Source organism: Thunnus maccoyii, chromosome 9, assembly GCF_910596095.1.
Source record: "Thunnus maccoyii chromosome 9, fThuMac1.1, whole genome shotgun sequence".
Lineage (NCBI taxonomy): Eukaryota > Metazoa > Chordata > Actinopteri > Scombriformes > Scombridae > Thunnus > Thunnus maccoyii.
The window spans coordinates 23,726,180-23,868,046 of record NC_056541.1 but is presented as its reverse complement, the minus strand read 5'-3'; the positions used below and the strand labels follow the sequence as shown (position 1 = coordinate 23,868,046).

The following is a 141,867-nucleotide window of genomic DNA, read 5'->3' as shown; positions in this document are numbered from 1 at the left end:
ACACCGTGGCTTTATGAATGAGTTGGACATGTAACGTCAGAGATGTCAGTCAGTGGGAACTCTTTGTTTATTTCTGGCCCACTATTTCACCTGTGAGTCTTGAACTTATCAAAGTTTGTGTCTGTAAGAACTTCACTTGAGAGAAGCATCATGCAGATTTGGTAATTGTAAAACCTTACAACAAGTTTTTCGGAAAGACAGTAAAAATAAATATGTTTCCCAAGATTATGCATCTCTGACAAAGTGCTAGTTGGAATATTTTTCTGAAGATCATATTTTCTTGCCCCGGCAGTGGACCTACTGCTTGCAATGTGACTCCTTTTCAGTGTCACCAGGCCTATTTATTCAGATGGTTTTAGTTGTAGTCTCAGCTCTTAGTTTCTGTTAGCTGGCTGCTGTCTACTCCCTCCCTGTGTTATCACTTTTTAACTTGGCTTCCTTCAGCTGAAACAAACAGTTTTCACAAAGTAAAGACAAAAACAGTCAGTGTAACATACTGGCATTGGTAAACCCCTTAATCACGTCATTTGTGTAGTTGTTTGCTTTAGACATTTGGCCTTAAGGCAAATGTCTGTGATTTGTTCTCAATCACTTGTCAGAGGATTTTCTGAGACATAGCTTTCTTTTTTTACTATCCTCAAGGCGTGTTTTCTTGTTTCTATATAGAGTTACTGCTGGTAACATTATCCCTCCCTGAAGATGTATGTAACATGTTGCATTGTTGCATATTAGACTACGCATGGAGCCCCAGTGAGTCATTCCCTCATTTGTAATCGAAAATCACCCAGTTTTCTCCGCACAAACTCTCTCAAGATAACACTGGATGGTCTGTGTTAATTCGTAGATGAGACTGTGCTGCTAGTGTTTCTTGCTGTCACTGCAGTGTCCTATAACCTTGCAGCAAACATGTTTGTAAACAGCATAGTAGTTGTCAGGACATGTGTAGTATCTTCAAAGCCTAGTAGTCATGTAAGCTCCATCACACTGATGACAAATTGTGGCCAACCTTACCTTTCACTGCGCTTTTCATAGCAGTGCCTAAAGGTGTATTTTCGTGTGCATTTGCTTGAGCGTGTATGCATAAGCTAGTGTGGTATAATCCTGACAGTCAGTTACGTCAAGGGGTAGTGGCTATTTGTGGCTGTGCTTACAGTTATTTGGTCGCACTGTCTACAGAGAGCGTAGACCACTGCTAAATGTTGCTTAAGAAGGCTGCTAATCCTTCTAATTTCTTACAGGCATCTCAGCTTAAACAGCAGGAGTTCAGCGGCCTGAACTCTGAGGGACCACACACACACACACACACACACACACAAGGCTTGTGTTCCGTGCTTATACAGTGTGCGTCCCTTTGCTCTGTATTTTGATTGGTCAGCTTGATATTGTCTTCATTGAACTAGAGCTTCAACAATTAGTTGATTAACACAGAATTAATTGCAACTATTTTGATAATTGAATAATCACTGCAGTCATTTTTTTAAGCAAAAATGCCAAGAATTCGCTGGTTTCAGCTTCTCAAATGTAAAGATTTGGCGCTTTTCGTTGTCATACATTATAGTAAACTGAATATCTATCGGTCCTGGACTGTTTGCCAGACAAAACAAGACATTAAAAGAAGTCATCTTTGACTCTGGGGAATTACAACATGTATTTTTCACAATTTTTGGACATTTTATAGAAAAAACTATTCATTGAGAAAGGCAGATTAATCGATAGTGAAAATAATTATTCGTTGCAGCCCTACATTGAACTACACATCTCAAGCACATTGCTTCTCTGTATCATGATAACACTAATTACTCAGCCAAGTGTCCTGCCAGTACACCTCACTGTGAAATTTCAGGATGTTAAATATATAACTGATGACATCAGTGAAATTAACTGTAATGTGTTATCATCCCTGGTGACCCAGTTCCACCCTGTCAGGTACAGAGCACTGACACACAATTTATTGTATTTATTGGATGTTCAAAGATTATTTTAAAATGTTGCTGACTCCCATCATATTCTCGTACTACATTAATTTCTTCAATATTAGGGCTCACAGTAATGTAGCCGAAGGCAGTCCTGATCAAACGTCAACCAGACTGGTCACGTGGAACTGTCCTTGGCTTAGTGATGCCAGCTGGATGAGTCAGCTCCGTGCATGGCATTAACACAAGCTGTGAGAGAAAAAATAATGAACACAAGAGCTGCAATAACCACAGAATTCAGACCTTTATAGTAAAAGCTACTCCTTACTGTTGACCTAAAATCTAGAGAGAATCAAACAGCTGAGGTCAGTTCATATCTTCAAGGCAGTGAAGACAGTAGGATTGATCCCATTTTAACGAAAAGTGTTCATATTTATCATTAAAAAATTTTTACAGCACAATTTGCACTAAGAGGAAAAGTGTGGGTGTGAGCTTTAGATGTAAATGCTGTCTCACTTGATTCAGGTCTATTTATGCATTTCTGTTGAAAGAGATATGCTTGTTTATCTGTGTGGTTGTTGGGGGTTTTAGTTGCCATGACATGAATCACACAGCCATCTTTTTTAGTTTTTCTTGAGTGTCATCAACATTGTGCCCAAAGGTTGGATGATGACTTCTCTCACTTCCTACATCCTGTGTCAGTTTTGTCCACCTCTCGCATCCTTCCCCTCAGCACAACTGCTGACTCATACAGCGCTGCTTCTAGCTCCTCTTAGCAGGTCACCAGCCACACATATTCCCTTTTAAGCACTGCCTCCCTTACTTTATCATAAAGATAACACCAAATTTAGATATTCAAAATATTTAAGCAGCAAATTCCATCATCATTCCATCAGTCAGCATCAGTTGCCAGACTTAGAGATGTCTGATCTGTTTGGGTCAGAGCACAGCTGAGGGATGTTTGGCTTGGAGACATTTTCAAAAAAGATAATTTATCATACAGAATCTAATGTTATTGGTCACTCTCACATATCAGAACTACATTGATGTTGAGTATGTAGATGTGCTGGAGGCTTTCTTGGTTACACTTGTGGGGAGCCACAAAATGTCAGCAACTCATAGTGACTAAAGTTAAAAGTGACAATATCCTGTTTTCAGTATTACTGCACATATCTAATACATATCCATCACAAAGTAAAGTATAGCACACCAAGTTGCTGCTATTGCTTAAAGTTCAGAAATGCAGTAGAATGGCATGTTTTGAGATGATAATCCTGAATAACAGTTTATTTAGTAGGTGTTTTACTTTTGTTATGAGTATTTGTTCATTCTCTTTTCTTCTTCTTTCTTCATCTTGCAGGAGGTTTTGCCATTGTGTTTTTGGTGCGGACTCATCAAGGGCTACGTTGTGCACTAAAAAGGATGTATGTCAACAATGAACATGATCTACAAGTCTGCAATCTTGAGATACAGATCATGGTGAGTAAGACAGTCCAGTATCTGACTGCTGAGTGCAGCAAACTACATTTTATTTTTGGTTCTTCTAGGAGATGGTCTTGTGAGCACAGAACAGAGAAGTTTACTCACTTGACATTTAGATACTTATAGTTTCCCAATTCTGTGGTCCCACTACAGGCTTAACGTCCTGTGTACTTAAAGTAAGTTAACAGAAACCAAAAAAATAATAGTTTGACCCACGTATAGTAACAGTGGTGATAACAGAAGGAGCTGGATTGTAAGTCATGATTGTAACATAACATGAAGAATTCTCCTGAAAATGTCGAATTGGCACTTTGCCATTTATAGTCCCTTCACCATCCATTTCCTAACCAAAGTCCTCACTGTAAGTGAAACTAACCAGTTCCTGTAGCCACACCCTGGGTGGCATGACTATCGCAGGGTGGTTATTATCATTACTCGTAGACCTTTGGCACAGAAGCAGCGTCTCTTTACAGATAAAAATAGAATGAATAGTTAGTAATTTACTAAGCCAAATGTTTAAGAGCTATAAATTCTATGAAAACTGTATCTTCATTGTATTTTATTGTTGCCTTTTCTGTGTTTGTTTACACAGAGGGACTTAGTGGGCCACAAAAACATAGTTGGTTTCCTGGACTCCAGCATAACTGCAGTTGGAGCTGGCGATGTATGGGAAGTCCTAATCTTAATGGACTTCTGTCGAGGTAAATCCGTCCACCCCCCACCTCTTTCTGTCTCGGCTCCATTACCCTCAACTCGTCACAGCATCCTGTTCTGTTCAAAGTATTCAACTGATGGTTATCAGAACTTCTGTTTCAGTCAATACAAAACTAAGCGGTGTTATTTATAGAAATAGCTTTATGTCAGTCGAAGCTGAAGTTGAAGAATTAACATGATTGTATTGTTATTGGAGTCTTTTTATAATACAGACAGTTTGTTTTGGAGCTTTCCTGAAATAAATTGGCACACTAGTTTCAGAACTGCCATGTGAGTTGTCTCTTTCCAAAATATATAAAAAAGAATATTTATTTATATAATCGATGAAGTTCATTAATCATGTCAGTTCTTTCTATAAACTACACAGAAAGTTATATCTTACAGTTTCAAATTGGCCAAAAATGTGAAAAATAATTCACTTTTAGGTATAATTCCTTTCATAAAAACATGTAGCATTAGCCATCAGGTAGGAACGGCGGTATCTTGGCATCAGCTGATCTTTCATAGTCTTTCATTTGTGTCATGTAGGTGGGCAGGTGGTAAATCTAATGAATCAGCGGCTACAGACAGGCTTCACTGAAGCCGAGGTGTTACAGATCTTTTGTGACACATGCGAGGCTGTTGCTCGTCTCCACCAGTGCAAGACTCCAATCATCCACAGAGATCTCAAGGCAAGTCTTTCTTTTCAAATATGCACATACTACTTACTTGCTGCTACTTGCATAAAGCTGGCTGATTGTTGACAGCGCTGATTATTTGGAAGTAATTTGTTGTGGGATTGTTGTTTAGGTCATGTACAAACAGTTCTGAGTGTTTTAATCTTGTTTTCCTCATGTAGGTAGAAAATATTCTTCTGCATGATCGGGGACACTATGTGCTCTGTGACTTTGGAAGTGCCACAAACCGCTTCCAAAACCCGCAGACAGAGGGGGTGCCAGTCGTTGAGGAGGAAATCAAAAAGTGAGTCTCTCTTAGCCCTTTAATTTACACCTTAAATACTTTCCCTTACAAATATTCAGACACTCATAGCTCTGCTGCTCTTAACATCAGGTACACTACTCTGTCATACCGCGCTCCAGAGATGGTCAACCTCTATGGTGGAAAGGTCATCACAGCGAAGGCAGACATTTGGGTGAGATAGACATTTGTTATGACAATGTCATATTGTGATGACTGCATTGATCACATTGATTAACTATGATAATATGTGCTGGACACTGAGCTCAGTTTACAGAAGGTGTGTTGGTCTTCTTCTCTGTGCAGGCAATGGGTTGTCTACTCTATAAGCTGTGCTACTTCACGCTTCCTTTTGGGGAGAGCCAAGTAGCAATCTGTGATGGCAGCTTCACTATCCCAGACAACTCCCGCTACTCCCAGGACATGCACTGTCTCATCAGTTAGTAACCTTATTCCTCAGAATATACTCACTATCCGTCTTAATCCATGTGCATCCTGTGTATGTGCAGACACTCTAAGTTTGAAGGGGAATTTTTATGCATCTGACTCTAAATCTAAATTTCCCTTGTTTGGTGATTTCTCAGGATACATGCTGGAACCTGACCCAGATAAGAGACCAGACATCTACCAAGTATCCTACTTTGCCTTTAAACTGACTCGACGAGAGTGTCCAGTTCCAAATGTACATGTAAGTTCCCACAGTGAGAGGAATGGCAAAAATATGAGAGGAGAATATGTTGAATATTAACGTTTGGGTCACTTCTTTTTTATCTTAAATTAGCTTTGTTATGTTTCACGTCTCATTGCATTCTTAAGAAATAGTTTAGTATCTAGAATGAAATTATATTGGATGGAAGCTATTTGTCCATTCCTCATGCCCTTTTCTAATGTATTTACATAGTAGCTCTCCTCACATCTCACTGGTGTAAGAAACTCTTTGATTATTCTTGATCAAATAAAAATTGCAAATGTCTTTACTGTTGTAGAATTCGTCCATTCCTACAAAACTTCCTGAGCCCATCAGAGCCAGCGAAGCAGTGGCCAAAAAGAGTCAAACCAAAGCCAGGTGAGTGACAAGCAAAGCATTTGGGTGTTATCATTATAAGAAACTTGAACGTTACCAATCAATTCTCTACTTCTCCTTTCATCAGACTCACAGACCCCATTCCTACCACCGAAACCTCAATAGCGCCTCGACAACGGCCCAAGGCTGGGCAGGCTCAACCCCAACCGATATCAGGCATTCTTCCCATCCAGCCAGCTCTGACCCCACGCAAGAGGCCCAATGTGGCTGCTGGAGCACCGCAGGCCATAGGTACAAGTAGCTCTGTGATAATGTGACAGTTATCCTGCTAATAATGTACTCAAACGGACATCTTGCATTGGATTCAGCACAGTGAACTGCTCAGTAATTTGACTCTAAAGCCTTGTATTCCCAGTGGTTCAATTAGCCCATTCTCGAAAGGCTTTTAATTGTCTTTTTATGAGGCCTCTGACGTTCACGATTTGACAGAGCCATCCATTTGTGGCCCACTTGCAAAGACAGAATAAATGGTGGCATGATGTCACATTAATTACAGCAGCATACTCTCATATTTTTTATGTGCAGTTCTGAGTCACTTATTCGCTGGGTGTTCATCCAAGTAGTTTTTGAGACATGAAATGTAGATTGTATTGAGGAAAAAACAGAATCTGATGAAAGTGAAGATAAAAGTATTAGCTTTCCAAAATATTACCAGTAATTGAAAGACTCTTTCCATCTGTCTAATTTGAGGGTAATATTTTTTTTCAAGGAAACACACAACTGCACAAAAAAACACACTTTTCATTTTTACAGCATGTCAAGAGTTTTTGTACTTGACAGCTTGATGAAAACAAGAACCCATACAATTGTTATTTTATGAGTTTTTCATCAGATCAGCAGAAATGTGGTTGCATTTAAAAATAATACTTTTGATGTGGTAAATGATAGTTCTGTTTTTCTTCTCATTTGTGCTAGCAGTTGACGTCACCTATTCTTTTGATTTTCCTCCCCTCCAGGTTCCAGTGTCCCACCTTCAGCTGCAACTGCTCAGCAAACTGCGCCGCAGTCAGTTCAGACCACCAACATGCAGCCGCAGGCTACACCACAGCATCAGCAGCTCCTCATGAAGCAGCAGCAAGCTTCAGCCTTCTTGAGCCCACAGAGTAACCAGCAGGTAAGCATCCTGGCAGAACAAGAATGGGAATAATATCTATCTCCACATGTTTTTAGTCTACATTATAAAACATTATAAGGCCTTTTGAAACTAACTATGTAAAGTAAATATTTTTTATCCTTGAGGATGTTTTTCACTGAGCATTTCTTATTCCTTTAGCATGCTCATGTTTGATTTTCCACTACATCTCAAGAACCACTAACAATAGGTATATGAGACATTAAAAAGCAAGACATGTTTTCAATATTTGCAGGTAGAGTACATGAGTCCATCATATTCCTGTGTTGGCATTTGAAAAGCCCAGTATCATGATGTGTGTTATTGACCATTCATAAAAAAGAAGATACTTGTGGTGCACGGGGACAACGTGATTGCAGGTGTTGCCAGTGTTTTTATTTTGACTGACCACAATACAGACACAGTGTGGATTATCAGTTTGCTCTACATCACTATCAATGCAATAACATACACAATATGATACCACACAGATTTTTCTGTATTGAGCCTGGTAATGACACATACTCTTATACACAACGGCTAAGATTTCCATGGTTAAGTATCCATGAATGAACAGTCACACCTCAGATTATTCCTTCTCTTACTGTTTTTTGCCTGGGCCTCCCAGTCCCTGGTTTAAAATGTGTTTCTGTTCCTCTAAAAGCTGCTGTGGTTCAGTGTAGTTAAAATTCTACCTGAGATCTCTTCATTGTGGGTCTATTCTACAGACAGAACTTGATCTTTTAGGAACAAAAGATAATTTATTCATAACACTGTAGGTTTGTAAGCAGCTGAAAATACTTGTCAAAGTGCAATATTTCATGAGAAGTTGTGCCTAAGTTTGAAAACCAGGCCTTCCTCATTATTGGCTGTGTGGTGTTCCTATGTAGCATCAACTGACACAGAGCCTTCATCCTCAACAGCAGCAACAGCAAACAGCTTCTCAGGCATCTACCCTGCCGCAGTCCAAAACTAAGCCTGTTCCTCCTGTTGTTACTCTGCAACACCAGCAGCAGCAGCAGCAGCAGCAGCAGCAGCAGCATGAAGTCCATGAAACAGCAGCTCCCCATCTGACCCCCATCCCTGAGTCTGCTGTCATTGGTCCTGCAGCTGACCCAGATGTGGTGGTAACATCCTGCTCATGCTGCCATCTGCTGCTCTTTTAGGCCAGGGAGTTAATTACTAGCTCCTCTCTAACGAATCATATCAATTTTTTTTTTTTTTACCTTTTTCCTCTTCTGGGGCTCTGGGAATGCAGAATAAATTTAATCTGGCAATATGAATGCCATGTAGCTAATGCTTCCTGTCAATCTTTATTAGAAAGACATAATTGCTGCAGTTACATAGATGTGGTATAAATCACCTGACAACCAAATGATTTACTCATTCTGCATCACTTCTTTCAACTGTCAAAATGATTTTTTTCATACTTGGTAGACCCTAGTGTATGTATGCATAAAATGGTTTAATGGTTTGTCAGTTAACTCTAAAATCAACTGGTGCATCTGTTTATGTCCAATCTCTCTACTTGATTGTCTTCCCTTGTGTATAATGTTTTTTGGTTTTGTTTATTTTCTCGTTTTTAGTTTTCATAGGCTTGTGGTTTTGGAGGAATTCATGATTCATCTTCTTCTGATTTTCTTTTTCAGTGGATCTAGCTCGCTTGTTTTTGTATCTTCGGTTGTCCGATTTTCTTGTTTCCTTTCATTCACTAAGCAGATATTCACATTGTCAGCATGGACATTTTCTCTCATTTCCCTCTCTGCGTCTTTTCCTACTCCCTACAGCCGGCCAGCCGAGGGATTCACAAAGTCAGCTCCTTGACACCCCCCTCATCGCCGAAGATGGCCCCCAAGAGTGGCCATAGACGCATCCTGAGCGATGTCACTCACAGTGCCGTGTTTGGAGTCCCGGTCAGCAAGTCCACCCAGCTACTCCAGGCAGCCGCAGCTGAGGCCAGCCTCAACAAGTCCAAGTGAGCAGAATTATCTCCCTTCAGTGATCCATGGATGAAATGTCCTTTCATGGCATCGAGTGAGCTCAGAAGGGCGATAGACAGTCCATTCATGTGACAGAACCCCAAAGGAGAATAAATGACCCTTTTATATCCCAGAGGATCCAGCTTAAGAAGAATCACTCAATTCAATCTGCGAATAACTCCGTTCACTCACTCTTATTAGCATACATCAGTAGGCCAATGTCCTAACATCCTTGATTAAACGTCACTGTGCACTCTTACCTTTGTTTATGTTAACATCTCTGTGTACTGCAGATCAGCCAGCACTACTCCTTCTGGCTCCCCCTGCTCGTCCCAGCAGAGTGTGTATCATCAAGGTGACGGTGAGGCCCCGTCAGCCCTCTCTGCACCCAGCACTCAGCCCAGCTGGAACCCCTTTGGGGATGATAACTTCTCCAAGCTAACAGCAGAGGAGCTGCTCAACAAAGACTTTGCAAAACTAGCTGAGAGTAAGTTCAACATGTCCACTGTATGTTTACACTCAGCACAGCACTGGTAGAGAATCGTGTAACGTAAAACTACTTGCTTTTTGTTTGAGCACAGCTGCTGCTCAAGGAGAGAAGGCCATGGGCTCCAATGAAAATCTCATTCCAGGGCTCGATGCTTTTCCAGGTAAGGCTTTGCTTAATTCTTCTCAGTACTCTCTCTCATATGTTTGCATACTGCCTTTAATAAGAGGCTCATTTTGAGGGAGGTGGATGTCTACCTTGTGTTGCATTTCCATAGTTGTCATAAAAGTAGTTCATTTGTTCTCTTCCATCTTTATTCACGGTGCAATCTTAAGCTGAAAGACCTGCTGACATCCTGGGTGCAGGTTCAGCGTTGTTGAGTGTCCCGGACCCTTTTAATACCCTCTCCCTCTCTGACACCCCAGGTAATTTTCTTGTCTCTACCTGACACAGTATGAGCCATGCCTTTGATTCTGTCAGGCCTCGGGCTCTACAACAAATATATTTTAAGGGCTTATGAGTCACTATTTTATGTTTACCGAGGCTGTTTGCTGGATATCAAGCCTCCCAAAGGCTACTTTGTGACTGCTAGTTTCATGGTTTGGATTTGTACACGGCCCTATCTATGTTGACATAGCAAGCAGCCTCACAGTGGCTCCTTGTCAGTTTCCATGAAAAGAGGCAGTGGCTACAGCTAGATCGCATCTCATTTGCAGATCTGTGCTTTCACCGTTGCCTGGTAACGCGAAGGACAAATTCTTCTTTGTTAATTGGATTGCCTTACTGCTGGAGAAGCCTGCTTACCGGTGCCACTAAGAACTAGGAGAAAGTTAAGCATACTGTCTTGTTAAAATGATGACCCAGCTTTTTATGTTCTCCTGAGTTTTAGCCTTTAGCCGTTTTAGAGGTGCGTGCATCTTAGCTGGGTAACCTCCTTTATGTAGTTGCTGTTTAAGGCATGAACTGAGAGGATAAAAATGTTGAGGCTATTACATAATCAGGGTGTGGTTAATCTTCTCTACCCAACCTAAGCTGTCTCTTTAACTCTCTCTGTATTGCTCACTGAAATAGGATGCACACAAGCAAACATAGTCTGACTTTTGCTGATGGAGCGTAGAAAGCCCCGTCTGAGTTCGTCTGTCGACAGGAGATTGATACACAGCCACATTTAGGATAAGGACGCCTTTGTTGCAATTAAGTGGGAAATATACTGTAGCATACTGTGTGTGTATATATATATATATATATATGGCATTTATAATACCACACATTCTTTATTGACTCTACTGGGAGATTTAGTTTTTTGACATTTAGGATTTGTAAAAAGCTTTTCATCAGCGTTCGCCTCTCTCCTGTAGTGAAGGGGGCAAAAGGTCACATCTGCTGTGCCATTTTCTGAGCCAACACATTCCTTGTCTAAGATCCCCACCCCAATTTTGCCCCATAGCAGTTTCCTGTAAGTATGAGCTGTGGTGAAAAGCATTTAATTTCATGCATGGACTACATTTCAGCTTAATGAAATCAGTAATCTGTATTAATAGTTGATTGCAAGTCTTGATGTTTAAGATTTTAGCGTGCAGGGAAAAGTCGTGTTAACAAGGATGTCCTCTGCTCAGTTGTCTGTACTGGTCCAAAACATGAGTCAAGAGGGTTGGCATCTGGGGCGGTGTATGCTCACTATGTTTGCTGTGGCTTGTATAATTACATGTGTGCTGTTTGTACTTAAAGAGTGTGAAAATTTCTCATTGTTTTCTTCAGTATTTGTTTGGCATGATAATATTGCTGTAAAGTTTAGCAAGTTTTGTCCTCACAGTGCATGGGACTTCACTCCTCTAACTGCTCTTGGAGTGTGTGGCTGTGGTGGGCAGAACTAAATTAACTAACACATCAAACAATATTTTTTTGTGATATATTAAGCCACCTGTAGGCCTGTCGCAATACCGTGCTATAGACAAGCCAACCGTGGTGGATGGCAAGCAACCACCGCAACCTTGCTAGGTTCACGTTATTTCTTTTTTTCATGAGGCTAGGCCCTTCTTGTTTTACACGTCTTGAATGCTCGGCAGCTACCTCAGTCAGGCAGCTCCAGAGAATCCCACCCACCATGCGTTGCCTCTCGCACACTGATTACCAGCTAACCTGACGGCCCTTGTAACAGATCCGGGCTTGGGGTGAGCTGATCGGAGGTTGGTGCTGATGCTCGGTAGTTAAAAACACGTCTGTATGAATATTTTGTCTCAATTATATGTTTAAACTCGCCTGAGTCACTGCATGGCCAAGCGGGTTGCCATTTAACATGCAAGGTAAAGTAGTTTTCCACCAATCATACAATCTAAAGGCGCGTCCAGTTAGCCTCCATTGATAAATCCCAGGTTTAAGGGGACTCGGCTGTAGATCAACGTTGTTTCCTGCCACAACATGATTTAAAGTGTTTTCTGTGTTCATCAGGTATTGCTGCCGACACATAATCAGACATAACATACTTTGATTTTCTCAAAAAAAAAAAAAAACAACTAGCGCTAATACCGCATAGACCACATACCGCGAGCCACCCTGAGTCAACACAGGGGAAATTCCTTCATGCGACAGCCAGAGCCACCTGGTTCTCATATTTTATTCTTAAAAATGCAGGCAGCTCAATGTCTGCTACATTAAATGTTACTAACCTGTAACTAACTTCACAATGTAATCGTTTCTCACATTGCTGAAGTTTCGTATCTCTTTTTTTCTGCTCCTTGTTTATTTGTATGCAAAATCCTCCCTCATTCCCTTTCTCTCTCTCTTGCCATCTGCCATCTTCCGTCTTTTCTCTCTGGCTCGCTCACAGAGAAGCTGATTGAGGGACTGAAGTCCCCTGAAACTTCTCTGCTGCTCCCTGACCTCTTAACCCTGGCTGACCCCTTCAGTAGTTCTGCAGAGAGCACCACCAATGGTACCAGCTCTGTTCTTGTCCCCTGCCTTGCTGTAAAATCACCCCTCTGCTATGCATGCGTCTGTCTTGCCTTCCTTCTCCTCTTTCTCTCACATGGTCATGAACTCAGAAAGACCCGCTGGGGAAAGGAGCGAAGAAGGCCCACGTCAGTTTAATTCCTGTCAAGGGAATTTGTTTTTGTGTACAATATTAATAATTGCTTTATACTGCTATTCTTTCCTGCTGTTGTCTCCATGTAGCAAAAGCAGAGGTGTGTGTGGATTCACTGATTCCTGGTTTGGAAGCCCCCCAAGCCCAGCGACATGCAGGCCAGCCTGAGCTCATCTCTGCCAGCATGCCAGGTTAGCATCCTGGACCACAGTATAAGAAATTCAACAACTTAATTGCTTGCGGCATTTTAACAGTAAACAAGTAGAATTGTTTCCAGTCGTAGCCCTGATTCCTAGTCAATTTTGAGCCAATGTTTTATTGAGGGCGTTTTACAACTGCAATCACTTTATTTTTGTGAAGAAAGCAATTTATGAAGTAATTTATTATTGACCCTCATCACTGCGCCAGATCATGCTGTCCTGGCAAGAAATCTGGAGCACCCAGTAATCTTGGTTTGTCACACTTGCAAAATAGCAGCAAACTTCAGTGACACAGTGTCTGCGGACAACGACCCCTGAGGTTTTATAGGGTATGAAGCAGTCTGCTCAATGAGAACACTGAACAGATTTTTTTATTATGAATACTAATCTTGCTCAGAATTGACCCATAGTCCACATTCTTCTGTAATGATCGATATTAGTTACTAGCATATGTAGGCTAGTGACTCACAATGTAAATGTTGCTCCTGCCTCCTGGCTTTGACCTTGTATTTTGTTATTTATGTCCAGTGCGGCATATTTCTGCTGCAGGACACTGCTCCACCAGCGGAAACTTTCAGATTTTGCGTTTTGTTTTTTTGTTGTTTTGTTTTTTTTTTATGACAAGGGATTTCTTTGAATGTTATAATATAAAACAGTGTCTTACTAACAAAATGCGCTCTGCTTCTTAAAGCTGCAGTGCGGGACTTTTACATATAAATGAACGTTACATTCAAGCCCTTTCCAAACAAGTTCACACAATGCTAATTAAGCTTTTCACCGCCAGATAAAACTCTGTATTTCAAGGAGTTTTTAATCTGGTGTCTGGTATGACATTCCCACACTGGCGCACCTGTAGTGGTGCGTTTTACGTCAACCAGCAACTGTCGACAGGGGCGGACTGTCCTCCGTGCGCTCCAAACATGTTGCGTCACCGGCTCACGCATGTACTCTGGAGTTACATTACATAACTACTATTTACTCTCACGGCCAGAAGGGGGAGACAAAAGTTCCGCACTGCAGGTTTAAGCTAACAATCTTTTTTTTTTTTTTTACTTTGGCCCTTTCTCATTCTGGCTTTGCTTCGTCCTGTCTCAGACTCTCTCACTGGGGAGGACTCTCTGCTGGGCTGCGATCTGTTATCTCATACTTCTCCTCATGCAAACCAGTCTGTTTCTGCTCTCCCTTCCTCCTCCGCCTGCTCTTCTGCTCCTCCTGGCTCCGGCTCTGGATCCTGTCTGGAGGAGCTGCCGCCTGGTCAGACAGCCTCTGGTAAGACCTCCTCTTAGCTAGCCTTATGTCTGTCGGGTGTTTTGGCCAGTGAAACCATCGCAGACCACAGATCCTTCCCAAAACAGGAAGGCCTGTTCAGACAGAGAAAACAAAAACTGAGATACAACAATGGAATTGGACACATTAAATGACAGCTTCACAGACCCTTGACTCATTTGTGGAAGAGCCAAAAGCCACTTAAAATGCATGGCTTTTAAATACTGTTACTGCCCTGGCTCCATCTATTTTTAATCGACTTGCATCCTCCTTTCTTTTTTGCTCTTTTCTTTGGCTGAGTTAACTTCTTTCCCCTTCCATCATTCCTTCACTTCCTCTTCCTTCACCGCAGACTCCGCTTTCCTCATGTCGTGTGGGGAGAAGGGCAATGACGACGAGTTTGACCCTATTCCTGTGCTCATCTCCAAAAACTCAAATCAAGGTAAGATTAACAGAATCCCGAGATGAGCACACACACCTGCTGAAGCCCTCGAGTGTGAGCCGAGTGATGAATGATGTAGCCCCTCATTCAAAGGCCCCGTCACCACAGCTTGTTCTGTCACTGGTGATGTGAGAAGTCTTGTATGGGTGTGCTTGGCACATTAATGCTTTTCATCCCATCAAGCTCTCACATCAGTGAGCTTTTTATCCCTTGTTTTAATGTTATACTGCCAGTGATCCTTCACCCTGCAGGTGTTTGGCTCTTTATCGTTTATCTTGAAAGTCCCCCTCATGTTAGAGTGTCATTCCCTTACTCTCCCCCTGTAATGATGCAGCTGTATAAAGATTATCCCAGCTCACTCTCTGCCTGTTTCTCTTTCTCTTTTTCTGCCCCTGTTCATGCATCTCTCTGCTCTGCCATAATCCCCCACCCACCCACCCCATCCTCATCCTCATCCTCATCCACTCCTTGCTCTTAATTTCTCCATTAAATCTCTGTTAATATTACTTATTCTTTTGCTTGTTTTTCACAATCTCCCTCGGCTCTTCCATGTCCATCTCTGTCTCTGTCTTTCTTTCTCTGGCACGTTTCAGGTGGTCACTCGCGCAGCAACAGTGGCAGTTCAGAGTCCAGCATCCCCAACTTGGCCCGCTCCCTTCTGCTGGTGGATCAGCTCATCGACCTCTAGAGGGGGTGGGAGAGGTCGAAGGGGCAGTGTGCAATCCTAACAAGGGGACAGGGGAGGGGGGGCCGGGGGGTAGAGATGGGGAAGCAGGGGCATTTAATGTAGCACCTTATGAAGTGAAACAGAGCAGCCAGCATAGATCGGTTCAGTGGAACCTTTCTCTTTATGTGCCTCCTTGGCCTCGACTCAGTCTCTAGTTGCCTGATAAGCTGGTTTCATGTATCTCTGCTGGCCGTTGACATTCCCATGCTGGTAATAATCTTTCATTCATGCCTGAGCATATCGTCCGCTTCTGCCCTGGCTACACCATGGTCTTCCTCATGCTTTCCTCATACATGCATTAATCCCTCATCGAGTGTACTGCCACAGTGATCGACTTCCATCATATGCACATGTTAGACTGCCTGATCACAGCCGCATCGTGTTCACTTTGTGTATTTGTTCAGGGTTGAAGCTTTATTTAAACAAGCCACCTGCAGGCATGCTCATCTGTGTCAGGGGTCTGACTTAAGAGTGAGGAGTGAAAATGTTGTAGGCCTCCTGGATAATTTGATGCAATTTCCTATGAAAGCTTCGAACATGTTACGTGTGCTTACAGGTAGCTTAATTACTGACCGAGCAAAGACACACCCTGAGTGACCCACTGAGAGCTGTTCACACTGATTTAACCAGTGATGACAAAACGCCTGTCTGGGCAGTCTTGACAGGTTTTCCGTACTGTTATGTTGTGAAAGGAAAATGTGGCTTCCTTTTTCATACGTTTGGTTCGAACACATACAGGACTGCGCTACTGTAGAAAGTCTTTTCAATTCTATTAACCTACTTCCAGATAGAACAATAACCATTTTAAAACAGGTATCTCGTCAAATGGATGATGTTAACATGTGTATTAAGAGCTGCAGCTTCAGCATGACTCTATCGCCTCACGCTGAATATTAAACAGGGTATTATTTTCTCCATCTGTAAATCAGTGACCACGTCTCGAAATCCTGAAACTGGTGAAATCAGTGTTAACACGGCTGATTCATGTGGCTACATCACCATGGCAGGATGCTTTCACCATCAGCATTATATACAACATATGGTACAGTAAGACCATTCATGGTATATTTGCATTTTATAAATACATCTTTTTATGTGTAGGCCGGGTCACCTTCATATCTTTGACCCATTGTGAATATAAGCACAGCAGAAATAAAAGGGGATGAAATAATATGAGCTGTAGCCATGCCAAAGCTAAAAGAAAGATTTTATTATTATGCTATGTTTCAGATTATGCCATGTGTTGCTCTGCTCTCAGGATCAGTGAAGATGACCACTGTTTAATAGAGTGTGGCACGATATTATAGGTTTCATCCAGTTTTTTTGTTTAATCTTTCTTTTTGGTAGTTACTAACAAATAAGCTTTACATGATAATGTTTTCTCCCTTTCCCATCGACGCCCTCTCTGTCTTATCTAGCCAGTTCATTCCTACCAGATACCTTGACGGCCAATATGACATTTATTTCAATCTGAGGAGATGTTCCAAAAAAAAAAAGCCAACAACTCCTTTGTATGTACATAAAATCATTGTTCAGATTTCCTCATTTTGCTTTTGTCAGCACTGGTGAAAGTCTTTTTTTTTAGTGTGTAATATTTAAAGGCATTTCATCTATCATTGTATGAATAAATGTGACTATTGATAGTGCTTTAGAATGAATGTATGAACTGAGTACCATTATGATATATGTAAAATTTATAAGCATATATAGATACAGAAAAACAACAATAATTGTGTATGAATCTGTATTTAAGATGTTGACCTTTGTCCAAAGTCCTTCTGTCTTATCTCTCCATTCATGTCAAGCATTCAAGCTAGTGCTTTTGTTTTGAGATGTCGTCATCGATAAATGAAACAAAGTGCTTATGATTCACCTGACTGGGATTGTATGTTTTAGCTCTCCATCCCAGTTCTCTCCATAACAGTGGTACTTGTAAGTTATATGACTGGAATGGATTTAATCCTGTTCGGGCAGCAAAACGGAGCTCATGACGGAATTTACTTCCTGATATCTCTGCTGCACCTTTCTCCTCTGATAAGTGTTCTCTCTCTCATTTGGCTGCGGATCATAAGTTAAGGCAGTGTGACTTGGAAAAACAGCTGTACAAGTCACATCAGCTTTACATGTGATGGTTACAGTTGCTACAACTGGCTCTGTGTCAAAAATCCCACCGAGTATTATCTTTTTATTTTGGCTCGTCTGTAGCCAGAAGTCCATCACACAAGTCTCTTTTTTTTTTTTTAGACTCAATTTCACCTCAGATGAATATCAATCACTACCATGACATTAATGTAGGAGCGGAGCTTTCATAATGCACTCAGTCGGTATTAAAAAATGAGTTGCTATTTTTTAATACAGTATAATGCACAAACAAAACATCACATTGATCCTGATAACACTGGTATATGCTGTGTAAGGTTGGGTGTTTGGGACATTCATAATTTCTCTTCCTCCCCACAATTACATATTGTAAAGGTTAGTCATAGACATACATACTGTAAGAATTGGCATGGGCAAATAAAACTATGCTTTCTTCTTTCTCTCCATCTAATATTGTTCAGTTAATTCATTCGCATTCTTGTGGCTAATCTATGCAATCCTACAACAATGCTTCATGTTCCTATCAGACACTCCAGTATAAACTTCTTAACCTTGGCCGTAGAATTTTACTTGTGTTGCTGTGTGAAGCCAATGTACTTATTGTACTGGTTGGGCTGAAATGGTGATAGTTGTACAAATTACTTTCATTATATCAAAATGTTTGACATGAATTGGCAGCAGACGTCCACACTGTATGTCAAAGCAGGGCCGTTATTAAGTGTGTCCTTCTATTTTTATGAATTAAGGTTCAAACAGAGAGACACTGAATAAAACTAATTAATGTGAATGTACATTATGTCTCTTTGGGTCACGTTTTTATTCATTTTTACCTGAAAGAGAAGAAGACACAGCTGCCTTAAATGACAGTGTTTCACTTGGCTGACAGATTAGTTTTCCAAATTAGATTGCAGATACTCTAATCTGACCACAGTAACCGCTACGGCCCTTTCTGCATAGATTTCAGTGCTTCTAAACCTTTATCATTTTGTGTGGAAATACATTTGCAGCTCTTAGTTCAAGTAGCATCAGACGTGTTTGTCTGATAACTTGCTCAGTTGTCCTTTCTTCTGGCAGACTGAGCTTTGCCCTGAGATTTAAAGGAAATTACCAGTGTTTATTCTAAGCTTTCATTCTTAATACTGCTTTCTTGCCACCCTCCTAACTTCTTAGTAGTTTTATGCTTCTTGGAAGTATTTTAAAATTGGATTAGTGTTCACTGCTGGCATTTGGTTCCTGAATTGTGTACAGCTTGTTAGTTTGTACCAAGGACAGACAGACTATAGAGTCTATTAGCTGTACCAATGCAGATTAAGTTAAATTGCTAGTTGTTATTCCACGTGACTACAATTTCACTATTTTTAGTTGTGTTGGAATTCAGCGCTGACCAGTGAAATTATATGTAATGCGTTTTTCACTTAAATTAACTCGTGTAAAAGTTTGATATGTTAAATTGGCTGTGGAAAATTAAAATAGACCAGCGATTAAGCAAATCACCCAAGAAAGTAGTGAAACAAAACAAAAAAACTGGTGTTTTCCTTTAATGGCTGCAACTAACATCTTCCCAAGAGCTGCCAGTTAACAGCCGCTGTCGACACTGCTGAGGTAAGACTGATCTGTCTCTGCTCATCTGTGCAAACCTGTCTGTCCCTAACTGCTCCCTACCTATAGCTGTGAAGGCTCTTTTTCCTTGTTTCCACAGACCTACCACTGACTCCCTCTGATCTCACCTAAGCACAATCGATCCTAACACAATCCCATTGTTGACATTGTTTCTGAAGGTTGAGCGATGTGGATACTGCAGCTGTATGAGACCAATTTGTGGAAACAAGGTTATTTAATGTTGTAATGATAGAGCTGCGTAGTCTTGTCTGTCTTATGTGATGTGTTCAGAGTAGACTGTGTTTGTGTTGTAGTCTTGTGCTGGTTCCTCACGGGTCGCTCTCATAGACTCTTCAGTTGTTAGAGATGATCCATCAGTCATACAGTATGTCGTGTGTGTGACTGAGGTTTGATGCCCTGGTAGAAATATTGGCAGCTGGACCTCAGATGGTAATGATTTAAGAAGGGTTGAGGTTTCTTGTTGATAATATTTGGACTGTTTGTAATATTTTTGTTCACCTCTGATGTTTTTCTCCATCTCTGCTCTCTAATACAGATGCCCAAGGGGAGAGTAATGGCTACTCTGTGCTTGGCGAGGGACAAGAGACTGAAACTCCAGAGGGAGATTCTCAAACAAATGTGGGATGTGTTCACTCCAGCGATGAAGATGAGGAAAAAGAAGCCCACAAAGAAGAGCAGCAGGACCAAGAAGCCATTGAAAGTCACGCAGTGGCCAATGACTGCAGCGGCTCCAGACCTCTGCTGCTCGACTCAGAGGAGGAAGAAGAACAAGGATCTCAGCTGGCCGTCCCCTCATCACCGCACTCCAGCATAGTACCAACACAACCGTCTACTACCTTCCATCAACCTACTCCAAGTACCTTTGCTCAGAATCATTCCCAGCATGCACACGAGCCAGCAAAGGGGGCGGACGTCGCTGCAGATGTCTTTTCAAAAGCCCCCTTTCGTGTGGCGCAAGAAGAATCAGGAGATGTGTTTGCCAACGCTCCGTTTCCTCGCGCCCCCGTTGCAGCTCAGCAGCCATTCGATGTATTCTCACAGGCTCCTTTCGGAAAAAGAAAGGACGCCACGGGAACATACCCTGAGCAAGGTGTGTTGGGACAGGTTACCCCACAACCATTCCGCCCGCAAGCTCTGGCCAAATACTCCCGACACTTTGAGGGACCTGTGCCCCAGCAGCCCATAGCAGCTCACAGAGTAGTGTCTAACGTGAGCAGGCAAACTGCTGTGGGATCAGTCCCTGTTGGACCTCTTCACTCATGGACCTCAGAAGTGAGCGCTGTGGATCCCTTCGTCTCTGCACCTTTTCACCTCAAGGCCCCACAAGAAAAGCCCTAAACCCAAACTCAGGTCAGGGCAATGGGTATCAGCGTCACTGAATTATGCAAGCTATACCAGGCATACTGCATGCTGTCACCAACGCCGCAGCCGGACTGCAGGCCTGCATGGAAATCATTCTTAACTGGCTCGAATTAGTTCTGATAGTGCGAGGTTATCTTTACACTTGAATGCTCTGTTAGAGTAAGAAAACTGACATCAATACCAGACTCCTTGTCACTTTTTAATTGTCACATCCTTTCACCTTCCGAATTGTCATTCATCCTTTCTGGTACGAACATCAACACAAAGGCGACATGGTGGTCAAGCATATGATTGTTTTCTTGCCTACCTCAGTTACTTTTTTTTTTGTCAGCGCTAAAAAAAATATCACTCAGTGAGGGAGTTGAGATTGTCCGCAGCCTTGGCAGTTTGATTTGAGCTTTACTGTGAAACCATGATCTGATAACGCCTCATTTGCTGTCATTCCTCCACTGTATTAGTTCTCAGAAAGGACTGATTCAACTTGAATCACAAGATCATGGCTTCACGGAAGCTGGAAAAAGGAAAAGACACTGTGTATAGCACTAATATGGAGTAAAACCTAGTCACAGATGATCCGGAGTCTCTCAATAGGAGTTTCAGAGAAATTCATCTGTAATTACATAAAACAAAACAAAATTAAACTGCCTTACAATTATGTGCTTAAAGCCAATTGTTTTTGGCCCTTCGGTCTGACAGTTTGCATTTAAGCAGATGCTGGATAATGATGCAAATAATTTTTGATGGTGAAAACCTTTTTGTTTCATTCCAAATGTTTGCATTTTTTTCATGTATATTATGTTCGTGGTCACTGTCCTGTCTCTGATGAGAGTGGAATATCAGTGTTTATTCCATGTGGCGTATGCACCTTTATATAAATGTTAGGCATAGAAAATACATTATAGTTCCTATGTTATAAACACGTAGAAGATTCACCTTTTTTGTTTTTGTCTCTCCCTGTTTTACAGGAAGTTATCTCTTAAGCCTTACACTCTTGCAGTACTTACCTACTCCCACATCAGACAGTGTAAATTGTATCACTTTTTTTTTTTTTTTTTGCCCTCCTAAAAAAAACTGCTGCATTTACAGCACCAGTCAAAGTTTGAACACACCTTCCCATTTATTTGAATGAGAAAGTGTGTCCAAACTTTTAACTGGTACTGTACATCATTTTATTGCACTGGCATCCAGCACCAAATAGAATCTCGTACAACTTCCTTTTTGCTGTGTGCAGTACGCATACGCACCAAGATATCCATTCAACTCTTTAATGCATCTATATTGTAGACATCTCTTTAAACTCCATATGTGTACTAACTGTGATTCCCGCTGATGAACAACTGAAGTAACAACTCCTGCAACTTTAATAATGCTTTTCCTGCAGTCACATAAATATCTACAGCACTTATCCTCAGCAGTTCCAGTCAGGGATTGTAATAATAGCGTCTTGTAAGCAGGATCTGGAATAGTGACTGACGACATTCCTTTACAATTTATTTCCATCACCATTTGGAAATGTTTTATTGTCTGTGTGCTTTGTAAAATCATGAAGCACTTTTTTGGTTCCCGCTATGGCACTGTTAAGAAAGGGGATCCAACCTGTTTCAACCCAAAGTTTAATTCACATTTTCTTCAGTTGCAATGTAAAATCTTCTGTTTTCTGTCTTGAATTGTACAATCTTTTTATAAATGCTCACTTTTCTCACCCAACTTGTATAAATGAAGGTTGCACATAGTCACTGACACAGAGTCAGGGTTCTCTAAGAATGTGTTTTGATTGTAACACAGCTGTAAAATGTTTTTCGACCAGTGTTGTATAGGATGTCCATCGAGCATTCAACAGCTGACATACTGTTGGATTAAAAGGCACTCGAAATACTTGTGATGCTGCACAGCCTTCCTTTCAAAACTGTTGTAAGTCATAAAAAAAATATTAAATGAATGTAAATCAAGTTTTGGACCATTGTTGCAGTTATTTATCATCACTGAAACATTCAGTTGTGGGATGCAGCTAAGTACATTTACATAAGTATTTTATTAATACAGCTCAAAGAATAGGTTCACAATGTTTCATGTCTGTCTTAAAACATAAGTCTGGTGCCCATATGAACACACACATATGAAAGAGGTTTTCCTCACTGTAATCATTCCTCCTGTTCATACTGGCAATTAAAATATCCCATTCAAATGTGTTTTCAATGTAAGTGATGGGGGCCAAAGTCCACAGTATATCCACACAGTCAGTCTGATGCATTTAAGTCTTTTGGCATCAAATTCCCACTTTGTGTTTCCCTGTTGACAGTGTTTCCCTGTTGAGCTGTGGTAACAAAAAGAGGGACTTTGGCACTAAAAAGACTAATGTCGAAAGATATTTACTTGATTTGACTCTTTTAGACGGCTGAAGCTTCATATTAGCTTCAGACAAACTTTAAATGTTTGTGGGTTTGTACACATAAAAGCTGTGAAACTCCAGAAACACAAAGCTAAATCAATTTAACTGATTTCACTAAGGTTAATCTGCTGTTAAATCTAGATTTAAGAAATGAATTTAATGGGTGGATGTGGTCACCGCAGTCCATCCATGCAAGGCTGGTCCATTTGCTGAAGAACAGAAGAGGGCATGTAATCCGACCGCACGGTTTAGAAATTCGTTCGCACCGATTTACAAGTTGTTTTTTTTTACAATGTGATCCCAGGGGGGCTCCGTAACCTTACACCCAAGTAAAGATCCATAAATCTAAAAATACATTTTTATACATGACAGTATAAATTTATGAAAAGGGCTGCGAAGAGTTATTAGAGATCTTTTTTGAAAGGGACGCTGTAATTTCGCAGTGTGGAGTAAGTCATGCGTCGCTAGAGGGCGGTAATACACGGACACACCGGAAGTTACCCGCCATTAAACGCAAAGAAGAAGAAGGGTGAAACTAGTGGCTCTTTATGGTCTTGCACAAAACTGACGTGGTTTGCAAAGTATGCAGTGAAAAGTAAGTCATAATCATTGTATTGTGTGTAAGAAAGTGTATTTATGCAGTAACGTTAGTAGAGTGTAGTATATACGTTAGTAGTATATTTCTCATCCGTTTCTGTTATGAAAGTACGCGCCTTGCTAGCTGGGGTTGCTAACAATAACAGTGCTCGCTGGTGATGGTTGCGTTTTGTCCTCAGTGTTTTTATTGTTTATTTCATCACCTGAATGTGTCTGTGTGTGTGTGTGTGGACAGGTAACGTAGGCTGCGTAGTCTTTTCCTGAGCACAATGGCTACTCAGAGAGTGCTTCCCCAAAGCAAAGAGACTTTACTGCAGAGCTACAACAAGAGATTGAAAGATGACATCAAGTCCATCCTGGATAACTTCACCGAAATTATCAAAACTGCGAAGGTACCTGCTTGTCCCTGATATGAAAGGACGGGTTCACAATTGTACAAGTCTGTCTTAAAAAAAACAGTCAAGTGCCCAAATTAACATTGAAATATGTTTTTCGTGTCATACTGTTCATACTGACCATTAAAAGATCCCCTCATAATGCACTTATAATGTATGTGATGGGTCCATAATCCACAGTCCTCCTTCTGTGCAAAAATGTATTTCTTAATAAAAAGTATTTCTTATTATCTTAAGCTAATTTGAAGCTTCACCTGACTGTTGTTTAAGACAGATTTGAAATATTGTAAACTTATCCTTAACTCCCCGTCTCGTCCTCTTTCTACTCGTTGTTTTCTCGTTGCCCTCCATACATATAAGTTAAGAAATATGGTCCCACTCTTTTCTCCTTCTTCCCTCAGATAGAGGATGAGACACAGGTTTCTCGACCAACCCAAGCAGAGCAAGACCATTATGAGATGCATGTACGAGCAGCCAACATTGTAAGTATCGCAAGAATTGGAAGAGCCATTCACATCTGCTTCCAAAGCAACTTAACTCACCTTTTTCTCCTCATCTGCATTATTGTATCAGGTACGTGCCGGTGAGTCCCTGATGAAGCTGGTTTCAGATCTGAAGCAGTTCCTGATTCTGAATGACTTTCCCTCCGTGAACGACGCCATCAGCCTCCAGAACCAGCAGCTCCGCTCACTGCAGGACGAGTGTGACAAGAAGCTCACCTCGCTCCGCGATGAGATCGCCATCGACCTGTATGAGCTCGAGGAAGAATATTACTCCTCCAGGTACAAGTAGGCTCATACTTGCCCCCATCCCACCGCCCCTCTTTTGTCCCATGCCCAGCACCATGTACTGTCTCACCCTTACCATTCACCACTGAGCCCAGGGAAAGATTTACTTCTGCCAGCATCTAAACCTGACTCCTGACAGGGCTGAATTTATCTCATCTTCATCTGTCAGTCCAAACTGTACATGAGCACAATTCATAAGCCGGGGTTCACTGTAATGTCCAGTAGATTTGCACCATACACGATGGAGCTCACCTCACTAAGTGACGTTACATTGTTTTTGATTCAGTGCCTTGACTGATTTCCTGCTCTATTATTTGTGTCGTAATTGGTCAAAGTAGAGAGAACATAAGCATTAAAGAGGCTGAATATCAGTAGTGTAAATGTTACCAGCTTGAACCACAAGAGGTCAGGATGCATTTTTGGGTGCAGTTTTATTGGCATGGTTGGAAAGCCAGGGCTCTTCTGGAGACAAGGATAAATGTTATAATTCTGAAGAGAAAGCACTGCTGTTGATTTAGGTTTATTTCTAAATGGTGATTCGACTTTTAGCTTCCCACTTTTATCAAGTACTGATGGTACATAGGAGAGATGAATGATTTAATGGAATGAAAGTCATGAGATTACTGCTCGTAGTTTATTTAGTACTGAAATATTTTAAAATTTAAGTGATAACCAGAGAGCATGAAAATGCATAAAATCAATATAATAGCTCAATTTTATTAAATGATGACTTACTAGATAGTTGTTAAAGGCCTAGTTTTAAAACATAGAAAGATAGCACCCTTTAAGTGTAAACTATATCAGAAAATATATTTTATAAATGCATTATTCATTTAAGATTATATGTGTCTATTTAAGTCATAAATATAATGGTGATGCCCTATATGCTAGATTTTGAGGATAGGTAGATGTTGGGGATAGACTAAAGTTAGACACAGCTGTTTGCTGTTATTTATTAAAGGTCAAATCTTAAGTTACTAATAGTTTTTCAAGCAGATGTTTTCTGTAAAAGCAGCTAAATCTTTATTTTTTTTTACTGATTCCGTCCCTAAGACCACAAGTGACTCAAGCTGTAACCATGTAAGCGGTGTCAATCACACATGCTGTGGTTGTACATTTGTACCAGTTGTTCCAATAGACCCAGAATGATTTAAGAAATAAACTAGAGAGAAAACACTGTAGTGGTTTGTCTTGTTTTTCTGTAAGAAAGCTTTGAGAGGTGTCTCTGTCCTGTTTGGAGCATGCTAGGTGTGGGCCTTCTTTCCTCACTGCATTTGCTCTGCTTTCCCCTCCATCAGTGACTAACCCCACCTTTTTCTGAACTTAAAACTCAACAATTGATCTGTCATACCTCTAAACATTACCAAATTAATGAACAGCCGTTTTATGGCTTGATACACGTTCCAGTTTCCAAGTGCTTTTGCATAACCTCCATGCTTGTCCGTTCTATCGTATGTGTGCTTTTATAAGCTCCTGTATGTGTATGAATGTGCTTAATTCTGACCTGCTGCTCTCGTCTGCTCCTCTTTCTGTGCTGCGCTGATTCTTTGCCTCCTACTGGTTTCCGCTCTGCAAAGCTACAGTCAGTGGGACAGCACTGATCTGCCCCTGTGCGAGGCCTACCGGCAGCGAGACAGCTGGGCCTCCCCAGGCAGCAGCTGCAGCTCTACCCAGGGAGAGCGAGAGGACGTGGACGGACCTCCCTCACAGGAGACAAACCCTCAACACCACCTCAATGGACACGGGACCACCTCCATAGAAAAACCATGAGGAGGAAACTGGACACTGATTGGAGCACAGAACACTTGTGCTCAGTTTGGACTTCAGCGGTTTGGCTAATTTAGTTTCCATTACACACTGAAATAGTGTTTGACTAGGTCTGCCGCTATTTTGTGTTATAGACCTTGACTCAAATATAACTGAACTGAAACTTTCAGGCTTTGAGGACTTATTGTATATGAAGATGTATTTCAGAAAAAGAGCAAAATTCAGAAGATTGAATGATACTGTAACACTTGTCAGAAGTAACATTCCCCTCAGTCTAAAATGAATTTTAAAATGTGTATACACTGACGGTATATCCAACACTGAAGTAAAATACAAAACATTTACATTTTCTTTTGTACACATGCTGGACTTTGGTTGAAGTATTGAATAAGAATGTATGATCTTACATTTCATTTGTAAAAGTTTTTGTTTGTAATGTTTTATTTCAGTTTTTTTTTTTTTTTACCCCACCAAGCACTGATCCAGTTAAAGAACAACACAAATGTTTTATGTTTTTAATAAAGACAGAATTCTACAACTAAAAGTCACAACTTAAAAGTGGAATAAAATGCATGTCTCTTTTATTTCAGAGTTCCTCTCCTTAAACAGGACAACCACTCAGTTAAACATCAATATTATTCCTGTGTTCCTAAACAAATTCTCATCTTATTTGTTTTTGCATAACACAAAGCAAATGACTATCAATAATCAATAACCACTTGGAGATATGTACAATATTTACAAAGTACAACGCTGTCATGGGAGTCCTCTCAGTTATTTGGGTCAACCAGTCTGCAAATTATCCTCATAGCTCATCTGGAGGCTTCACTCCCTAAAAAGATGAATATCATTTTGAGTCAAAAAACACCCAGCTCCTCAATATCGTCGATTCATCTTCTTGAACTTCTCGTAATGGTAGTCATCAGTAGCCTTTTCATTGTTGGGACGTTTACGGTAGTTAGGTGGTGAGGATGCTGTGGAGAAACAGGAGAAAGCATAAAGACTGATCAGCAACTGTTATCTTAAACAACAGCAACTGCCAGACAGAATACAAAAAACACAAATGTCATATACTATAAGAAGAGTGTGACTGTATGTACGCTCTGCTTACCCTCTGGACCTGGTTTCTCAGTGTCGCCCACACGCAGCGGCCTTGCTTTGGGCTCTTCTCTGTGTCTGTGGTGCCTCTGTGGTGCGTTAACATCCTCGTGATAGACTGAGAGGAGACATTTGTATAGTTAGCCAACCTTTCACAACTCATCACCTTCTACTGTTTTCTTTATTTAAACCGCCACATTGACAGAACTCACAGCGGTTGTGTTGGACATAGTTGACGGCGATGTTGGTCGGCACAAATGATGTGCCGTTGTCTTTTTTCTTGTTCCTCTGTTCTGCCAACAGCTTGGCTTTTGCCTCCTCTGTATAGATAATGTTCTTTATCTTTGCACTGGGAAAGATACAACAGGCTATTAGTAACTGTTACATCCTGTTGTCAGGTAGTCACTGCCATGTCAAAAGGTCTTGCACATAATAAAAATACATATTTTAGTGATTTTAAAAAACTAAATACAAAGATCCTTTTGAGAGTCTTCTCTACGTACTCAATACCAAGATCAACCTCCGGGATCCCACTCAGCATCTGATTGGATAACATCTCCTCTGTCTTCTTGGCAGAGTTCACTCGGATGCTCTCGGGCAGCTCATACAGGTGGTCCTCTGCATTCTTCACCTTAACTTTTTGTTCCTCAGCTTCCACGAGGCCCTTCTTCTTTTTCAGCTCTGTCTCGATGTATTTCATCCTTTGAGGATAGATTTTTGAAAAAACATACAGCTGTGAATATTTATATGAAGCACTAAGTAAACAGCTGTGTGGGAGTGATCATAACTTGAGTGTATCCTGAATATTAGGGATTAAATGTGTGAAATGAAAAAGTACGCTTACATGTCTGCATCCTCATCTCTTCTGTTAGTTTCAGCTGAAAAGGAGGTTCCCAGGTTGAGGTCTGTCTCATCTTCTGTCCTGCATGTGAAAACAAAGGTCATCTTAAGTCAAATCATGTCTCATGAAAAGACAAATTTTGACATACCAATGCATGCATGATAATTATCCACAAAAAACATAAAAGTGGTTGGTTTTACTTACATGTCTCTATTCCTATCTTTGACTTTCTTCATGTCTACAACCCCTCCAGTTTTCAGCTTAAAAGGGTCATTCTGAAAGAAAAGTTTATTTTTGACAATGAGATAAACATAAAACTAACAAGTTTACCAGACAGACCAGGCTTATTCAAAGAAACTACAACTTGTAAGTTGTCACTTACATCAATTTCAGCCTCTGGTGGCAGTTTCTCTCCTACCAACAAGGCGGTAACACTGAACAAAAGGAAAATATAAACATCAATTTACAACCAGTGGTGGAAAGTACATTTACTCAAGTACTGTACTAAAGTACAATTTTGAGGTACTTGTACTTTACTTGAATATTTCCATTTGATGCTACTTTATACTTCCTCTCCACTACATTTCAGAGGAAAATATTGTACTTTCTACTCCACTGTGTTAATTTGACAGCTTTAGTTACTTTTCAGATGGAGATTTGACACAATGGATAATATAGCAAGCTTTTAAAATACAACACATTGTTAAAGATGAAATCAGCGGTTTCCAACCTTTTGGGCTTCTGATGTTTTACAAAAAGTAGTGTGTAGTCGGGGTCACATTTCATATGTCTATGATTGTTAACAGCTCCACCAAATTTTTCCCTCTAAACTTCTCACATGGTTTCATTTCAATAAATGTTCAAATGATCCAATAATTCACCAAAGATCAAAGATTAGAGAAAAAGTCCAAAAACTGGAAACAGATTTGTGTATCAGAACTTTGTTTTTTTCCTCTTCCCTCTCCCTCCCATCAATCATCTCACGACCCCTCAGATTTATCTGGTGACCCTTTGGAGGGACCTGACCCCTAGGTTGGGAACCACTAGACTAAACAAGGCTACTGTATATAACGTAGTTCAAATTAGCTCCACCTCGAGCAGCTACAACAGTAACATGCTGCTTACACACTGATGTTTCAGTATTAATAATCTAATGATGTCATATATGATAATATATCAGTCACAGGGACCAAACCACTACTTTTACTGCAATACTTTAATTACATTTTACTGCTAATACTTATGTACATTTTCTTAAGTGGGATTTTTCATGCATGGCTTTTTTTACATTGCTATATTGGTACTTTTACTAAAGTAAAGGATCTTAATACTTCTTTCGCTGTAAACTACTGAGGTGTGCTCAAAGTTCCGTTGAATTCACGTTACCTGACTCCGCTCTGTCGTTTCCGCAAACTCTGAAGTTCTTTGGCCTCCTCTACTTTTGATCTAAAGAAACAAGAAATAAATATGATGCCCCTAATTAAAAACTACAACTAAAACCAAATGCACATAGTTAATAAATTAATAAATAGGTAGTTGCCGTTTTAAGCTTAAGCCACATTTACACAAAGCGGTTTGCTAGGTTAGCTACTATAACATGACAAAACAAAGTATTTTACCTGACTTCTTCAGTTGTCTCATCCTCCTCGACATCTGACGAGTCCTTTCTCCTCCTAAAGTTTTTCCCACACGGCATTTTTAATGCAACTTCACCTTACTTCTATGCTTTTGTAAAATAAAACGGCGTTGGTCTACGATGGCAGACGGTTCGTTATCGAGTGGGGAGAACTTTAGCAAACGCACAATAATAGTGCGTCACTTCCGCTAATGGGACCCGAGGACTTCCGTTCTTGTTTAGGTAACCATAACAAACATGGCGACTTACAGACAGGTCGGCAGGTTGTTGGGTATTTCAGCAAGACTTTCGCGACCGTAAGTTTACATGTTTCTAAGTTGTGAGAGTGCCATGTCCTCTCACTTTGCTCGTATTGATGTATTGGCTTCATAAGTACCGGCTGACGTTAACTATTAACGACTAACTGGCTAAGTCACGCAGTGACGCAGCCTGATTAGATGATGCTGCCTTGTCTGATTGTTGTAACTCTTTGGATCACAGTCTGGGTTTTAAGCTTTTTTTACACTGATCAACAAAAATGACCATTGACTGTCATCTTTTGAACAATTTTATACAAATTGCATTAATTAAGTTCAAAATAAATCAGATCTACGGAAGGGGATTAGTGTCACGTGAATTTCTTTTTCTGAAAGCGGTTTAATTATGGCTTTTGCTACGATGTCTAACGTTAACACTCTTTCACAAAAGTAAGTGGTGCAAAAACGGAGAATCAGCCGCCAGTCATCATTGTTTATGTCTCCCTTATCTTTCCCCTTCACTCTAAATCGGAAGCTAACTTCAGTGCTGATCAAATGATTGCATCATATAAACCCCTTGAGGTCCAAATTTTAACTAATTGTGACCTTTAACCAGTGATGGAAGTATTCAGATCCTTTACTTTAGTAAAAGTACCAATACAGCAATGAAAAAATACTCTATTACAAATAAAAGTCCTGCATGAAAAATCCTACTTTAGTAAATATACATAAGTAGTAGAAACGAAATGTAGTTAAAGTATTGTAGTAAAAGTAGTGGTTTGGTCCCAGTGACTGATATATTATTATATATGACATCATTAGATTATTAATACTGAAGCAGCAGTGTGTAAGCAGCATGTTACTGTTGTAGCTGCTACTAATCATCGCTATTTTACGTCATCATCATCAGCATTACATTGTGGCATTTTTAGCTGAAAGTAGTGTACATGCCATAGATTCTATTTTTTTTATTCCATTGTGGAATTTTTGAGGGCACTATATAGTGGATATACCTAATAAAATGGCGGAGGGTAAATGTAGTGCACTATATAGTAAATAGCAAGGGTGTAACGGATCGTAGGTGATCCGTGATCCGTACAGATCGCCCCCCACGGTTCGGCACGCATGTGAACCGCGGATTAATTGCAAAATGTAATGTCTCATTTAAGACAAAGAAAACAAACTGCTGTAAGTACAAGTCATGGACAGACAGCTAACAGGGATTTTGAAAACCAACGACCAAACCAGCATCTAACGGGTCCGAAGTGACATCTGCAGGTATAACGTTATTTACATGCTGTTTAATGTGCTGCAGCAGAGCAGCTAATTAGCCTTTTAGCTGCTAACTGACGTTAGCGGTGAATGTTTGTTTGGTGGCTCGTTCAACAAACAATCATGCTTCATATTGCAATTTAATTTAACAATTGAGCTTTGAATATTTTAAGATTTTATTTAAACATTGGACATCTTGAATGTTGTTTTAATTTAAGACCATGGGCAAAAGTTCCTTGCTTTAAGTATTTTACAGAATATATGGAAAGCAAAGTTGTCTCCCTCTTTTTTTTCTTTTTCTTTTTTTTTGCTGATCCGAAAAATGATCCGATCCGTGACTCAAATCCGTGATACGATCCGAACCGTGAGTTTTGTGATCCGTTGCACTCCTTGTAAATAGGGAGTGATATCAGACACAGCCTCAGCTTTTGACAGGAAATTGACTAACTAGGAACTTCCAAATAAATATATTTAACTCACAATAATTAAACACACCTTGATTACACACAGGTGGCCTCCATTCAATGCATCATGTGACTTCTGATAATAGTTGGCTGCACCAATGATTCAACTTTATCATCGTGAACGACATGACTACTTTCGCAATATTTTGTGTCGAGTCTCTTGCTGTTTACACATGTCAAGGATGTTTAACCAGTCCACTGTTATTCAAAGATGTAAAACAATAAAACAAAGAGGTTTACCATCCCTCATTGTGTACTATGTATATTTATATAAAGTCCTATTGTGTATATCTGACTGTGTTTTAATTCCAGTAGTCACGCCACCCTGCATTATATCTGTAAAAGCTTTATAGAAATAAAGTTAATCAGTATTACAATTAAATGCAGATGTGAATGAGCATCCCCCATGTATCACTCATTGTAATGCTAGGTAACCTGTTGTCCCCTGTATCAATTTATATTACTCCTGTGTATTAACACTGTGTATAAAAGGGTTTTAGAAGATTAGACTTACTAAACAAATTCTTTGAACCAGTTACTGCCACATCCTCAAGTGTGAATGTGGAATATTCAGATTTTTAGCAGCATGAATGCATTAATAAAGTGTGGTTTTAACTGTAATTACCTTATGAATCTCTGTCCGCTATTTGCAGTGTTAGTCTTGCTGGCAGTGGATACCGGAGCGCTGGATTGCACTGGCTTTCAAATAACACTGGAGTCACAAACAGATGGCCACAAAACCCCCATTGGATTGTCCCTGGTGTGTATTCCTGTAGCACCCTTCTGGATCTCTATGTCTCTATGAGAAACACATTATAATGACTAATGTTACCGTTCTCTCTGCAGGGAGGACCATGTTTGTGCAGACACAGGACACACCAAATCCAAACTCCCTAAAGTTTCTGCCCGGTCGTATAGTTCTTGAGGAGGGAACTATGAATTTTGCTGGCCCTCGTGATGCGTACAGCTCACCCTTAGCCAGGTATGTGACTTCTTAAATACAAGCTTACTGAACAAAGAGTAACAGGTTTTTTTCACAGCAGGGAAAACACAAGTATAAATAATAATATTGGCCATGTTCCAATGTTTCACAGCTAAATTGTACACACCCATTATTATCATTTGTTACACTTGTGTTTAGCAAGTCACCTGTGAAGGTTTATTCACCTGTTATACAGCTGTATGACTCGCAAAACAAGTTTTAAGTCTTGTAAGCCAAAGTAAATAGTGGTAAGACTTCAATGTGCTGCTCAGAATATCATTGAGTCCTTAAAACTGAGAACATTTTTTATGATCCAACCCATAATTGTGTGAAACCTTGTGTGTCTTTCAAAGCATAAATTCATTATGTTATTCTCATGCAATTCACATTTTCAGTGAGATACTGAATTTGTGTTTGCTTGTCTTTTACATCAAATTGAGCTTGAAATCATTCAATTTTAACAGTTGTAAACTGAAATACTGCAAGTGCTGTGTCACAATAATATATGATAATATATTAGATCTAGTGTAACTGTTCATCACATGAGCAAAGGACTTGTTGACAATCCTTGGTGACTCAATTTCAATCTCTTGAAGTGTTTTTCTCAACTTTTGTGTATTGAATTTTATTATTTGGAGTATTCATACCTTTAGTATAATTGTTAAGTGGTCTGTGTATGTGTGTTTATGTTTTTTGGATTTTTTCATGAAGTAGTGGATGAGCCAAAGACAATTTCCCACTTTTGTGAATGATACGTTATTCTAATCTAATCTAATCTAATCTAATCTAATCTAATCTAATCCTATACATGTCTGAAGCCAAAAGGGAATTGTTCAGATATAATTTAGTTTTGATGGATTCTGTTGCAATTTGACATTTTAATTCCAAACATTGACATTTTATTTTTACAGTTTTATCTTATATTCATGTTAATAAAGTATATTATATGGTATTACCCATCATTGATAATGTGTACATAGACACTATATATGTTTGTGCACTTTTTTAAACATACTATCCATTCTATATCCATCTATTGATTTTGTCTGTAATATAATTTTAATGTTATTATCATATCATAAATGTACAAAACCCTGAATAATGTTCTGTATTGTCTTCAGACAGCTATTTAGGATTGATGGTGTCAAGAGTGTGTTCTTTGGCCCCGACTTTATCACCATAACAAAGGTAAAACCAGGCCCAGTTGAATGACCAGCACAGTGTGACATACATTAATCTCATTGTTTGTAATTGCTTGTTTCCTTTCTCTCCACATTTAGGCCGATGAAAATATGGAATGGAAAGTAATCAAGCCTGATGTCTTTGCTGCCATTATGGACTTTTTCACCTCTGGACTTCCTGTCGTCAATGAGGACAGCAAACCCAGTGCAGATACAGGTAAGAATTCAACCAACTGTGCGTAACAAAATGTTTAAACAGAGAAAACACTTAGTGCCAGCTGTTGATGAGTGCCTCCTCTTCTCTTTTCAGCACCGTCTGATGATGATGATGAAGTAGTTGCTATGATCAAAGAACTGCTGGATACTCGAATAAGGTAGCTGCTGTTGTTGTGGTTCTCGTGAAGACACATTATAATATCAGGTTTGGTCCCTGTTACCGTGGCATTCTGTCTTTTCTCCACACTTGCTGTTGTTTTCCTCCAGGCCAACAGTGCAGGATGACGGAGGTGATGTTCTGTATCGAGGGTTTGAAGACGGTGTCGTTAAATTGAAGCTGCAGGGCTCCTGCACCAGCTGTCCCAGTTCCATTGTTACTTTGAAGAGTGGGATCCAAAACATGCTGCAGTTTTACGTCCCCGAAGTGGAATCAGTGGAGCAGGTTTGTTCTCCTGCCAGATAATATACTATAAAAATGCTGCTTAATTTAGTCACAGTGGTGCACACCTCTTATAACTGAGCTCCTCATTTATATTTTGTATTCAGCTATTGAAGGGAATCAAAATGGTTATTACAGTGCAATTAGTTTATGTTTTATTGTCAAAAGCATCTGTTGTGATGCAGGGAAGCACCTCTTATTCTCTGCCATCCACTCAGTGAAACAGGAGCAGATTCTACACTAAACTGCTTGATTTATTATAGTGCAAAGCAAATGTTATCAACATCTGATGATATTTTGCCTAAACTTCACATTATATTTTTGAAATAAGTGGTTATTGTGGGGTTTTTTTTATAAAGATCCCAAATGATTAATTGCTGAATAAATTACAAGCCAGTAATTTGCTAAAACGTGATTTTCCAAAGGGGGTTTTAACAGATGTTTTGTGTTGTAAATTTGTTTTTTTTATTAAGTGAAAAACTGCATATTTAAATTCACACAATCAGCACACATATTATAGAGCAACAAAACAAAAATGCATAAAAGATGTAATCTGCAAAAAATGGTGAAATTGTTAATAAATATTGTTATGTTTTTTGTTTTATTTCCACAGGTGAAGGATGAGGAAGAAGAGGAGGCTGCTCAAGTTTAAAATGACACTGAAACCAGAACCACATTTTCACATTCCTCCCCACCCTGGCCGAACTATAGGTGCAATAAAATAAGCATCTTCCTGCCTGGTATTTAGCATAGCTGTGTGGGAGTACTCATCATCACCATCATCATCACTCAGATTTTGGTTATTTGTTTTTTGTATACTGACAGTATTTCAGAAGAGCTCAGTCATAGAAACTGATGTGTGTAGAGCTGAAATAAATTGTATTTATTATTTCACAGTTTTCTGAATCAGTCACTAGTCAAAGCAGCTTTCAGTTTTGAAAAAACATACTGTATGTATATAAATAAAGTTTATTGAAATATTTTATAATTGTGTCTTGATCTGTCTTACCTAATCCAACAGTTTGTTTTGTGTGTGTGTGTGTTGAAAGAATCATGATTTTGTTTTACAAGCTACATCCAGAGCCAACATGAAAGATTTGCATCTAACAAAACAGATGTAAAACAAAGATTTATGTTGCATTAGAGTACCAAACACGTTTTATAGGCTCATTATGATATTTAAATAGAGATTACTATCTTAGTAATATATATAACATAATTTCTTAAAATTTGATCTTAGAAATCTAAACATGTTGAAAATTAAAATGGATTCAGTATTCTTCACCAGTTACATACCTGGCTGGCAGAGATTGCTTTGAAATACCATTTATATGACCAATAGGGAGATACCATTTACCATTTACACAAAATATGATTTAAAGTAATATGAATAAATTAAATGAATAAAAGTGCCTTGATTGTGTGGGTTGTGCTGGAGGACTTTGGAGTAGAGACGTCAGTATTTCGAAGATCCTGGTGACACTGAAGGATTTGGCAACTATTGTATTCTATAGGGTATTTAATAATAATACATATATCAGTACCAGTAACATAGAACACAATATAAAGAAAATAAGAGTTATCTGTATCTCTATGTTTGAGAAACACATCATAATGACTAATGTTCCCTGCAGGAAGGAGGATGTTTGTGCGTACACAGGACACATCAAATCCAAACAGCCTAAAGTTTCTGCCATTTGACAGTATATTAGAATATAATAAATGAACAAATCTGGCCAATAATTAATTGTTTTACCATATTCTGTATTCATCTGCAGTTGGCAGAGAGCACAGGTCTGTCATTGAGCCGTGGTGTTGGTTTTACGTGCGCTGCTGGATGGCAGCAGGATCTGACTGCCCTTTTCGCGGATCTGCATCCTGATGCCACGTCAGGACTCGGTAGATGCAACTTGATTGGCAGGGCGGATCGACCAATCAGAGAGCGCCATGGAAGAAGGCGGTTGGCTCTGATTCAGTGGACTCAGAAGGGGGCGAACCTTAGCTGACAGGCATTAACTGGCAGCCAAACTGCAGACATGTGTGGTAAGTGTTCAATTCATTCTACGTTTATACGATTAAGTGTAAATGGCATATTATTCTTTACCTATCAGAACAGCGAATAAATTAAATATGAACCACTAACATCATCGTTAATGTCAGAGTGAAAGCGCAAGTCAGTTGAAATTAGCTAGGGGTGGCTAACCTGAGTTAGCGAACATGAGCTGGTGCTACTGATGCTGTTAGCTTGCTAAGTAACTTATGAACCAAGCGATGTTTCCCTTTTACTGTATATGCTTGGCTTTGTGTTGAGAGATCAAGAGTGTCAAGCGGCAAGTCGACATCTGAAAGCAAGCTTGAACAAATGAATTGCTGTCTTTCTGCTAACGCCAGACAGCTAACGATATTATAGTTACGCCCATCGCGTAACTTTCCACTGAATCTTTGTCACTGTGGTTTGTTGATCTCAATGTTGAAGTGTTTGTGAGCTCATGTTGCCGTTAACATAGTTTATGTGCTTAAGGTAATGGAAGCGTGAACAGAGGTGATGCATTGGTTGGATACAGTCATACCAGTGCTGTCACGCTGAGATTACTGGGGAGGAGGGGAAAACACGGAAAATGATGACTGATGTATTACCAGAGAAATGTAGTTGAGATGCTTCACTAGGATCTATCACTGTCTCATACTGTGTCTCCTGACTGATAAGTGATGCCTCTCTGTCTCCCATCACTGTCACTACAATCTCTGAGGGCACCAGATAGACTAGTTGGTATTTTTAGGACACCAAAACAGATGCTTTTCTATCTGCTGTCACAGCAATTTTAGGTCAATTTTGACTCTTAAACCTTTCCCTCAAACAAAGGGGGGTGTTGTGATGTTGCCCCCTTGCTGCAGCACTTTCCCTTGGCGATTTGCCCTTCTCTGCCTCCCTCCATCAACTGCTGTGCTGAATGAATGCTCTGTTGAACCGGGCAGCCCTCTGGCTCCACATTTGCATCTATCTGTCAGTGCTTAGCTGTCTAACAGGGCTGCATTTCATGCTTCCCAATTGGCCCTTTAAGGTAATGCTCCTGTCAGTGTGAGTTAGTTGTTGGGACATGCTGTAGATGCCAAATATGTAAGAACTGATGAGTATTGTTGGGATTTGTCAATAAGATGATTACTGTGGGCCTGTGATTGTAGCGTATTAGTTTTTGAGTCGGTTTTGTTATTGTACACGAAGAAATCTCAGTCAGATTTGTACACTGCAAACACCTTAAATGATAAACAGATTATTGGCAGACTATTGATGCCATGTGCAGTCATAGCATCTTGTACCAAAACCAAAAACTCTTAGTTGAGATTTCTTCCTTCCCCTCCCTTTTCCCAAGGCAGGAGATATCAGCTTGCGAAACACAGAGACTATAGATAAAATCCATTGTTTCTAAGCAGGTCTTGCTGTTTTTCCAGTGCAGTAACTTTTCCTGTAAGACTGGTTCTCATGTAATACTCCCATTTGGTTTTTTGACATGACACATATAGTAGAGGCTGACATCACTAAGTAATGCTTGGCATCCACTGTTGTCGTTATTAGGGGCTGGTCAGAAATTCTGTAAACTAACTTTTGGTGAAATCATATCATGACATTATGATTTTATCATATTTGTATAAAATTCTGTAAAAAAAAAAAAAAAAAAAAAATTTAAAAACTGAACAAATAGGGTTTTTGTTTTATGTGTGGAGAGTTGCGCTGGTTTAATGAATAATACTGGAGTACTGATTATGTAATATGCAACTTTGCACACATTTTCCATTTCATGATTGGAAAAATAAATATTGTAATATGGGCTTGGTTTTAGTCATATCACCCAACCCTAGTCATTGTATTTCCTTCCTTACACATACAGGGATCCACATGAGAGTCAACAGCAAAACAGTGTTGAATTATCAGCTAACTAACACAGTCACATGGATGCTCGGCTGAAATTCTTTACAAAAAAAAAAAATACAGCACTGAATCTTGACATTTTCTTCTGCTCCCCAGGAATCTTTGCCTATCTCAACTACCATGTGCCGAGGACTCGCCGTGACATCCTTGAGATCCTCCTCAAAGGCCTGCGACGTCTGGAGTACAGAGGCTACGACTCTGCCGGTTAGAGAGATGGAAAAGGCTAATATCACCAACATGCACTGGCTTGTTTATCAGGCCCCTTTCCTTTACTATCTCCTCACAGGACAGTTAGTCTGATATCGCCACAGAGTAACTGGTAATATTTAGGTCTGGCCAAGATAACGTTAGTGCAGCATAAAAATTGTCTGTTTTTTTTATGTTCTCATGAGCTAAGAATACAAAACAAGACTGATGTTTTCTGTGAATTATTGAACAGCCATTATCATGTCGCTTGGTTACACTCACCACACAACTAATGGAGCTAATTTACTGTAAGTTAAGTCCATTTGCATTTTGCTCAGCTCTGAAGGATTTTTGCATGCATGAAGTGAGTGTAGCAGCTTCTTATGTTGGAGTTCTGCTCCAAAATGAGACTTGTGTGGACAGAGAAACAGGACATGATTTGCAAAATGATGAAACCAGCATAACGGAGGATTTCGGAAAGGGAGCGGCATCAGTGAAGGGAATCTGAAACATGCATTTTATAACCTGTTGGTACTTAATTTTCATGCAGTTTCTGATTTGTTTGCTTTTGTTAGGTGTAGGAATTGATGGCGGTAACGGCAAGGAATGGGAGTCAAACGCCAAGTCTATCCAACTGATCAAGCAACGTGGAAAAGTGAAGGCTCTTGACGAGGAGATCAACAGTGAGCATTAACATATGAATTCTTGATTTCTCATCTGTAATCTGTGATACAGTCAGGATACTGAGTATTCTGTGTGCTGTGCTTGTTTGTAGAACAGGAGAATATGGACCTGGATGTGGAGTTCGATGTTCACCTCGGCATTGCTCACACCCGCTGGGCCACCCATGGTGTGCCAAGCCCAGTTAACAGTCACCCACATAGATCTGACAAGACAAATGGTCAGTCGTGTTGATGACAGAAAGTCTCTTTAAAGCTAACTCGCTACACACAGCTTGAGGTTTTTACTTTTCTCAGTATTTGATGACCTAGATACACCTCTCCGTTGTCACTGTTGTAGTCATTTCCTGTTTGGAGCATTTTTTCTACTCTGTAAGAATCTAATCATTATTGATATTGCTAAAGCATTTCCTTTCAGTGATATCCTGTCACTATACATGAGTTTTATACATGAGTTTTTGTAATATAATAGTTTGCTTATAAAATAATGCCCTTTGGTAACCTTAAAAGCTTTTGATGTCTCAAGCTTCATGATATATTTGTCTGGTTTGCAGAGTTCATTGTTATTCACAATGGAATTATTACCAACTACAAAGACCTGAGGAAATTCCTGGTGAGCAGACGTTTTTTTTTAATCTGTCATTTCATTATCCTCATACATGTCATACTCAAGAATTTACTCTCTCATTCCGTCTCTACAGGAGAGCAAAGGCTACGAGTTTGAGTCAGAGACCGACACAGAGACAATCGCCAAACTTGTGAAGTACATGTACGATAACCGGGAGAGTGACGACATCAGTTTCGCCACACTGGTGGAACGGGTGACCCAGCAGCTTGTAAGGGCTTGCTCACATGCACTACTGCCCCTGAAATGATCGGCAGATAGAAGAGCCTCTCTGATGTGTTTGTTCTTTCATCTGACAGGAAGGAGCTTTTGCCCTGGTCTTCAAGAGTGTCCATTACCCCGGGGAGGCAGTTGGCACAAGGTACACTGCCGCTGATGCTGTCAAACTGTTATTTATTGTAAATCCAGGTATTGTCGACTTGTAAAAAGTCTTAAAATAAATCACTCAAAGTTAATAACATCATTTTAAATACAATTACAACTTATTCTTGGCATTTTTCTTACATACCCATTTTTCATTCATACCCTGCTGCATGTAGAGATTCCTATATTGTTTACGATTTGGTGCAACATAAAATGATATTTCCTTTTGTGTAGGAGGGGAAGTCCTCTGCTGATTGGAGTGCGAAGTGATCACAAGCTATCCACAGATCATATTCCTGTGCTCTACCGCTCCTGTAAGTTTACATTTCTCTTTTTGGTCCAATTTGCCAGCATGTGATTGGATCAGCAGGACTGAGACCCAGTTTCTTTTTTCTTTTTTAAATTTCTCAGCCGGTAAAGAGAAGAAGAGCTGCAGTGCTCTACCCAGGACAGACCAGGATACCTGCCTGTTCCCTGTGGATGAGAAAGCTGTGGAGTACTACTTTGCCTCTGATGCAAGGTAACCACACAGCTGTGTCTTTTGCAGGCACCTTTTCAGCTTCAAGCCACCATGAAACATTCTCCCCCGGTTTCTATATGTCTCAGCTTTAGAGTGTAAATCACAAGACTAATGTAGTTTTTTGGTCTGTCACTTTCGTCACGGCAGCGCAGTGATCGAGCACACAAACCGGGTGATCTTCCTGGAAGACGACGATGTGGCGGCCGTGATGGAAGGCAGGCTGTCCATTCACAGGATAAGACGGAGGGCCGGAGACTACCCAGCCCGCGCCATCCAGACCCTGCAGATGGAGCTGCAGCAGATCATGAAGGGTAAGTAGAGGGTCAGACTTTGTTCTGTTAATTTTCTTTTCCCACCATATATTGCCTCTGGCTGTATTTGCAAATAAATCCCAAGTACCACTGCCCTATAATTTGTCCAGAACCCTGTCATTACTGCACAAGTGGTACTAAAACAGTAGTTATATAGCTGAAGTGGCTTTTAACTTTCAGCCTTGAGGCCTTGCTAGACATCATCCAGGTAGTTACAACGCTGCTTCATCACTCACACCCCCAGGGAAGTCATCAAAGTGACTCCTGAAATCCAGGATGCTTCACTTTACACCCATCCCCCCCCCCAGCCTCCCTCTAGTTAAGATACAGTGCAGTTGAACTGAAACAGTGAATATGAAGTGTATACATTACAGCTTTCATTTGAGGCTGAGGACAAACGGTGTAGGAACTGTTGACATTCTATACATATACCCTCGATTTTAGGGACTAAAATGTATTGGTTAAATTAAAAAAATGTTTGCTTTGGCTATATGTTTAGGATTCTTGTTTCACATTTGTTTATAAAAGGGCTTTGAAATACCCACAAATACCCTTGAAGCACCTGATTTAAAATCGTAGTGTGTTACTGTCCCAATAACTTCAGCATGGCTCTTGTAAGTGTGGATTTTCTATTTCCCTCTCCCTCACTGGCTCTTCCTCAGTTGTCCAGCAGAGAGCAGAGGTAAGCTGATGTTGGCTGGACTCGACATTCCTTTGTGGTCCTGTCATTACTCAGCCTCTCTCCTCTGTCTCAGATTTTGGAGCCATTCTGCTGAATAACCTAATTCGCATGACCCAGATTGCTGTCAGAGGCAGGCCGAAAAGCGCCCGCATATTTCACTGTCACAGTTTGTTATTGATGGAAAAACCCTATCTCCCTGATGTCTCATATGTTTGTTTTCCTTAATTAAAGAGGTGGCTTACTCTGTGTGTCTGACTATGTTAATAAAGCAATAAAAAAAAGATGTAGGAGCAACTCCCTGCATTCCCAGGAAGGCTTGCTTATCAGTAAAACATTGTAAAGATTGCTCTTGGACTGTGTGTCATTAATGTGTGTCAACATGACCCTTTTCAGATTCCCTCATCCGACACTTTGTAAAAAGTCCATCAGTGTTTTTAAGAGGCATTTACCTTTTTTTTTTTCTTTTTTTTTTACTAGTGTTGGAAATGTTCCCCTTATTTCTGATCCTCCCATTGCAGGCAACTACAGCTCCTTCATGCAGAAAGAGATCTTTGAGCAGCCGGAGTCTGTTGTCAACACCATGAGAGGAAGAGTCAACTTTGATGACAACACAGGTGAGAGAAGTGTCCGATCAGTGTCTCAGTGGAGTGTTGATGCATTAACACACATTATAAATGCACTATTTTCCCACTCTGTCACCATTTATTATATTTAGGTTTTACACTATCATACCTCTTGGATTGCCAAGATTTAAATAACCTCTAAAAGTGCAAACAGTTGCTCTTGTCTTGCATTTTACTCAAACACAGGATTTGAAAAGGAGAAGCACATAAGAACATTGACTATTTTTATTGCTTGCATACCACTGCATGTCATAATAATAATCAGTCTTAAAGAGTTTACTTCCTTCCTTTTTTCTCTTGTATGCATTAATATAACAGAGTTGCATACATGTGAAAACACAACACATAAAGAAAAGCCTTGCGAGTGACTGAAATTCTTTCTCAGCATTCTCATGGGCCCTTTGTTGCTGTTTTTTAACGAGGTGGAAAATGATGATGATGGATTGGCTGTTCGGTTTGGTTTTCAGTGACACTCGGTGGACTGAAGGACCACATCAAAGAGATCCAGAGGTGTCGGAGACTTATCCTTATTGCCTGTGGCACCAGCTACCACGCTGGGGTAGCGGTGAGTAGCTACCAACCAAACACAAAAAAAAAAAAAAACCAACATCATGGAAACATGTCTGCTTTGACTTCCACATTGAATCCATCAGAGTAGTTGGAAATGTGATGTCTATATTGTAGACACAGGTGCGAGGTTTGTGTGCTGCATTCACTCAGCTCTCAGTTCATCTAGTTTGTTTTAACAGAATGATGCTGAGCAGTGCTCTGTTACTTTCCCAGACCCGCCAGGTCCTGGAGGAACTAACCGAGTTGCCTGTCATGGTGGAGCTGGCCAGCGACTTCCTGGACAGGAACACACCCGTCTTCCGAGACGACGTCTGCTTCTTTATCAGCCAGTCAGGTGGGGAGACCGGTGCCATCTGGACTTGATCTAGTGCGCATTCCCGATTTGTCCCCACTTTCCATCCCAGGGAGCCACTCTGGTTCTTCCTGATTTATGTTTTCCTTATCCTATGCTTGAGTTTTATCAAACTGTTGAGTAAAACTTCTGCTGTGCTGTTGAGTTTTCTATTCCCAAACTGCTCTGTTGTAGCCTAGCGAATAAGGATTCTTTTTGTGTGTGTTAATGCGTGTAATATCTCTGTGGTCCACCTTGTGGTTTTTCTGTAAAGCTGTTTCAGGGTGTTGTATAGTGCAAAAGCTATTTCATAACAAACTCATAAATCAGCATAATTATATTGTCAGAAGTGTTACATTGCATAAACTGTTATTTTTTCCATTATTGTCAATCTTTCAGGGGAGACTGCTGACAGCCTAATGGCCCTGCGCTACTGCAAGGAGAGAGGGGCTCTGACTGTGGGTGTCACCAACACAGTGGGCAGCTCCATCTCCAGGGAGACTGACTGCGGAGTCCACATCAACGCCGGGCCAGAAATCGGAGTAGCCAGCACCAAGGTGAGCCATGATAGCCGTAGCTTGGGTTTACTCTCTCAGTTTTTTGATGACCTTCAGTATGTATGTTACAACCCTTAATGTTTTTACCTTAAAACACATTTATTACACACTACTGTCCCTCAGAGACCGAAACAATACACTTGCTTTTCATCATCTAACATGGACAGTTTCTGCGGTGGGGGAGAAAAATTTGTCCTCTAGTGGGATTTCTTTAGTCCCACTCTTAAATGCCTTAGCTGGTCTGGTCATATTAGTCATACAGATGAATGGAGTGGTTGCATTTTCAACTTGCGGTTACAGATTTTAGCATCTTGGGGAAATTTTGTTTTGGACTGTGTAGCAGCTTGGTTAAAGATAATAAATTCATACCAATATCAAAAGCTGGAATGGATGTCCAGGTTAAAGCCACTAAAAAATACAATCAAAATATTCAACAACCCTTTTGCCATAAATTATTAGTTTTATTGAAAGCACACCTGCCAATGGTCTAACTCTTCACAAAAAGGACGCGTGCCAGTACTCATGGAAAAGACAGAATATTTGGTGACGACTCAAGTGAAGGAGATTCATATATACAGCACAGGAGCACCATAGAGGTATTTTTTCAGCTGAGAAAAACAATGGGTCAGTCTTTGTTTTGTCACAAGAATTTGTGCAGGAGAACTGCAACATTTTCATCCGCAGCAGTAAACAGTTAGCACTTAAAGAAAGAACTTAAGCTTTTTATATTTTGGGTAAACTGACACTCAGATTCTGAGCGTGAAGCAACTGTACACCAATTTGTTACATCATCTTATAAATGAACCCAACGCCCACTGACACTGAATGAAACCCAGATGAAAACTCCATTGTGTGTCTGGTCCCGCCTCTTGGAAGCTGACTTTTTTTTTTCTCCACTCTGATCCCACGGGGAGGTGAAGAAGCCTGATATTCTCATCTCAACTCATGTAAAGTCAGGATCAGTGGTTTTCTGCCTCTCTTACCTCGACCCCCCTCCAACCTCTCTAAACCAAAAGGATTTGCCAGTTTGGGCCTGAAGTAGTGGAGCCTCAGTTAAGTTAGCGAGCACAGACCAAGAGAGTGGAGCAGGTCTCTCCCTGGCCCAGCCCTTGGGCTTGGCTCTGGGGCTTTTGTGCTGCTCCAAAGCCCCAAAGCACGCCTCGGAGACGCCATCATTTACTGCTTGGCTGGCTGGGCCACACACCCAGCGCAACCAAATGCTGCTCAACCTAGGTCATCAAATCACTGGAGAACATGTATTGCACCCATCTGCTAAATGACTGCTAGACCTCTATTTTCTATGTTTTATGCTAATTTGATATTTTTTCTTAACTGGAACAGAGAAATGAACCTCTTTCCGATTCCTATGATCATATTCAAGATTTATGGAAACAGTTTTTCCAAAGTTTGAGGCAAAATACTTTGATGCTATCTAAAGGCAAATCCTGTTGGCAGGTCAACTGACAGACAGTGGAAGACCGCCTTTGTGATTTACATAAAAGTATCCATTGGGAAGTTTGTTTTCTGGTTTACATCTCTTTCTGTTTGAGAAGAAGCATGTTCATGTTTCAGCTGTATGTAAGGGTGGTCATCTTTCTATGGTAACAGTTATGTGTTCTGCATGAAATGCACTGCATTGCGCACTGAAAAGTTGGTGACATGAACACAGAAAAACACATCAGTTTATTATGTGGAACATGTTGCCACATCTGAGCCGACAGCGCGGACTGTCAAGAGTTCTGAGGGACTGTGGTTAGCGTGCTGTTAAGGGAAAAAAACTGTGTAAAGGTTTTACAGCTATTTTCTTGGCCCTAAACACTGGCATTTCTGAGTCCAGAGGGTCCCGTGAAATGACTTGGCTTCGCTTAAACACTGATTAAATTTCCCAAATAGGCATGGAGGGTCTCCAAACATGCTCAGAGATGAAGGAGCAGAAAGAGGGTGGGCAGCGATGACGGCAGGCATCAAGTCTCAGATGTGCTGAGGTTGTGAGCGGGTGATATTTCCAGAATGATCAGAGAATATGCTCACTGATGTGATGATGTGTGTGTGTTCACCAAGTTTTCCAGGATGAGCACTAGTTTTGTTTGAGCTCTGCTGCATGCATTTTAATGCTGCTTGGCGTGTGTTTAAAAACCCACCTCTCCTTCCTTTTCTCATCATCTGGTGTAGATTATTAGCTGGAGACAAAGTTCGTTATCAAAACAGGCAGACAAGAAGCACACAAACTCTACTGAAAGAAAGGCTTCAGTCAGGAACTGGCTGCTGTAATTTGGTTTCAGTATTAAGTTGCAAGTTGCAGTATTAAGTTGTAGTATCAGGTCACATCAAGAGATGGAGCGATGTTCAGTTGCAGTTAAGTTGCAATTTCTTCATTCATATGTGTGTCATCGGGCTCTAGCAGCTGTTTGCTTTATCATTGGAAGATGAAATATGAGAACTAACTATATATATGTGAGAAAATGTTTAGATGTTTAGATTTGCTTCATTGTTTTGACCTAACAGTGAACCTAACAGCGACTTTAATGAAACATACTCTGCTTCTCTGCTTTGTCGCTCTGCAGGCCTACACCAGCCAGTTTGTAGCCCTGATCATGTTTGCGCTGTTGATGTGTGATGACAGGATTTCCATGCAGCCCAGACGCCGTGAGATAATCCAGGGCCTGAGGGTGCTTCCAGGTAAATCAAGTCCTCTAGTATGTCTGGTTAGGCCAGGCAGACCCCACATGTGAGATTAGAATGTATAGAGATAGAAAGTCAGCTCTCAGAACAAAGATCGAGTACATTCAAAGCCTGTTTCATTATTTTTTTTGAACAATCTTCTTGGAGGAAGAAGTTAAGTGATGAGAAAGAAAAGAGGGAGGGGGGGGGGATAGCTGTTGGCTGTAGGCCTTTGCATGTTTCTCTGGATTTAAAGCATATGATGGCATGTCCCTAATGGTAAACTAATGAGGAATGTCTGTCCACTCTGCTGCTCCTTGTCCAACATTATGAGCCTGTCCAGTCCAGTTTCCAGCATGTGACAGTACACACAGTATTTTATTCAAGACCACGCACATTATTTTTAAAATTCTGTTGCTCCTGAGTATGAAATTCTTCAATCATATCTGTTTTTTTTTTCTCTTATGTCTGTTAGATCTGATTAAGGAGGTCCTCAGTTTGGATGATGAGATCCAGAAGTTGGCAACAGAGCTGTACCAGCAGAAGAGCGTGCTGATCATGGGCAGAGGCTACCATTACGCTACCTGCCTGGAAGGAGCACTGGTGAGCAAGTACAACCTTCCTCTTGAACAGCTTTGTCTGACTTTTTTTTCTGCTTCGAACTGTGCACTATTAAAACTGCTCTAGTTTTGTCCATCAGTAATTAGTAAGTAAGTAATACCAGACTGCAAGAATCATTTCACCTGTTTTACTCTGAGAAACTCCTGCCAGAAATATTTCATTTCTGTAGTGAGTTATATTTTACATTAACGATTCTGACTGTACGTCTGACTCCACCTTTGGATAATAAAGTAAAGTTTGATTTGGAAAGCCACATACTGTATATCAAAAACAGCGAAAAGTAACCTCAGGTATGTTTTATGAGTAGTGTAGTGGTGTCGTCACAGAGTTGGACTAAAAACTTATGTTTTAAAATGTTAACCATAATAACTACAATATGAGCTTAGATCTTTGTAAAGATGTGGATTTTTTTTCTCTTCCGTGTAGAAAATCAAGGAGATCACGTACATGCATTCAGAAGGCATCCTAGCTGGAGAGCTGAAACACGGTCCGCTGGCCCTGGTGGATAAACTCATGCCAGTCATCATGATCATCATGAGAGACCACACCTACGTCAAATGTCAGAACGCCCTGCAGCAAGTCGTCGCCCGACAGGTAAGACCTGTATGCACAGCCCTAAGAATCAAATGCAAACCTTTGTCAGAATATGATGGCCTGTTGCTGTCACAAAACCAAAATGCTAAATGTTCCTGGAGGAGAAATGAATAATTTAAAAATGTCAGTCTATTTTATAACATCCCTTTAGAGTGCTAACATGCAAAGAGGAAAAACAAACTTGTTTTTGAACTAATTTGATACCGATACCGATATATGCACATATTTTTTTCCAGCTGGCTGAGGAGATGCATGCAAGCATAGATTGTACTAAGTATGATCAAGACAGACAATATATGAAGGAAGAACTTAGGAAGACTGGAGTTCAGGAGCTCAGCATTAAAACTTTAATGCACCCGCCAAGTGGGTGGAGTGGCAGTTTTTTGTGGGGTTTTTTTGAGTTTATTAGACAGACAGGATTGATGTGTAGGATTTAATATTTGGTCTACAGTCCGAAGCAGAGGGTGGCGGTGATGTGCCTAATATGCTAGTTGCCAACTGCTGTTATAACCCAAAAAGAGGAGAATAAGAGGTTTTTTCAAACAGAGTGGTACATCCTGTCAGCCGAGGAATTTCCTATCTGTGCAGCTGAACACAGCAAATCCTCCACGGACTGTTTCACCCTGATGGTCCCGGTGTTTTTTCCGCAGGCTTCACTTCACTTAACTGACTGACAGACCGGCTGGTTCTTCCCACTTTAACCTGAATAACAAACCAGGGCTCAGTGGTGCGGTTGGATCAAAACAGAGAGCCGGGGCTAGCTGAGAGCTGAGCGGAGGCTAACTGGTTATGCTTCCTTCCAGTCATGCTGCAGCTAACGCTCCGTTAGCCTTATTAGCGTCGCCACTTTCTGTATCCGTCGTTTCACCTTTAAATCCCTCTAGCATTTCATCTAGTGTTATGGTTGTAATTTGCAGTCGCACAGTGTGCGAGTAAATTATTTCTCCACTTCACACATATCTATTTTTAGGGGCAAATGCGAGTGAAATACTCACACTGTAGAGCCAAGTGACAGTACACATTTCAATCAAACTTTGACCAGATCATGTGGGTTAAAAGTGTTTACTTTTCTAAAAATAGACGATGAAATATAGGAAATTAATTTGTTTTACACACAAACTCATCAAGACTTTTCAATTTACTAATTGAAATTCAAGTGACTGGGCTCAAAACTTGCATAATTTTGATGACACAGGTGTGAGCAACTCAGCCTTATATGACAAACATCATCTGATTCACATGAAATTTTCAAGGTGTGCAATACAGTTGATATACAGTGACATGTTGTTCACTTAATGGGTGTTTTCTAGCACAATATAGTGGACTCAGGACTCCTTCATGCAATGTTAGATAACAGTGAAAAACTGAAGTTACACGTCTTTGTCCAGCAAGTACTCGTAACAATGTACATTTAAACATACGCCACATAGAGGTGCAATCAAACTGGCTGAATAGCGCCCCCCACAAAATCACAGCAAAGCAGCCCCAGCAGCAGGCAAGATAGTGGACAAAGGAAGTGATGTTTATCTCCTTCTTGCACTGTCTGAAAACAGCCCGGGTCTGAAGACATCTACATGCCCGTGACAGAAGCCCTTCGACTGCACCGTGGCCTGACGCAGCCCGTTCAACGCTGCTTGCAGCTTTAATTTTACCTATTGTTTTAGAACATGTGTTGTTGGCTGTGGCTTGTTTGTTTTGCTGAGGTTGTTTTTTTTTGTTTTGTTTCTCTGTCTTTTAATGCACTGATGAGGAGTAGTGCTCCTAATGATGATGGCATGCAACTTGATGCAAACTTACAACTCCTCCGTTACCTCCTAAAAGAGCACAAAAGTAGTAATAAAACGTGGTATCGCATAATGCAATATGCACACATTGTCGGCAGGTTGCAGCAGCTGGTGGTGTGCACCCATGAGTGCGTGTGTATGTGTGTGAGGAGGAGCGGCACCAGGTAGAGGTGTCAGGGAGCACCAGGAGAAGCACTGACTGAGCACTCAGCCCAGCTCTGAGCGCTAGATAAATCCCGGGGCCCACAGTTTATTTTTTGACCGCCCACTCCCACCCCCAAAGTTAAAACCGCCTGATCCCGCAACCTCAATAAATACAAGGGAGGGTTGGCTCAGCTTGACATCATTGCTGTTAATAATCTGCAGCAGATGTGGACTTCAGAGGTGTTAAAATCCAGGGAAGGGGGGCAGGTATAGGATCAAATTTTGACAGATGCTGTGCTTGAAATTTAAAGTCTTTATTTAACTTACAGGGACGCCCCATCGTGATCTGTGACAAAGATGATTATGAGACCATCAAGAGCTCCAGCCGCACCATCAAAGTGCCTCACTGTGTGGATTGCCTGCAGGGCATCCTGAGCGTAATCCCTCTGCAGCTGCTGTCCTTCCACCTGGCGGTCCTCCGAGGTTACGATGTAAGTATGCTCACTTCATCTCACATCCAACAGCTCCACCATTTTCATCTGCAGTGACCACTCCAACTAAAAACTTTCCACAACACCTGTATGTTTTACATTTACTGTTGTGTGAAGCTGACAACTTCGAGGAGAATCTTGAAGTTTCAAGGTAAAGTGTCCAAGAGAGGGGAGAAGTGTGTTTACAGTCAGTGTAAGCACAGTGTCACCGATGATCTAGCAGGTTACCCCTGGACCACTCTGCAGGCGAAGGCATTGAGAACCATCACCAGAAATAAACAACATGCGGTGTTTATACATGCAGATCATTCTGTATATAACTCACTCACGAGTATCCTTATTTGAGTCGAAGCATGTAAACTTTCTAACTTTGGTCGCTGAGATGAATCCGGTCCCCAGTCTGGTGCAGCACCGCAGCGGCCAAAACTACCCCCATTCAAGGACTGGAGTTTTCGCCACACTGCCTGATTTGGTCTGAATACCACCTAATACTCCTGTTTTTTGTGCAACATTATAAACATTACAATTACACTTAATTCCCTATTAAAACAGGATTGATTGACCTGACCTCTTGTATACTTGACTGGCTTTGCTGTATTTTGTATTTGCATGATGTCAAAGTAAACAGCTTAACTGAAGTATTGCACAACATGTAACTGCAGCCATTGTTGATGCTACTCTTGAAGAACTTCACTTCAAGAGAAAGAGATGACTTGTTTTTAAGTTCAAAGACTATTCACAAAACTGTGACAAATGGCGCCGCTGTCCTGACTGAAAGACAAACATTTAAACTTCTCCATGCACACTCCAACCCTCCAAGTGATGAGAGACGTTCTGGCTGGTGGGTTTAAAAGAGCAGCGTTGTCAAGCTGCCATATCAGCAGCAGGCATATTAAAAAAAAAGTTTTTAAGATTTTGTTAAAATTATACTACTGATAGTTGGACAGTTTTGTATAACTGTTGTCCATCATGTAGTGATTGACCTCTTTTATTTAAATACAGGTGGACTGTCCAAGAAACCTGGCCAAGTCTGTGACCGTAGAGTGAACCGCACCATTCTTCACCTAACGAAAGCCTGGCGGACACGTACAGACAGCAAAGGGGGAGCGTCTGTATACAGATACAGTACAATTTCCTGTTTATGTGTCCTATGTCACGGCTCTTTTTAAGGCAATCTTTTACTCAACAGTTGTGTATCTCACTGTTGCATATTATCTATCTCACTGTCTATTTTCTCGGAAACCTTTGGCATCGTCGTCATATTATTGTTAGAGAAGTTATTCTGTATTCTTCTGGCAAGGTCTGGGTTGGCAGTGATACATTTTCATTTCTCTCTGTGTTTGTTAATCTGTAACAAGTTTCTGCATTGATCTCTGCGTAAGCCCTCCATGTTTATTTGTGCTGATTAGTCTCACTGGGAGCTGTTGACTGGCAGACATTAGCTTTTAAAGACCTTACTGGCTCTTTTTTTCCTTTAGTGCAATGATTTGTAGTTTAGGTAGAATATTTTTCTTTGGCAGCTAATCATTTGAAGTGTCTTTACTCCACTTAAATCATTCCAAGCCACAGGTCTCCGCCTCATAGTAATTGCAGCACAGTTGGATTTGCTTCTAAGTACACCCTAATTACTGCAGGAGCTGCATCGTAAGTATGCGATCTCCACCAAAGCCCATGAGTACACTGTTGTGTGAAATCGTCTTGAGCTTGTTCACAATGTACGTGACACACCATTCGGATTTCAAACTCTGATGTTGGTCGGCTCAGTTAAAGAGAATAAGAGACTTTGTTTCTGTTACCTTACTCTGCTTTTATTTTAAGTTCTTTAAATCATACTTTTACTGTAAAGCTTTTCGGGCACAGTTTAGTTTGATTCTTTTGTTGACCTCTGTTGCCTAACAGCTCATCAACAAGACCTTACTGCTGCTTTCCGGTCTTCAGTTTACATTTAAACACTAAACTGAAGTAATTCAAGTCGGATGAAGTTAATTAACTGAAGTAGAAGTTGCACAGCTGCCAGCCCACATCCTGCCACGATGACTACTGCAATCACAATATTGGGACCATTTGTAGCTATTGTTTCTTTTCTTTTGTTACTTTTGTTTTATTTTCTTAAAAGACAATGAATTTTATATTATTGAAGTTACACTTTGATTTGAAATGTGAATGTTACTGTCATTTGAAATGTCCTGTCAAACCAAAAATCTTTACAATGGCTTTGGCAGTTGTAAACCAAAACATATATATATTGTATATGTTCATCCTGTCGTTTTGTAGTCAAACAGGTACTGATGCTGGTAGATTGTGTCACATGAAGACGCTTCAAAGCCTAAGAGAACAGATACACAGTTATGTGGCAGTATGTCAAACTGTAGATTTTTATTTAGATAGTCAGATGCCAGCTGTGTGTTTCTGTGATTCAAATGTCTTTGTTTCAAAAGCCAAGGAGAGAGTGAAGATGTTCGCAGACACAGTTGTGTAGTGAAGAAATAGGAGCTGCTTCAGTTCAGTTTTTTTATAGCCCTTCACATATTTTAGGTTAAAATACATTTATCTTGCTTTTGCAATCAAGCCTTAACTTCAAGTTTTTCTTCCCCCCCCAAACCTCACCATTGAGCTTTTCCTCAGCGTGAAAGGCTTTGAAAACTGGAAATGCTGTTACAGGTATTTGTAACCCACATAAATGAGCAGACTTATTTCTTGACTGGAGGCAACTGCACTGAATCCTAGCAACATTTGTAGAGTTACTGATGGAGTGGGGGACTATTTATTAGTGGAACTGATGCAATAAAGTGTCAAGTACTTCTCTTTTTCATGTGTCTGAGTTCATTTGATGAGAAGGTGCAGCGATTCAGGACATAAAATGATACTTTATTAAAATAAAACACACCTTTGCAACAATATTAAAAGTTTACAAATCATTTGATACATTTATGTTTTATGTACATTATATACAAAGAGTTAAGATACATGAGACATTCAAGGGCTGTTTAGGAGCGACGACAGATCCCAAACAATACCAAGCACCTGTGTGGAGTAAACCGTCAGAGTCTGTAATGTGGACAGTACTGGTTTGATGCATCCATATGAAGTCACAATGGTGGAGACAGTAGATGTGATATTACTGCCCAGATGTGGCAGGGTTGATGGTGCCAAATGGACGACAGTCATGCACATAGACAGTGAGTATCGGCAAAGTGCAGGCACAGCATACAACAAAGACTGGAGTGACTTCACAGATGTACCCCCTCCACAGCATAGAGGAGAGCAGCTGCTGTATCTGAAGGTGTGTGGTAAAGGCCGGGCGGAGCAGCTCGATTGTCCGTCTCGGTCCGGTTCCTGACGTGAGGGGAGCACACCTGCCAGCGTCACCCTGAGGAACGCATTCAGCCTCAGCATTGTTGAAAGGTAAAAAGCGAAGCCATTAGTGAAAGCAAGTGCAATTTTAAGAAGGATTTCATTGCACTGACTAACCACAACTATGGCTTCAAGTGCAGCTGCAGAGTAATTACAGAAGACAGCCGTGGCTCTCGACAAATATAGTCTCCATTTTCTGACCACGGGAAGGTTTTCATCTAGAAAGAGCATCATCCGAAGCATGTTCTGTACCCAAGTCCTTCACCTGTCTCTACAAACCAAACCATCACAGCAGCTTTATGTTGTCTGTGTGCAATTGAATAACTATGAACAGGTGTTGCTGTCACTGTGACCTTAATTAGTGCAGCTACATGGCATCAGTATAGTTTTGCCAATAAGGTTAAATCAACTAAATTATGACCTACAGTATCTTTAAGTGACTCTAGATTGGCTCTAGCTTGATGTGTAGGACTTTTAATCAGAGACACTTTTACTTGTCATAGCAGGAAAAGCACAGGTGAAGCAAATAAAGTTAACAATGGCTCCAGTGAGCCACCATAATCCAATAGCAGAGTCCTAAATGGGTCAGAGCCATCATTGGTGTCATCAATGACACCTGTGCTTTTCATCCTATGACGAGCTGATATATAAAGTTATTTAAGTGAGATGCATTAGTGTTAAATAAGGAGTGAGAGACCATATACCTTTAAGGCTTGTTTGATTTTTTTTTTCAAAAAGTCTCCCTGATTTTTTTGAGGAAGAGGCAAAATCCATGTTTAAATATTTGACATTAAGAGGCAGATAAACAAGTTTTTTTTTTTTAGTTTTAATGGTCAGTTATCTCTTCTGGTCTGATTTTTAATCATCTAATCTAACACACAAGCTGTATGGAGTCCAGACACCAGTGAATGTTGGTTTAGTAACACAAAGCTGGATCCAATTACCAATAAACTGTCAGTCACTAATTATTTTTATGTTTTATACTGATTTTAAAAAAAAACTTGCCTCGAATTCTTCTGTAAAATTGATTTAGGAGACACTGCACAGCACGACACTGATGCCTTTGCTGTTTATTTTTTATTACATTGGAGAAGTCTGCAAAATATTTCTAATTTGTGATGCAATGATTTTGGACGTATATGTCAGACATCTGTGCTGTAATTCTTTAAACAAAGTGGAAACAAAAGCTGGGAACTGTGTTGATACATCTTGCATTGAGTTTGCCTGACATGGAAAATCTACTAAAAACAGCAAAGTATGACTGTCCTTTTTGCATATCGTCAGATTAAAATGACAAAAGAAAACATGAAGCATTAATCAAAGTCACCTTCTGTGTTTTTGAGACATTCAGAGACCATAGCTCGTTATTCCACCCTGTCGTATCCACTGTCCCCAAATTATGTCATGAACGATTAGCACTAGCACGCCTTTCCTGCAGCCTGTCCATATTTCCTGAAGATTAGATGGTGTCTAATATTTTCCAAGATAGCTCACTCTATTCGTGCATGTGACATAATGCAACATGTGAACATCTGGAATTAGTTAGCCATGCTCTACATACTCTTTTCTCTCTTTTTTTTTTCCATCTCAGGGAGTGAGCGAAGTGCACGGTGCTTTCTGCAGAGAGTCACTCCAGTGTGTGAACCCAATGATCCCAGTGACAAAATCACTTGTCTAAATCCCTGTTTAAACTAAAGAAAGAGAATAAAAGTAGCATATGCAGAGCATTTTCATATCTTACGCAAATGTAAGCGATGTACAACATTGTATTGGAAGAAAACACAGAAACACAAAAGAGTCAAATTTTGTACAATTTAATTGTTTACTTTCATTTTGAATGAAAACAGACATGCTGTAGGTGTCTACATGCTGCATTGGTTGAGAGCTACATACTATCTTTTCAGTTTTTCTCATGACATTTATATAAGATTCAGACCATTTCTAATTGCTAAAGATGGGCTTGCAATCTGCATTTCGTTCTGCTGAGACTCCTCTGATCAGCATCAAAGAACAGCTTCAGTTTAATTTACACCGAGCGTTATATGCCTCATATAACAACATGCTTTCATCAAAGTCCTTGCATGTTCCAAGATCTGAGGAATTGAAAGAGTCTTGTGCAAAAATTCTGATAATTTTTTTTAATGAAACTGACAAACCCAGTATTGGCAATGACCAATATGCTGTCACAAATACATACAGAAGACTCGTCTCTTTCTCTTCAACACACACGCGCACACACACACACACACACACACACACTCAAACAGTACATACACACATCTAAACACGCATGGTTATATCAAAATGATTATTTACATTAAACCCAACCTCTGTTAAGGACTATGGGCGGATGAGCGAGACGATGTGCAAAGCTTTTCCCTGATTCTGACATATTTTTGTCCACATCTTGATAGACAGAGTATTTGCAATTATAGCAGTGATTGCAGTCATTTTGGTAATGTCAGTTATAGTAATAGGGCTAATTTAGTCTCCCAATTCACTGTCTACTCTGATGTGCACAAAAAATAGGCCAGCTGTGACTCACATTAGGCTGGTTTGACACCACTTAGAAGTCATTAGTTATTTCACATATGCTGCAATATTGTTTCAATAAACACTTCCTGTTATGTGTGTTTGTAAGCGATGACTTTTTCTAACCTCAAAATTCAATCTCAGACAATGTAGTCTACAATGCAGCAATTACAAGGCGATTAAAGAATTAGAAATTACAAATAAAGAATGTATTTATGTGGTATAAAAAAGGTAGAAACTTTAAAAAATGCTGACTCAAACATTATTGCATGCAGTTGCTCAACATTAAAAAAACAAAAATTGGGATTTTTCTGGTTCCTCTAAATCAAGTCTGTATAGGCGTGTGGAACATTATGCATATGAGTCATTTATCTCTTATCAGAAAAGATAGGAGCATTACACAGGCACATATTTAAGTTTTGTGATCATTTTGTGATCCCTCTGCTTGGTTGGGATTCATCAGGGCTTTATCCAGGCTTGTGTGTGTGGTCTTGGGGGGGACAACGGGGCCTGAGGCAGCTCTGAAGACCATGGAGGCTAAATGTTTTTGAGCCGGCCTGCATGACCTCACTTTAAGGGAATGTCTGTGTAATTCAAGCATCAGAGCAATTGCACTGCTGGGCTAGATGTGTACAAAATTCACTGTAGACAAATAGCTAAAAACAAGTCTTCACTGCTCCACTTCACAAGGCAGAGAGGCCACAGCCCGCTGAGCTTGGCACGTGGCGCTCACATGTCCTCGCTCGCAGGTACAATCAAGGATGTGCTGATTGCTGGTGGGACTCTTGTTGCTCTACAGGCCGGGGCGCGGCGGGGGGCGGGCGGGTGGCGGGGCTCGTCCTGGGGGAGGTCCCTGCGGAGGAGGAGGTAAGGGGCTGGTCGGGGAGACGGAGGGTGGCGGGGTGGGTGGGAGCGCTGGCGGGGCAGGTATGAGCAATGTGGTCGGAGGAAGAGCCCGGTTGGGAGGTGGGGTGTAAGGGGGAGGGGTGATGGGAGGGGAAGGAGTGGAGTAGGTGGGAGGAGGTGTTGGAGGCAGCAATGGACAGGTGGAGGAGAACGATGGAGATGATGGAGGGCTGTTTGGGATTGGTGGGAGGGTGCCCACCGGAGGTGGACTCCTGCTGGGAGGGTTGTAGATGGGAGACGGGTGGTGGTTGTTGTGTTGGTAGTGAGGAGACGGAGACTTAATGCGAGTGAAGTTCATGCATCTGCCCTGAAATGTGAAAGTACACCAGATTTTAGAGGGCCATGTGATAAACAACATAATGTATGAACAAAGTTGCATTTTCTTTTTCACTTTCAAGCTGTTCTTCTAAAAGGCCTGTTAGTATGGAGCCCGAAACTATCAAAATGTAATAAAAGCTTAAAAATCAACTCCAGACATGTATTAAGACATACAAAAATGCTCTGCTTGGAACAATAATGTGTGATATGATTTTTCCAATCCTTAAAATGTCATCTACTCCTTCTTCTTCATTACAAATTCCAAAATCTCTGAATATGCAAATATATTTCAGTTGAACTGCTGGACACAAGAATTCAAACAACTTTATTTTTCCCTCGGGAACTTCTTTCGTGAAGAGAGTACCAGTGCAAACAACCAAACAAGCAAATCAATCAAAAACTCTTTTGCTTCTCATTATGCCTGTTTTGTCAAACAGATAAGTACCACAGTCTGGAGCTCCAAACTTGCTTTTCTAAGTGTTGTTTTGACAAAACACACAACTTTCCAGCTCTGACAGCTGAATTAGTCTAAGATGTAAAAATGTCCCTTGTTGGTTTCTGTTACAAATCGCATGGACTGATGACTACAGCAGACGGTACTGTGACTCCCACCTGAAGAAGCATTGCCTGTTGTCCGCACACATCTTACATGACTACATTTCAATTCTAACAAACCCTTACATGTGCTGAAACTTTTCAACACAGTTTTAGTAATGCGCAATAATGTGTGTTCGCCCTACTCAGCTGGACAAGTTACCCAGCCACCACTCTCCAAACCCAAGTGACGTTATGTTGAAAGAGATCACATTCCAGAAACAAGCTACACCTCTGGAGCAGCTGCACTGAGGGGATCAGGGAGTGGAAGTGGACTGATAGGGGATGACAGCGCAGCTCTGTGTCTCTCATTTACTAGCAGGGCGAAATTACCTCTGAGGCTAAACCATGCAAAATGACTCATGACGTACGGCAAAGATGGAAAAAGAAACTCAACCTATATTTTTACTCCTTTAGTGCCTGAGGGACACTGAATATAAGCAATCTTGACTCCTATACTGTATAGTTACAACTTACCTCAAAATCAGTCAGTACTGAAGAAAATAAATAGCAAAGTGTTGTAAGATGTCTGATGTTGAGTTTTGAACCTGCAGTGTTGTGCCTTGTTTTTGATTCCTTTACTGTATACTAACTACTAAAAACACAGCTGTGGTTTAGAGGCTCAGAAGTATAAGACATGTTACAGGAACTTGACTCAGGCAGTAGGATAAACTATACCCTTCCTCCCAACACTGCATTCATTTAGGGGAAGTTGTTAATGGCAAATCGTCAAGGATGCTACAGCCAAGCTTTTATTCCAGTGAAGAGCTATAAAGCTCTTCACTGGAATAAACTTCACTTTATAGTGAAGAGGGCTCTCTTATACACCTCTTATTATGGTGTGGTATGTTGGCTTTCCTGGAAAAAAGACACAGAATTTAATCCTCTGAATATAACTTCAGAAAGTAGTTAAGTGTAGTAAAGTGAGCTAGTCCACCTATTTTCCATTAGGCCCCCCATAGTAGCTTCTTCTGATCCTCTCTGTGAGCCCCAGTGGTAGAGGAAATACTAAGATTCTTTACTCAGGTAAAAGTACTTAGACCATCATGTTAAAATACTCCTTTACAAGTAAATGTCCTGCACTTAAAATCTTACTGAAGTAAAAGTGCAGAGTTTATTTTAAAATATCAAAGTAAAACTCATTCTGCTCTGTGATTGTTATATGATTATATATGACATTATTAATCCAGTGGTGTCCAACATGGGGGTCGGGCCACTCCAAAAGGTCACAAGATAAATCTAAGGGCCTGTGGGATGATTAATGGGTATAGAATGATTTTTGTAGTGTTATGTTGACGCCACTGCCGTCAGGGAATACTGTTGTCATGAAGGGGTACTTGCAGCAATGTTTAGGTATCATAGACAGCATTAGCTTTTTCAGGAATTTGTGCTACACTAGCTCTTCTGTGGGATCAGACCAGACGGGCAAAGTCGGTCAGATCTTTCCAACACAACAAATTAAAGACCTGACTTTTGACTTGCTGCCTAATGTATCACACCCCTTGAAAGGTGCCATTGCAACAAGATAATATTATTAACTTCACCTGTCAGTGGTTTTAATGTTGTGACTGATCGGTGTGTATATATACAAATGACCATGCGCAAAGGGTCTCCGTGCATAATGTCACCTTATTCTGCAAATGCAAGGACATTTTAACACATGTCGTTTGCTTGATAATCTGAGGAAATCTGAAGATCATCAAACATGTGAAGGCTCCGGAGACGCTGTGTTTGAGTTGAATTTTAGCTGTAAAAAACTCCAAATGTCCTGATAGCAGATTTAATCCCATTCTGCTGATTGTTTCTTGGATTTGTCCCAGTTTGTTTCTAGACAAATTATTGATTAAAAATGAGGAACTTTGTTTTATCTTCAAAGAGTTTATAACATTGTCTTTGCTAGAGCAACAGTTGTTATATAACATTTTTTGGAGTGTGTGTGATTTTAATGTGTTGCTTGGGACTGATTTTCTTCTAGAGATATTTGACAATATAATAATAATGAATCCTCAAAAAAGGTAAAAGTCTGGATTATTACTGCTTGTTGCAATTTATTGTTTGCAGCTATTTGATTTGTTTACGCTGAGGGAAACTATTTACGAATATGCTGTTTCAGGATGTCTTATTAATATTTGTTAATTTTGTGATCTTAATAACAAACTTTATATAAGTCATATTTTGATCTTGATCCAAGCTATTCCCTCTCTACCTGTGTCCCTGTGGGTTGAAACAGCAACACATGAGATGAGGGCATCCTTAACTCAAAGCCACGTGAGTATTGTTTCATCCTCCCAATTCAGCTTTATATTCTGAGTGTCAACACAGCTGTGTGCCACCCTATACAGCCTTGTGAAAAAGAATAAGACTGTATCCAAAGGCCTATGTTCAACAGCAGACACCACAGCCTGGATTGTCTGTGCATCCACAACTGGCTGACCTAACATAATGCAAATAACACAATAATAATAAAGTAACTTTAACTAGTAATTATGCTAAATACTTTGTTAAAATGTAAAATCTGCAAGACAATGGCGCACATGTGAAAGTTCTGAAGGTCTCTCCAACTTTGCGGGTAATTTCTGCTTTTAGATCAACACAGTTTTCTTTCTTCAAAGAAAGATGAAGCATTACATAAACTCCTGTGGGTGAGAGATTATTATATACAGAATTCCCCCAAGGCTTATTTTTTCAACACTTGCAGATCCCACAGTCTCAGACTACACGTCAGCTGCCAACAGTAGAGGTCAGCGCTCTGTTATCCCCCCACCTGTGCAGCTGGCCTTTGAGGAATTACATTCGCCTTTTGATAATGACTTCACCAGACGTCTTTACATTGCAGTGCACTGTAGTCAGACACTACAGTATTAATCCCAACTCACCACAAGTTTCCCTGTGAGTCTGTCTGTGCACACTTCTTTGTTGATCACAGCTGGTCCATTTTCTCAACAATTTCAGATGTAAAAGAATCTCCTTCTTTGCCAAATGCTAATACAAAGCCAAGGCCTTCCGTCAGGCAGTAAAGTACAGGCTGATTAAAGATGCTCAAATGATGCCTACCTGTGTGGCTTTTGTGTTATTCTTACCTTGTCGCCTGGGTGAGGTCTCATTACAGATACACGGTCGTAGCCTTTTCTTAAAAGTACCCACAATGCATCCAGCTTGCTCTGTGGAAGCAGAGAATAAATCAAACATTGAAACCATTTCTCTTAATGTGATCTTAAATAGAGCTGTTACCATTGACAAAAACAATTAAATTTCTGATATTAACTTATTTTGTGTGTGTTTGGGTTGGGGGCTGGGGGTTCTCCTTGGCATTCAAAAGCCACAGGAAATCTCTGTGTCCCCTCAAGCCATCCATCTGCAATGAAATGACCAGTATTATCCAGTTCCTGTAGCCATTTCAAAGTGACAAACTTGAATGGTCTAATTGTGAACTGATTCTTCATAGTTTTAAACACAGCAAATACTTTGAGGATAAGGGCAGAAATGCAGCTGTTTTTCCTCACAAAACTGCTGGCTGTGCAGCCCTGTTCCCTGGAGGTCAGTCCAACAGGAGTCTGGTTTCTATTAGTAATCCCCCACTGACTGGGAAGGCTTCAATACGACTCCTTTAACCCCATGCTGGCCCTGGAGGATGGGGCTGTGTGCCAGTAGTCACCTAAGTATTATTACCTTAACACATCTCATGCTACTTTCACTATGACATTTTAATAACGTTATTACTTACACACGTTTCGCCAGATTAACATGGAGTAATTTGTAACAGATGTTGTAGTTTATGCAGTACACATGCTAACAGTTGAAAAAAAGCTTTTCCCAGCAGAGCTATTAAACAAACATGAAAGATTTTAAAATTTAAATGTAAGTTGAGCTATATGCATATACAAATATCTCAAAAATCTGCTATCATCTCTTATTTTTAATGATGGACAGTTGAAATTCATTACCCCTATATATTTGCCATTTTTATAAGTTTTCAACAAAGAGACTGGAAAAAGCATCTGCAGACTAAAAACATTCTCCAGACGGTTTCCTCTTGGCTCCTTGTTTTGGTACCTTGATGGGTGAGTACCACTTGCGTGGCCCTGGGGGTTTGTGCATGCCATTGTTGAGAACCCGCGTGGGGGGCGGCACATACTCCTGCTCAGGCATCTTCACTTTGGCATTTTTGGCCTTTTCCAGCTTTGCTCCTTCTTCAGTAGAGCCTTTCTCACCCCAGCGAACCTAATTACAGAGAGTCAGAGCTTTATCAGTGTGCCAGGCACTACCTTTAAATGTTTGACATCATGAGAAAATTTTTAAAAAAGATAGTCAGGATTGTAGAAATGAACAGATGAGATGTTTCAGTGCAATTAAAGTGAGTGCATTACTATGGCCAGTGCTTCATGGTAGTAAGTATTGTGTCACTGGCATTGGGTGTCTGCCATGTGTGATTGTTTTGAATGGGTATGTTCAATTTTGTGCCCACACAGCAAACAAGTTTCCCTTTCCCATTCTTGTTCATTTTTTTACTAGATCTTACCTCCATCCTTTTGATTCCCCCAACTCCTCTTCCTCCATAGTAGGAGGCATCTACAGTTGGCCATTTCTTCTTAGGGGTTTCTAAATCCTCATCATCCTGTGGGAGAGTGACAGGGGGCAGGTTTGATTGTGTCAACTTTTTAAATGAGCCATTTGACTGGCTAAATAGCTACTTCAAAAGTGCAGTGAAAAGGTTAGATTCACCTTTTCTCATAGAGCTGACGGATAATTTGCACAATTACATTTACAAAGATCCTTCAGATGCTTCTGTCTGCCCTCCCCACTTTAACCCCAGCCCTCATTTTTGTCGCATCTGTGCAGGTCAGAGGAAATTACAAAGCCCACTGGCCAATCTTGTGATGTTTCAGCTCTTTAATGCAGCCTGTCTGACTAATAATCTATAAGGACGTCAAGCAGAGGAAGCTACAACGATCACTGAAATTTGTTTTTGAGGCCAAGGCTGTCATTGGATTCCTGGGCTATTTTGGGAATAAATTCCCCTCTTAAAATGTAATTTCCATTTTAAATGGTGTTAATAAATGCATCCTGTTCTGTGCCACAGTGGTGCGTTCACTTGCTGTTATCGCAAATGTTTTAGGGCAGGAAAAATGTATTTTAATAACACAAATTTGCTGATGAAATAAATGTGAAATAATGTTATTAGTCAGTTTTACTTGACATCATAACTGAGAGCTCCAGACAGCACCAGAGGAAATTGTCTAGAAAACATGAATTGAAATCACACATGTCCTCTTTAAAACAGGGGAGGGACAAAATAAACAGTAAAAGTCAGGATTTCATTGTTATTCTAAGAGGGCGTCAACTCACAGCACATTTGACGAATTACTAAACAAGTTAAATCAGAGTTTTATGCCAGGGAGTGAGTGAATGATGCTGTGTGGTCATTGAGTGTCAGAGCAGACTGAAAAATAACTCAACCTAAACACTAACAGCAGCCTGAATCTTCAATAATGAGCTTTTTTGAGTCATAAGAAACAGTCAAGACAGTTCCTACCGAACTCTCCTCCACAGTTGGCGGTGGGGGTTCATGGATGATCTGAGGGAAAGAGAAAAACAGTTTGCATGAGAGGAAGAAGGTTGGATGGCGTTGTTATATATCAGGAAATGACAAAAGTCACAAACACATGTATCAAAATGGATTTTTATATAACCTGCATGTCACAGCAATGTGTTCTGTGTGCAACAAGATGGTTACAAAACAACACATGGCTTAGGAATTGTGTTTTTTCCTCTAAGTCTCTACTACTTAACAAGAGCAATGCACTGACCTAGATATCTGCTATCCAGATTTTTTGGCCTGAGGTTGTTGATTAGGAGAAGGGAAAAGTAACAGGCACATAAATACTTTATCTTTTCTTGTTACGTTCTGCATGGAGCAATGTTATTAATAAAATGTTATTGTATTTATGATTCTTGTTTTTGCAATTTATTAGTTTTTTCTCTCCATCCTCAGAGTGTGTTGCACTGCATGATTGCACATAGACAGAATGTATTTTTAAGCATGCACAGTTTAGTCTATATCTGGCACTGGCTCCTTGTAGTCCCCTTTTGCCTTTGCTGTCATTGTCACCATGTATGTCTGCACAAGAGCTATTAATATGGATTTTTTTTACCAGTGTAATAAAGACAGTTTCTTCTACATTAAATGCACTTGGCAAATTAAGTGATTCTGATTCTTGTTTGTGATTTTTTCCTCTATGCCTCTCCAAATCCTGGAACACAAAATGATTCCCCATAGCAACCTCGCATCGCTTTCCTAAACAGAGCCGCACGGTTCTCAACTGCAACTAAATGGACAAGAACAGAAAAAGTAAAGGGAGGGACAGCCATGTTGTAAAAGCAGACATCTTTGTCTGGCAGTTTGAAACTTTCCTGTTTCCACCTCTGGAGTGGATGTTGAAGAGACACTAGTCTCTTCGTTTGAAAAGAGAAATACAGATTTTGATGAGAGAGTTTGCTAAAATATTGTGATGCTGGCAGTCTGTCTAAATAATGGCACAGGCATGTTTTTACATGCACAGTTCATCTTTTTACTGTACCCAGAGCAGATGAATGTCATAAAAATACTTTTCGTAAAACTTTTATTCCTGGTGAGTTATATTTTCTTCTACCAATCTCATGGTAACAACAATATCAATCCAAAACATTCAGGCTATGTGGGATTTTGTTTCCATACCACCACATTCAGTCCCATTACTGCTGAAAGACTAGACTAACTAACTAATAGACTTACCACCATAGGTCTTCTGGTGAATAAACTGTGAGTATTGAGAGGTGAGACTTGGGGGTCACCTGCTGTGACCTTTGGAAACGCAAATTATTTCAACAGCAGCATAATTACTTAAACACGCGTTTACCCAGTGGCCTTGGCCTCTTCTGGATGTGGACTACGTTCAGCTGCAGGGATCCAAAAGGGTCATACGCCCTTATTGACTCATAGACCCTAACCTTTTCACCATGGCACTGGTGTTTAGGTTAATGAGATGCCTTAGGGGGCGTTAGCCAGACAGGACAGACCTGGAAAACACATTTCTCTCTGCCTTATTGTCCGCAAAGCAATATCACCACATTCAAAAAGTGTTTGAAATCATCTGAAATTTGAAAGGAAAAGACCAATATCTATCTGTAAAGCAGCATGTGTGCATGCATGTTAATGTTGCATCAGTGCTTTAGAGGACTCACCACAGTGCAACAGAGAGGCCAGAACCACCAGAGGAGAGCCAAAACCAGGAGCAGCATCAGGATGAGCAGAGCTATGGCCAGTATGGTCCCATCAGACTGTAACAAAGACACGTCAACACAGACTGTCTGACTATGCAGAACACCAAATAGATGTAAACCAGTTCTCTAGGCTTAATGTTTGTACAGGAAAGAAGCTCTTTTTGTTTTATCTTGCTCTTCTGTGGAATCGATACTTAAAAGGTCATGACTCTGCTGATGATGAAAACATTAATTAGTTTGTATCCATCATTTAGACATCTACTTAAGCTTGCATTGCACCATTTGGATTGGTTTTATTAGTTTGTTGTGTGTTGCAAGTGCTAGTCTGTTTTTTTTACTGTTGGGATGCACCATGACTAAAAAATACAGTTTACAAGTTAAATGCCGGTACGTTATATTGTACTCACGCAGCCCACAGTGGTAATGGTGACTGAACTCGAGATGAAACTGAGACCTTCATTCATACTGACATAAAGGTTCGCTGCCCTGGAAAAGAAAAAGAAAAATGCGGCTCAGCTGTCATTCATGTGCTGCCATAGGAAAAGAAAGCGGATGGGGAGTCATAAGAAACCTCACATTGATTTAAATAAATTATAGGACCTACATTCCCTCATCTTGAAGCACTGGCGCAGGGCAGAGAAGATATGTATCTTCCACAATCAAAGGCTTCACCACTATGGAAGAAAGGAGAGGGAAAAGGGTCAGGAGAAACAGTGAAAGCATCAGCCAAATATTCCAGTCTTGTCTTGTGGTAACAGTCAGTAGTATCTACTGACATATGAGCTCCCAAACCAGAAAGTTTCACCGTTTTGGATACCAGTGAATCATGACCTGAATCACCTCTCAAATTATGTCATTGTTTAAAACTGATTGAAATGAGTTTATTCACTGATTAATGCCACATGACTTCTTTTTAATCCGATAACTGTTGGACAGTAAGAAAGGGGAAACCATGTACATGTTTACAGAAGTTATATGATGTCACATCTTAAACTGTAACTCTATTAACAAACTGTCTGAGAGAGGTGCTTTTGTTGTCTGAAGATATCTCTATCAGAAATACCGCTACAAACCATTTCACCACAGCTTTTGTCTTTTTTTTCTTTTTTTTTCAGACAAATCTAGGTCTTCTCTGTGTCCAGCTGGCTTTTAGGAAAGCAGCTCGAACGAGCATCGTCGCCCAAGCCTGTCTGTTTATGCTGGCAGGGGGAGAACATACCCCAGAACTGAGGAAATCAACACAAGAACAGCATGGGTCGTGGCTGCTCTTCTCTAGAAACATTCAGGACAGCAGGGAAGAGGGATCGACGCTCAGTGTCAACACAAACTGGACCTCTTTGCAGTGATAATCCCACTCAGAGTTCATCTCTGCACCCACCTTGCACTCTGAATGCTTTTCCAATATTAAAGCAAAACCAAAAGGACTGAGAGTCTTCTAAAGGACAAGTCCAGTGAAGAGCTGATAGGACCTGATTCGGTGCAGTCTGCAGGGAGAAACAGCTAGCTTAGCTCTGTCCAAAGGTAACAAAATCTGCCTACCAGCACCTCTAAAGCTCACTAATGGCTCGTGTTATATCTTGTTTGTTTTATCCGTACAAAAGCTTAAAAGTGTAAAAGCAATAAATTGTGGTTTTACATGTTACGTGGTGGACTATTTCTTGGGTGTTAACCGGGACATCCTGGAGGCAACAAGTCAACAAGGGAAGCCTCCAGAAAGTGAACCACAAATTGCTGTTTCTATACTTCTATACTCAGGTTAAACAAATGAGAAATAAAATGTGAATTAGTGAGCTTTAGAGGTTCTTTGGATAGAGTCAAGCTAGCTGCAATGCAATGCTATGTTCATTTCCCATAATGTTGAACTACTCCTTTAAGACCTTGTCTCCCATTATTCACACAGTTCAGTGTTGTCCACAGCACCATAGTTGCAACATCTGTCACCAAAGCAATGGATAGCTCAGGACAGAACCTGCCAAATCCCAGTGCGCCTGACTGTATTTGCTGCTACTTTTTCCTGGAGACACATAGAGTCAAACATCAATTCATCTGCTCAACACATGTAGTTACATGCTGATGCTTTCCTTTTTAATATTTCACCATATTTGCAAAGTATGCAGAAGGTTGAGCGGAGGAGTCATCATGGAGGGCGAGTAAAAAGTAATGGTTTTCCTTATAGACCATCATGTATTTAACTCCAGGTTAAATGAGGCAAGCTAATCCATGGCCTAATTGATTTTATTTAAGTTTACCCCTGATGTGAAGTAAACAAGTACGAGGATTGTGTGTAAACAAAGTAGAGAAGTGAATGAATCTGGAGGAGGAGTATTTGAGTATAATGGGACTGACATTAGGAGCTAATTTTACTCAAATTGTTTCCAGGATAGAAACAACATGATTCTGAGAAACTGTTAACATACTGAAAACCCTTTTTTTTTAACTTTCTGACAATAATTTGATTTTAAGAGCATTGGCTTGGCTGAATGTTGATGGCATCATCAAAGTATCCATCATTAAAGTGAAGAAAACACTCTTCTTCTCTGATAGCTTGTAATTATTCTATGTGTGTTATCATGCATATTACTACATACAGTATATACATGAGTGAGGATTTTTAAAATGAGGAAAGTAATAAAGAAGGTTAACCATCATGCAACATGTTGGTAAACATCAAAATAGAGACTCAAAGCAGGAAAGAGTGCCAGAAATTGCCTCCATGGAGCCATGCTGCTAACATGATGAAAAAGAAACACACCTTTTCGCTACTTCTGCCTTTTTTTGTTCATGCCCAAATGCTTGTGAATATCTTGCTATGTAATTAGAGCAGCACCTCATGCTGCTGCTGTGGCATCCATGGTGGGAAGTGGTTTAAGCAACTATTACAGTAAGCCACAAGTAAACGTTGTGGGGAAAATGGTTGTATCCTGCGTCATGTGCGGCACTGTTTCTCCACTTGTCTCTAGTCTCATCTCTTGTCTCTGGCTCCTTTCCAGGCTGTAAAATTGCACAATGTGTTCTTTAAAACAAAAAGCCAGGATACCAGTAACCCCAGCATGGCGGCTTGTTTGATCACAGAGAGTTCCAGCTGTGCGGCTGACTTAGTGTTTGAGCTTTGGGTTTATTACAGCTGTTTTGATTGTAAATGAAGTGAGTGATCAGCTTTGTGTACTTGGTTAAAACACTCATGCACCCAGAAACTGTAAATGCAGTGATTCAAAGACAGCAATGTTTCACAACAGTGATGTTCAGTGATGTTTAACTCACTCTTAGTAAGGGTATCATTAATGCGAAAGCTGCACAGGACCTTATCGACATTGCGGGCGTGGAGGAATCCATTTCCTCTCACCACCACCTGGAAAGTCTCTGGATGAGGCAAAGAGAAACACAAATGTTACCTCAAAAACTGATAAGAGCCTTATAATCAATTTTTATTTTGTGGTTCAAGGTAACACATATGTGATGTTCAGTTAAGCATCATCAACAAATATTGTGCCCTGTCACAGTAGACACTACCTTGAAATGCTGTCAGTGAGAGATTTTGTTGTCTCAGAGTTTGAATTGTCGACATGGGATTTTATTACTGAAGCTCCTCTGGAGCCAATAGGACAACCATAATCATCTCTAACCAGTAAAGATTCTGTGTGTTGATATTAATTACACTGGCCCTGAAGTGATGAGAATGGAACAGAGGTAAATCTTCCTCGTCTTACCTCCTGCACAGATACTGGAGGGCTCTGCTGCCAGGATCTCGATACAGGACTTCTTCAGGATCTGAGGAAATAAGGAGAAAAGCATCATGGTTTCAGTCTTTTAAAGGGAATAATTTGGTACTGTTCTCCTTATTCTCACAGTGTCAGTGTTTGTCTCTTATGGTAAACTTTTCTTTTCTCATCTCATGGCTAGTTTCACCCACAGCCATGACTTTCAATGTGCTGATTAATTAAGCTTTTGCCACTTGAAGCTGCTATTTGCTCTCAAGATGTGTAAGCGCTGCTCTCCAGGCACATACACTGTAACTGTGAAGACAAAGAAGATTCATGATGCACCGCCCTGCTCACTTGAGGACAGGCAGCTGCCTGACCTTTAACTCTGCTCAACAAACCTTGTATCCCAGTGACAACAGCTCCATCAAGACAAACTGTTCTCGATACAGAAATATAAGTCAGCACCACTAGGGTGGATCTTAAGAGATACATCAAACACTTCGGTCATGTTTGGCCAGACATCAGCAATGCTGATCAAAAGCAAGAAAAGTCACAGTCGCAGCAGGTTTTCCTGGAAATCTGTCACTGGCCAGCGTCCATGGATGGAATAGCTTATAGTGATTTAAACCTGTTTTGCTTCCTGTGTGCTATTTGATCAGATTAAAGAAGAAGAAACTGTGATGAGAGATTACATGAATTCCATTTATGCAAAATGATTTCCTGTTGACCTCTTTGAATTGTGCATCATTGAGTCATTATCAAGACAGTAACTTGTTAGAGAAGGCAATTTATCATCCACATTAACAGAGGAATCATCTCTTCCTTTCTTTGCAAAGCTAAAAATTGAAAATGGGCAACATGTTTCACAATCCCATTCTGATAAAAAAAAAAAAAGCTGGAAATTGCTATTACTATATGGATGTTATGTTACTAACAGTGGCTTTTAATACAGATGCTAACTTTAGCTCTTGTAGATGAAACAACAAACATGTCTCGTCATATAACGAGATGCATATATAGAGCTGTAGCTATTTAAAACAAATCTGTAGCCAATAAATACTGTATGTACAGTAGCTGTTGTGATTTTGATATAGTGTCCAGTAACATCCCTGAACCCAAAAATGTCCTGTCAGCATAGGAATGGTGTTTTGAAACTCAACTGTGAACTGTTAAGTGTATCTTAAAAATAAATCTGTGTCCACTGAATAAAAAAAAACAAAATAAAGCAAAAAAGCGGGATTTGTTTTCCACTGTAGTGCTGACTGAACATGTGTATGGGCGGACCTGAAATGCTTACCGAGTCAATGACCCCTTGCAAAGCCTCAAATCCATCATTCACAGGGAAAACGTGGTCCTTACTATCAGCGATCTTTGCCAGCTAAAAAAAGGAAAAGAGTTAAATAACAAGTGAGCACAATGATGAGTTACACTTGCACAATCATCACATCCAAATCATCTTCCTGTTGTCCACATGTTGGCTGAAACTTCTCTCAAGTTTGTCTGACCAAACACAGCTTGTGACATATCTAAACTGAGATGGTGAGTTCATAGGATGACAATTTACTAAATTATCTAATTTCAAAAGAAATGAGGTCATTTTTCATAATACACAATCATGCAAGCAGGCTTCTTGACTCACATTGCACTCATTATGCTCCAAACACTTGGATAATGCTGTTTAAATTGTTTAGAGAAATGTTACGTATATTTTAAATCCTTGCTGGAACGAACTAGATAACATGTATTTGTGTTGTCTGGGAGAAGAGTTGGCAGCCTGAGGGTTTACTAGCTGTGTATATGGTGGTTATATAAATAGTTTTGATTGATATACGAAAGACTAGATAGTAGCAGACATTTTAAATCAGGATGAACTGTGCCTTTTATTAGGTGTAAAGTATGATATAACAACTTAAAAAACATAGTTTCAGTGTTTCCAACATAAATGTTTGATTAGCAAAGCTTTTAATTTATGCTCTTACTATCCATTTCCATCCCTGAAGCTTAGAGGTCATGAGACATTAAGGTACAGGCTAAAACTTAGTGAAAAACACACCTGTGTCTCATTGAAGTCCTTCACCCCCACGCAGTAAACAGAGGCACCCAGACTTCGGGAACGGTTGGCCTGTCAGGTATGCACACATTCACAGCAAAAACAGGAAGACGCTCAGCACCTGGGTCCAATTATACCTCTGCATTTAACACCATCATCCAAAACATTCTCAGAAAGGTCCTGTGTTTTTCTGGCCACTAACCAGGTTTTACAAGAAGTTGGGCAACACCATGTTCCTGTTGAATAATATTGTTCAGTCATCATACAATAATAAAAATGTCAGGCCAGTGCCTAAATGCCAAACAGAATACACAAGCCATATTTCTCATTTCCCAGTAGTGGATTCTGGTCTTGATACTGAATGACAACCTAAGACCTCCCACAGTTGCCAAGAGGCAGCATTTCAAGCTACTGAGGACGTCCACATGTGTCTGAAGACACTCACAGCTGATTACTATAAACAGCCTCACATACCTTCACCTGCTCTGCCTTGATGGTCTGAAGAAGAAATAAATCAGTACATCCCAGTGCAGATGTGCAGAGAACGAGTGGGCTATGATGTATAAATTGTTCTGACCCCCCCCCTGTTTTCCCTACTAAAGGAATAGGATCAAAGCGGTGATGTATAGGCTAGCAGTGTTTGATGTGGTCCATCTCGTGCACAGTCACACGTTTCACCTGGTTATAATATGTGTGACCTATTTAACCTTTCTTTATCTCTCTCACCTCTCTCTCAGCGTAGAAGAAAAGGTCCTCGTGCAGCTCTCCATCTGTCAGAGCTATGATAACACTGGCGGTGCGATAACCTGCAGACAGAAAGCATCTGGTCACTCCTGCTGCGCTTTCATTCACTTAACTGTTTATCCATTGCAAATAACCTTGCAGCATTAATAAGATTCCTGCCATTTTTTGGTGATGCAAAATGTAATCATTTTTCTGATAGATGACAGTCTAATTTATTGTAATCTAAATTGTCACTGAAGAATGCACCAGACCTCCCTTTCAGACATAAACACACTCATCCTGAGCTGTCACAAAAGTAATTCAGGTCAAGGGGCAAATCCAAACTGTCACATAACACAGTGGTTTTCAAACTTTTTCGCCTTGTGACCCTTTAAAACAATACAAAATCGGCTCACAACCCCTCATCCAAGGTTACATATTTCCTTGAGCTGAATGTGTTCTACCATGTCAGGTTGTTTAGTTTGAATCATTTATAAAGGCCTGAAGCAATAAAACTGTCCAGCTTTGTTTAAAATAGAGCAAACACAGAGAATAATATATCAAATAATAAAATATCACTTTCATACATCAGAGTAAAGTTATAGTTCTTTTTTCAGATTGGACACCCCCCAAAATCTATCGTACATTCAACCTGGGGTTGTATTTACACAGTGTCTTGCCATTAAGAGTTCTCCTAAATGGCACTTAAGGTTCCTAAACACAAAGCAGCTGAGATCAACTTTTAATGAGGCAGTGAGAGAACTAAACTAAACTAAAATGTAATTTAATTCAAGATAGGTTAAGTTAATTTATGTAGGTAAGGTAGATAGATAGATAGATAGATAGATAGATAGATAGATAGATAGATAGATAGATAGATAGATAGATAGATAGATAGATAGTAATACACACCTTCAGTGTTTCCATAGTATATCTGCTCACTGGCCTGTGAAAAAAGACAAGATGGATTGAAAGATTGGACTATCTGGTAGCGTGCAGTGAATAAAGCAACTTCTCTCTGCTCTAACACAACAGCTATTTAGTTCTCTGGACTGTGTGCTGTTTGTTCTGGATGCAGAGTACAGATAGAGACGATGCCAGCTCGGATTTGGATGTGCAGCTCACCCTCAGGATGCCTTCATGCATGAAGGTGTCTCCCCCTGGAAGAACCCTCTGGAGCTCCTCCAGACCTTTGCGGATACGCTCTCTGAGCAGACAAACAGGAGATGAGTTAACCTGCATTGGTGATAATCTTATCTACTTGAAAATATCTATTTTGCCAGATTTATTTGTGAACATATACTTTGGACTCATAACAGACACTGCAAGGCACGGTAATAGTAATAGTTTCCATAAATCCAGCATTTGCAGAAAATACCAGCAATGTGTAACAGATGAATGAATTGAAACAGTGTTGGTGTATGTTGGCATGAGAGACTGTCACGCAGATCGACAGGAAATTAATCCTTTGTACAATAAGATACAAGGGAAGCAGTGAAACAGTGAAAAGGTTTTGCGGCTGTTGAGACACTCTGCTAAGGAAAAATTAGACACATTTGCAGCCCACAATGTGTCAAAAGCCACATGATAAAATAGCTGCCCAGACTGAAGACACTGTAGACAGGTCACAGCAAGGGAAAGTATCTGTCTGGAATCTCTTCTCGGTCACAAAAATTCAGAGGGATCATAACTGTGTGTGATCTCTGTCCAAATCTGGTATTACATTCATTCCTTTCAGATGGATGATAGAAAAGCAAAGGATTAAAAGCACTTTAGAAAGGGATCTGCACCCACCTGTCTTCTGTCAGGCTCATTAAAATCCTTCCCTCAGTGGAGAACACAATGAAGGACATCCGCAATTGTGGACTGAAGTAAAGGACAATTAAAAATCAGTAAACATTTACTGTTACATGTTTTCCCAAAGGAGCTTCATGACTTTGGTTTTTTTTTTACCTTATGAATTTATGAGCTAGATGCTCAACAAAGTGGTAGATTTCGGTCCAGTGATTCTGCACACTCCCAGATCTACAAAAAAAGAGCCAAATTAATGTAAGAAGGTATTTTTCTTTCACTGAAGTGCATCTGAAGGATATTTTCTGCACGCTACTGGTTGTTAATTGAGTGCTTTCAAAATTAAAAACAGGCTGCTTCTAAGAGGGAAGATACTGAGTAAATGCTTTGGGCAGCACAGCTGATTTACTCTGAGGAGTAGCAATGATGTCATTACATTACTGTTAACATCGTTATAATACACCACAGTTATACCAGTGTTATTGGAGTCAGATAAATGAACCCTCATTACATGCAACCAGCCCTGTGATCACAACTAGGTCAATGTGGATGTTAATCTTCTTACACTTTACTCCCTCACAGCTAATGAACCCAAATCTGAGCTGTTGGTTTTCACATTTTTTCCAGATGTTTTTGTTGGATTGTAAAGCAACTGCCAAAAAGTCCTCCGTATCCTGCTCTTTCGTTGCTAGGAAATAAAGATAAAGTGATTTTAGATTAAGAAGGAGGGAAGCTTATCAGTGTGGTCATCCATCTAATCAAATGATCTAATTATTTGCAGATATCAAAATACAGTGCAATTCAGCAGTTTTTGGTTAATGAAGAGATGTTTTTGAACTGGCATGTTTTCATTTTGTATCACTGTTGATATGTATCAAATAATCTCTCATTGGAACTGTGCTTTTATAACCCCCACACCCCTTGCAACATTTTTAAAACACCTATTTTTTTCCATTGTTACCATGACAAAAGTCCCAGCACAAATAGCCCAGCCAGCAGGCTGAAAAACTAGAACATCTGGAGCTAATGGAGAAAGGGCAGCACAGACACAGAGAAGAGAGAAGAGAGTAGAGAGATCAGGCAGATTCTGCGAGAGGACAGTGGGGGCAGGTGGAGGACATCGCTGCTAAAAGGCAGGGTGAGCTAAGTTCCTGCCGGGAAAAAAGACAGTGAAAGAAAAGTAAAAGGAACAGCTAATGCAGTGAATTGATGCCTGACAATAAATGCTGTCAGGTCACACATGTAACATAAATCCGTGCCATTAGAACATGGATCACTCTGGCAATTACTCCCTATTACACACAGTTGCCTGATTTCCCCTCAGAGAAGCAGCAGTGTGCCGAGAGTTGGCACTGACATGTATTGTAGAACAACTGGAAAATCCATCACCATCTCTGGAGGGAAAGACTCTAAACAGTGGAGCTACAGAGCTACAGAGGGAGATGGCAGACTACAATCCTCCAGTCTCATCCTCCAGACAAGGAAAACGATGAGTTGGATAAGGAGGATGATGAATGTGTTGTTGACCTAGTTGGCATACATGGCTTGTGAGAAAAAAAAATGCAAAAAGTTTGAAGTTAGTTCTGCAAAACACAAATGTCGTAATGTAATTGCACTGTAACCGTCCAAAGGAAACAGCCTGGTTATGTTTAAAGGAACTGTGTGTATATTCACCAACAGTCTGAAGTTATTTCCCTTCAAGTCCCAGCTGAGAAAACTAATTTTTGAAAGCCTTAAACTGTTTTCACTTGAATGTCTTTGCTGATGAGGTCACTCACTTGGTTAGATAAAATTGTAGTGCAGTTTTACTTACAAATGCAACATGTATGCTCTCCAGATTACTGCAGGAACTAAAAATTTGACAAACCATATCATGCCCCACCAAAATGTTACTCATTTGCTTAATTAACAGTTTCATTTGATTACTTTGATCAGGTGCCCGTGTGGCATGACTGTAAGGAAAAACACAGAGGGCACTAAAACCAGGTTAGATAAACATGGAAGCTGCAAGTGACTTTATATCTCCTGTGTCCTATTTGAGATACACAGACTATGTTAAAACTCCAAGAGGAGGAGGAGATATGCACTTACGGACTTACTGGCAAGCAGTTCTGGATAAAAGCTTGTTAGTTCTTAGTCTGTGCAGCCTGCAGCTGAATGGTGAAGAAGAGAACTAACACACCACTAATCATTACCATGCGTAGACATAAACCATGCTGAAATGGAGGCCTATGAGGGCATTGCATCATCAGTCCATCTATCGATTTTCCCGCATGACATCACACTAGGGGGCATAATGATAACAAAGACGTTGCTGACGTCATGACAACATTTGTCAAATTGTGATTTTCACTGAGAGAACGAAAGCACAACATATAATAGTGCTATATATGTTAATGCACTTCATGCACAAATCTGCTTCAAGTTCAGTCACTGGAGATCAATGCAATGCAGGATGAACAAAACAACAACAAAACCTGATCTATTAATGAATGATTCTTGAATTAATATGAATGGCTTTCACCATCCTATTCATGCATCCCCCCCATAAGTATGTCAGGTTATGTGTGCAGGTAGAGTAAATGACCAACTCACTTGTCTAAGACAAAGTATAGATCAAAGCCTCCATAGCATGAGGATGACCCTCCCTCCCTTTTGTCCTGGTTCAGTCCAGCATTACCAGCAGTGAGAACAACCAGTGCAGCACCAAACACTACTGGAAACCAGGAGCTTCTACTCCAGCACGAAGGCATTATTCCATCTGAGGAAAATCTCATACAGGTAAGATGATGAATAAAACCACCTTCAATAAAGAAAAGTTGGCAAAAAAATAGGTGTAAAGATAATCCTCCTTGCAGATTCTTCTTTCAATCCTCCACAGGCGTCTTCAGCATCGAAAAGAGCAATAATCCAAAGGAGAGGAGTGAGAGTAACTCATAGAAGTTGGAAGTGGAGAGGACAGAGAGAAAAGGCATGAGTGTTGGGGGTCTGACTGTTGTTGGGACATCACTGGATCCAACACATCATGCACAAAGAGGTGAAGAGCTCCACAACCTCCCACTCTAGCTGCGTTTTGTTTATCACAAGGCCATGCAGCAGAGGGATCCTCACACACTGGATGTCTAACCCTCAAAACCTTTGCAAAAGTCTCTCTCTCTCCCTCAAGGTGATGAAGACAATACAATGCAATCACCAGGATCTCTGGACTTGTGCTGCCACCTAGTGGTGATAAGTGACTGTGGACAGTTTTTAATCCACCAAACCAGATTATGGATATGAACTCAGTGACCCTCAATATTGTGAATCCTTGTGCAACAACACTACAATAAATGCTACTCATGTGAAGCTTATTGTGCTCAGTTTTTTAGAGAGAGTGTGTCGTTGGACTGCAATATATTGAAAGATGATTTCTTTAAGTTTAAGTTGTGATCACCACTATGTACAGAAGTTGGGGGGGGGAGGGGCAAAATATTGGAGACATATCAACAAGACAAATTATATCTCTTTAGTTCCTTTAATATTTGGTCCTATGTGGTCTATGTCATCACCTTGATTCCCAGGACTGGTCCTGATTATGCCCCGCTCCAAAACACCGCAACAGAATTTAATAAAGAAGATAAGTAAGTTAAGTAAATACATGTGATAATAATACAATTGTGCTTACAGTTACAACAAGAATTAAGTTATTCAAAAACACCTTTTATATAATTATAAGGTACAGTGATATAGCATTTTGAACTCAAATTCAAAAGAATTTCACACAATAATTGAACAAAATGCTACAATAGTACCTCCAACAAACAAAGGTAACAACAGACAAAAAGGTTCTGCTGATTATCAATATATTGGCAATAAAATACTTTGTCCTGTTTTATTACCACCGATAGCATGATAGCATGATAGCATGTGGTTATTGTATTCACACTTTCTGAGACAATTCATCAGTAGTTTGACATTTGAAACAACTGTTAAATGTGTAAGATTATTATTGTTGTTGAAAGTCTTCTCAAGTATCACCATCTGAACTCACTCTTGAGACAGAAATCTATACAGGATACTTAGAACTGCAGCTATTACACAGATAACAAGGAGCTTGTTAAAACCTTCTCCACCTTCATTTAACTATTGGAAGTTAGATATAAACAGTATTTTAGAAATGGAAAGAATAACTTATACAATCAGAACTGCAAATACTTGAAACGATGAAATAAATGGATCAAAAATGAGGCTCACAGTTGAACAATATTGAGGGATTTATTTTTTTGAAAGGAGGCAGATCTTGAGATTCAGCCTTCAAGACTTGAAGTGTTTGAAGAGTAAAAGATGTAATCAAAAAAATGTTAAACATAAAGACCAAAGGACTTTTCAACATAGATAAATGAGTTAATCAGTGAGTTTGTTTGTCTCTATTTATTTTTATTTGTTTGTTTTTTCTTGTGTATGTGTGTAGGTATGTACAGATGTGTATGAATATACCAGCCTGTCCAATTTGGAGGACTTATTAGAGCATACATCATCAGACTACCTTATTCTTACTTTTTTTTCCTCACTATGAAATATATTAATATTGTAAGAATACTAGAACGCTATCATAACGTAAAATGTACTCATGCAATAAAATATAGGCTGTTTAAGAAATAGTCTTACCTCCTCTCCAGTAAATGGCTCATTTTCCTCCTGAATCTGTGAAAATATTCTGATACACACATCACTTGTGTATCTGCTAATTCCTGCTTTTAGTTGTTAAAAATCTCCTTTTAATTTTTGTAAAATAATCAGTAATATTGATGTGTTCCAGTTTACCGGCTTACAAGCTGTCCCCCCACCTATTTGCTTCCCATTGCCACAACTCAGGCTCCCTTCTGCTCCTCATTTCTTTCTGATGTTTGTTTCTTTCCAAAAAGTTCATGAGCAACAGCTTCCCACACTGGTCTTCTAAGTCCTCAAATGTTGCATTGAGGACACCTGTCATTTCCCTCTCTGAATTAATGTCCTTGATGAGGTTCTTGTTGCGCACGGTAAGAGAGTCCAATTCGTCTTTTTCCACCTTCAGGAGCTGTTTAAGTTTGTTTTCCTCCTCCTCGGCATTAGACTTCGCTAACTCATTCAAGTCCTGGTGTGTAGCAACCTGTAATCGAATGTCTTCAAGTTCTTTTAGTAGCGCTTGGTACTCTGCCTCCTCCTCCTGCTCCTTGGACCGGTCAGACAAATCAGTGGAGTTCTCATGTTCTTTGACACCTCCTTTGTCCTGCTCCGAGCTCTCCACCTCTGCCGTCAAGCTCACGACATTCATGGAGAGCTCCTGTCCACACATGTCCTCTTCTGGGACTCGTCTATTTATGTGCTCCAGTGGTTCTTTATCCTGGTAAGAAGTCCCCTTCTGCTTTGACTCCCAAAACGTGCGGGTCTTGAGGAAGTTCTCTCCCCTGCTCTGAAAAGCAGAGAGAGACTGCTCCTCAGACCCCGTTACTACTTCATGATAGGAAGGAGGCCTCAACAATTTCTTTCCAAAGTTTTGTTTGCCTCTTCCCATGGCCTCCTCCCCCTCCACTTTGCAGCTAACAGCCATATCACAGACATTCAAGTCCTTCTCTTTTTCAGTCTTACCCATCTGCGAGCTCCCTTTCTCCTTCACCTCCCAAAATGTGCGGGTCTTGAGGAAGTTCTCTCCCCTGTTCTGAATAGCAGAGAGAGACTGCTCCTCAGACCCTGTTATTGCCTCTTGATAGGGAGGAAGCCTCAACAATTTAATTCCAAAGTCTTGTTTGCCTCTTCCCATGGCCTCCTCCTTCTCCACTTTGCATTTAACAGCCATGTCACAGACATTCAAGTCCTTGTCTTTTTCATTTTTGTCCTGCTGCAAGCTCCCCTTCTCCTTCACTTGCCAGAACTTTTTCCCCCTCAGAAAGCTCCCTTTCTGGCTCTGGTCCTCAGCATCTTCAGTCACTGGTGCACTGTGGAAATTCAGTACAACATTTTCTTCCTCCTTCTCCAGCTTCCTGTCAGGTGTAAAACTAGGGTCACTATTCTGTTTAAAGTCAGTGAACTTGGTTCGAAGTGCCTCATAGTCTCTGCGGAGTGCTGTGTTCTCTGTGCTGAGGGACGAAATAGTTTGATAGAGACTCTCAATGTGTTTCATCAGAGAATCATTATGTTGACACAGTGTCTGGATGTTTCTGGAGCAGACGTCATTTTGTTGTTGCAGGCTGTAATGAGCTTGCAGGAGGCACTCGTAGGCCTCTGGTGTGATAGTCTGTTGATGAGGATCCATTTTGTCAGCTTCTTAATGTTTGGAAAAATATTATGGCTGTTTCAAATAAATTCTTGTTTTTGCTTGTAAAGTCTTAGGCGAGTCAAATTATTAGTATTACTAATAATCCTCCTGTGTCTAATAACTGTGTTGGTAGGAAATGTGATTTCAGGTTGACCCTCAGCTTGTTGCCTGCCTTTGATACGTCATAAAGGTTGCTTGCGTCAACAGAAGGACGAATGAGTCTACGTAGCAGTGGGCGGGGCTACCGACATTCATTTGACGTTGTGTTTTTTTTTAATTTTGTGTTTGCGTTTGTGGAGATACTAACAGTCCGGCCACCGTAGCCTAATTACGGAATTTCCGTATGCACATCTGTAGTAAGAAAAAAATCTAAGGACCCCCCGAAGATAATAGATAGCCTAACATTTTTAATCATGTGCTCACAAGATAAGAAAATATCACCTTTCGGGACTCCGTAATAATCAAAATTAGAACAACAAAAGTTAAATAAACTGTTCTATTGTTGTTGTTGTTTTTTTACATGTATTACATGTATTTACAAAGACTCATAATTCTACTTAATAATTCTTTTTATTATCTCCGTGCGTAATAACTGCGCTTTTGCGGAGCATTTCCCAAACTGCGGACTGCGGATCTAACTCGTATGTGTCCTGTTGGCTGGAGATCATCAGATGCATGAAAGCTCCGAAGACGTTGTGTTTTGAGTTGGATTATAGCTGTAAAAACCCCAAATGTCCTGATAGCAGATTTAATCCCATTCTGCTGATTGTAGTTTCTTGAATTTGCTCCAGTTTGTTTCTAAACAAATTATTGATTAAAAATGAGGAAATTCGCTTAATCTTCAAAGAGTTTATGACAGTGTCTTTGTTGGAAAAACGGTAATAATGTTTTGTGCAGTGTGCGTGATTTTAATGTGTTGCTAGTACATCATTTTCTTATAGAGATATTTGACAATATAATAATAAAGAATCCTCAAAAAAGACAAAAGTAGGCCTATGTATTTAAAAAATGTTAATGTCTCTGCTTGTTGCAACACTATTTGCAGTTATTTGATGCTCACACTGAGGGAAATATTCACGATTATGCTGTTTGTTAGAGATGTCTTATAAATATGTATTTTGTTAGTTTGTTGATCTCAACAGTTTTAAATAAATCATATTTTAGACCTTGGAAACTGGGCTCCTGCTATTTCATCTCTACTTGTGTCCCTGTGGGTTGAAACGGCAACACGTGAGATGAAGGCATCCCTAACTCAAAGCCACGAGTATTGTTTCATCCTCACAATTCAGCTATATATTCATCTAAGATGTCAAAACAGCTGTGTGTCACTCTATAAAGGCCAGCTCCTCCCCAGACTGGAAACAGTACATATTTTTGGACACAGAGCAGCCTACATACAATGTTGAGATTTGGCACGTATGTACAATAAGCAAGCAAACAAAGATAATAACAAACAAAAAGGTTCTGCTGATTATCAGTATATTGGCAATAAAATGCTTTGTCCCGTTTATTTACCACCAGCAGCATGAGGTTATTGTATTCACACTTTCTCAGACAATTCATCAGTAGTGTGACGTTCAAAACAGCTTTTAAATGTGTAAAATTATTATTATTTTAGTCAACAGTCTTCTCAAGTCACAAATGTCTGATTTATTGTAATTACTGTGCAAACAAAACTGTAGAGCTGATAACTACATTAATGAGGTTATTTTGTTTGAAATTTAGAAGTTCTCTTTTTTCAAGACAAATTAAGTTATGTAAGAAAAGTGCCAGTGAATAACGAATGAGTGCATTAATGAATGAATTAATAAATCAAATTCTGAGCCTGACCTCCTAAGAAAAACAACACTTCGGGTGTCAATTGCCAAAAACGACCTATAATCACGTTTGAGTGACAGACGCCATCCAGCAGCCATAGTAATTATGACCCAGAGAAGGCACAGTTTAGATGAAGTCCATATAAGGTGACAAATTTCCACCTTATATGTACTTCTTTGGGTGAAGCCCCAAGGAAGTGCACCAGGCTTGTCAGTACCTTAATTAGTGTGCAAACACAAATACAAGTCGACTTAAAGGGGTACTCCAGTAATTTAGTATTGCGCTATCATCAATAAAAATGATTAAACAGATTTAAAGTGAATGGTCAACACTGAAGTAGCAGAAGCCAAGATAGTGTGGGTAAATCCCCAAAAACACTAGAACTTGCCTCCTAAATGCCCAAATCTTTCAAACCACACACCTCAAGTTTGCGTTCTGTCAAAAAATTTACATCTCAAGTCCAAGCTGAGATGATTACATCATCAGGATCGTTTTATCAAATCAAACTTTGGAAAGCTTCCTCCAGAGCCACAGAAAAAATCATACGACTGTTTTCACAGTCTGAGTAGTACTTCTCTGGACAAATAAACTGAACTTTGAATAATAATAAATAATAAAGAAATGTATGATTTGTTTATCTGAAATGTGATTTGTAGAAGTATGTTATTTTCAATAATTCAGCTCTTGATCATGCATTTAAACAAACATTTCATTGTTGTGAGAAGCCAGTGAGGGAGCACATCTGCTTCTCTCTCTCCACAGTTCAACAACAACAATAAAAGAAAATACATTCATACTCCATCATTTCCCTACTGCAGCATAAATTGGACACTCTACGGTGGGGTCGTCCTTCTTGTGCACTATGTACACACATGCTACTGGGTCAAACACTGACACACAGCTGTCTGGGGGTGGAATACCTGCAAATATACAGTAAACACACAATTAACAATAGAATATGTAGATACAGAAATACTTTTCTTCTCATGTAAACACTGTAATGTTGTGATCTGAGAACTTATGCAGCGCAACATCCACCGCAATCACAGTCCATACATTTCCTGTTTCTCCATGAAGATCCTACAGGATGCCATGTTTTATCAATGCCGTCCTGACAATGAGTCATGCCTGTGGATGTAAAGAAAAACTGTTAATATTAAAACATTTTCAGTACAATCATAATGTGGCATTTTTGTGTGAATCTTTGATATTTTACAAATGAAGAAAACTTGTGTGTGTATGTACTTTAAATAGACAGTATGTCTGTGTGTGTGCGTGCTTGTTTCTCTTTACCTGGTTTTATGCTCTTGTGACGACCCCTTCGCTCCACTAGGTGCTCTTGTGTTCCGTTTCCTGGTTTCATTTTGTCTTGCAGGATCCGGGGCAGGGCGGAGGTTCGTCATCACCATCATGAGCCACACCTGGGCCCGGTGTGGTCTCGAGTATAAAGCTTGGCCTTCCACAGAACTCTCCTCTTTCTTCATCATCTTCATCGTTTTCTGTTTGCTGCCACACACTCAAAAATGATTCAAGCCCCTCTTAGAGGTGACACATTACTATATTGTTTGCCAAATGAAAATATATTAAATCCAACAAAAATCAAATATGTTTTTAAAAAAAATGTAACCTAAAATCAGTTAATTGAGTCCCCTGTGCCACACTTCAACCCAAAATGAACAAGTTGAACTACGTAAGCACGCGCGGGAATTCACTCTCCCTGACGTTGCCAAGCAGTGAGCGTCCGCCATTTCCAGCCTCTGCTTAAGACCGCAAGAGTGGCGTTTTTCTGGGTAAGTGTTCGGTCTTTTTTGTTTATTCATTGGGCCTTATAGATTCCAGTGAAATAATGTGCGTGACATAGATGGACATGTGTGCACTTGTCGTGATACAGTAGAGAAGAAATTTCACTTGGTTTATTTTTAGGTCGGAGTTGGCCGGTGGTGGCTACAGAAGCCTCATTTGAGTTTTCAGCTAACATTACTAACTAAAGTGGTGGGCAAGCACAGACATAACATTGTTTTCATGTGCTCCTATCGTGTACCGGATTGAATGTCGTGAACGTTGTGAGCGCATGCACACAGTGTCGGGGTTCAGAAGACGAGACGGACACTGAGAGGCAAAGCACAGTAGCGATCAGCTCAGTGTCCGGTTTGCCGGTGTCGCAACACCAGTTATACAAACTCTAGTTAACAGATGCTTCTGAATTCGTCACATACAGCCGTTATCTTGTTCGTTGAGCTTTGAAAAGGTAAGCGGTGAAGAAAGTCGGATTTTTAAATTAGAACCAGACCGCGTCTGGTTAAAAGCTAACGGCTAATCCGAGCACCTGTTAGCTAGCAAGCAAGCTAAGGCAGGCTTAGCCCGAGCGGTTAACTGCGCGCGCGCGCCTGCGTGCCTGCATATCCCTGTGTGCGGCTCTGTGTAGCTGTGCACTAATTTGATCTTGTGTATTTGTCTTTAGTATTTCCTGTTTGTATATTAGAACCTATATCTTGATTTGTTTTTTTGTTTTAAAAGACTTCAATACGTCAAGTTTATTTTCCAAAAAAAGGTCAATAAATGCATCGTGTTTGCAAAGTCAAAATATACTCATCTAAATAATAGTGATTTTAATACTGACCAACCCCATGATTATTGTTAATAATATTCCTAATGTACTTGATATAACATTTATCTAAAAAGAAACAGAACAAAAGAGTAAAATTTGGTTGACATGCTTTCATGATTTGATCTTACATGTAGCTTCAGAATTGCTTTACAAATGATAGTTACTCATAATGTTATTGTTTTTATGCGTACATTGGCCAGTGTTTAAATGCAATTTTAACATGAAACAATCCTGTAGAGCAGTGATTATTGAAGTGAAGCCCTGAAGGCCCTGCAGGTGGGCTTTGAAAAGATCATGTAAAATATGCAGATAAAACATTTTTAAGTTCCAGTTTTACAAGTTTGAAATGATCATAAAATATGTATGATTTATTCATAAAACAGTATTAAAACTGTTTTTTTAAACAAAAAGTTGTCTACCCCAGCTTTAAGTATGCATTCATTTTAAATTCATAACTGAATAATGATTACATGTTAATAAAATCTAAAATATTTACATTTTCATCGCCAGTAAGGCTGTTTGATCACACACAAGTCAAATGAAACCATATTGTACAGGTGGCAACACACTCAGGTTTGACAAGGTGACCATGACCACTGAGCTAAGTTGAACAGGAAAATAAAGCATTAAACATCAAGACTTAAAAAGTATCTAGTACAGAGTACTCTAAGTACTTTTGCATTAGTACCATCAGCTTTATTTATAATTAAAAATATTTCAGTATCTGTATTCTTACCACGACTCTCCAGAGTAGAAGTAATCTACACAATGACTAAATTACAGAAATGTGAGTTGATTCATTATTTACTTCTACCCCTGTTGTTGACTGTTTTTATTTATCCATGGTAATTAATGATGTAAATTTGTAACTCATATTTGTTATAGCCCCGCAACTTTAAATGAGAGTAATAACAAACAATAAATAAATGGCTTTTTTGTCCTGTTTTTTTCAAGGTGAATGATGAGTTCTTGAGGATCACCACAAAGCCGTTGCAATCGAAGTTCCTGGCCCAGCTGGACCACTTCTCAGAAGCTTCTCTAAATATTCCAAAACAGAGGAGTGAAGGGACAGAAGATAAAGAACATCCTGGCAATAAAAGATGCGGTTAGTGAAAATGCAATGGTTATCCTTCAGCTTTATTTGGGAGGATATTTTAAGATTTTATTGTATGTAGATAGATGTTCATTTAAACATATTTGATCAATATTATGATACAAACTTAATTGTCCTTATTTGAACAAGTATACAACAATACTGCAATCATGTGCTACACACACCAAAAACACTGCACTTCCACAACCTGTTTTACTCCCTGTTCCCCCATTGCACCCATACCGGACTAAATATTCTCTTGCTTTATGGCCTGTGTTTTAGTGTGACGACATCAACATCAGGAGGGAGTGTATCCTCAAAAGCCTTGTTGTCTACCTCAGTGGGGATCCAAACTCTCTCTTCAAGGAGTACCTTGTAAGTTTGTGTTTTCTGTGTAGTGCAGAGCAGTGTTCACAGTTACTTCCCTCAGTAGCACACTATTATGGAATAGGATGAGCTACAATATTAATGAATGTGTAGATATCTATTAGTGATGTTAAGCATTGTATGTAACATGAATGTTGTGTTTTTCTGGTTTTTAGCCCTCTGTTGCTGAGGATGCTGAGAATGACACTACAGTTATGGGCATTTACACGTTCTGAAGAAATGAGTTTGGTGAGCCTGACGACGTGGGGGTTGTCATTGAAGGTGTGAAAGTCCTCTCCATTGTGGAAAATGTCATACTGGCTTTCATCTTACTGTTTGGGCTAATCTATGCTCTAGTTCTCGGTTACCCAGACAACCTGAAATACACATTTGAGTTTGTGCAGAAAATCCTTATGAATCTGAATGGACACAAGGTTAACACCAAAATACAGCAACTGAAAATCAAGCTGTTCATGTAAAAGGAGACACAGGTGACAAATGACAGTGGGACTGGGAATTTATTGTTGTTTTGTTTTTGTTTTTATCTGAACTGAACCTGGGGTCCGTTTCACAAAGCAGGTTTAGTGAAAACTCGGTCTGTTAACCCTGAAATGAGGGAAACTGAGTTTTCCGTTTCAAAAAGGGAGGTAACTCAAACCAGAGAAAGAGGGGTAACTCTAGCCTGTTTCAGAGAGAGAAGTAACTTAAGCTCTCGGTCAGTTACCGTAGTAACAGACTATGAACCTAACCTGGTCGGGACCAGGTTTTTCTCAATGAACCTCGAGTTTCTCTCAGTCTCCGCCCTCTTTCAGAGCCACACACTCCATTTGATTTCCTCATTCATTCAGTCAGCAGGTGAGTTTTGGCGTAGCCTAGTTCTGCCGTCTGTCATTTAAAAAAATCATTAAAAAAATCAGAGTCAGTATATTAGAAGTCCATTAGGCAAAGTAGGTGGCGACTTTTTTCACTAACATGGCATGTCCTTTTGATAACGATCCCGTGGATGAAGGTGCAGCATTACTGCGCAGAGAATTAAATATTCGTTGAGAGATGGTTATCAGACCGCGCATAGATGTTCTAGCATTTCCAGACAATTATCTTTTTGAGCGGTACCGTTTCACGTCACAGTCCATCATCTACATACACAACCTAATCCGTCCTTACATTTGCAACATTACCAATTGTAGTCATGCTCTCACATCCCAGCAGATACTGTGTGTTGCACTGCGTTTCTTTGCAAACGGAAGTTTTTTGTACAATGTCGGAGCCAGCCACTGGCCTTCCTAAATTCTGGCTTAGGGCCAGCTTGTCTGCCTCCGTTAGAGGTGGCGGTGCTGGGCCACCACCCGTTTTACGGGCATCTGCCTTCTTTCTGTTGGCTGAGTAGAAGTCTGTGTCAGTTTAAATAGGCTTAATTATATTACAGAACCTGATATAGATGAGAAGACATTTATGCGTGTGAAACCAGCATTATGTTGGGGATAAAACAACTGCTCAGTCAAACATCCACTTAATATTTACTTTACAATGTAAAACATGATCAAAATGAGGTACCCCCATGAGATTATGCTGAGGTTTTACTTGTTTGAACAATGTTTTTATATTTCATCCTAAACTGCTGCCAAGTGCACTTCTCCCCCGCGTGATCGCACCTAAATGAAATAAATTAATAGGCGACCATTCAAGCAGTTTTCCCCTGTAATATTATTGTGATTGCAAAGAACTACATTTAAACTTACGCATTGACCCGAGCAGCAATGTTCTCCCATGCAAGATTTCTAGTTCTAGTGGGGCGAAAAACGCAGCCCTCCTCTTCCCCGTTGCCATGGTGACTCGTTGAATTGGGGCTCCATTGGTGCTGGCTTTTTATAGTAGTGGTGCACGCGCTTAACTCCAGGTGAAACTACTCCGAGTTGATTAAAACGACACAAATCAGCTGTTCTGGAACCAGAAACTCAGAGTTTCATATCTCAGAGTTCAGGATTAGACTCAGAGTTTGTTGAACCTGCTTTGTGAAACGAACCCCTGGTCTGAACTTAGCCAAACCTGGTCTGCACTGAACTGAGTTTGTACTGAACAAGAGTCTGCACTGAACCAAACCTGGTCTGAATGGTTGATAATTGTCATTGTCAAGTAAAAACCACCAATCTTTGAAAGTGTAAAAGTTTCATGAGTAAAGTATAACAGCCAGTTTTGTGGCAATGATATTTTTCAGATGATTCAGTGGCATTGTAAATCTTTTGTTTGGATTAACAACTTTGAGAATTTCTTAAGTCTTAAAAGAACACACCCTCTTTCATTTGGAGATGTGGTATAGGTTGGACAGTGAGCCAGTGGGAGTGGGGTATTCTGTAATTGATCCCCCTGATATTTTGCTGCCTGGAGCAGTTGTCTAAACTTGTTGTCCTGTTCAGTTTTTATTGCTTTTAAATAAAAGCACCTCAACAGGTATAGTCTCATGTGTTTCCTAAGGGGTGAGGGGTTAATTTCACTCATTTTATTTCCAATTAGTTATACATTTTTTAGGTTGAACAAACACAAACCATTTTAACTACTTTAATGTAGTTTTTAATTTGTAATTTTATTTAAGCTCTATTTGACACAAATGAGTAGAACTAACTGGATTAAAATATATTACATAGATGTTTTTAGTTTGAGTTGAACCAACAGGAGAAAAGCAAGTTGGACAAACTCAAATACATTATAATGCATAAATGTACTTGGTTTGAGTTGGGGCTACATATATTTATTGGATGGAAATTCTGCCCACAATTTAATTGAGTTCATCCAATGAGTTTTTTTTTTGAGTGCACACCCACACACATCCACACATGCCTACACTACTGATTACTGACTTCCACATTTTTTCCGTTCTCATTTATTATTTTGTAAAATAAAACACTTATCCTTAGTTGCAAACTCGTCTGGTCCCCCATGTTTGTAGCAGCCTATGAGCCGGGCTGTGACATATGGGGGCTCGTTTAATCTTTGTTGACCCAGGGTTGGCGTGACGTTGGAGATCAGCTCTAGCGTAGTAAGCTGTGTGCCTCGTTTTATGAATGGGTTTTATGAATTGGCAGAGCTGCAGAGGCGGGTTGAGACCAGAATGACGGACTTGGAGGGCCGAGAGAGGAGGGAAAATGTCCGCATCCATGGGGTGAAGGAAGGTGCGGAGAATAATGCTCAATTAATGATCACCTTCATCGAAAACCTCCTTAGGGAGAAGCTGGATTTACCCCCATCACTTGAGTTAAAGATTGAAAGAGCCCATCGGGCTTTAGTCTCCCAATCTCCAAGATCCATTGTGATGAAGTTGCAAAGTTTCCGCAGTAAGGAAGAACTTATCAAGATTGCGTGGCAGAAAAAGGGTGTCATATATGAGGGGAGGAAGGTGTTTCTAGACCACGACTATGCACCAGAGGTCCTGAGAAAACGCAAGGAATACACGGAGGCAAAAAAGGTACTGAGAGAAAAGAAAATACGTTTTCAGACACCTTTCCCAGCAAAACTCCCGGTGAGTTTCAGGGAATATCTAATTTGAAAAGATATGTGACAGGGGACAAAGAGGGTAGATACATCATGGTTAAGGGGAAACTTGAGGGGGAGGTGGTAACTTTTTTTTAACATCTATGCCCCACCAGGCTCGGATTGGAAGTTTTATAGACAGATGTTTGAATTGATGACACTAGAGGCAGAGGGTATTTTGATTGCTGGAGGCGATTTGAACCAGAGACTAAACCCACAGCTGATGCCTCAGGAGGTGGGATACAAAAAAGTGCAATCAGTAAAAAAATTAAGATGATGATGTCTGAACTGGGAATTGTAGACATTTGGAGGGATCTGAATCCCACAAGTAAGGATTACACTTACTATTCATCACCACACAACATATAAACAAGGATTGATTATTTCCTGATGTATAATAAAGATAGGCATAGGGTAGAAAAATGTGATATAGGAGTAAGGGATCTATCAGACCATAGCCCTCTTTACTTAACACTACGTCTGGCGAGCGAGAAAAAAACAACAATCTGAAGATTAAACTCAAACATGTTAAGAGGACACACAAAGGAAGAAATAGTGAAGGAACTTCAGACATATATAGAGGATAATGACAATGGTGAGGTGTCTCCGTCTGTACTGTGGGATGCGTGTAAGGCCGTGATGAGAGGGAAGCTAATAGCCAAATCAGCATATTTAAAAAAGATGAGACAGCTACAACTTGACACATTAAAATCAGATCTAAAAAGGCTAGAAAGAGAACATAAAGATATATTGGAAGAGGACATATATCAGGAAATAAAGATCCGCATACAAGATCAACAGTGGACAAAACAGAGGAAATACAAAAATGCTTTGAAACTTATTATAAAAACTTATATGCTCTACTGAAAGCTAGCGATAAAACCCAGATGGATCAATTTTTGGAGAACTTAAATTTACCAAATGTAACAGAAGAACAGAATGAGGCTTTAACTGCTGAAATTACAGAAGAGGAAGTTAATAAAGCAATCTCAAATCTTGAGGCCAACAAGTCCCCGGGTGCAGACGGATATATACAGCAGAATGGTACAGAATATTTAAGGTAACATTAATCCCACTTCTGCGGAAAGCATTTAACTGGGTGTTGAAGGAAGGGGGAAATTCCTCACTCATGGAGAGAAGCCATCATCTCTGTAATTCTGAAGGAGGGAAAGGATGAGCAGGAATGCTCCAGTTATAGGCCTATTAGCGTCCTCAACCAAGATTATAGATTGTTTACAGCCATTTTAGCCCGACGACTAGAAAAAATTCTGCCAGAAGTAATACATTTAGACCTGACGGGATTCATAAAACAAAGACAGACGCAAGACAATATCAGGCGCACCCTACATGTTATGCAACATGTAATCAAAAATAAAATAGAGACGGTAGTGGTGGGAATAGATGTGGAAAAAGCTTTTGATTTGGTGGGGTGGGACCTCCTATATAAAGTGCTGGAGCGGTTCAATTTTCATAAGACATTTATTAAAGTCATAAAGGCCCTGTATAATAAACCAACAGCTAGGATCAGGATCAATGGGAGTCTTTCAAAGTTTTTCACACTAGAACGAGGCTGTCGTTAAGGTTGCTCAGCGAGTCCTCTTCTCTTTGCTATATTTTTGGAACCTCTAAGCAATTGGATAAAACACAATGAAAATATTACAGGTGTAGATATAGGGGGAGGGGTACAAAAGATAGCTCTATTTGCAGATGACATACTAATGTATTTAACAAGCCCAGATACGTCCTTCCCTGCACTTATGACAACCCTCACAGATTATGGTCATTTATCAGGCTATAAAATAAATATACAAAAAACTCAGGTTATTCCTTTCAACTATAGACCAGGCCAAGCGATTAGGGACAATTACAAAATTAATTGGGAATCAAAATCATTAAAATATTTGGGAGTTAATCTACTTCAAGACTTAGGACAATTGAAGTCCATCAACTACGATCCATTGCTCAGTAGAATTAAATCAGATATTAACAGGTGGAATCTGAAAAATTAACGTACTGCTGAGGATTTTGTACCTGCTCCAGAGTCTACCAGTGGAGTTAAAAGAAGATGAATTTAGGGAATGGAATAAAACGATCTCTAGATACATTTGGGAGGGGAAAAGACCGAGGATCAGGTACAGAACGCTGCAGTTACCCAAAAACAAAGGAGGGTTAGGACTTCCACGCCTGAAGAGCTACTACCAAGCTGCACAAATAAAAACATTGTTGAATATATACAATCCTTACTACTCAGCGAGATGGAAAGAGATAGAGGCCGGCACAACAGATGGGGTCCCAATACAGGCTATAATAGGGGACAATACCCTGAGAAAGCACATTAGAGAAGGGGCAAACCCATGGTTGGATATATCACTGAAGATCTGGTTCAATTTAATCACTCAAAGTAGATTATTAAAATGGATTGGGTTTGATTCTGAATTCATGCCAAATAGAATAGATAAGAGTTTTAAAAATTGGGAAAGGGGACCTACAATATTCTTGGAGCTCTTAAGTAAGAAGAAAATTAAAAGTTTTCAGGAGATAAAAGACCAATATCACCTAACCAATTCGGATCAATATAGGTATTTGCAATTACGGAACTATCTAGAGCAAACAATGAGGGGGCTCATAAACAGGAGGAGGACAGAAATTATTGAGATGTTTACTGCAATATATGAATCAAAATTGGGAACGAAGCTTATTTCAAGACTATATAAGGGAGTGGAGGACTTAAAGGGAACAGACACAGTGTATATAAAAGAGAGGTGGGAGAGGGATGCAAATATTGTTATATCAGTGGATGAATGGGAAGAGATAAATGAACAGCAATGGAGAACAACCTGTTCTTTATCTTGGAGAGAACATGGGTGGAAGAATATTATAAGATTTTTTAGAACACCAGCACTGTCAAAGTATCACGATACAAAGTACTGGAGATTGTGTGGAGCTGAGAAAGCTGACCACTTCCATGTGTTCTGGAGTTGTCCCTCCATTCGTACCTACTGGCAGGAGCTTAAGAAGTGTATGGATAAAGTATTGAAGGTAAATCTTCCACTTACATTTGAGGTGTTATACTTGGGGATACTGGGCATAGATTTAACAAGATTTGGGGACAAATATATTTACAGAACAATGCTGATTGCAAGTAAAAAAGCGATTACCAGAAAGTGGTTGAAGAATGAGGTACCTAAGGTCGAGGACTGGGTTGAGGTTATGCACAATATATATGGGATGGAAAAGTTAACTTTCTCTGTGAGACTGGAGATGGACAGATTTGAAAGAATTTGGGAAAATTGGATAGAGTACATAAAACTAGACTTTATCTGAGATGTACATCATAGGAACAAAGACCCCTAGTTCATATTTCATAGCTACAGATGTTGAAAGGTTCTGGTTTTTTTTTGTTTTTTTTTGTTTATTTTTATTTTATTCTATTTCACAATATCTGCAATATCGATCACATGGTAGAACTCTGTTAATTCAACTGGCCATGAGGTATGGGAGATTGTGAATAACTGTTGTGCTCTGGACATGTGTATATGTATCCATGTATGTATATATAGCTATAGGTATATGAATAATATATTTTATTTTATCCTACTTTTCCTCTTGATATGTATGAGTAGGCACAGTTACTCTCTATCTGGATCCAAAGTAAAAGACTAAGGAAGACTGTCATGTTTAATTGAATAATATTGTAATATTGGGAATAGAGAAAAGAATACGTCATTGTGTACCAGTTGTAAGCAGAATGTATGTGAAAATGGTAAATAAAAAGAAAATTAAAAAACAAAAGAAATAATGTAAACTGCTGTAGTGAGTTGCTGATTTGGCTGAGGTTTTTGCTTGTGTTGCCAGGCTGATTATGCTGGTGAGTTTTTGTGTGGCTCTGAGTTCTGTCGGTTCTGTGCGCGGCTGTAGTAAATCGCCGTTGTTCTGTCCCTTGTTAGGCTTAAGAGCGGGTTCCCTTTGGTATTCTTTTGGGGGTTGTTAGTGTGGTGGGAACGTGGCTGGAGCAGTTGTCTGCTAAAGGAGCACTGAGCAATTGACAGTGACAGCTAAGAACAAAGCAGCACAGCCAGAGCCAAATATTTCTTCATAGAGAAATGAAAAGAAGATGTAGCATTTTGAACTCAATTCAAAAGGATTTCACACAATAATTGAACAAAATGCTACAATAGTACCTCCAACAAACAAAGGTAACAACAGACAAAAAGGTTCTGCTGATTATCAATATATTGGCAATAAAATACTTTGTCCTGTTTATTTACCACCAATAGCATGTGGTTATTGTATTCACACTTTCTGAGACAATTCATCAGTAGTTTGACATTTGAAACAACTGTTAAATGTGTAAGATTATTATTGTTGTTGAAAGTCTTCTTCTTCCATCTGAACTCACTCTTGAGACAGAAATCTATACAGGATACTTAGAACTGCAGCTATTACACAGATAACAAGGAGCTTGTTAAAACCTTCTCCACCTTCATTTAACTATTGGAAGTTAGATATAAACAGTATTTTAGAAATGGAAAGAACTTATACAATCAGAACTGCAAATACTTGAAACGATGAAATAAATGGATCAAAAATGAGGCTCACAGTTGAACAATATTGAGGTATTTATTTTTTTGAAAGGAGGCAGATCTTGAGATTCAGCCTTCAAGACTTGAAGTGTTTGAAGAGTAAAAGATGTAATCAAAAAAATGTTAAACATAAAGACCAAAGGACTTTTCAACATAGATAAATGAGTTAATCAGTGAGCTTGTTTGTCTCTATTTATTTTTATTTGTTTGTTTTTTCCTGTGTATGTGTGTAGGTATGTACAGATGTGTATGAATATACCAGCCTGTCCAATTTGGAGGACTTATTAGAGCATACATCATCAGACTACCTTATTCTTACTTTTTTTTCCTCACTATGAAATATATTAATATTGTAAGAATACTAGAACGCTATCATAACGTAAAATGTACTCATGCAATAAAATATAGGCTGTTTAAGAAATAGTCTTACCTCCTCTCCAGTAAATGGCTCATTTTCCTCCTGAATCTGTGAAAATATTCTGATACACACATCACTTGTGTATCTGCTAATTCCTGCTTTTAGTTGTTAAAAATCTTTTCATTTTTGTAAAATAATCAGTAATATTGATGTGTTCCAGTTCACCGGCTTACAAGCTGTCCCCCCACCTATTTGCTTCCCATTGCCACAACTCAGGCTCCCTTCTGCTCCTCATTTCTTTCTGATGTTTGTTTCTTTCCAAAAAGTTCATGAGCAACAGCTTCCCACACTGGTCTTCTAAGTCCTCAAATGTTGCATTGAGGACACCTGTCATTTCCCTCTCTGAATTAATGTCCTTGATGAGGTTCTTGTTGCGCACGGTAAGAGAGTCCAATTCATCTTTTTCCACCTTCAGGAGCTGTTTAAGTTTGTTTTCCTCCTCCTCGGCATTAGACTTCGCTAACTCATTCAAGTCCTGGTGTGTAGCAACCTGTAATCGAATGTCTTCAAGTTCTTTTAGTAGCGCTTGGTACTCTGCCTCCTCCTCCTGCTCCTTGGACCGGTCAGACAAATCAGTGGAGTTCTCATGTTCTTTGACACCTCCTTTGTCCTGCTCCGAGCTCTCCACCTCTGCCGTCAAGCTCACGACATTCATGGAGAGCTCCTGTCCACACATGTCCTCTTCTGGGACTCGTCTATTTATGTGCTCCAGTGGTTCTTTATCCTGGTAAGAAGTCCCCTTCTGCTTTGACTCCCAAAATGTGCGGGTCTTGAGGAAGTTCTCTCCCCTGCTCTGAAAAGCAGAGAGAGACTGCTCCTCAGACCCCGTTACTACTTCATGATAGGAAGGAGGCCTCAACAATTTCTTTCCAAAGTTTTGTTTGCCTCTTCCCATGGCCTCCTCCCCCTCCACTTTGCAGCTAACAGCCATATCACAGACATTCAAGTCCTTCTCTTTTTCAGTCTTACCCTTCTGCGAGCTCCCTTTCTCCTTCACCTCCCAAAATGTGCGGGTCTTGAGGAAGTTCTCTCCCCTGTTCTGAATAGCAGAGAGAGACTGCTCCTCAGACCCTGTTATTGCCTCTTGATAGGGAGGAAGCCTCAACAATTTAATTCCAAAGTTTTGTTTGCCTCTTCCCATGGCCTCCTCCTTCTCCACTTTGCATTTAACAGCCATGTCACAGACATTCAAGTCCTTGTCTTTTTCATTTTTGTCCTGCTGCAAGCTCCCCTTCTCCTTCACTTGCCAGAACTTTTTCCCCCTCAGAAAGCTCCCTTTCTGGCTTTGGTCCTCAGCATCTTCAGTCACTGGTGCACTGTGGAAATTCAGTACAACATTTTCTTCCTCCTTCTCCAGCTTCCTGTCAGGTGTAAAACTAGGGTCACTATTCTGTTTAAAGTCAGTTAACTTGGTTCGAAGTGCCTCATAGTCTCTGCGGAGTGCTGTGTTCTCTGTGCTGAGGGACGAAATAGTTTGATAGAGACTCTCAATGTGTTTCATTAGAGAATCATTATGTTGACACAGTGTCTGGATATTTCTGGAGCAGACGTCATTTTGTTGTTGCAGGCTGTAATGAGCTTGCAGGAGGCACTCGTAGGCCTCTGGTGTGATAGTTTGTTGATGAGGATCCATTTTGTCAGCTTCTTAATGTTTGGAAAAATATTATGGCTGTTTCAAATAAATTCTTGTTTTTGCTTGTAAAGTCTTAGGCGAGTCAAATTATTAGTATTACTAATAATCCTCCTGTGTCTAATAACTGTGTTGGTAGGAAATGTGATTTCAGGTTGACCCTCAGCTTGTTGCCTGCCTTTGATACGTCATAAAGGTTGCTTGCGTCAACAGAAGGACGAATGAGTCTACGTAGCAGTGGGCGGGGCTACCGACATTCATTTGACGTTGTGTTTTTTTTAATTTTGTGTTTGCGTTTGTGGAGATACTAACAGTCCGGCCACCGTAGCCTAATTACGGAATTTCCGTATGCACATCTGTAGTAAGAAAAAAAATCTAAGGACCCCCGATGATAATAGATAGCCTAACATTTTTAATCATGTGCTCACAAGATAAGAAAATATCACCTTTCGGGACTCCGTAATAATCAAAATTAGAACAACAAAAGTTAAATAAACTGTTCTATTGTTGTTGTTGTTGTTTTTTTACATGTATTACATGTATTTACAAAGACTCATAATTCTACTTAATAATTCTTTTTATTATCTCCGTGCGTAATAACTGCGCTTTTGCGGAGCATTTCCCAAACTGCGGACTGCGGATCTAACTCGTATGTGTCCTGTTGGCTGGAGATCATCAGATGCATGAAATCTCCGAAGACGCTGTGTTTTGAGTTGGATTATAGCTGTAAAACCCCAAATGTCCTGATAGCAGATTTAATCCCATTCTGCTGATTGTAGTTTCTTGAATTTGCTCCAGTTTGTTTCTAAACAAATTATTGATTAAAAACGAGGAAATTCGCTTAATCTTCAAAGAGTTTATGACAGTGTCTTTGTTGGAAAAACGGTAATAATGTTTTGTGCAGTGTGCGTGATTTTAATGTGTTGCTAGTACATCATTTTCTTATAGAGATATTTGACAATATAATAATAAAGAATCCTCAAAAAAGACAGAAGTAGGCCTATGTATTTAAAAAATGTTAATGTCTCTGCTTGTTGCAACACTATTTGCAGTTATTTGATGCTCACACTGAGGGAAATATTCACGATTATGCTGTTTGTTAGAGATGTCTTATAAATATGTATTTTGTTAGTTTGTTGATCTCAATAGTTTTAAATAAATCATGTTTTAGACCTTGGAAACTGGGCTCCTGCTATTTCATCTCTACTTGTGTCCCTGTGGGTTGAAACGGCAACACGTGAGATGAAGGCATCCCTAACTCAAAGCCACGAGTATTATTTCATCCTCACAATTCAGCTATATATTCATCTAAGATGTCAAAACAGCTGTGTGTCACTCTATAAAGGCCAGCTCCTCCCCAGACTGGAAACAGTACATATTTTTGGACACAGAGTAGCCTACATACAATGTTGAGATTTGGCACATATGTACAATAAGCAAGCAAACAAAGATAATAACAAACAAAAAGGTTCTGCTGATTATCAGTATATTGGCAATAAAATGCTTTGTCCCGTTTATTTACCACCAGCAGCATGAGGTTATTGTATTCACACTTTCTCAGACAATTCATCAGTAGTGTGACGTTCAAAACAGCTTTTAAATGTGTAAAATTATTATTATTTTAGTCAACAGTCTTCTCAAGTCACAAATGTCTGATTTATTGTAATTACTGTGCAAACAAAACTGTAGAGCTGATAACTACATTAATGAGGTTATTTTGTTTGAAATTTAGAAGTTCTCTTTTTTCAAGACAAATTAAGTTATGTAAAAAAAAGTGCCAGTGAATAACGAATGAGTGCATTAATGAATGAATTAATAAATCAAATTCTGAGCCTGACCTCCTAAGAAAAACAACACTTCGGGTGTCAATTGCCAAAAACGACCTATAATCACGTTTGAGTGACAGACGCCATCCAGCAGCCATAGTAATTATGACCCAGAGAAGGCACAGTTTAGATGAAGTCCATATAAGGTGACAAATTTCCACCTTATATGTACTTCTTTGGGTGAAGCCCCAAGGAAGTGCACCAGGCTTGTCAGTACCTTAATTAGTGTGCAAACACAAATACAAGTCGACTTAAAGGGGTACTCCAGTAATTTAGTATTGCGCTATCATCAATAAAAATGATTAAACAGATTTAAAGTGAATGGTCAACACTGAAGTAGCAGAAGCCAAGATAGTGTGGGTAAATCCCCAAAAACACTAGAACTTGCCTCCTAAATGCCCAAATCTTTCAAACCACACACCTCAAGTTTGCGTTCTGTCAAAAAATTTACATCTCAAGTCCAAGCTGAGATGATTACATCATCAGGATCGTTTTATCAAATCAAACTTTGGAAAGCTTCCTCCAGAGCCACAGAAAAAATCATACGACTGTTTTCACAGTCTGAGTAGTACTTCTCTGGACAAATAAACTGAACTTTGAATAATAATAAATAATAAAGAAATGTATGATTTGTTTATCTGAAATGTGATTTGTAGAAGTATGTTATTTTCAATAATTCAGCTCTTGATCATGCATTTAAACAAACATTTCATTGTTGTGAGAAGCCAGTGAGGGAGCACATCTGCTTCTCTCTCTCCACAGTTCAACAACAACAATAAAAGAAAATACATTCATACTCCATCATTTCCCTACTGCAGCATAAATTGGACACTCTACGGTGGGGTCGTCCTTCTTGTGCACTATGTACACACATGCTACTGGGTCAAACACTGACACACAGCTGTCTGGGGGTGGAATACCTGCAAATATACAGTAAACACACAATTAACAATAGAATATGTAGATACAGAAATACTTTTCTTCTCATGTAAACACTGTAATGTTGTGATCTGAGAACTTATGCAGCGCAACATCCACCGCAATCACAGTCCATACATTTCCTGTTTCTCCATGAAGATCCTACAGGATGCCATGTTTTATCAATGCCGTCCTGACAATGAGTCATGCCTGTGGATGTAAAGAAAAACTGTTAATATTAAAACATTTTCAGTACAATCATAATGTGGCATTTTTGTGTGAATCTTTGATATTTTACAAATGAAGAAAACTTGTGTGTGTATGTACTTTAAATAGACAGTATGTCTGTGTGTGTGCGTGCTTGTTTCTCTTTACCTGGTTTTATGCTCTTGTGACGACCCCTTCGCTCCACTAGGTGCTCTTGTGTTCCGTTTCCTGGTTTCATTTTGTCTTGCAGGATCCGGGGCAGGGCGGAGGTTCGTCATCACCATCATGAGCCACACCTGGGCCCGGTGTGGTCTCGAGTATAAAGTTTGGCCTTCCACAGAGCTCTCTTTCTTCATCATCTTCATCGTTTTCTGTTTGCTGCCACACACTCAAAAATGATTCAAGCCCCTCTTAGAGGTGACACATTACTATATTGTTTGCCAAATGAAAATATATTAAATCCAACAAAAATCAAATATGTTTTTAAAAAAATGTAACCTAAAATCAGTTAATTGAGTCCCCTGTGCCACACTTCAACCCAAAATGAACAAGTTGAACTATGTAAGCACGCGCGGGAGTTCACTCTCCCTGACGTTGCCAAGCAGTGAGCGTCCGCCATTTCCAGCCTCTGCTTAAGACCGCAAGAGTGGCGTTTCGGGTGCAAGTTGTTTTTCTGGGTAAGTGTTCGGTCTTTTTTGTTTATTCATTGGGCCTTATAGATTCCAGTGAAATAACGTGCGTGACTTAGATGGACGTGTGTGCACTTGTCGTGATACAGTAGAGAAGAAATTTCACTTGGTTTATTTTTAGGTCGGAGTTGGCCGGTGGTGGCTACAGAAGCCTCATTTGAGTTTTCAGCTAACATTACTAACTAAAGTGGTGGGCAAGCACAGACATAACATTGTTTTCATGTGCTCCTATCGTGTACCGGATTGAATGTGTGAACGTTGTGAGCGCATGCACACAGTGACACAGTGTCGGGGTTCAGAAGACGAGACGGACACTGAGAGGCAAAGCACAGTAGCGATCAGCTCAGTGTCCGGTTTGCCGGTGTCGCAACACCAGTTATACAAACTCTAGTTAACAGATGCTTCTGAATTCGTCACATACAGCCGTTATCTTGTTCGTTGAGCTTTGAAAAGGTAAGCGGTGAAGAAAGTCGGATTTTTAAATTAAAACCAGACCGCGTCTGGTTAAAAGCTAACGGCTAATCCGAGCACCTGTTAGCTAGCAAGCAAGCTAAGGCAGGTTTAGCCCGAGCGGTTAACTGCGCGCGCGCCTGCGTGCCTGCATATCCCTGTGTGCGGCTCTGTGTGTCTGTGCACTAATTTGATCTTGTGTATTTGTCTTTAGTATTTCCTGTTTGTATATTAGAACCTATATCTTGTTTTGTTTTTTTATTTTAAGAGACCTCAATACGTCAAGTTTATTTTCAAAAAAAGGTCAATAAATGCATCGTGTTTGCAAAGTCAAAACATTCTCATCTAAATAATAGTGATTTTAATACTGGCCGACCCCATGATTATTGTTAATATTATTCCTAATGTACTTGATATAACATTTATCTAAAAAGAAACAGAACAAAAGAGTAAAATTTGGTTGACATGCTTTCATGATTTGATCTTACATGTAGCTTCAGAATTGCTTTACAAATGATAGTTACTCATAATGTTATTGTTTTTATGCGTACATTGGCCAGTGTTTAAATGCAATTTTAACACGAAACAATCCTGTAGAGCAGTGATTATTGAAGTGAAGCCCTGAAGGCCCTGCAGGTGGGCTTTGAAAAGATCATGTAAAATATGCAGATAAAACATTTTTAAGTTCCAGTTTTACAAGTTTGAAATGATCATAAAATATGTATGATTTATTCATAAAACACTATTAAAACTGTTTTTTAAACAAAAAGTTGTCTACCCCAGCTTTAAGTATGCATTCATTTTAAATTCATAACTGAATAATGATTACATGTTAATAAAATCTAAAATATTTACATTTTCATCGCCAGTAAGGCTGTTTGATCACACACAAGTCAAATGAAAACCATATTGTACAGGTGGCAACACACTCAGGTTTGACAAGGTGACCATGACCACTGAGCTAAGTTGAACAGGAAAATAAAGTATTAAACATCAAGACTTAAAAAGTATCTAGTACAGAGTACTCTAAGTACTTTTGCATTAGTACCATCAGCTTTATTTATAATTAAAAATATTTCAGTATCTGTATTCTTACCACGACTCTCCAGAGTAGAGGTAATCTACACAATGACTAAATTACAGAAATGTGAGTTGATTCATTATTTACTTCTACCCCTGTTGTTGACTGTTTTTATTTATCCATGGTAATTAATGATGTAAATTTGTAACTCATATTTGTTATAGCCCCGCAACTTTAAATGAGAGTAATAACAAACAATAAATAAATGGCTTTTTTGTCCTGTTTTTTTCAAGGTGAATGATGAGTTCTTGAGGATCACCACAAAGCCGTTGCAATCGAAGTTCCTGGCCCAGCTGGACCACTTCTCAGAAGCTTCTCCAAATATTCCAAAACAGAGGAGTGAAGGGACAGAAGATAAAGAACATCCTGGCAATAAAAGATGCGGTTAGTGAAAATGCAATGGTTATCCTTCAGCTTTATTTGGGAGGATATTTTAAGATTTTATTGTATGTAGATAGATGTTCATTTAAACATATTTGATCAATATTATGATACAAACTTAATTGTCCTTATTTGAACAAGTATACAACAATACTGCAATCATGTGCTACACACACCAAAAACACTGCACTTCCACAACCTGTTTTACTCCCCGTTCCCCCATTGCACCCATACCGGACTAAATATTCTCTTGCTTTATGGCCTGTGTTTTAGTGTGACGACATCAACATCAGGAGGGAGTGTATCCTCAAAAGCGTTGTTGTCTACCTCAGTGGGGATCCAAACTCTCTCTTCAAGGAGTACCTTGTAAGTCTGTGTAGTGCAGAGCAGTGTTCCCAGTTACTTCCCTCAGTAGCACACTATTATGGAATAGGATGAGCTACAATATTAATGAATGTGTAGATATCTATTAGTGATGCTAAGCATTGTATGTAACATGGATGTTGTGTTTTTCTGGTTTTTAGCCCTCTGCTGCTGAGGATGCTGAGAATGACACTACAGTTATGGGCATTTACACTTTCTGAAGAAATGAGTTTGGTGAGCCTGACGACGTGGAGGTTGTCATTGAAGGTGTGAAAGTCCTCTCCAATGTGGAAAATGTCATACTGGCTTTCATCTTACTGTTTGGGCTAATCTATGCTCTAGTTCTCAGTTACCCAGACAACCTGAAATACACATTTGAGTTTGTGCAGAAAATCCTTATGAATCTGAATGGACACAAGGTTAACACCAAAATACAGCAACTGAAAATCAAGCTGTTCATGTAAAAGGAGACACAGGTGACAAATGACAGTGGGACTGGGAATTTGTTGTTGTTTTGTTTTGTTTTGTTTTTATCTGAACTGAGCCTGGGGTCCGTTTCACAAAGCAGGTTTAGTGAAAACTCAGTCTGTTAACCCTGAAATGAGGGGAAACTGAGTTTTCCGTTTCAAAAAGGGAGGTAACTCAAACCAGAGAAAGAGGGGTAACTCTAGCCTGTCTCAGAGAGAGAGGTAACTTAAGCTCTCGGTCAGTTACCGTAGTAACAGAATATGAACCTAACCTGGTCGGGACCAGGTTTTTCTCAATGAACCTCGAGTTTCTCTCTGTCTTCCACCCTCTTTCAGAGCCACACACTCCATTTGATTTCCTCATTCATTCTGTCAGCAGGCGAGTTTTGGCGTAGCCTAGTTCTGCCGTCTGTCATTTTAAAAAAACATTTAAAAAAAAAAAATCAGAGTCAGTATATTAGAAGTCCATTAGGCAAAGTAGGTGGTGACTTTTTTTCACTAACATGGCATGTCCTTTTGATAACAATCCTGTGGATGAAGGTGCAGCATTACTGCGCAGAGAATTAAATATTCGTCGAGAGATGGTTATCAGACCGCGCATAGATGTTCTAGCATTTCCAGACAATTATCTTTTTGAGCGGTACCGTTTCACGTCACAGTCCATCATCTACATACACAACCTAATCCGTCCTTACATTTGCAACATTACCAATCATAGTCATGCTCTCACATCCCAGTAGATATTGTGTGTTGCACTGCGTTTCTCTGCAAACAAGTTTTCGGAGCCAGCCACTGGCCTTCCTAAATTCTGGCTTAAGACCAGCTTGTCTGCCTCCGTTAGAGGTGGTGGTGGTGCTGGGCCACCACCCGTTTTACGGGCATCTGCCTTCTTTCTGTTGGCTGAGTAGAAGTCTGTGTTAGTTTAAATAGGCTTAATTATTTAACAGAACCTGATATAGATGAGAAGACAGATAAAACAGCTGCACAGTCAGCCACTTAATATTTACGTTACAATGTAAAACATGATCAAAATGAGGTACCCCCATGAGATTATGCTGAGGTTTTACTTGTTTGAACAATGTTTTTATATTTCATCCTAAACTGCTGCCAAGTGCGCTTCTCCCCCGCGGGATTGCACCTAAATGAAATAAATTAATAGGCGACCATTCAAGCAGTTTTCCCCTGTAATATTATTGTGATTGCAAAGAACTACATTTAAACTTACGCATTGACCCGAGCAGCAATGTTCTCCCATGCAAGATTTCTAGTTCTAGTGGGGCGAAAAACGCAGCCCTCCTCTTCCCCGTTGCCATGGTGACTCGTTGAATTGGGGCTCCATTGGTGCTGGCTTTTTATAGTAGTGGTGCACGCGCTTAACTCCAGGTGAAACTACTCCGAGTTGATTAAAACGACACAAATCGGCTGTTCTGGAACCAGAAACTCAGAGTTTCATATCTCAGAGTTCAGGATTAGACTCAGAGTTTGTTGAACCTGCTTTGTGAAACGAACCCCTGGTCTGAACTTAGCCAAACCTGGTCTGCACTGAACTGAGTTTGTACTGAACAAGAGTCTGCACTGAACCAAACCTGGTCTGAATGGTTGATAATTGTCATTGTCAAGTAAAAACCACCAATCTTTGAAAGTGTAAAAGTTTCATGAGCAAAGTATAACAGCCAGTTTTGTGGCAATGATATTTTTCAGATGATTCAGTGGCATTGTAAATCTTTTGTTTGGATTAACAACTTTGAGAATTTCTTAAGTCTTAAAAGAACACACCCTCTTTCATTTGGAGATGTGGTATTGGTTGGTCAGTGAGCCAGTGGGAGTGGGGTATTCTGTAATTGCTCCCCCTGGTATTTTGCTGCCTGGAGCAGTTGTCTAAACTTGTTATCCTGTTCAGTTTTTATTGCTTTTAAATAAAAGCACCTCAACAGGTATAGTCTCATGTGTTTCCTAAGGGGTGAGGGGTTAATTTCACTCATTTTATTTCCAATTAGTTATACATTTTTTAGGTTGAACAAACACAAATCATTTTAACTACTTTAATGTAGTTTTTAATTTTTAATTTTATTTAAGCTCTATTTGACACAAATGAGTAGAACTAACTGGATTAAAATATATTACATAGATGTTTTTAGTTTGAGTTGAACCAACAGGAGAAAAGCAAGTTGGACAAACTCAAATACATTATAATGCATAAATGTACTTGGTTTGAGTTGGGGCTACATATATTTATTGGATGGAAATTCTGCCCACAATTTAATTGAGTTCATCCAATGAGTTATTTTTTTGAGTGCACACCCACACACATCCACACATGCCTACACTACTGATTACTGACTTCCACATTTTTTCCGTTCTCATTTATTATTTTGTAAAATAAAACACTTATCCTTAGTTGCAAACTCGTCTGGTCCCCCATGTTTGTAGCAGCCTATGAGCCGGGCTGTGACATATGGGGGCTCGTTTAATCTTTGTTGACCCAGGGTTAGCGTGACGTTGGAGATCAGCTCTAGCGTAGTAAGCTGTGTACCTCGTTTTATGAATGGGTTTTATGAATTGGCGGAGCTGCAGAGGCGGGTTGAGACCAGAATGACGGACTTGGAGGGCCGCGAGAGGAGGGAAAATGTCCGCATCCATGGGGTGAAGGAAGGTGCGGAGAATAATGCTCAATCAATGATCACGTTCATCGAAAACCTCCTTGGGGAGAAGCTAGATTTACCCCCATCACTTGAGTTAAAGATTGAAAGAGCCCATCGGGCTTTAGTCTCCCAATCTCCAAGATCCATCGTGATGAAGTTGCAAAGTTTCCGCAGTAAGGAAGAACTTATCAAGATTGCGTGGCAGAAAAAGGGTGTCATATATGAGGGGAGGAAGGTGTTTCTAGACCACGACTATGCACCAGAGGTCCTGAGAAAACGCAAGGAAGACACGGAGGCAAAAAAGGTACTGAGAGAAAAGAAAATACGTTTTCAGACACCTTTCCCAGCAAAACTCCCGGTGTTTGATTTCAGGGAATATCTAATTTGAAAAGATATGTGACAGGGGACAAAGAGGGTAGATACATCATGGTTAAGGGGAAACTTGAGGGGGAGGTGGTAACTTTTTTTAACATCTATGCCCCACCAGGCTCGGATTGGAAGTTTTATAGACAGATGTTTGAATTGATGACACTAGAGGCAGAGGGTATTTTGATTGCTGGAGGCGATTTGAACCAGACTAAACCCACAGCTGGATGCCTCAGGAGGTGGAATACAAAAAAGTGCAATCAGTCAAAAAATTAAGATGATGTGTGAACTGGGAAATGTAGACATTTGGAGGGATCAAGAATCCCACAAGTAAGGATTACACTTACTATTCATCACCACACAACATATAAACAAGGATTGATTATTTCCTGATGTATAATAAAGATAGACATAGGGTAGAAAATTGTGATATAGGAGTAAGGGATCTATCAGACCATAGCCCTCTTTACTTAACACTACGTCTGGCGAGCGAGAAAAAAACAATCTGGAGATTAAACTCAAACATGTTAAGAGGACACACAAAGGAAGAAATAGTGAAGGAACTTCAGACATATATAGAGGATAATGACAATGGTGAGGTGTCTCCGTCTGTACTGTGGGATGCGTGTAAGGCCGTGATGAGAGGGAAGCTAATAGCCAAATCAGCATATTTAAAAAAGATGAGACAGCTACAACTTGACACATTAAAATCAGATCTAAAAAGGCTAGAAAGAGAACATAAAGATATATTGGAAGAGGACATATATCAGGAAATAAAGATCCGCGTACAAGATCAACAGTCGACAAAACAGGAAATACAAAAATGCTTTGAAACTTATTATAAAAACTTATATGCTCTACTGAAAGCTAGCGATAAAACCCAGATGGATCAATTTTTGGAGAACTTAAATTTACCAAATGTAACAGAAGAACAGAATGAGGCTTTAACTGCTGAAATTACAGAAGAGGAAGTTAATAAAGCAATCTCAAATCTTGAGGCCAACAAGTCCCCGGGTGCAGACGGATATATACAGCAGAATGGTACAGAATATTTAAGGTAACATTAATCCCACTTCTGCGGAAAGCATTTAACTGGGTGTTGAAGGAAGGGGGAAATTCCTCACTCATGGAGAGAAGCCATCATCTCTGTAATTCTGAAGGGGGGAAAGGATGAGCAGGAATGCTCCAGTTATAGGCCTATTAGCGTCCTCAACCAAGATTATAGATTGTTTACAGCCATTTTAGCCCGACGACTAGAAAAAATTCTGCCAGAAGTAATACATTTAGACCTGACGGGATTCATAAAACAAAGACAGACGCAAGACAATATCAGGCGCACCCTACATGTTATGCAACATGTAATCAAAAATAAAATAGAGACGGTAGTGGTGGGAATAGATGTGGAAAAAGCTTTTGATTTGGTGGGGTGGGACCTCCTATATAAAGTGCTGGAGCGGTTCAATTTTCATAAGACATTTATTAAAGTCATAAAGGCCCTGTATAATAAACCAACAGCTAGGATCAGGATCAATGGGAGTCTTTCAAAGGTTTTCACACTAGAACGAGGCTGTCGTTAAGGTTGCTCAGCGAGTCCTCTTCTCTCTGCTATATTTTTGGAACCTCTAAGCAATTGGATAAAACACAATGAAAATATTACAGGTGTAGATATAGGGGGAGGGGTTCAAAAGATAGCTCTATTTGCAGATGACATACTAATGTATTTAACAAGCCCAGATATGTCCTTCCCTGCACTTATGACAACCCTCACAGATTATGGTCATTTATCAGGCTATAAAATAAATATACAAAAAACTCAGGTTATTCCTTTCAACTATAGACCAGGCCAAGCGATTAGGGACAATTACAAAATTAATTGGGAATCAAAATCATTAAAATATTTGGGAGTTAATCTACTTCAAGACTTAGGACAATTGAAGTCCATCAACTACGATCCATTGCTCAGTAGAATTAAATCAGATATTAACAGGTGGAATCTGAAAAATTAACGTACTGCTGAGGATTTTGTACCTGTTCCAGAGTCTACCAGTGGAGTTAAAAGAAGATGAATTTAGGGAATGGAATAAAACGATCTCTAGATACATTTGGGAGGGGAAAAGACGGAGGATCAGGTACAGAACGCTGCAGTTACCCAAAAACAAAGGAGGGTTAGGACTTCCACGCCTGAAGAGCTACTACCAAGCTGCACAAATAAAAACATTGTTGAATATATACAATCCTTACTACTCAGTGAGATGGAAAGAGATAGAGGCCGGCACAACAGATGGGGTCCCAATACAGGCTATAATAGGGGACAATACCCTGAGAAAGCACATTAGAGAAGGGGCAAACCCATGGTTGGATATATCACTGAAGATCTGGTTCAATTTAATCACTCAAAGTAGATTATTAAAATGGATTGGGTTTGATTCTGAATTCATGCCAAATAGAATAGATAAGAGTTTTAAAAATTGGGAAAGGGGACCTACAATATTCTTGGAGCTCTTAAGTAAGAAGAAAATTAAAAGTTTTCAGGAGATAAAAGACCAATGACAAATTCGGATCAATATAGGTATTTGCAATTACGGAACTATCTAGAGCAAACAATGAGGGGGGTCATAAACAGGAGGAGGACAGAAATTATTGAGATGTTTACTGCAACATATGAATAAAAATTGGGAACAAAGCTTATTTCAAGACTATATAAGGGAGTGGAGGACTTAAAGGGAACAGACACAGTGTATATAAAAGAGAGGTGGGAGAGGGATGCAAATATTGTTATATCAGTGGATGAATGGGAAGAGATAAATGAACAGCAATGGAGAACAACCTGTTCTTTATCTTGGAGAGAACATGGGTGGAAGAATATTATAAGATTTTTTAGAACACCAGCACTGTCAAAGTATCACGATACAAAGTACTGGAGATTGTGTGGAGCTGAGAAAGCTGACCACTTCCATGTGTTCTGGAGTTGTCCCTCCATTCGTACCTACTGGCAGGAGCTTAAGAAGTGTATGGATAAAGTATTGAAGGTAAATCTTCCACTTACATTTGAGGTGTTATACTTGGGGATACTGGGCATAGATTTAACAAGATTTGGGGACAAATATATTTACAGAACAATGTTGATTGCAAGTAAAAAAGCGATTACCAGAAAGTGGTTGAAGAATGAGGTACCTAAGGTCGAGGACTGGGTTGAGGTTATGTACAATATATATGGGATGGAAAAGTTAACTTTCTCTGTGAGACTGGAGATGGACAGATTTGAAAGAATTTGGGAAAATTGGATAGAGTACATAAAACTAGACTTTATCTGAGATGTACATCATAGGAACAAAGACCCCTAGTTCATATTTCATAGCTACAGATGTTGAAAGGTTCTGTTTTTTTTTGTTTTATTCTATTTCACAATATCTGCAATATCGATCACATGGTAGAACTCTGTTAATTCAACTGGCCATGAGGTATGGGAGATTGTGAATAACTGTTGTGCTCTGGACATGTGTATATGTATCCATGTATGTATATATAGCTATAGGTATATGAATAATATATTTTATTTTATCCTACTTTTCCTCTTGATATGTATGAGTAGGCACAGTTATTCTCTATCTGGATCCAAAGTAAAAGACTAAGGAAGACTGTCATGTTTAATTGAATAATATTGTAATATTGGGAATAGAGAAAAGAATACGTCATTGTGTACCAGTTGTAAGCAGAATGTATGTGAAAATGGTAAATAAAAAGAAAATTAAAAAACAAAAGAAATAATGTAAACTGCTGTAGTGAGTTGCTGATTTGGCTGAGGTTTTTGCTTGTGTTGCCAGGCTGATTATGCTGGTGAATTTTTGTGTGGCTCTGAGTTCTGTCGGTTCTGTGCGCGGCTGTAGTAAATCGCCGTTGTTCTGTCCCTTGTTAGGCTTAAGAGCGGGTTCCCTTTGGTATTCTTTTGGGGGTTGTTAGTGTGGTGGGAACGTGGCTGGAGCAGTTGTCTGCTAAAGGAGCACTGAGCAATTGACAGTGACAGCTAAGAACAAAGCAGCACAGCCAGAGCCAAATATTTCTTCATAGAGAAATGAAAAGAAGATGTAGCATTTTGAACTCAAATTCAAAAGGATTTCACACAATAATTGAACAAAATGCTACAATAGTACCTCCAACAAACAAAGGTAACAACAGACAAAAAGGTTCTGCTGATTATCAATATATTGGCAATAAAATACTTTGTCCTGTTTATTTACCACCAATAGCATGTGGTTATTGTATTCACACTTTCTGAGACAATTCATCAGTAATTTGACATTTGAAACAACTGTTAAATGTGTAAGATTATTATTGTTGTTGAAAGTCTTCTCAAGTATCACCATCTGAACTCACTCTTGAGACAGAAATCTATACAGGATACTTAGAACTGCAGCTATTACACAGATAACAAGGAGCTTGTTAAAACCTTCTCCACCTTCATTTAACTATTGGAAGTTAGATATTTCAGTATTTTAGAAATGGAAAGAATAACTTATACAATCAGAACTGCAAATACTTGAAACAATGAAATAAATGGATCAAAAATGAGGCTCACAGTTGAACAATATTGAGGTATTTATTTTTTTGAAAGGAGGCAGATCTTGAGATTCAGCCTTCAAGACTTGAAGTGTTTGAAGAGTAAAAGATGTAATCAAAAAAATGTTAAACATAAAGACCAAAGGACTTTTCAACATAGATAAATGAGTTAATCAGTGAGTTTGTTTGTCTCTATTTATTTTTATTTGTTTGTTTTTTCTTGTGTATGTGTGTAGGTATGTACAGATGTGTATGAATATACCAGCCTGTCCAATTTGGAGGACTTATTAGAGCATACATCATCAGACTACCTTATTCTTACTTTTTTTTCCTCACTATGAAATATATTAATATTGTAAGAATACTAGAACGCTATCATAACGTAAAATGCACTAATGCAATAAAATATAGGCTGTTTAAGAAATAGTCTTACCTCCTCTCCAGTAAATGGCTCATTTTCCTCCTGAATCTGTGAAAATATTCTGATACACACATCACTTGTGTATCTGCTAATTCCTGCTTTTAGTTGTTAAAAATCTCCTTTTCATTTTTGTAAAATAATCAGTAATATCGATGTGTTCCAGTTTACAGGCTTACAAGCTGTCCCCCCACCTATTTGCTTCCCATTGCCACAACTCAGGCTCCCTTCTGCTCCTCATTTCTTTCTGATGTTTGTTTCTTTCCAAAAAGTTCATGAGCAACAGCTTCCCACACTGGTCTTCTAAGTCCTCAAATGTTGCATTGAGGACACCTGTCATTTCCCTCTCTGAATTAATGTCCTTGATGAGGTTCTTGTTGCGCGCGGTAAGAGAGTCCAATTCGTCTTTTTCCACCTTCAGGAGCTGTTTAAGTTTGCTTTCCTCCTCCTCGGCATTAGACTTCGCTAACTCATTCAAGTCCTGGTGTGTAGCAACCTGTAATCGAATGTCTTCAAGTTCTTTTAGTAGCGCTTGGTACTCTGCCTCCTCCTCCTGCTCCTTGGACCGGTCAGACAAATCAGTGGAGTTCTCATGTTCTTTGACACCTCCTTTGTCCTGCTCCGAGCTCTCCACCTCTGCCGTCAAGCTCACGACATTCATGGAGAGCTCCTGTCCACACATGTCCTCTTCTGGGACTCGTCTATTTATGTGCTCCAGTGGTTCTTTATCCTGGTAAGAAGTCCCCTTCTGCTTTGACTCCCAAAATGTGCGGGTCTTGAGGAAGTTCTCTCCCCTGCTCTGAAAAGCAGAGAGAGACTGCTCCTCAGACCCCATTACTACTTCATGATAGGAAGGAGGCCTCAACAATTTCTTTCCAAAGTTTTGTTTGCCTCTTCCCATGGCCTCCTCCCCCTCCACTTTGCAGCTAACAGCCATATCACAGACATTCAAGTCCTTCTCTTTTTCAGTCTTACCCATCTGCGAGCTCCCTTTCTCCTTCACCTCCCAAAATGTGCGGGTCTTGAGGAAGTTCTCTCCCCTGTTCTGAATAGCAGAGAGAGACTGCTCCTCAGACCCTGTTATTGCCTCTTGATAGGGAGGAAGCCTCAACAATTTAATTCCAAAGTCTTGTTTGCCTCTTCCCATGGCCTCCTCCTTCTCCACTTTGCATTTAACAGCCATGTCACAGACATTCAAGTCCTTGTCTTTTTCATTTTTGTCCTGCTGCAAGCTCCCCTTCTCCTTCACTTGCCAGAACTTTTTCCCCCTCAGAAAGCTCCCTTTCTGGCTTTGGTCCTCAGCATCTTCAGTCACTGGTGCACTGTGGAAATTCAGTACAACATTTTCTTCCTCCTTCTCCAGCTTCCTGTCAGGTGTAAAACTAGGGTCACTATTCTGTTTAAAGTCAGTGAACTTGGTTCGAAGTGCCTCATAGTCTCTGCGGAGTGCTGTGTTCTCTGTGCTGAGGGACGAAATAGTTTGATAGAGACTCTCAATGTGTTTCATCAGAGAATCATTATGTTGACACAGTGTCTGGATGTTTCTGGAGCAGACATCATTTTGTTGTTGCAGGCTGTAATGAGCTTGCAGGAGGCACTCGTAGGCCTCTGGTGTGATAGTCTGTTGATGAGGATCCATTTTGTCAGCTTCTTAATGTTTGGAAAAATATTATGGCTGTTTCAAATAAATTCTTGTTTTTGCTTGTAAAGTCTTAGGCGAGTCAAATTATTAGTATTACTAATAATCCTCCTGTGTCTAATAACTGTGTTGGTAGGAAATGTGATTTCAGGTTGACCCTCAGCTTGTTGCCTGCCTTTGATACGTCATAAAGGTTGCTTGCGTCAACAGAAGGACGAATGAGTCTACGTAGCAGTGGGCGGGGCTACCGACATTCATTTGACGTTGTGTTTTTTTTTAATTTTGTGTTTGCGTTTGTGGAGATACTAACAGTCCGGCCACCGTAGCCTAATTACGGAATTTCCGTATGCACATCTGTAGTAAGAAAAAAAATCTAAGGACCCCCCGAAGATAATAGATAGCCTAACATTTTTAATCATGTGCTCACAAGATAAGAAAATATCACCTTTCGGGACTCCGTAATAATCAAAATTAGAACAACAAAAGTTAAATAAACTGTTCTATTGTTGTTGTTGTTTTTTACATGTATTACATGTATTTACAAAGACTCATAGTTCTACTTAATAATTCTTTTTATTATCTCCGTGCGTAATAACTGCGCTTTTGCGGAGCATTTCCCAAACTGCGGACTGCGGATCTAACTCGTATGTGTCCTGTTGGCTGGAGATCATCAGATGCATGAAAGCTCCGAAGACGTTGTGTTTGAGTTGGATTATAGCTGTAAAAACCCCAAATGTCCTGATAGCAGATTTAATCCCATTCTGCTGATTGTAGTTTCTTGAATTTGCTCCAGTTTGTTTCTAAACAAATTATTGATTAAAAATTAGGAAATTCGCTTAATCTTCAAAGAGTTTATGACAGTGTCTTTGTTGGAAAAACGGTAATAATGTTTTGTGCAGTGTGCGTGATTTTAATGTGTTGCTAGTACATCATTTTCTTATAGAGATATTTGACAATATAATAATAAAGAATCCTCAAAAAAGACAGAAGTAGGCCTATGTATTTAAAAAATGTTAATGTCTCTGCTTGTTGCAACACTATTTGCAGTTATTTGATGCTCACACTGAGGGAAATATTCACGATTATGCTGTTTGTTAGAGATGTCTTATAAATATGTATTTTGTTAGTTTGTTGATCTCAACAGTTTTAAATAAATCATATTTTAGACCTTGGAAACTGGGCTCCTGCTATTTCATCTCTACTTGTGTCCCTGTGGGTTGAAACGGCAACACGTGAGATGAAGGCATCCCTAACTCAAAGCCACGAGTATTGTTTCATCCTCACAATTCAGCTATATATTCATCTAAGATGTCAAAACAGCTGTGTGTCACTCTATAAAGGCCAGCTCCTCCCCAGACTGGAAACAGTACATATTTTTGGACACAGAGCAGCCTACATACAATGTTGAGATTTGGCACGTATGTACAATAAGCAAGCAAACAAAGATAATAACAAACAAAAAGGTTCTGCTGATTATCAGTATATTGGCAATAAAATGCTTTGTCCCGTTTATTTACCACCAGCAGCATGAGGTTATTGTATTCACACTTTCTCAGACAATTCATCAGTAGTGTGAAGTTCACAACAGCTTTTACATGTGTAAAATTATTATTATTTTAGTCAACAGTCTTCTCAAGTCACAAATGTCTGATTTATTGTAATTACTGTGCAAACAAAACTAGAGCTGATAACTACATTAATGAGGTTATTTTGTTTGAAATTTAGAAGTTCTCTTTTTTCAAGACAAATTAAGTTATGTAAGAAAAGTGCCAGTGAATAACGAATGAGTGCATTAATGAATGAATTAATAAATCAAATTCTGAACCTGACCTCCTAAGAAAAACAACACTACGGGTGTCAATTGCCAAAAACGACCTATAATCACGTTTGAGTGACAGACGCCATCCAGCAGCCACAGTAATTATGACCCAGAGAAGGCACAGTTTAGATGAAGTCCATATAAGGTGACAAATTTCCACCTTATATGTACTTCTTTGGGTGAAGCCCCAAGGAAGTGCACCAGGCTTGTCAGTACCTTAATTAGTGTGCAAACACAAATACAAGTCGACTTAAAGGGGTACTCCAGTAATTTAGTATTGCGCTATCATCAATAAAAATGATTAAACAGATTCAAAGTGAATGGTCAACACTGAAGTAGCAGAAGCCAAGATAGTGTGGGTAAATCTCCAAAAACACTAGAACTTGCCTCCTAAATGCCAAAATCTTTCAAACCACACACCTCAAGTTTGCGTTCTGTCAAAAAATTTACATCTCAAGTCCAAGCTGAGATGATTACATCATCAGGATCGTTTTATCAAATCAAACTTTGGAAAGCTTCCTCCAGAGCCACAGAAAACATCATACGACTGTTTTCACAGTCTGAGTAGTACTTCTCTGGACAAATAAACTGAACTTTGAATAATAATAAATAATAAAGAAATGTATGATTTGTTTATCTGAAATGTAATTTGTAGAAGTATGTTATTTTCAATAATTCAGCTCTTGGTCATGCATTTAAACAAACATTTCATTGTTGTGAGAAGCCAGTGAGGGAGCACATCTGCTTCTCTCTCTCCACAGTTCAACAACAACAATAAAAGAAAATACATTCATACTCCATCATTTCCCTACTGCAGCATAAATTGGACACTCTACGGTGGGGTCGTCCTTCTTGTGCACTATGTACACACATGCTACTGGGTCAAACACTGACACACAGCTGTCTGGGGGTGGAATACCTGCAAATATACAGTAAACACACAATTAACAATAGAATATGTAGATACAGAAATAATTTTCTTCTCATGTAAACACTGTAATGTTGTGATCTAAGAACTTATGCAGCGCAACATCCACCGCAATCACAGTCCATACATTTATTGTTTCTCCATGAAGGTCCTACAGGATGCCATGTTTTATCAATGCCGTCCTGACAATGAGTCATGCCTGTGGATGTAAAGAAAAACTGTTAATATTAAAACATTTTCAGTACAATCATAATGTGGCATTGTTGTGTGAATCTTTGATATTTTACAAATGAAGAAAACTTGTGTGTGTGTGTGTATACTTTAAATAGACAGTATGTCTGTGTGTGTGTGTGCTTGCTTCTCTTTACCTGGTTTTATGCTCTTGTGACGACCCCTTCGCTCCACTAGGTGCTCTTGTGTTCCGTTTGCTGGTTTCCTTTTGTCTTGCAGGATCCGGGGCAGGGCGGAGGTTCGTCATCGCCATCATGAGCCATACCTGGGCCCGGTGTGGTCTCGAGTATAAAGCTTGGCCTTCCACAGAACTCTCCTCCTTCATCATCTTCATCATTTTTTTGTTTTTTGTTTGCTGCCACACACACTCAAAAAAATGATTCAAGCCCGTCTTAGATGTGACACATTACTATATTGTTTGCCAAATGAAAATATATTAAATCCAACAAAACCCAAATATGTTTAACAAATGTAACCTAAAATCAGTTAATTGAGTCCCCTGTGCCACACTTCAACCCAAAATGAACAAGTTGAACTACGTAAGCACGCGCGGGAGTTCACTCTCCCTGACGTTGCTAAGCAGTAAGCGTCCGCCATTTCCAGCCTCTGCTTAAGACCGCAAGAGTGACGTTTCGGGTGCAAGTTGTTTTTCTGGGTAAGTGTTCGGTCTTTTTTGTTTATTCATTGGGCCTTATAGATTCCAGTGAAATAATGTGCGTGACATAGATGGACATGTGTGCACTTGTCGTGATACAGTAGAGAAGAAATTTCACTTGGTTTATTTTTAGGTCGGAGTTGGCCGGTGGTGGCTACAGAAGCCTCATTTGAGTTTTCAGCTAACATTACTAACTAATGTGGTGGGCAAGCACAGACATAACATTGTTTTCATGTGCTCCTATCGTGTACCGGATTGAATGTGTGAACGTTGTGAGCGCATGCACACAGTGTCGGGGTTCAGAAGACGAGACGGACACTGAGAGGCAAAGCACAGTAGCGATCAGCTCAGTGTCCGGTTTGCCGGTGTCGCAACACCAGTTATATAAACTCTAGATGCTTCTGAATTCGTCACATACAGCCGTTATCATGTTCGTTGAGCTTTGAAAAGTATATCACTTGTGTATCTGCTAATGTGATAAGTTAAAAGAATTATACACTAATGGTCTGTACAAGTTTAAAAAGACAGTACATTTAAAAATGCTATGATAAGGTTAAAAAGATCAAGGGTCATGAGAAACAATTCATAAGATGTGTTTAAAAATGGTTTTAAAAAGTAGGAATTCATTATGTTAAAATGGGTTAAAATGTTAAAAGGTCTTTAATTCATTCATTGTTTATTTCATTCTTTCTTGTCAAAAGTTCAGCTATAATAGTATTATCAGTGATCCGCAAAGTAGTCTTAATCTGCTAGTTTGAGATCGATTGCTTTTCGCTCCACCCACTTATCAAGGGGAAATCGCGGTATTTTCCTCTTTCAAGTAAACGCTCTCCCTGAGGACACGTTACCCTATCCCTCTCGTGATTATTTCCCCCCGTTTTCAGGTATGTTGTCGGTATTTGACACTATTAAGGTGGTCGTAATAATTGTCTAATATGTTTCAAGTGTCAAGTGAATTTATGTAACATTTCAAGTGAGTTAAAGTAAAGTTTGCTGAGTATGGTATAGTGTGCGTGTGAGCGAAGCCCCGCTTGTTAGCAGAGTTCAACCTGTAGCTACGCCAGGTGCTTCCGCCATTTTGTGAATCCACTTGTACACATATGTAAATGTATGTCACACAGTTTTTGTTTATTGTTTATTTAGTAACTTTTATAAGTTTTGTGAGAGTTTACTGAGTTACAGCAGCATATTATTTACCAGTAACAGCAGAGAGAATGGGAATTATGTCTCAAAGAAATACTACATATTTTTGTAACTTAGACAAGGTATGTACACTACTGCAACCAACCTGTTATGCAGGGTATGTTTATTTGTAAATTCTGTATATGTTCAATTATTCATTCGAGTAAATGCTCTTACTGAGGAAACATTACCCTATCACTCTCATAATTATTGCTCCCCATTTTCAGGGGCGTAATATTTTGGAGGCACAGCTGGGATTGCTCCTTGAATGTCTGGTGCCCACAACCTGGCAGCCAAATCTCCCACAATACAACCCAGGCAGGTGGTAGCGAGGAAAGTGTTGCTGTTTGAGGAGAGCTAGAAGCTGGTGGTTGAGTACACGTCACCTGAGGCCAGTCAGAGATCATCAGGGACATTAAAGGCCATCCAGTTCAGAGTCAACTCCTGCACAGTAAAGGTTTCTCCTGCCCTGTCGACATGATGACAGCCTTGGAATAGCTACAGGGAGAGGTTGTAGGAGAACTTCATAGCCTGACTAGAGAACATTTGCTTGGAGTTTGTGATTTTCTTAACATATCAGATGAGCGAAGAGAACATGTTGAAGGAAAGTCCCACATATCACTGGTGATTCATGTAATGAAATACCTGGAAAGAGAAGAAGTGGCAGAGTTAGATGATGGCATGTCAGAATTGTTGCTACTGAAAGACAAAATTGCAGGTTTGGCCACAGGCAAGCATAACAGAGCAGCACAAACTGAGGAGAATGTGGAAAGGGCAGGGACACAGAGTGAAATAGAGGAACAAAGAACTGTAAAGCAACGTAAACTGAGACGTAAACGAAACTGAGCAGTCCAACGCTGTTAATGATGCTGGTTAGGAGTCTCAGTGCCAGTCCCAACCTACTGTTAGCCCATCAGTCAGCATGCAGCCCTTGGTCAGTGCTCAGCTGCTGCAGCCAAGCCCATGCTGGTGCAAAGATTTCAAAATCTCAGGTCAAATTGACGTTTTCCAGCCTTGCTCAACAGATTGAGAATGGACTGAACAGAGGTTATCCTGAAATAGAAATAGTAGATGCTGTAATTAGAGTTATATTCCCAGGCTCACAGTTATGCAACTATTTGGAAGGAAAACCCCACTCTCCCTACGCTCCGATGCATCCTGCGCTCCCACTTCCAAGAAAAGAGCGCCACAGAGCTCTACAAGCAGCTAGCTTCTGAAGCACAGAACAGCAAAGACACTCCTCAGACTTTCCTCATGCAAGTTTTAGATTTGAGGCAGAAAGTACTGTTTGCTTCCCAAGAGTCTGATTCAGTGCTTAAGTATGATCCAGCTTTAGTCCAGCACATGTGCTTACACACATTACTTACTGGTCTCCAGAATGAAAGTATCAGGATAGACATGAAGCCTCTCCTATTAGATACTGAGACTTCAGATGAGCCTCTGCTAGAGAGGTTAAACATTGCCTGTGCTAATGAGACTGAAAGGAGAAACAAAAGGAAGTTTAGCAACCCACAGCCAGCCATGAGTGTAAATGTAGTGCAGTCAGAAGATAGGCCACTTGCCAAGTGCTCTGTGAAGGAAACCAAAACAAGGATTTCCCCAGAACTGTTAACAGAGATACAAGAGCTTAAGACAGGTGTAGCTTTTTTGAAAGTTCTCGGTTCAGAGATGGCCCAGATTAAAGAAACTCTATAGCAGACTAGGTTTTAGCCACAGTCCTATGCCCCACCTGCAGTTAGGCCAGATAGGGACTCTCAGCCATCTGTTTCACCGCAGCAGTCTTACAGAGACTACAGCCAGCCTCAAACACCTGCTCCAATGCAGCCACAGTATGGACCTAATCAGTACACTAACCACTCTGTCCATGCTCCATGGAGATGTTTTGTTTGCCAGCAGACAGGAGCGAATGAACGCTGCATGCACTGCTACTGATGTGGAAGTGGAGAACATTTTCAGGCTGGATGCAAAATCAGAGGAATCAGACCGTCCAGGGAACCTCCTTTTAAACAGGGAATGGTTACCACCAATGGATGGGTGCTAATCGTGAATAGCAAAGAGTCCCAGAAATGTGTAAATTGTGGTAGTGCAGACTCACCTGACGAACTGAAACAACACTCATCCTGTAAAGAGACATTGATTGTTTCAAAACATACCTTACCTCGAGTTAGCCACCCCTGCAAAGTCACCTCGCTAGTTAGCAGGCAGTGTCTTTTTGAATGTTACCTAAATGGCCACCACCAGTAAGCTCTATGGGACACAGATTCTCAGGTGTCGTAAGTGATGAAAGATGGAAATTGGAATACTTCCCAACCACAAGGCTGAGAGATGTTTCAGAGATCCTTGACTCACATGATGACTTGACATTGACTGTCGCAAATGGAACTAAAATGCCGTACTTGGGATGAATTGAAACAGTTTTCCGGCTAGCCTCTGAAACTGACTAAGCAGAAGAACTGATCATTCCAGTGCTTGTAATGAAAGGCTGGCACCTGTCTCATCCCATCATAGGCCTCAATGTTACTGAGCACATCCTGGAAAAAAAAATGAAAAGACTAAACAGTATCACACAGTGAGGAAAGCTTTCCCAAGCCTCTAAAGAAACAAAGTGAGAGCTTTCATACATGCTGTTAGCACAGAGCAAGAAGATGAGTATGCATTAAAAACAAAGAAAGAGGAGATTGCAGTTTCGAAACACAGCAACATTCAAATCAACTGTCGTGTAGCTACACAGCCCTTCAAAGAGGACATGACATGCTTTTTCAGCCAGACCTGAACCCACAATGGCCAGATGGTCTTGAGTTTTATGACACACTAGTCAGAGTCAGGAAAGGTGTATTGCCAGTCATCACAATTGATGTTTCTAACCCAACTGACCATGACATTGTTTTGCCAGGGCGCACTTGAATTGGCACAGTACAAACCATTATGACAGTCCCGCCCGCCCAGATATTTGAGAAAGTTGCAACATCAGCCACAGTGAGCCACACCAGCACAAAGCCCACAAGTAGTGCCAGTTAACAGTGTGATCCACTGGTAGATCTAAGTCACCTTAGTGAGGATCAGAGACAGGTAGTGAAACAGATGCTCAGAGAAGAGTGTCATTCCCTCTCAAGGTCAGACAGTGATATCGGTTGTATTGAAAAGTTGCAAATGACCATTTTCTTCAAAAACACTGAACCTGTCAAACGCACATATATATCAGTGCCTAGCCCCCTGTACCAGGAAATGAAGGGTTACCTCCACGACCTAATAGCACAGGGCTGGGTCAGGAAGTCAAACTCCTCATACTCCTCACCTGTTATGTGTGTTCGAAAAAAGATGGCGGCTGTGCATAGATTACAGTGACCTGAACAGGAAGACCCATCCTGATCGTCAGCCTGTCCTTCAGGTCCAAGACATCATGAACAGCTTAGGTGGTAAATCCTGGTTTTCTCTCCTAGATCAGGGGAAAGCTTGCCTCCAGGGATTCATGTTGGAAGAAAGCAGACCACTGACAGCTTTTCTTACCCCATGGGGGCTTTATGAGTGGATTCGCATCCCCTTCGGCCTCATGAATGCCCCTGTGGCCTTCCAATGTTTTATGGAGGAATGTTTGGAAGGGCTGCGGGATAACATCTGCATTCCTTATCTGGATGACACACTAATTTTCAGTAAAACTTTGGACAACCATGTGAATGACATATGAAAAGTGCTGCAACGCCTCAGAGAGCACAGCATCAAACTCAAGCCAAGTAAGTGTGATCTATTCAAACCTGAGGTCCGCTATCTGGACAGAATAGCATTTGCAGAGGGCAGTAGGGTTGATCCAGCCGACTTCAAAGTTGTTAGAGCACTAAAAGACATCAGACCTCAGACTGTGGGCCAACTCAGGAAAATGTTTGGTCTACTCACCTCGCACTGGCAGTACATCAAAGACTTTTCACAAAAAGCCAGCTGTCTATATGAGCTCCTAAAAGCAGACACAGATGAAGCTGTTGAGGTACAGAAAGAGTTCCCTGCAACTTGGTAATTCACAGCTGTATCCATGTCAGTTTCAGCTGAAAGTGAGTCAGCCACTGCATCTATCAGCCCCATACCAAAAGAACAGTTATGAGAAGTGCAAATGTCTGTCCTGTGTTAAGAGTGTGAACTGTAAGGTTCTAAGCCAACAGTAATGGAGTTGAGAGAGTTCAGTCCAAAGACAAAATGCCTGTCCAGGGAATGGGATAAATTGATAATAAATGATGATGGTATTCTGTACAGAACTACCACTGCCCGTAAGCAACTAGTCTTGCCAGAAAGATACAAAAGAAAGGTGTTGGAAGAGTTGCACAATAACATGGGTCACCAAGGCACTGATCGCACAGTATCTCTAGTAAGTGACTGCTTCTTCTGGCCATATATGTGATCAGACATAGAGCACTATGTGACTAAAGCCTGCACTTGTCTAAAACAGAAAAACCCTGCCACAACACGAGCTCCCTTGACAAATATTGTGACAACACAGCCATTTGAATAGGTATGTGTTGATTTCCTCCATCTTGAACGATGCAAAGGCAGATATGAGTACATCCTTGTCCTTCTTGATAATTTCACACGTTTTGCTCAAGCATATGCCACCACATCAAAGTCAGAGAAAACTACTGCAAACCTCATCTTCAGTGACTTTGCCCTGAAGTATGGCTTCCCCTCTTGCATCCACCATGACCAAGGGGGAAAATTCAAGAATCAGTTGTTCAGTCAGCTACAGAAACTTAGCGGAGTGGCTGGGTCTGGGACAACGCCCTATAACCCAATGGGGAACGGTCAAGTGGAACGTATGAACAGGACATTGTTACAAATACTTAAAACACCGACTGAGGCACAGAAATCAAGCTGGAAGGAGTCCTTGAACAAACTGGTGTATGCTTATAACTGTACATGTTGCGAAGTGACAGGCTATTCACCATACTATCTTCTGTACGGGAGATCACCCAATCTTCCAGTCGATATGCTATTTGGACTGCACACAGAGTCCGGTTCCAGTGACCAGCAAGACTATGTGGAGAAATGGAAACAAGGTATGGAGGAAGCATACATCATTGCGAACCGAAACGCTCAAAAGGCTGCTGAAAGGGTAAAAGGTACTATGACACGAAAGTAAGGAGTACAACCCGGTGAGCATGTCTTGATCAAAAACTTGACACCCAGAGGAGGACCAGGTAAACTCCAGAACTACTGGGAGGGCACAGTTCACACAGTAGTGAGACAAATGGGGTCTAACCCACCAATTTATGTAGTGAGACCTGAAAGGGGTAAGGGATGCTCTAGAGTTCTGCACAGAAACTTGCTAATGCCCTGTGATCACTTAAGAGTTAACTAAAAATGGAAAAAGGACACAGAAAAAGCAACACTAGCCTGCATCTCAAACCCAGTAGTCTGATGAGGATAGTAGGGATGAGTATGAATTCCATTATGAGCCACTCTGAGTCCTAACCGTGCCAGCAGAAAGAAATGAAGCCTTGGGTGAATCAGGGATGGCACTTGAACACAGACACCCACCAGCAGAGGACAGAGTTGAAACGCCAGCTCCTGTTGCATCACAAGCACAGCCTCCTGGGGGAGATCAGCTGGAGGAGTCAAGCACACCTGCTGAAAAGCTGCCTGGTAAGGAAATAGACTTACCTGTTGGAAATTTGCCTGATGAACACTCACCACTCTCCCTCATCAAGTGCTGCTGCTGAACCTAAGAAGCCGTACTACCAGCTGCCACAAAGAGAGAGACACCTGCCAAGACGTGTGACCTACGATCAGCCTGGCATCCCTTCTTGCTACAGTATCCAGCCAGCAACTCAGATGTTACCTGTCTACCATGCACAAGGACTGGTCCCATGGCTACTGCCCCTTCAGCCATACAACTTCCAGCCCCACTTTCATGTATGGATTCTAGTAAACATAAGCCTACAGACCTGGTTAAGTTTGACTAACACCATGGACAATTCATAGACTGTTCATACAGACAGTTGCCATGGACTATTTATGGACTGTTTCTATAAACTTTTGTCATGGACAATTTGCAGACTGTGTATACAGATCATTGCCATGAAAAACTAATGGACTGTTGAAAAACTGCTTATAGACAGTTTAGTCACTGGACATGGACTGTGGCCCTGTGATTATGGACTGTTGAGACCGGACTGTGACCTTTGTTTGTGTACCAACTCACAGAAAATCTTCATTGTCAAGTTCATGAGAGATTAATAAGAAAAGAGAAAATTGTTTTTTGTGATAAGTTAAAAGAATGATACACTAATGGTCCGTACAAGTTTAAAAAGACAGTACATTTAAAATGCTGTGATAAGGTTAAAAAGATCAAGGGTCATGAGAAACAATTTATAAGATGTGTTTAAAAGGTTTAAAAAGTAATAATTCATTATGTTAAAAGGGGTTAAGATATTAAAAGGTCTTTAATTCATTCATTGTTTATTTCATTCTTTATGGTCAAAAGTTCAGCCATAATAGTATTATCAGTGATCCGCGAAGTAGTCTTAATCTGCTAGCTTGAGATCGATTGCTTTTCACTCCACCCACGTATCCAGGGGAAATCGCGGTATTTTCCTCATTAGAGTAAACGCTCTCTCTGAGGAAACATTACCCTATCACGCTCATGATTATTTCTCTCTGTTTTCAGGGGCCTAACACTAATTCCTGCTTTTAGTTATAAAAAATGAAAAACCTTTTAATTTTTGTAAAATATTCAGTAATATTGATGTGTTACAGTTTACCAGCTTACCAGCTGTCCCCCCACCTATTTGCTTCCCATTGCCACAACTCAGGCTCCCTTCTGCTCCTCATTTCTTTCTGATGTTTGTTTCTTTCCAAAAAGTTCATGAGCAACAGCTTCCCACACTGGTCTTCTAAGTCCTCAAATGTTGCATTGAGGACACCTCTCATTTCCCTCTCTGAATTAATGTCCTTGATGAGGTTCTTGTTGCGCACGGTAAGAGAGTCCAATTCGTCTTTTTCCACCTTCAGGAGCTGTTTAAGTTTGTCTTCCTCCTCGGCATTAGACTTCACTACCTCATTCAAGTCCTGGTGTGTAGCAACCTGTAATCGAATGTCTTCAAGTTCTTTTAGTAGCGCTTGGTACTCTGCCTCCTTCTCCTGCTCCTTGGACCGGTCAGACAAATCAGTGGAGTTCTCATGTTCTTTGACACTTCCTTTGTCCTGCTCCGAGCTCTCCACCTCTGCCTTCAAGCTCACGACATTCATGGAGAGCTCCTGTCCACACATGTCCTCTTCTGGGACAAGTTTTCATTTGCGATGCTCATGTCCACCTTTTTCAAGTTGTCTTTGTCCTGGTAAGAAGTCTGCTTTGACTCCCAAAAGGTGTGGGTCTTGAGGAAGATCTCTCCCCTGCTCTGAAAAGTAGAGAGAGACTGTTCCTCAGACCCTTTTATTGCTTCATGGTAGGAAGGAGGCCTCAACATTTGTGTTTCAAAGTTTTGTTTGCCTCTTCCCATGGCCGCCTCTTTCTCCACTTTGCACTTAACAGCCATGTCACAGACATTCAAGTCCTTGTCTTTTTCATTTTTATCCTGCTGCAAGCTCCCCTTCTCTTTCACTTGCCAGAACTTTTTCCCCCTCAGAAAGCTCCCTTTCTGGCTCTGGTCCTCAGCATCTTCCGTCACTGGTGCACTGTGGAAATTCAGCACCACAGCAGCCAAAACAGCTGCAGACGAAACACACTACCCCCATTCAAATGAATGGAGGGACTGGTGTTTTCGTTGCACCGCTTGATTTGGTCTGAATACGACCTTAATGTTGCTACGCTAGCGAGTGTCTTAAAGTCTGTTTATAGTGAGTGTGTTAGAGTCAGTCAGCACTAAAAGTGTTTCCTTTGTCCAGTTTAACCTGCAGGAGTTTCTGAAGGCTCGTTTAACGTGTTTTTCTGCCATGGAGGAAATAAATTCATGACAAGTGAAAATGAGTCCAGAGCATCTTCCAATGTCTCTACTGCAGAAACAAGCCGCCAAATACCATCGTGACAGATGATAATCAGCTCAAAAAGACAAACAGGCAGTCTTATAAATGCTAACAGCAGGAGAAAAGAATTATTGACCGCTTCCAAAAGCCTGTCAGGAGAGTGTGTGAGTATGTAACTATACTATGATGTAAGTTATATTCAAAAAGTAACGTTATTTCTCCAAAAACAGCTGTTGGGAAAGGGGGGTAGTCTGATAATCAGAGTCGCCTTATATTCATATTATTATCTATATTTGTACCTCGAGCCCGAGTCCATTATGCCATCGAGAGCCACTGTGACTAAACACATTGAGAACACTTTTGAGAGGAAGAAGGATGAGCTGAAAGTCAAGCTAGCTCTGACCACCGATTGCTGGACAGCTCTCACAAATGAAAGCTACATCACAACTTTTCTTAAAAATTAACCGCTTAGTTCTCGGTTAATGATTGTCGGTCTGTTGAAAGCAAAATTAACGAAACTGACATCATTACTTGAGACAGAGAGAGAGAGAGAGAGAGAGAGAGAGAGAGGGACATTGTTAAGAAGATATGGTTAGGGATATTTGTTGCTGCACAAATATTGAAGTTAGCTAGTATAACGTTATGTTAAAGACTTATTTGCAAGTGAGACTGTAATGGAAGCAAACACTACAATGATGTAACATTAAGTTAAAAGTTGGCTCTATTTATTTAGGCTATTTACCATTATTTATGAATGTTTATCGTCATGAATATTTGTATGACAGTATTAATGAATCTGATTGAAGATAATTTTCCATCAACTTACCTTGAGCTAGTCTTTATTTCATACAGTTAACAATTTGACATCACTGAGTACAATAACTGTTGAGCTGAAATGGTGTTAAATTGAGGTGCCAACTTGGTAGGATTTTGAATCAGAAAGAAACCTATATTCATAGCCTATTTAACTACAAATGCTCAGATAATATTAGGTTTGGTACTATAATTGATTCTGCAGAAGAATAAGTACTCTATAGTTTATTGGTTCTCATCCATTTTGATGAGTGCTCCCTAAAATCAGAGGAATGCCTTTTTGCAATTGTGTAGTTTACCAGAATAGCAATGTCTTTAGTGTAGCTACTGATCTTTTTATATGTTTTTATATTATGTGTATTATAAGTTGGCAGATACGAGTAATTCAAGTTTCCATATGTAGGCCTAATGTTAGTCATCACTCGGCTACAGATAGGGTTATAGGCTAGCATTCATGCTAGTTTTTTAATTTGTTTTTCTGCTCTCTCTCTCTCTCCCTCTCTGTAGTGGTTGACAGTGGCAGCTAGCTGTTTCATTAGCTGGAGAGCTAATATCTGCAGGGTGTTTCTAGTCGGATAGCACCATTTTTGTGGTGTTGTTGTGTGGTTATGTTGGTCGTTTGTTGATGTTAGCGGGAAAGAGGCAAGGCACTTGGGAGCGTGCAAAAATGTCACTTCGGAAGGATTTTCGTGAAAAATCCGGCCCGGGTCCTTCACATAGAAATCAGTACACAGGCTGTTACTGTTTTGCCTTTCAGGCAATTTGTTTTCTAAATATTTCTTTGTGTGTTTTATGTAGTTTAATGCTTTCTACTGTTCAGTCAGATTGCATCACTTCCTCCGCCACCTAACAGAAGGAGCCATCAGAGCAGCAGGGCTGTGGATCATAGGGGGTAAGAGGCTCATCAGCTCCTTCCTACATAAATGTGTGACATGTCGAAGACTCCGTGGCAAATTTGCAGAGCAACATATGGCAGATCTACCTCCTGAGCGTCTTCGCACATGTCCACCTTTCACATATGTAGGGTTGGATGTGTATGGACCCTGATCAGTCACAGCCAGACGCACAAGAGGAGGCCGAGCACAAAGCAAGTGATGGGCACTGTTGTTCAGCTGCATGAGTTCAAGAGCAGTCCATATTGAAGTACTGGAATCCATGGACACTTCAAGCTGCATCAATGCACTCCGTGGGCCTGCAAAACAGCTCAGATCTGACTGCGGCTCAAATTTTGTGGGTGCCTGTAAGGACTACAAGATGGGCAGCAGAGCCCAAGTGTGCAGAACTACCTGAGCCAACAAGACTGCACATGGGAGTTTAACCCCCCTCATGCCTCTCATATGGAAGGATCATGACAGCGCATGATTGGGGTGGCTCAAAAAATCCTTGACTCGATGTTGCTTCAGGAGAACACGCACCTCTCTCATGAAGTCTTGTGCACTCTTATGGCGAAGGTTACAGCAGTAATGAATGTGAGACCTCTCATCCCAGTTTCCACAGACCCCAACTCACCATTCATCCTTACGCCTGCAATGATACTCACTCAGAAGGTCGGGGTCCCACCTCCTCCTGGGGACTTCACGGACAATGATCTTCTCCGCAATCAGTGGAGACAAGTTCAAGCTCTTGCCAATAAGTTTTGGACTCGCTGGCGCCACGAGTATCTCCAAACTCTGCAAAATCGACAAAAGTGGACCAAAGCTTGCAGATACCTACATTCAGGTGATATTGGGCTGTTAAGAGACAATCAAACTGCCCGTAATGAGTGGCCTATGGTTATGGTCACTTCTGCTTTCACTGGAAGAGATGGAAGAGTCCGCAAAGTGGAAGTCAAAACCACAAATCAGGGCTCTGTGAAGACTTACCTGAGACCAGTCTCAGAGGTCGTTTTGCTTCTCCAGAAAGAGGACTCTTTTTAATGGTATAATGTAATTTCTTGGTAGTGACCTAACAAAGGTCAGGCGGGGAGTGTTTTGCCTTTCAGGCAATTTGTTTTCTAAATATTTCTTTGTGTGTTTTATGTAGTTTAGTGCTTTCTACTGTTCAGTCAGATTGCATCACTTCCTGTGTAGACTGGAAGTAGGAAGTTTACATCACTTCCTGTGTAGACCAGAAGTAAGAAGTTGGTCTAATTGAAGGCCAAAAGTTTGTTGCTGGAATTCAGTGTCAATCTGGTGTTATCTGGTTGTTCTTCCCAACAAAAGCATTGCTTGTAAGTTGCTCATATGTATACTTAACAATTTCCTTCAGGTATTGACAAGTATTTTTGCTAGTGTTAGAAGTGTAAGGTTTATTTTGCCACCTAATTGCCAACCATTCCGCTTAGTTGTGAGTGATACCTGCTCACATGTGACTGTTCTATTGTGCACATCTTTGGAGTAAATTCATATGGTTGTTAAGGTGATTAGGCAGTATTGTGGGGATGTTTGTACTGATGTGGACCACAGGGTGTTGACCTAATCACTTTTCCTTTGCCTGCCATACCATTTGAATGTCAGCCATATTGGTGTTAGTTTACTATTTAATATCCTTTGTTACTTATTTTGTTTATATTTAGTAGTGATTGGTGATGATTGGAAATAGGATTATTAATCTGATTTATTCATATTTGATAAAAGCAATTTATCCTTGTATTGATAATATTATATTAATGTGTTTTGTGCTTTGTTATTTTTTCAGTTTCACTCCTGATATTCAACTATACACACATTGGGTCTGCAATAAAAAAACGGAGCTAGAATGCTACATCCTGACTCTCGAGTTGTTTTTATGGAGTTTTGCTGGCTGTCTAGTTGAAGTTTCAACACTTCAGCAAGGACAGTACAGTTACAGACAACCAAGAAAGTCAGGGAAGGTCTCATTTTTTTATGTTACATTACTACCCTTTCACTCATTGCAATAAAAAAAACATTAATACATGAAAATTGTTTCATAATGGGCATTACCCCGCTTATGCCATGGTCACATGCCCAAAAAATTAATTTATATTTTCATATGTTGTGCAATCAAAATGTAAAATTTTTCACAAGCCATAACTCTGTTTCCCTGGGAACACCTGAGGGTTTGACTAATACCTGGAACAATTATTACCATCCCATAAGGTTCTTATGCAATAGAAACGTTGTTCACTACTCCAGTAAATAGGACGAACCTTAGATACAGCTTGGCAAGGGGAAATATTTCTAGTTTGCTCAGCTCATAGAAGCCTATGGCTCAGTTATGAGCCAGAAAGCTAATGTTATGCTAGCATTCAAAGTCAATAACACTGGTACAGTTGACAAACAGTAAAAGCAAAAGATGGACAGACAACAGGCGTGGTATGGCGTGGCGTGGTGAGGGTGAGACATGGACCAAAAACTATTTATTCATTGAATTTTTGCAGAAAACGTGCTATATTGGGGTTAGAGATTTTGGTCATGTCGCACAGCCTTAGCACATAAGAGATTCACAATACATACTAGCACATGGTTCAAGACAAGTAAAACCTCATAAGAGACAGTATATGGCATACATTTAACTACATGCCAACATAAATTATGAGTTCAGACCTTGCTTTATGATTAGCTGAGCTACATTCTAATGAGTGCGAAAATCTCCTGATAATGCACTTGTAACCTAGTCCTGCCTTTTGTTCACTGCTACACTTATCAATCCTACATGTATACCAGAAAAAAATCAGTGTTATTAATAAAATTGTTAAACAGTTGTATAATAGCAGTAATGTACTTGAAGTTGTGTTATATCATTGACATGGTACAACCCCTCTTTATTGGTGAAAAACAGGCAAATAACACATTTTAGGCTCATAACAATATAACTTTTGCTTTTTTGTTTTGCAATAGTTTCCTGCAAAATCCTCTTTTCCAATGCAAGGTCATCAAATGGATGGCAATCACTCTAACTGACACAGATTGAAATCTGATAATACAAACTAATTGAAGGCAAAAGTAATCAAAACCCTGTTTCACTAATAATCATTGTCTTCAGTCTCATCATCAATCTCCACCTCATCCTCTTTCCTCACATCATCATCACTGATAACACCAGCAGCCAACAGGTCAATGAGAGTTGGGGGCAGGATTGGTCCACAAGACCAGACAGGGTCCAAAATCCCTCCCTCTTTCTTCTCCCACCCCTGTCATATGGCTTAGGCCTCCTGAAGATCGGCTCAGCTGCCCGCTTGTAAAAGGCCACTCTATAATTTAACCTCTGAATGTGGGGGATAAGCAAGTCTTGGCCGGGGGGCAGGCAAGCAAAATCGACTCTCGACTTGCTGATGAGGGTCTCGTCTTCTCCCACAATCTTCTTGAGCATCTTACTCCTGACCAGGTTAACTGATGTCTCACATGTTTGATTGTATATCATGCATGTGAAGCCCTCCAGCTGCTCCTGCGCTTCCGGCTTCACCTTTCACTCATCACCCAGCTGACTGTAAAGAGACTGTTTGCCATTACTTGAGATTACCCTGGAATCATTATTTCACCACAAAAATAATGCTTAAAACCAATTGCACCTAAAGACCAAAAAGTCAAATATATGCATAGTTATGATAAGGAACACCCATACCTGCTCAGAATCTAGACATAGTACACTTGGAGACAGGCCTTGAACATCTGGTCATTCTCAGCAGGAAGGATGAAGGATGCATTTGCAGGGAATTTGGGGCCCACTCTGATGCCAGTGTTTAGCAGAGGGAGGGTCTCGGGTGTCTCCAACTTCAGACAATGGTCCATGGTCCCGTCACATCTAGGAAGTGTCCGTTCCTGACTGCTTGTGGCACCAGGCTTTGTCTCCTGGACCATGATGCCGCCAGCCATGTTGACTACGTTGGAGCCATGGACATTGTTGTGATTTTGTTGAGGTTGTCCCACTCGTTGTGGAACACCTCATTCCCATCCCCTGTGATGATGGAGGGTGTGAGCAAGGTTGACACTTCATCAATGGCCTTGGCCACCACAGTCTCCAGCTCCAACCCAAAATCATACGACTTGCAGTGACCCAGTCTCTGCAGAATGGTGGTCAGCTGCTTGCTGTGGTACAAGTGACGGACTGTGGCACATAGAAGTATTTGTCACTGTTCTGCAGAGGTCCTGTCCTATAGAAAGCACAAGTCGGCGGGTCTTCTCACACTTAGAATCACCAGCACCAGACAAGACAAGGGTGAGGAACCTGTCAAGCTCCTCAGGCAATGGCTTATCTGCTCGCTGGTATAGTTCATCTGCAGTAGGTGGCCAGGGCAGCACACTGGACTCCAGGAAGGCCTTCTTGATATTATGCAGGCAGAGGGCTGCGTCCTTCATTTGATCAGCTGTTCCAAGCTGATAAGCACATGCCATGGCATCCTCCAAAGTGATATGAGAACAGTAGACCAAGTAAAATGAAAAGAATCCTTTGTTTTTCAGTGAAACCTTGGAAAAGGCCAAACATTTCCCAAGCTCCTTGTCATTCTGTAGATGGCCCATAAGTTTCCAACCTCGATATTCAGGGTTTGGTGCACTCTGTTTCTCAAGCTCAAGGACATATAGGTGGCACAGCAAGCTGAGCTGTAGGACCTGATTCCTGTCTACAATTTGCTCCTTGACATACTCTCTCACTGCACTGTAGGCTGCTCTGTGTGCTGCAGTCTTCTTAGCCTGGCCTGTGTCTTCTTCCTCCATCTTGCAGGTATGGTGGAAGTACTCAAGATTGAAGTTGTTACAACAGGTCTCATGGTATAGAGCCTCTCTTGCAAAGAGATCTTCATCCTTGACTTTGCAAAGCAGACTGCTTTTTCCAAGCGCTTCAGCCATGGGCTCAATACGTTTCCACGCTGGCTCTTTGTTCTTCAATGATGGAAACTTGATGGTCCTCTTGGTTTTCCTGTGAACTTTTAGTTCAAACTTGTCACAGAAAATGTATTCTTTAGGAAAGAGAGAGCATGCTGCTGCTTGTGCAGCTTTTGACTTTCGAGGAGAATACTTCTGTGTTGGAAAGGGCTGGTCTGCAGTAGCACTTGTTGAGCTTTTCAATCGATACAGCTTTGATGTGAAGTTCAGGTTGCAGTTTCTGTGGTACCCAATTGTCTCCAAGTCAACACCATCTAGTGTTTCCGGTACAAACAGTCTTCATATGATAAGGCGAATCAACTAGCTCAGCTAGTCTCCTTTCACAGATATCAAATACATGAGACAACTGCTCGTTGGGATCACCTTTTATAGAATTGAAAGAAGTAAAGCGGTCATCAGATGCACTCGGGGTGTGAAATACACAAGTTGGAGTAGGGCTTTTGAGAGGGGGTTCAGACACGTCAGAAGTCTGATCACTTTTCTTCTTTCATGTTTTCATCATGGTTTGTTGTTTTTATATAGTCTACCATTACAAAGGAAAGAATAATATCAACTTAAAATTAGCTTCATGGAACTGTCTGCCAGCTGTTTTGAAAAGTATTATACAAATAAAGTCTTACCTACTGCTAGCCTACTTACTAACTTGCTAAGTTAGCTAGCCAACATTACGTAGTGTTAGCTAGCTATTTAGCAAGAAAGCTAATTTAAAAATAAAATCTTACTTACTGTTAGCCTACTTACTAACTTGCTAAGTTAGCTAGCTAATATTACGTGGTGTTAGCTAGCTATTTAGCAAGTAAACTAATTTGAAAATAAAGTCTTATTTAGTGCTAGTCTACTTACTAACTAGCTAAGTTGGCTAGCTAACTTTACTTAGTGTTAGCTAGCTAGCAAGTCAGCTAATTTAATGATATAAAAAACTCCTTATATGTTATTTATGTGATGGAAGTTGACCGTATAAAGGAGACCAACAAAGAGAAATTTGTCTTTGTGTATTTATTCAGCTTTTGTGCTAAAGGATCGAAACCTACAAAGTGACAGTCAGCGACTGCCAAGGAATCGATCCCGAGTGCATCGTCATCAGGCTTTTTATATGCATAAGAACAAAGAGTCAATAGTTACATTCAATGAGAGCATAGACATCAATGATTAATGAAGGCATTTCCCAAATGAAGACACGCTCTTGTCTCAGATTAACAGGACAGGGTTAATGTGCAAGCTAGGCTATATTTCAACCTTACATCACTTAACACGTAAATACTCCACGTAAATAAACACCTCACCAATACCAACACATGTAAAATGACGTGTGCATGCACATGACTGACTCATGCTAAAGGGCTCGATAATGAACGTACCTTCTGTGTTAAAGCAGTTGTGAGGAACCGGATATTGTATTGAGGTGCCAAAAACCACATGACCCCGGGGTATGGACTGATGGCCACACATGGAACAGACAGGCTTGCCAGGGTCAGGTTTTACAGAATGGCTATCTCCATTCAGGCATGGGTGAATGTAGCTCCCTCCTTTAAAAACAAACAAAAAAAATAATAGTGATTGCTCGACCAGTAGGTGAAGGCAGTTTTGCTGTCAAAATGTTGTTTTCTGTAATGTCTTAATAAATGTATGCAAAGGAGCTCTGCGTGTGCGGCTACTCTTAGAATTTTCAGTGTCTAGTTACTATGGCTGGCACTTCACCAACACTAGTAAGCATTTGTCCTTCTGATTTTCCTTTTAGGTACCCAACTCATCTTCAGTATATTGAACTTCTGTCAGTTGTGATAATGGACCACCCATTCCTCAGGGAAAGTATTGGGTCAGGATATATAAGTTTTCATTTGTATTTGTTTGTTTTTGTATTTTGTTGTTTTCATGCTAAATTTATGATTGATTTTATATAATGGTATGCATTGTCCCTCACTCTCAGCTTAAACCGAAGGTGACTGTGCCTTCGCAATGGTGGTTCCAACACTATGGATCTCCCTTTACACATATGGCCTGCAGTCTCAAAAGAAACTTTTAAATTATTATTAAATGTTTCATCATTAACTACAATCTCTTTTTTTCTCCCCCTTTTGTTTCACAGGATTCCATGCTTGAATCGCTGAGGAATAAGTTTAAGAAGGAAAGGCAGCCACTTTTGGCCAACAATGAAATCCAGTGATTGAGAGAGAGATGGGCAGGAAGGAAGCGGCCTCTTCAGACAACTGAAGCTAATCCAAGCACCATGGTAAAAAATCTCAAATTCTGCAGTAGACTTAAATTCCACAATTGTAAAATTACAATTTCGGCAATAATCCATGGACATCAGAGAAAACCCTTTTAAGTAGATTTAAAGGGATAGTTTGGATTTTTTAACAAAGTCCTATAAATCTAATGATCTATGCACAAAAATGATTATTTTTTTCAGTGAATCTTGGATACAACAAGATTGTATAAGTTTAGCAGTGTTGTGTTTAGAGCTGGACGACAATGCAAAAATATGATCACGATAATTTTTTCCCTATTAATCAATATAGACATTTATCATGATATATAATCTGCACTTCATAGATTTTCAGTGGTGACTGACTGACAAACACCATAACTGTCTGATCAAGATCCTACCTGTCTTCCCTTCTGCATGTCTCACACACAGTAATGAATGTTAAAGGTCATGTAAAGCAATAATAAATATGTTCTGACTTTGTCACATCACAGAAAATCCAGCCAAATTTGAATGATTAAAAAAATCGCCAAGTATATAAAATTATGTTTAAAAATCATCGATGAATAAGGAGTATTCTCTGCCCTGAAACGCTGAGGGCGTGTCTGCTGAAGGCTGAAAGCATGGCCCAACTGAACAGCCTCTGAGTTAACAATCCTCATACCAAACTCCTGTATAAAAATACACAATTTAAAATAGGCCTTAGGTAAGGTGTAAGTCAAGCAACATGGATGATATCATCGCTGTTGGGCGCAAAACTTCTATGTCCAAAAATGTTACTTTTCAGGAAATGAAAAAAACCCTGTTTTTTTTAAATAATTGAACACTGCGTCCTCACAGTTGGTATTGTGTCTTTATATATGGTCAGATACTTAAATGTGTAATAATATTATTAATATTTTACCAAAAGCAAGCTCACATTACCAGGTTTTGGACCAGTGAAGGTGGAGATGCGTGTTTTGTCCAGCATTGAATAGAACAGCCGCATCTCAGGCAGTAAGTACATCATATTATGTTATCATCAACTTACTTGTTATAAAGTTTATTGTAGCTATGTGTGCGCTCAGTTTTTCCTGTTATGGAATACAGTTGGCCAAAATCTCTAGTTATAAAAGATTAAGTGCTATGAACAGGCTTTGGAAGACAATATTGGCTATGACTAGACGGCAAATGTTAGACTAAACTGCACTCCAACCTACCATGGTTTGCTTGTGTTCTTCTCTGCTCCCACGTCTCAAGCCTCAAATACATAAAACATTAGCCTTTACAGACTTGGTGTTTCTTGCATAAAGAAAACACTGTGCTTCCTCAAGCAGTGCTTTATTTAGCCGTGCATTGCAGCTCTTGCATAGCAAACAACCAGAGACTTTCTACTAATGCTGTGTATTCTTCTACAGTTGAATGAAGTTACTGGAGGGTGTACAAAACAGCAATAGGGCTAACTGAATGCAAGACTATTATGAATAATACTAGTTAGAATATTTTCTAACACAATACTCACAGGTAATGTAGTACAGCCTTGTTAGACAGTTGATTACATGCATTAGACAGACACAATCTTTTTTTTTTTGAAAATGTGCATCAACAATCATCAACAATTTATTAACAGTGTTTTGCTTTGTGTGTTTGTGTGTGTAGATAACTGCATGTGAGTGAGTGTGTGTGTATTATGTTTCCTAGTGTTTCAGGTTGTCATAAAAGCTGTGGAAGTCTTTCGGTATGACCTCCTTGAGGTCTTTGAGGTGTTTGTATTTCATCTCCTTGATCTCCTGGCTCTCTGTGTCGAGTGGTGCAAGTGTGTCTGAGGTGCTGTATCGGAGCTGGTGCTTTGGAAATGGAGTCCAGTTGTTGGATGTAAAATATCACTTAACAGATTGAACAGCAAGTAAATGTGCAACATCTTGATTTTTGCCCTGGACTGGTGTGAAAGACGTGTGAAAGGAAGGATGTGTGATGATGTATCGTTCAAAGGAAGAGCTGGCGAAGTTCTTATTTTGAAGACGTTTATTAGACGATGGCCATCAGGTCCATTCCATGTACAAAGATGGTCTGGGCACCTTACCACTGTCGGTGCATAACTTATATAGGGTTACACATCTGTATATTATCACATGAATAACATAGGTTCTCCACGGGCACTAATTCAATTAGGAGCCATCCATCAAGTGATTGACAGCTACCTTACAACATATTATGTATCATAACATACCACATCTGGAACGGCTCCAATCTTGACCCTGGACCCATTGTTTGTATCTAAAAGGCCCCCCAGAAGGGCTATACCATATTACCTAAGGTGACATGCAGACTATGGAATGTTTATGTCACATGTCCAACACCCAAAATCAGTAAAGTACATAGGGTCAGATAAAAGTCATACTAACAACGTGGTTTTAGTTTGATAGTTACCTGATGGCTCGGACATCACAGACAGTGGGGTTACTGGGTTTGATCCCTGGGCAGATAGAGTTGCAGAGCCTCAGTTTGGTGAAGTCTTGGAAGTGGTTATGGTCTACATATCTGACTTGATACAGGCTAGGTTTGGACCACGCACTCTCCATCAGGGCAACGTAGTCAGCCGGGACATAGATTTCCTGGTTTCTCAGATGCCTCTCAATGACACTGTGCACTGAGTCACACTTCATCTGTGTGTGCCCCTTCTCCAGGAACTTCTGGGTGACTACCTTCATTATCTCTGTGGAAAACCTCAAAAGAGCATTGCTGAGCACAGGATTGCGGTTTTGGTACCCATAACCATCACTCCACAAAATGTACTCCTCATGCTCCCTATGCTCAGAGAGGAAATCGGTGACACAGGATGCAAACTCACTGGCAGACAGAGCTCCCTCACCTTCATGCCAGGCATTGTGTGTAGACATGTCATAAATTGTGAAATTGTGGGCGGCAAGTTTTGTCTTGTAGTACAGAGCTGACGCTTTCAATCTTGGGCAGAGGAGAAGGGCTCTCACGTCTTCTGCCGTAAAGAAGTCTGTGTGTGTCTGCTGTGAGCAGGCCACACAAGAGAGCAGAGAGATGCTCGAGCAGCTGCTGGAGGTTTGAAAAAGCAGCTGCTCCTGCAGCTGAAGGAGAAAGAGAGCAAGGAGCTGCTCCTGCTGCAGCTCGTGGAGAACCTCGTTTTGATATCCTGAATTCATGGGTGGAGCTTCACACTTTGGGTGCGAACCCCCAGGGCTCAGGTTTCTTGGAGTCTTGAAACGTGGTAAACTGTGGTCCACATGTAGTCCCAACATTATTTAGCACCATTTTTGTTGAAGCAATATAGTGCTATATGGCACCGCTAATGATTCTGTGTAGCACCATTTGGCAAAAGTGCTATATATCACCTTTAAAGATAGGAGCTCTATAGCACCAAAAATGGTTCCCCTATGATTACGAGCCAAAGAACCACTTTTAGTGCTATTCAGCACCATCTTTTTTAGTGTGTGTCATTACTCAAAATTATTAAATAGATTTAAAATGAGTGGTCAACACTGAAGTAGCAGAGGCCAAGATAGTGTGGGTAAATCTCCTAACACACCAGAACCTGCCTCCTAAATGTCCAAATCTTTCAAACCACACACCTCAAGTTTGCTTTCTGTGTACATCTCAAGTCCAAGCCAAGATAACCCTGATTACATCATCAGGGTCATTTTTCAAATCAAACTTTGGAAAGCTTCCTCCAGAACCACAGAGGACATTATACAACTGTTTTCACAATCTGAGTAGAACTTCTCTGGACAAGTAAACTGAACTTTGACATGGTTTGACTTTTGTGTATGTGTGCACAGTTTGTATTATGAAGACTTGTTTGATGAGTCCACTGAACAATTGTAACTTTGAGTTTTTTTTCATATCTTTGACATGGTTTGACTTTTTCTATTTTAGAGAAATTCTCTACTTTCACATCCATACAAAGTAATGCAAAAAAAAAAAGTAAATGATAAAGAAATGTATGATTTGTTTATTTGAAATGTAATTTGTAGAAGTATTTTATTTTAAATAAATTCCAGCAGCTCTTGGTTATGCATTTAAACAAACATTTCATTGTTGTGAGAAGCCAGTTAGGGAGCACATCTGCTTCTCTCTCTCCACAGTTCAACAACAACAATAAAAGAAAATACTTTCTGACTCCATCATTTCCCTACTGCAGCATAAATTGGACACTCTACGGTGGGGTCGTCCTTCTTGTGCACTCTGTACACACATGCTTCCTGGTCAAACACTGACACACAGTCGTCAGGGAACTGTTTGGGGGTGGAATACCTGCAAATATACAGTAAACACACAATTAACAATAGAATATGTAGATACGGAAATAATTTTCTTCTCATGTAAACACTATAATGTTGTGATCTGAGAACTTACGCAGCACAACATCCATCGCAACTACAGTCCATACAATCACTGTTTCTCCATGAAGATCCTACCGGATGCCATGTTTTATCAACATGATCCTGACAATGGGTCATGCCTGTGGATGTAAAGAAAAATTATTATTTTTAAAACATTTTTATTACAATCATAATTTTGCATTTTGTGTGAGTCTTTGATATTTTACAAATGAAGAAAACTTGTGTGTGTATATACTATAAATAGACAATATGTCTCTGTGGGTGTGTGTGCTTGTTTCTCTTTACCTGGTTTCATGGGCTTTACGAAGCAGAAAGCAGTTGACAGTGATGGCAGAGCACATAGCAGCAAAGCCAGAGCCAAATATTTCTTCATAGAGAAATGGAAAGAAACATAGTTTCTTATATTTTCTTCCTATTTAAACAATGCATTATATTTCTGAAACAAAGATGAGTCATTCTATAATAATAAATAATAAAACTGTATGATTCTGCAATCATTATCACTTTTATTTGTTTGTAAACATCACATTTCATAACAACTTTTCACCATCATGATTTATAAACTTTATCCTGTCAAAAAGACAAACAACAAACAACTGTAACCAGAATTTCTTAAATCAACAGTAATGAAACTTACCATGGTTGCAGTTAGACTTGTCAGAAAGTGCTCAGGTAAGAGGTTGACAATAATGTATTTGGTCAATGAAAGACTCTGTCTTTTAAAAAGTGTGTCAGCATGGACCTTTGGAATTAAATAAAGGGAGGGGGCGTCACCTATAGTTTACTGGAAGAGGTCACTGACTCTATTTGTTTCAATAGAAAAATAAAATAAAAACACTAACAGGGTACAACAAAGACATTTATTAAATATTTCAAGGAGGGCATATTTTTACACTTGAGAAATCACCAGTTCTTCAGACACCAGTGTTCTAATCTTTGGGGCCATTTCCTGAGTATTGTGACAGACTAAACTTGAATTCATTTTTGAACCTAACATTAATTCTTTTCAGTGTTAACTTGCACTAAAACATCTGCTAATGTTACTAAATCTTAATCAGCTCGATTCCACTGTTATGTTTTACGTCTTTGAACAAACCATAACTAACTAACTTTTTATTTAAATGTAAATACTGAAAATTACAAAATCAGCAGTGCAGAGATGAATTAAAAATCTCTTCTTTCAAATTCTGTTGTAGGAGCCTGTAATACTTAGCTCCATGATTTCACCTATTACCAAGTAGTTAAAGGACAGGTTAGCAATTTTTCCAGCCTGTCTTAAAACAACAGTCAGGTGCCCATATGAACACTGAAAGAGGTTTTCCTCGTTTTAATCATTCCTCCTGTTCATATTGGCTATTAAAAGATCCCCTTCAAATATGCTTTCAATGCAATTGATGGGGGGCAAAATCCACAGTATGTCCACACAGTCATTGTCTGTAAAAATGCATTTTAAAGTGTATCTGAAGCTTATATCATAGTCAGACTGAAGTTAGTAATTTCAAGTGGATATCTGCCACATTTACAGTCTTTTCAGCATCAAATTATTTGTTTATTTGAAATGTAATTTGTAGAAGTATTTTATTTTCAATAATTCAGCTCTTGGTTGTGCATTTAAAGAAACATTTCATTGTTGTGAGAAGCCAGTGAGGGAGCACATCTGCTTCTCTCTCTCCACAGTTCAACAACAACAATAAAAGAAAATACATTCATACTCCATCATTTCCCTACTCCAGCATAAATTGGACACTCTACGGTGGGGTCGTCCTTCTTGTGCACTCTGTACACACATGCTTCCTGGTCAAACACTGACACACAGTCGTCAGGGAACTTTTTGGGGGTGGAATACCTGCAAATATACAGTAAACACACAATTAACAATAGAATATGTAGATACAGAAATAATTTTCTTCCCATGTAAACACTGCAATGTTGTGATCTGAGAACTTACGCAGCACAACATCCACTGCAACTACAGTCCATACATTCACTGTTTCTCCATGAAGATCCTACCGGATGCCATGTTTTATCAACATCATCCTGACAATGGGTCATGCCTGTGGATGTAAAGAAAAATTATTATTTTTAAAACATTTTCATTACAGTCATAATTTGGCATTTTGTTTGAGTCTTTGATATTTTACAAATGAAGAAAACTTGTGTGTGTATATACTATAAATAGACAATATGTCTCTGTTGGTGTGTGTGTGTGCTTGTTTCTCTTTACCTGCTTTCATGGGCTTTACAAAGCAGGCTGCAGTTGACAGTGATGGCAGAGCACATAGCAGCAAAGCCAGAGCCAAATATTTCTTCATAGAGAAATGGAAAGAAACATAGTTTCTTATATTTTCTTCCTATTTAAACAATGCATTATATTTCTGAAACAAAGATGAGTCATTCTGTAATAATAAATAATAAAACTGTATGATTCTGCAATCATTATCACTTTTATTTGTTTGTAAACATCACATTTCATAACAACTTTTCACCATCATGATTTATAAACTTTATCCTGTCAAAAAGACAACCAACAAACAACTGTGACCAGAATTTCTTGAATCAATGGTAATAAAACTTACCATGGTTGCAGTTAGACTTGTCAGAAAGTGCTCAAGTAAGAGGTTGACAATAATGTATTTGGTCAATGAAAGACTCTGTCTTTTAAACAGTGTGTCAGCATGGACCTTTGGAATTAAATAAAGGGAGGGGGCGTCACCTATAGTTTACTGGAAGAGGTCACTGACCCTATTTGTTTCAATAGAAAAAAAAAATAAAAACACTAACAGGGTACAACAAAGACATTTATTAAATATCTAAGGAGGGCATATTTTTACACTTGAGAAATCACCAGTTCTTCAGACACCAGTGTTCTAATCTTTGGGGCCATTTCCTGAGTATTGTGACAGACTAAACTTGAATTCATTTTTGAACCTAACATTAATTCTTTTCAGTGTTAACTTGCACTAAAACATCTGCTAATGTTACTAAATCTTAATCTGCTCAATTCCACTGTTATGTTTTATGTCTTTGAACAAACCATAACTAACTAACTTTTTATTTAAATGTAAATACTGAAAATTACAAAATCAGCAGTGCAGAGATGAATTAAAAATCTCTTCTTTCAAATTCTGTTGTAGGAGCCTGTAATACTTAGCTCCATGATTTCACCTATTACCAAGTAGTTAAAGGACAGGTTAACAATTTTTCCAGCCTGTCTTAAAACAACAGTCAGGTACCCATATGAACACTGAAAGAGGTTTTCCTCGTTTTAATCATTCCTCCTGTTCGTATTGGCTATTAAAAGATCCCCTTCAAATATGCTTTCAATGCAATTGATGGGGGACAAAATCCACAGTATGTCCACACAGTCATTGTCTGTAAAAATGCATTTTAAAGTGTATCTGAAGCTTATATCATAGTCAGACTGAAGTTAGTAATTTCAAGTGGATATCTGCCACATTTACAGTCTTTTCAGCATCAAATTATTTGTTTATTTGAAATGTAATTTGTAGAAGTATTTTATTTTCAATAATTCAGCTCTTGGTTGTGCATTTAAAGAAACATTTCATTGTTGTGAGAAGCCAGTGAGGGAGCACATCTGCTTCTCTCTCTCCACAGTTCAACAACAACAATAAAAGAAAATACATTCATACTCCATCATTTCCCTACTCCAGCATAAATTGGACACTCTACGGTGGGGTCGTCCTTCTTGTGCACTCTGTACACACATGCTTCCTGGTCAAACACTGACACACAGTCGTCAGGGAACGCTGTGGGGGTGGAATACCTGCAAATACACAGTAAACACACAGTTAACAATAGAATATGTAGATACGGAAATAATTTTCTTCCCATGTAAACACTGCAATGTT

The 141,867-nt window shown here is 39.9% G+C and overlaps 7 protein-coding genes and 5 long non-coding RNA genes across 29 annotated transcripts in view; 8 read left to right on the top strand and 4 right to left on the bottom strand.

Moving 5' to 3' along the window:
- The window catches only part of LOC121903680 (AP2-associated protein kinase 1-like), a 24,378-nt gene extending 1,903 nt beyond the window's left edge, over positions 1-22,475 (top strand). Inside the window, exons 3-22 of one of the 12 annotated variants that reach the window (XM_042420961.1) lie at positions 3,274-3,392; positions 3,988-4,096; positions 4,638-4,780; positions 4,948-5,069; positions 5,160-5,241; positions 5,373-5,505; positions 5,651-5,754; positions 6,053-6,132; positions 6,218-6,381; positions 7,107-7,264; positions 8,185-8,388; positions 9,049-9,236; positions 9,534-9,727; positions 9,822-9,890; positions 10,063-10,152; positions 12,555-12,659; positions 12,899-13,000; positions 14,105-14,278; positions 14,628-14,717; positions 19,700-22,475. In XM_042420961.1, coding sequence (XP_042276895.1) covers positions 3,274-3,392; positions 3,988-4,096; positions 4,638-4,780; positions 4,948-5,069; positions 5,160-5,241; positions 5,373-5,505; positions 5,651-5,754; positions 6,053-6,132; positions 6,218-6,381; positions 7,107-7,264; positions 8,185-8,388; positions 9,049-9,236; positions 9,534-9,727; positions 9,822-9,890; positions 10,063-10,152; positions 12,555-12,659; positions 12,899-13,000; positions 14,105-14,278; positions 14,628-14,717; positions 19,700-20,502 — 3,233 coding nt within the window. In that variant the 3' untranslated portion in view covers positions 20,503-22,475. Of the gene's footprint in view, positions 1-3,273; positions 3,393-3,987; positions 4,097-4,637; positions 4,781-4,947; positions 5,070-5,159; positions 5,242-5,372; positions 5,506-5,650; positions 5,755-6,052; positions 6,133-6,217; positions 6,382-7,106; positions 7,265-8,184; positions 8,389-9,048; positions 9,237-9,533; positions 9,728-9,821; positions 9,891-10,062; positions 10,153-12,554; positions 12,660-12,898; positions 13,001-14,104; positions 14,279-14,627; positions 14,718-15,310; positions 15,411-19,699 lie in introns of those variants that run through there. The other 11 variants (XM_042420972.1, XM_042420965.1, XM_042420963.1 and 8 more) reach the window with 11 other exon arrangements.
- Positions 22,476-23,402: 927 nt separating this feature from the next.
- Positions 23,403-26,631, top strand: med22 (mediator complex subunit 22). 2 transcript variants are annotated; one of them, XM_042421652.1, is made up of 5 exons: positions 23,403-23,510; positions 23,748-23,904; positions 24,309-24,389; positions 24,481-24,689; positions 26,273-26,631. In XM_042421652.1, exons 2-5 carry the CDS (start codon positions 23,782-23,784, stop codon positions 26,463-26,465), a joined length of 606 nt encoding a protein of 201 aa, XP_042277586.1. In that variant the 5' UTR covers positions 23,403-23,510; positions 23,748-23,781; the 3' UTR covers positions 26,466-26,631. The 2 variants fall into 2 exon arrangements, with proteins under 2 accessions (XP_042277586.1, XP_042277587.1); XM_042421653.1 differs by lacking the exon at positions 26,273-26,631 and having other exon boundaries at positions 24,481-25,871.
- A 332-nt stretch (positions 26,632-26,963) lies between these two features.
- Positions 26,964-30,186, bottom strand: c9h9orf78 (chromosome 9 C9orf78 homolog). The gene is made up of 9 exons (XM_042421650.1): positions 30,021-30,186; positions 29,788-29,847; positions 28,784-28,835; positions 28,606-28,676; positions 28,405-28,482; positions 28,064-28,261; positions 27,773-27,909; positions 27,574-27,678; positions 26,964-27,436 (listed from the first exon to the last, which is right to left on the bottom strand). Exons 1-9 carry the CDS (start codon positions 30,095-30,097, stop codon positions 27,339-27,341), a joined length of 876 nt encoding a protein of 291 aa, XP_042277584.1. The 5' UTR covers positions 30,098-30,186; the 3' UTR covers positions 26,964-27,338.
- On the top strand, positions 30,186-35,815 carry nfu1 (NFU1 iron-sulfur cluster scaffold homolog (S. cerevisiae)). The gene is made up of 8 exons (XM_042421651.1): positions 30,186-30,333; positions 32,663-32,769; positions 32,856-32,991; positions 34,113-34,179; positions 34,272-34,389; positions 34,483-34,546; positions 34,656-34,830; positions 35,441-35,815. The coding sequence occupies exons 1-8, from the start codon at positions 30,275-30,277 to the stop codon at positions 35,477-35,479; spliced, it is 765 nt and encodes a 254-aa protein (XP_042277585.1). The 5' UTR covers positions 30,186-30,274; the 3' UTR covers positions 35,480-35,815.
- Positions 35,816-36,774: 959 nt separating this feature from the next.
- On the top strand, positions 36,775-53,669 carry gfpt1 (glutamine--fructose-6-phosphate transaminase 1). The gene is made up of 19 exons (XM_042421718.1): positions 36,775-36,870; positions 38,852-38,959; positions 39,517-39,624; positions 39,717-39,842; positions 40,176-40,234; positions 40,323-40,457; positions 40,546-40,607; positions 40,844-40,923; positions 41,021-41,129; positions 41,277-41,440; positions 42,641-42,736; positions 43,213-43,310; positions 43,529-43,649; positions 44,046-44,203; positions 46,768-46,882; positions 47,340-47,467; positions 47,912-48,079; positions 50,337-50,498; positions 51,501-53,669. The coding sequence occupies exons 1-19, from the start codon at positions 36,864-36,866 to the stop codon at positions 51,543-51,545; spliced, it is 2,049 nt and encodes a 682-aa protein (XP_042277652.1). The 5' UTR covers positions 36,775-36,863; the 3' UTR covers positions 51,546-53,669.
- A 3,508-nt stretch (positions 53,670-57,177) lies between these two features.
- LOC121904713 (anthrax toxin receptor 1-like) lies at positions 57,178-76,594 on the bottom strand. Of its 2 annotated transcripts, XM_042422585.1 has the most exons (18): positions 76,323-76,594; positions 73,890-73,961; positions 73,731-73,802; positions 73,062-73,143; positions 72,849-72,882; positions 71,940-72,019; positions 71,217-71,285; positions 70,461-70,541; positions 69,170-69,230; positions 68,724-68,822; positions 66,067-66,136; positions 65,870-65,948; positions 65,424-65,519; positions 63,736-63,777; positions 62,722-62,817; positions 62,256-62,423; positions 61,283-61,363; positions 57,178-57,597 (listed from the first exon to the last, which is right to left on the bottom strand). In XM_042422585.1, the coding sequence occupies exons 1-18, from the start codon at positions 76,502-76,504 to the stop codon at positions 57,178-57,180; spliced, it is 1,884 nt and encodes a 627-aa protein (XP_042278519.1). In that variant the 5' UTR covers positions 76,505-76,594. The 2 variants fall into 2 exon arrangements, 1 of the variants encoding a protein (XP_042278519.1); XR_006098284.1 differs by lacking the exons at positions 57,178-57,597; positions 61,283-61,363; positions 62,256-62,423 and adding an exon at positions 65,099-65,258 and having other exon boundaries at positions 62,790-62,817.
- A 4,837-nt stretch (positions 76,595-81,431) lies between these two features.
- On the bottom strand, positions 81,432-83,201 carry LOC121904640. The gene is made up of 3 exons (XR_006098271.1): positions 83,113-83,201; positions 82,876-82,947; positions 81,432-82,739 (listed from the first exon to the last, which is right to left on the bottom strand). It is a non-coding gene; the product is annotated as an uncharacterized LOC121904640 (long non-coding RNA).
- A 105-nt stretch (positions 83,202-83,306) lies between these two features.
- Positions 83,307-86,478, top strand: LOC121904637. Of its 3 annotated transcripts, none has more exons than XR_006098267.1 (4): positions 83,307-83,364; positions 85,382-85,532; positions 85,803-85,895; positions 86,063-86,478. It is a non-coding gene; the product is annotated as an uncharacterized LOC121904637 (long non-coding RNA). The 3 variants fall into 3 exon arrangements; XR_006098266.1 differs by lacking the exon at positions 83,307-83,364 and adding an exon at positions 83,474-83,609; XR_006098265.1 differs by lacking the exon at positions 83,307-83,364 and adding an exon at positions 83,623-84,067.
- Positions 86,479-93,949: 7,471 nt separating this feature from the next.
- On the bottom strand, positions 93,950-112,547 carry LOC121904635 (kinesin-like protein KIN-7O). 2 transcript variants are annotated; one of them, XM_042422473.1, is made up of 3 exons: positions 111,448-112,547; positions 111,175-111,201; positions 93,950-95,419 (listed from the first exon to the last, which is right to left on the bottom strand). In XM_042422473.1, the coding sequence occupies exons 1-3, from the start codon at positions 112,044-112,046 to the stop codon at positions 94,582-94,584; spliced, it is 1,464 nt and encodes a 487-aa protein (XP_042278407.1). In that variant the 5' UTR covers positions 112,047-112,547; the 3' UTR covers positions 93,950-94,581. The 2 variants fall into 2 exon arrangements, with proteins under 2 accessions (XP_042278407.1, XP_042278406.1); XM_042422472.1 differs by lacking the exons at positions 111,175-111,201; positions 111,448-112,547 and adding exons at positions 98,925-98,996; positions 99,162-99,250 and having other exon boundaries at positions 93,953-98,788.
- LOC121904638 lies at positions 99,586-102,534 on the top strand. Of its 2 annotated transcripts, none has more exons than XR_006098268.1 (4): positions 99,586-99,670; positions 101,447-101,597; positions 101,868-101,960; positions 102,119-102,527. It is a non-coding gene; the product is annotated as an uncharacterized LOC121904638 (long non-coding RNA). The 2 variants fall into 2 exon arrangements; XR_006098269.1 differs by lacking the exon at positions 99,586-99,670 and adding an exon at positions 99,956-100,135 and having other exon boundaries at positions 102,119-102,534.
- Positions 112,548-115,594: 3,047 nt separating the features above from the next.
- Positions 115,595-123,294, top strand: LOC121904641. The gene is made up of 2 exons (XR_006098272.1): positions 115,595-115,679; positions 117,089-123,294. It is a non-coding gene; the product is annotated as an uncharacterized LOC121904641 (long non-coding RNA).
- A 1,429-nt stretch (positions 123,295-124,723) lies between these two features.
- LOC121904639 lies at positions 124,724-128,360 on the top strand. The gene is made up of 2 exons (XR_006098270.1): positions 124,724-126,510; positions 126,643-128,360. It is a non-coding gene; the product is annotated as an uncharacterized LOC121904639 (long non-coding RNA).
- Positions 128,361-141,867: the final 13,507 nt, after the last annotated feature.

Bases quoted from the DNA above. Each gene is read 5' to 3' on its own strand.
- gfpt1 (XM_042421718.1), top strand. The intron at 40,235-40,322 runs GTGAGCAGACGT...CCGTCTCTACAG, and splicing joins AAGACCTGAGGAAATTCCTG to GAGAGCAAAGGCTACGAGTT. The intron at 44,204-46,767 runs GTGAGCCATGAT...GTCGCTCTGCAG, and splicing joins TCGGAGTAGCCAGCACCAAG to GCCTACACCAGCCAGTTTGT.
- nfu1 (XM_042421651.1), top strand. From the start codon at position 30,275: ATGGCGACTTACAGACAGGTCGGCAGGTTGTTGGGTATTTCAGCAAGA. The intron at 32,770-32,855 runs GTGTGTATTCCT...TTCTCTCTGCAG, and splicing joins CCCCCATTGGATTGTCCCTG to GGAGGACCATGTTTGTGCAG. The intron at 34,547-34,655 runs GTAGCTGCTGTT...GTTTTCCTCCAG, and splicing joins CTGCTGGATACTCGAATAAG to GCCAACAGTGCAGGATGACG.
- LOC121904713 (XM_042422585.1), bottom strand. From the start codon at position 76,504: ATGAGATTTTCCTCAGATGGAATAATGCCTTCGTGCTGGAGTAGAAGC. The intron at 72,020-72,848 runs GTGTGTATTACT...TTCTGTCTGCAG, and splicing joins ATACTATGGAAACACTGAAG to GTTATCGCACCGCCAGTGTT. The intron at 62,424-62,721 runs GTAAGATCTAGT...CTCTGTAATTAG, and splicing joins GGGGAATCAAAAGGATGGAG to GTTCGCTGGGGTGAGAAAGG.
- med22 (XM_042421652.1), top strand. From the start codon at position 23,782: ATGGCTACTCAGAGAGTGCTTCCCCAAAGCAAAGAGACTTTACTGCAG. The intron at 23,905-24,308 runs GTACCTGCTTGT...TTCTTCCCTCAG, and splicing joins AAATTATCAAAACTGCGAAG to ATAGAGGATGAGACACAGGT. The intron at 24,690-26,272 runs GTACAAGTAGGC...CGCTCTGCAAAG, and splicing joins GAAGAATATTACTCCTCCAG to CTACAGTCAGTGGGACAGCA.
- LOC121904635 (XM_042422473.1), bottom strand. From the start codon at position 112,046: ATGGATCCTCATCAACAGACTATCACACCAGAGGCCTACGAGTGCCTC. The intron at 111,202-111,447 runs GGGAGAGAACTT...TTTTCAGAGCAG, and splicing joins CTCTCTGCTATTCAGAACAG to GGGAGAGAACTTCCTCAAGA. The intron at 95,420-111,174 runs ATTTTGGGAGTC...CAAGACCCGCAC, and splicing joins AACTTCCTCAAGACCCGCAC to ATTTTGGGAGGTGAAGGAGA.
- c9h9orf78 (XM_042421650.1), bottom strand. From the start codon at position 30,097: ATGCCGTGTGGGAAAAACTTTAGGAGGAGAAAGGACTCGTCAGATGTC. The intron at 28,677-28,783 runs GTAAGTGACAAC...CTTTTCTTTCAG, and splicing joins CACCAGAGGCTGAAATTGAT to AATGACCCTTTTAAGCTGAA. The intron at 28,483-28,605 runs GTAAGTAAAACC...TTTCACATGCAG, and splicing joins AAAGATAGGAATAGAGACAT to GACAGAAGATGAGACAGACC.